This window comes from Strix aluco, chromosome 10 (genome assembly GCF_031877795.1).
Source record: "Strix aluco isolate bStrAlu1 chromosome 10, bStrAlu1.hap1, whole genome shotgun sequence".
NCBI classification, from domain to species: Eukaryota; Metazoa; Chordata; class Aves; order Strigiformes; family Strigidae; genus Strix; species Strix aluco.
In genome coordinates this window covers 28,864,395-29,003,922 of record NC_133940.1, presented here as the reverse complement: position 1 = coordinate 29,003,922, position 139,528 = coordinate 28,864,395, and the positions used below count along the sequence as shown (strand labels likewise).

General features: G+C 49.0%; 5 protein-coding genes and 1 long non-coding RNA gene across 23 annotated transcripts; 3 read left to right on the top strand and 3 right to left on the bottom strand.

Moving 5' to 3' along the window:
* The first annotated feature begins 21,707 nt into the window (after positions 1–21,707).
* On the top strand, positions 21,708–23,164 carry LOC141927773 (uncharacterized). Its single transcript, XR_012624579.1, has 2 exons — positions 21,708–22,637; positions 22,898–23,164. It is a non-coding gene; the product is annotated as an uncharacterized LOC141927773 (long non-coding RNA).
* A 19,047-nt stretch (positions 23,165–42,211) lies between these two features.
* On the bottom strand, positions 42,212–49,679 carry LOC141927772 (V-set and immunoglobulin domain-containing protein 4-like). 4 transcript variants are annotated; one of them, XM_074835036.1, is made up of 7 exons: positions 49,557–49,679; positions 46,628–46,987; positions 45,677–45,958; positions 45,265–45,360; positions 44,601–44,735; positions 44,221–44,242; positions 42,212–43,393 (listed from the first exon to the last, which is right to left on the bottom strand). In XM_074835036.1, the coding sequence occupies exons 1-7, from the start codon at positions 49,609–49,611 to the stop codon at positions 43,183–43,185; spliced, it is 1,161 nt and encodes a 386-aa protein (XP_074691137.1). In that variant the 5' UTR covers positions 49,612–49,679; the 3' UTR covers positions 42,212–43,182. The 4 variants fall into 4 exon arrangements, with proteins under 4 accessions (XP_074691137.1, XP_074691138.1, XP_074691140.1 ...); XM_074835037.1 differs by having other exon boundaries at positions 44,622–44,735; XM_074835039.1 differs by lacking the exon at positions 44,221–44,242 and having other exon boundaries at positions 44,622–44,735.
* A 1,367-nt stretch (positions 49,680–51,046) lies between these two features.
* Positions 51,047–63,484, bottom strand: LOC141927669 (V-set and immunoglobulin domain-containing protein 4-like). Of its 8 annotated transcripts, XR_012624552.1 has the most exons (11): positions 63,262–63,484; positions 61,972–62,331; positions 61,078–61,359; positions 60,147–60,215; positions 58,993–59,061; positions 58,579–58,692; positions 57,482–57,503; positions 56,115–56,330; positions 53,543–53,608; positions 52,311–53,035; positions 51,047–51,787 (listed from the first exon to the last, which is right to left on the bottom strand). XR_012624552.1 is itself a non-coding variant. In XM_074834911.1 (8 exons), the coding sequence occupies exons 1-8, from the start codon at positions 63,314–63,316 to the stop codon at positions 56,135–56,137; spliced, it is 1,167 nt and encodes a 388-aa protein (XP_074691012.1). In that variant the 5' UTR covers positions 63,317–63,484; the 3' UTR covers positions 54,139–56,134. The 8 variants fall into 8 exon arrangements, 6 of the variants coding, with proteins under 6 accessions (XP_074691012.1, XP_074691014.1, XP_074691015.1 ...); XM_074834911.1 differs by lacking the exons at positions 51,047–51,787; positions 52,311–53,035; positions 53,543–53,608 and having other exon boundaries at positions 54,139–56,330; XM_074834913.1 differs by lacking the exons at positions 51,047–51,787; positions 52,311–53,035; positions 53,543–53,608 and having other exon boundaries at positions 54,139–56,330; positions 61,972–62,328.
* Positions 63,485–64,739: 1,255 nt separating this feature from the next.
* Positions 64,740–80,591, bottom strand: LOC141927668 (heat shock factor protein 3-like). Its single transcript, XM_074834910.1, has 13 exons — positions 80,435–80,591; positions 79,174–79,282; positions 77,384–77,511; positions 74,650–74,774; positions 73,699–73,774; positions 72,917–72,978; positions 72,376–72,457; positions 71,967–72,100; positions 70,877–71,122; positions 69,660–69,765; positions 69,040–69,105; positions 67,800–67,866; positions 64,740–67,280 (listed from the first exon to the last, which is right to left on the bottom strand). The coding sequence occupies exons 1-13, from the start codon at positions 80,558–80,560 to the stop codon at positions 66,949–66,951; spliced, it is 1,659 nt and encodes a 552-aa protein (XP_074691011.1). The 5' UTR covers positions 80,561–80,591; the 3' UTR covers positions 64,740–66,948.
* A 223-nt stretch (positions 80,592–80,814) lies between these two features.
* HEPH (hephaestin) lies at positions 80,815–105,676 on the top strand. 8 transcript variants are annotated; one of them, XM_074834905.1, is made up of 22 exons: positions 80,815–80,888; positions 81,548–81,666; positions 84,275–84,471; positions 86,649–86,893; positions 87,618–87,830; positions 88,381–88,560; positions 88,951–89,205; positions 89,833–90,001; positions 91,212–91,351; positions 93,118–93,249; positions 93,840–94,051; positions 95,678–95,828; positions 96,119–96,331; positions 97,107–97,317; positions 97,562–97,701; positions 98,613–98,744; positions 99,690–99,796; positions 100,545–100,770; positions 101,529–101,668; positions 102,053–102,215; positions 103,364–103,396; positions 104,934–105,676. In XM_074834905.1, exons 3-22 carry the CDS (start codon positions 84,308–84,310, stop codon positions 105,176–105,178), a joined length of 3,471 nt encoding a protein of 1,156 aa, XP_074691006.1. In that variant the 5' UTR covers positions 80,815–80,888; positions 81,548–81,666; positions 84,275–84,307; the 3' UTR covers positions 105,179–105,676. The 8 variants fall into 8 exon arrangements, with proteins under 8 accessions (XP_074691006.1, XP_074691007.1, XP_074691005.1 ...); XM_074834906.1 differs by having other exon boundaries at positions 80,849–80,913; XM_074834904.1 differs by lacking the exon at positions 80,815–80,888 and adding an exon at positions 81,174–81,303.
* A 19,982-nt stretch (positions 105,677–125,658) lies between these two features.
* Positions 125,659–133,905, top strand: LOC141927771 (G-protein coupled receptor 83-like). The gene is made up of 4 exons (XM_074835035.1): positions 125,659–126,036; positions 128,734–128,859; positions 131,006–131,139; positions 131,667–133,905. The coding sequence occupies exons 1-4, from the start codon at positions 125,659–125,661 to the stop codon at positions 132,289–132,291; spliced, it is 1,263 nt and encodes a 420-aa protein (XP_074691136.1). The 3' UTR covers positions 132,292–133,905.
* The last annotated feature ends 5,623 nt before the right edge of the window (positions 133,906–139,528 follow it).

Here is a 139,528-nt window from a genome sequence, read left to right as displayed (position 1 = left end):
GGGCAATTACAATCCACCAAGGGAACAAACAGAAACCCTTTGCAAACCAGAGCCATAACAGCTAGGCATGGAGATCGCATGCAGGGGCTAAGACAAAGTGTGTGTTGCTGTCATCTGATTTTTCAGAAGGACTGCAAACTCATGAAATCACTGTAAATACCAGATTACCATGTTCCTCTGGAATTTTGAGTACAGCCTCCTACTAGGTCACTATTTCTATGTTTTCACTCTCTGCAGAATATTTATGAACAAGCTTGACTTTTTTTCTCTATTCTGGCTTCAAATGAGTTAATTTTATTCATCCATGTACTTGGCACATGCCAACTGTTGTTCAGGAACTGGGCTTACAGAGGGCAGTCTCCAAACCAAGCTGATTTTTTTTTTTTGAAACCAGAAGAAACAAAGCCTTGGACTGCAAAGTGTCAAAGTCATACATGGAAGAGTGTGATTGGAAGGCTATTGCAGTGGAGGAGTATGGGAGTGTCAGCTCTGTGCAGCTGTGGGAGATTCAATATGTTAAGAGTCAAATCATGTGTTACTGGTAAATGATTAAGAGGCAAGTTGGCATTGGCCTGTCAGCCCTGTACAGCTGTGGGAGATTCAATACTTAAGAGCCAAATCAACATTGGCTGATCAGCTCAGCCCAGCCAGAGAGTGCAGCTCAGCTGGGGAGCTCAGTTTGGGGAGCTTGGTGAAGGTGGAGAGCTCTGTCTGGAAGAACTCTGCTTGGTGAGCCAGGCAGGAGCTCTGTCCTGCGCTGGCTTGGAGAAGCACCAGCTCTGCTCTATGCTGGCCCAGAGAAGCAGCAAGGCTTGGAGGAGAAACAGGCCTTGGAAGAGAGATACCAGGCTGTGCTAGTGTGGTGAAGAAAATGGCAGCACCGAGACTGCCTGTGTGGTATGGAACTGTTTCTGGAAGAGAGGGTTGATGACTGTCTAGTTGCTGATTTGCTTATTATGGAGATTCAATACTTAAGAGCCAAATCGCCATTGGCTGGTGGAGCTTTTGTGCAGGCTCTGAGAAGCGTTGGTCAGGCCTGGAGAAGTGTCAACTCTGTTTGAGGGAGCTCTGGGGAGCTCGGTGAAGGTGGAGAGCTCTAGCCAGAAGAACTCTGCATGGCGAGCCAGGCAGGAGCTCTGTCCTGTGCAGGCTTGGAGAAGCAGCAAGGCTTGGAGAAGAAGCAGGCCTTAGAAGAAAGATAAGTCAGCTTGGGGAAACTACAGATTGATGACTGTCTAGTTGCTGATTTCTTTATTATGAAGTAAGAGCTTGGATGAGAGCAAAAGTATGTATTATTGTATGAGTATGTATTAATGTAAGAAGAAAAAGAGAGATTAAAGAAAACAAACAACCCCTGCCCTGCAGAAAAAAAGAAAGAAGAACAGTGTGATGTGTGAATTATTTTGGCCGCTACAATTTAGTACAATTTAATGCAACTTACTAAAATTTAATACAGAGGAGGAAGCTTTTGTCTTCCCTGTGGTAACACTGATACCTGTGAATACATTTGGTAAGAAGAAGATGGCTCACTGACTCAAAAATAAGGAGAAACATTTCTGGAGATGTTGTTCCATAATGATCCTCAAGCCACCAGCACTACAGTAACTCTGGTCTCTTTGTTTGCTCAAGGCAGATTTGAAAAGATGCAATGTTTGTTTGAAGGGATGGACAGCTCTTGCTGAACCTTGGCACTCTCCCCAGGCTCTAATACCACAATTTTTCTGCTTCAGAAAAGGACACTGGGAAAGGTGGTCAGAGCATCTGTGATGGAGTGTTCTGTTTGGCAGTGTGGTGCAGGCTCTGCATCCATCCCTGTGCCACCCACAGACATGCTGCCTCACATCTCTTTGCAATCCTCTCACCACACCCCCCCCCCCCCCCCCCCCCCCCCGCTCCCCATCCTTTTCAAGCAGACTCTCTCTTTACAGCCATACACCGCTGCTTTCGTCCTGTTCCCGCTCCCTCGCCACCACCCACGCTCTCTCAGATACTTTATTCTCCTCTGCTTTCATGCAGATACCTCCCCTCCATACCCTGTCTCGCACAACATCCCCTCTTGCCCAACACGCGGACACCCTCCCTCTCCAGAGCATATGTGGAGCAGACGCATTTCCTTTTATTGTTCCTGCAGCCCTGCCCGTCTCCCGTTTATTCACTGCAATAACACATTTGGAGTGGAAGTAGTCCTGCTGAGAGCAGCCACACAGACCGCACAGGAGAGCCAAGTGTTTGCCCAAAATTGCTCCTACGTGTGGACTATGGCTTCCTGCTCGTGCACCCAGAGGAAGATGCTGCACAGGGTCCAAGGACCCGCTGAAATTGATGCTGTTACAGTTATTGAACCCCAGTCCCTCCCCCAGGGAGTTCAGGCTTGGGCATGGTAAGGCCAAGAGATGCCCTGGTAGCACAGTCACGGCGAGCTGACTTACACAGCCACTGACAGGCCTGATCTCAGGGTTAAATATATATGCTTTTTGGCTGGGTTGAGCTGGGGTAAGATCCCCCACTGGGACCACCACACAAACCCTGTCTCAGGACTGATGCTTCTGGTGATGAAGCCAGTTTACACCAGTTTAAAGAGACTATGAATATACAGGCAAAGGGTAGGATGGGAGCCAAAACCCTCTGGTGGTCAGTGCCAAGGCTGGGAGAGTAACAGCCCTCGATGCTAACTCCTCATCCGGGGCCACAGTTGCTCACTCAGGCTGTAGAAGTACAGAAGAAAAATAAATGCAGCAGGGAACCCGCAGAATGCGAAGACACCACATGTCCGTCTCACCAGCCTCTTCCCCTCTTCATCTGGCAAGGATTAACTGCCAGATGAGATAAAGAAAGATGCATCCCCCCCCCTTCATCTTCCCTTCATTGTTTACAGCCCTTCTTGAACCTGGGGACGGCAGCAGCAGGAGCAAAAGGCATGGAATGAAACCAGCCCTCCTCCTTGATACGCTGTGACTGCCGGAGAGTGACGAGGACAATAGACGTGTGACAAACCTGATTGTTGCCTGGAGATGGTTTTAATAGAGAAACTTGGCATCAGGATCACTTCGGGACATTAACATCTCTGTGAGCTGCCTACAGCAATGAAAGATGAGCGGGGGCTGGTGGGTGGCGGGAGGGCAGAAGGCGCAGCAGTGGCCATGAACTTTGAGAGATGCTCGCTGCTGTTTTCTGGAAACGCCTGACAGCCCCAGTCCAGTTAACACTGCTGACTCTTTGCCAGGGACTGTCATTGCCAGAACTTCATTCAAAGTTTAATTAATTAGGAGCTTAATTAATTTTGGGTTACATGTGAAAAGAAACCTTGTTAGCAAGGACTCTTCCCACACAGACAGATGAGAGGCCAACATTTGTCCAAAGCTAATGAATCTGATGAAAATTTGAAGAAAATTTTCAAGCACTCAGATGTAAAACCCCCCAGCGCCTAGACCTCATTTCAGCTTATGGCTTGCCAGACTTGGTCTGCAACACTTTCCTTCCCACTCCATTATTTGAGGGGTGAATAAACGTAGCCCTGAACAAAGAAAGTGTTAAGAAAAGTTGCTCTTGCAGCATTTCCGCCCATAGTAACAGCAGGAAGACTTCAAGAACTCGTGGCAGAGCTTCTGACTCTTACGAGCTTTTTTGACCAGTTCTTCACAGTCACATCTTTGTGAAGGTCTGGAGTCAGCCATGAAGTATCTTCGTTTTCAGATAAAGCTCCCTCTGGCCCCAGGATTCAACTCAGGCCTCAAAAGCCCTCTCTGGGGCTACTGGTTTGTCCCTTATTTAGGAGGACGTCTCAGGCTTGCTGAGAACTGTTCCACTTTGAATAAATAATTAAATGCTTATTAAAGTGGGGACTCGTGTCCATTTTTTTAATATTAACTTTAGTATTAAAAATGCAACTGAAAAAGCTCATAGGAACTCTCTTTTTAGGTGTGAAGACATGCAAGTCCACTGGCCTTGGAGTCTGACTGGGTGTAATTCCATTAGAATTCATTAAAAGCACCATTTCCAGGTGAATTAGAGATTTCTGTTTTGTGTTGTAATGGAATTGTGTGTTTTTCATGCTCAAAGTAAGCAAAGCCATCTCTTTACAGCCCCTCTCATCTCATATAAAGATATATTTAGGCTTTATTGTAAAGTGCTTTGCAATTCTTGGGTGAAAAGTTCGAAGTACGAAGTACCACACTGCTACTATAATCAGTCTGGTCCCCTAACAAGGGTGATGTGATGTGCAGATTTGAGTGGGTAATCTTATCATAAGGATGAACTGGTCTCAATCTTTTCTTTTGGCGTGTTTGACTCCAGACTTCCCTTCAACATCTGACATGTGGGTTTTATTGTTCAACTGACTTTCTTCTTGTACAAACATCCTGACTGAAGCACATGCAAAGGGAGGAGGGAAGACATTCCTCTGCATGTATGTTTGAGTTTCTCTGTCTTCTTGCTATGTGGTCCCAGGAACATATGGAGGTCCCTGCATATTTATAAGCTCTTTGTTTCCCAGCTTCCAAGGCCAGATGGCACACTCTGATGCTTTGGGGCACTTTCACCTCTAGGCCCTGAGCTCGTTCCAAGCTGGGGTGAGAGGTCCACGCCATAGCAGTGCGCAGCTAAGGAACGTCTGGTTAGTTACCGCTTTGGTCATAGGACAAGTTGCGCCAGAAACAAAGGAAGAACAGGTTCTGGCAAGGCACTTCTCTTGCGCTAGTCTGTCACAGAGTGCTGTTCTAGTCATCTCTGCGTTAGATCTGGCAACGTGCATCCTGGTTACAGCTATGGCAAAGCTACTGGGTTTGTTGGTTAAGGTCAAGTTCATTGGACTGCATATAGGTTCACAGCTGCCGTCTGCTGGACACTGGGCTTGGTCCTTTGTGCCACTGTGAGCTAAACAGACTGTCAGATGATCCCATCTGGTTTTGACATCACTTTTGTTATTAATCAGTTTATTACTAATTGGATTGCTGTAATACCACAGTGTTAAATTTTACATAAGCACAAAGCAAGAGGTGGTCCCTCATAAGCTCATGCAAGACGAAGAGGAGGAGTAGAAAAGGCAGAGCTCATTCAGTTCATGGACAATCCTTTTTTCTTAGTCTTTTTGGAAAAATTGCTGCAAACTGCGTATGGTCAAGAACATGAATTTGGCTGGAGTATATAAAGTGGATTAGGTTTCTGCTAATGTGAAGGAAGTAGGAGAAGGTATCCACTTGTCAGCATGTCAGCACAAGGTCTTGTCTGAGATTGCAAAGTATTGTTAGAAATACTTTTTTTTTTTTTTTTTTTAGAGGACAATAAGATCCATGATCCACAGGGCAAGAGAATCCTTGTTTCTCTTTCAGTCATAATCTGCTATGTTTTCTATTATGTCAAATAAGAGATTAACTAGATTATATCCTTTTCTGAAATGAAAACAGCATTAAGATCTCCCTGTTCAACCCATGTCCTCATGTTTTTAAAACCTGTAGAAACTTCATTACCTTAAAATGACAAAACTCCAGAAAAGGCTGGCTGAAACTTTTCCAAAGCTTAAGAAGAAATTAACATATTTGGGTTTATAGTAAAAGCTTTGTTTTACTCCAAAACAAAGCTAAGAATACATTTGGGATCTCTAAGGAACAATGGACTAGATCCCTTTACCACTCAAAAAAGACAGACTCTGTGGGATGTCTGTTAGGTGTCTCTGCATGAAATAGTTCTCTGCTGGTTTCTTTCATCTGGGTCTTATTGAAGTTTCCCTGGGAGTAAGACCCATGGAGAGAAAATATTTGTTTTATAGGTTTTGGCCATGTTTTATGATGTACTACAATTTCAGAGCATTTCATCTCCATGAGAAGCCTATTCTTTTCTGCCTTAGGCTCCAAGAGTAGATACTCTACAGGCTACCCTGCGGTATGTTGCTGGCCTGGGGAAACTGGTGCGTCCTGGCAAGTGCAGTTGTTCCCCAGTCACTGCCGACGTGGCTCTGTCAGTCAGAGCCTGTATTCCTGCCCATCACAGCTGAGCTGCCACAAAAAGCCCAAGCCCAAGAACTGGAAACCACTCCAACCCTGGTGGGAAGTCAGCGTATGCAGGCCTAAGCCACCTTCCTCCTGGCATCCAGTTCTTGCTGCTGCCGTGAGACACAGGCCTACATAAACTGGTGTGGTGTAGGAGTCGGGTGGGAAGGCCAGTGCCGACACTGGTGTCAGGTATCGAGAAAAGGCTTTATAGTCCTTGAACCCGGACCAGTTGTGGACACGCTACTGTAGATAAGCAAACTGCTTTGAAATGTCAGACAGCTAGTGAGCTTATTTAGACAGCAAATGGTGTTTTTCCATATTCACATTCAGGGAAAGATAAAGATCATGAAGTTCTGTTCACCAGGCAGATATAAAGGCAGCACTTCCTAGAGAACCTCACTTGTCCTGTACCCATGGTACAGGTAGCGTGACATTTAACTGAAATGATCTGGATTATCTTTCCAATTTTACAAAGGGAATTTTTACTTGCAATGTATTACTCTGAAGATGCTAAGGCCCTTCCTGGCACTCATGCAGAAATTACAGTGGAAGAATATGTCAGGACCTGTCATGTGTTGAAGACTGAAAATGTGGACTATGGAATAAATCTGACTGAGATTAACGATCATGCCCATATCTACCACAGGGCTAAGGTCTTGGGATATATTTTTTCCTTTTGAGTTCTTCTGTCCCCCATGAAAGTGCACAGTGAGATTCAATGCTATTTGTTTAGAACCTAAAGAAACAAAATTAAAAGAAGACAGAACTGCCAAAAATTGTTAAAAATGTTCAAAGTCTAAATGTTTTAGCAAAAGCCCTTCTTACTACTCATTTGCCATTCAAGGTGTTGAAAAAGTTGTCCTAGAAGTGAACATGTTTAGTATTAGCAGCAATAACTGCTTAGTAGGCATCCTTCATCTCTCCCAATAGCCAGTGGGCTTTTTTCCAACTGGGAAAGCTGACACTGCTGGTGGGTGATGCTCAGAATAGAGCTGCAGCACTCTGGTGTACTCTTGGAGTGACACCACTGATGCTGTCTGCTCTTCATGTGGTCCAGATGTTTTGTGACACCAGAATGCTTCTAGTAATGATGGGGCACTGCAGGAGTTTCTCCAGGAAGCATTTTAAGAGCTAGTACCTAATGACTCGCAACATGTGTGCTGCAATGCCTGTAACACCTCACAGAAACAATCACCAGGATGGTCTCTGAAGCCCAACTCCACTACCAAACACTTTCCAGTGCCAGCAATGTTCTGCCTGTGCACGTGCAGAGTCATCCCGCGGCCCTGCTGACCGAGACATCTCTACCCAGCACACTCGTTACAAACTCATCAAGCCTGAATTTCAGCCAGTAACAACCACCATTGTGGAACATCAAGCAAGTGGTGATGCTAGTTTGCAAGCTTTGTACAAGCCTACAACAAATTTTTTAATCAAGCATAGCCTGCAAGACAGACATACAGGTCCCTCTGGGTCACTAAATGACTCAGGTGATTCCTTATTCAAGCAAGGACACTCCTGTACCTCCCAAGCCTCCCACATACTAAAAGCCCTGATTTTTCCTTGCTCAACAGCCACCATCTCATCCTCTTGGATAATTTCTGAAATGGCACAGAGATGGACAATTTCTGCTCTGCACCTGCAGAACAAAATGTGAACATTTGGGGAGACTGTGGGAAGTGCATGGATGCAAGAGGTATGTGGTGTGGTGGTTGTCTCTGTTGTTTTCTAGCTCAGAACTGGGCTGTGTTTCCTGATCCTCTTGCTCTAAGCAGTCAGCAATTTATTTCCAAGCTTTGTCATTGATTCCAGATGGAAACCTGCTGTCAGGGCAGCCCATGAAAAAGTAATTTCACAGATGTCCAGCAGCCTCTTCCAGGAGAGAGAGGTAAGTGATGGCTGGGATAAAAAAGCATCCTTTAGGTCTCTAAACTCTGTGAATTCAGCCAGCTTACATTCTAGGGGGTTAATGAGTTGAGAAGGCTAAAATGATCTTTTTATGGGCATGTCAAATGGCTGGAATGTGACAATATTCTAGTGGAAAATAGCACTGTTGAAGCAGAAAGCATAAGCACAGCAGGTCAGGAAGAAATCAATCATTTGAGTGACATTGGTGATGCAGGCCTTTGGTCCACGCCGATCCCACGATACCTTTGCAAGTCCTAGGGCAGCAACATCAGTGCCAGCGGTGACAGCTTGTTGGGACAGACTTTGGCCCCGCAGTCCTTGCCTGGGAATTTGACCCAGCACAGAACAGCTCTTCCTCCTGAAGTTGAGCTGGGGCGTGCAGTCACTGCACGCTTAACACATCTGTCCCTCCCAGCTCAGCGCCTTTTACTGGAGGGTAAAAGGGGTCCTGAACAGGTTTTTTTTCCCAGCTGCTGGAAGAATTACTGAGTTGGCACTGCAAAGGCTTGCTAGGATCAAACCAGGAGGCCTGAGTACTCCTGCACTGTACATTTTTGGACAGTTTAAGTCTTGAGATAGATTTGTATTTCTAAGTATTTCCAAGTTTTTTGAGATGACAAGGAAGCAACATGAAAAAAGCATCATGAAAGCTTAAAGGCAGAGAGGGGAAATAATTTGGTCCTGTGCTGTTTCAGTATGATTAATGGATTCTTCTAGAACGGCTTTCCAAGACCGGTTTTGCTACAGGGGTGGTGGGGACAGATTCTTGCACAAATAGATGCTACGTAATTATCAAAATGTTGCTAGTTGTAAGTTTTAGGCACTGCTTGTAACACCTGGGCCCCAGACAGTGCCTTTAACCAAACGCTTGAGAAGGAGGCAAGAGCTGTTACCCGCTTCACAGGGCAGGACACACACACATGCGCGGACACACGCCTGGCACCCCGACACAGGCTCAGCACGGACAGACACACGCCTGGCACCCCGACATGGGCTCAGCACGGACAGACACACGCCTGGCACCCCGACACGGGCTCAGCACGGACAGACACATGCCTGGCACCCCGACACGGGCTCAGCATGGACAGACACATGCCTGGCACCCTGACACGGGCTCAGCACGGACACATGCCTGTGCCCGTGCCCGCTGCTCCCTGCAAGTGACCCAGGTGCCCAGTCCTCCCTGAAAGAGCTTATTGAACGTCCAGGCGGGAGAGTACTGAGGAGGCGTGGAAGGGAACATGGCAAAGCCAGGCTTTCAGCTTTCCACCCTTTAAAGGATGAAAACATGAGGGAAGGTGTCAGAAGTCAGTTTGCTTTGGCAGAGAGAGGGGGAAAAAAACCCCTGTGGCCTGGCCAGGAGCCAGAGGGTTTGTGCCGGCCACAGCTGGGGCGATGCCATGGACCGAGGAACAGAGAAGTGTTTGTGCTGGTCCCGGTGACGGGGTCTTGTGTCTCCGGGGGGGGGCTGATGGCAGTGCTGGCGCGGGGGCACTGTGGGAGGAGGGAGCACCGGCCTGTGGTGTCACCAGAGGTCCTGGCCCACGTCCCACCATCCCTCCTGGCTGCACAGGGAATTCCTTTCCTCTTGCTTCGGGATGTGTATGTGTGGGAGACTCTGGGGAGGGGGTGGGGGGTGGAATGGGGGGTGGAGGAGAAAAAAAGGCACCATTCAGCTAAATAACCTCGTTGGCATTGACCCTTACCTGCCTGGCTTTTTTTGCCCAGCTGGATAAAGGAGCTCTCTGAGGGGTGGGTAAGGGAAAATCCCATTCCTTCATGCGGGGAAACAGGCAGACCTCTTTGGATGAAGTTCTTCATGAGCCTTCGGTCCCACTTTCTTCGTTTGTGCCTGCCCTCTGGTTTCACTCTGTTTATAAATTTCCACATTCTGGACAGTCCTGGAAAAGCCTGAACACCAAACTCGCCATCCTGGAGGAGACAGTCCAGGTTTTCACCTAAACTGGAAGTGAAAGGTGCATCTGTCCAGGCTCCTTAATCAGTAAAATATGATTGTGGTGTTGAGAGTCCAGTCCATGCCAACCCCTCCCCACCCCAAACCTCTAGCAAAAATTCCAGCTCTGCTCACTCACATACCTGTCCTCAGTTGATTTTATTTTGGTGGGGCAATGGAGACCAGAATAGAAAACAGGATAGGTCTTATTTTAGAGGAGATGGAAATCCTGCTTTCATCTAACAAGCTGGAGAAGGCATCTCCTGACCTGTAGTTCTTGTTTTTGGGTCTTACATATGGAAATTGTTACTCTGAGTTATTACAAATAATTACTTAGTGACACTGGAATTCTTCGGCAGGGTATCACGCCCATGTTAACACTCCTTCGACCGTGCTGCGCTGAGCTGGTTGTATCGAGGACATCCCTCGGACATGACCAGTCTCCCGTCGGAAGGTTTTGTCTGCTGTCTGCATCCCGTGATTGCTGTTGTGAGGAAATGGGCTGCATGCAGGAGAGTTAGTCACAGAGCTTTGAATTGGGTGGAGGAGTTTTGTCTAACCCTCAGAAGCATCAGTGGGGACTGGATTGGCCAAAGTGTGATCAAAGCATTTCCCTCAGCTGGCTCCAGCCTTGGACAGTCACTTATTGGGGTGGTAAAAACCCCTCACAGGAAAATGACACATGTTCAGAAACAGTTCTGATCTCCTTCCAACAACCTGCTAATTTGCCTGTGACCTCACTCACTCTGTAAAAGAGCACAGAAGAGTTCCAAGATTTTAATCTTGCTCTCTAACACCATTGTCCTGATGCTTCCAAAGGTGGAGCAGCTTTGAGAGGTCTCCAGGAAGCCAGAAATCCCCAGAAGATTTCTAAATGCCCACATACAAACGACTGCCATTGTCCCTCCTTGAACTGTGTGGCCCATCCACTATTAGGGAATAAAAGTCCTGGGGCACTGTGAGGCACCGTGAGGCACTGAGCATGCTTATCAGGCAGGTAAGAGCACCAGGGCTAACGAGCAAGGCAACCAGTCTGTGATGAGATGGTCAAGTTGACGCCCTTCTCATCTCATCAGCATTTGGGTAGAATGAGCAGTTCTTCTGCTGTCCATATTCCCAAGGATTTTATGGGATCACTGTGGGACACTGTAGAGTTAATAGCCATTAGTCAGGAATAAAACAATAATCTCAGCAATGGATTTTTGTGGCTCCCATGACAAACTAACAAAAAGAATAACGTACTTGTTTCTGTTTTCTTACTTTTTTTGCATGAAGGCCAAATCATTTCAGAAATGAAACAAAACGAAATGAAACCAAACCAAACCAAATTTCTTTTTCTTCTGGTTTGTTTACAGATAAAAACAAACAAAACCCCTCTATTGTATGTTTCTATTTTTTTCAAATTAAGCTTAAATAGCTTGAAATTAAGCTATTAAAAAATGACCATCTTTTGACTTCTCACAGTTTTCAGGTTTTCTGGATAAATAAATAAATTGGATACCGATGGCTTTGGTTGCTGGAAATATTGGGGGGCATTTGGTCTGAGCAAGAGTTCCTAGTTTGCTCAGGATTGCTGATTCCTTCTGCCTGACTTCACTGATGTTTGCTGATAAAGGAGGAAAACAAAGGAGAAGAGAGAAAAAAACTCCAAGGACTTTGGCTTCCATTTGGCCTTTAGGACTTTGGCTGGAGATGCTCAGCACCTTGGCAAATACTGGATATTCTGGAAACAAATGGTGAGGAAGGGGACAGGAGCCTGGGAGCTCAGCACCGAGCTGGGCTGCGCTGGCAGCTCTACGAGCATGTCTGTTCAAGGGACGAGATGACACCAGAATCTCCCTGAAACGCTCCCACCCTCCATCCCCGAGTCGATGGGCGTGAGAGGAGACATCTGACTGCAGCCTGTGCATGGGTGTGCGGGCACTGGGGGGGAACTTCTGAGGAGAAGCAAATGTTTATTCTGTTCTGTTGTTTAAAGCCCATCCATCAGTTCACACTGGAGGGCCAAGCCTTCCTACGAGGCTGAGAAGGGAGATGGTATTGCCCAAGGAGTTGCTGGGGAACAATGGAAGGAAATATGGACTTGGAGAAGGAGACGGACCGGGGTTGTGGGGAGAGGATGTGAGCAGGATGGTGTTGGGGGAGCGGATGTGAGAAACTGCACCCCACTGCTGGACTCGACTTTCTGCCTCCTGGCTTTGCTCTCTCAACAACCTCCAGGAAGCCTGTGAGGGCCATACCCAGGGCCTCTCCCAGCAGAGAGCTCCCGGAGAGGCTTATTCACAGCGGGTCAGTGGGATCCGTCCCTGCTGAGCCATCCCGCATCGATACGCCTCTGAGGACGAGGTACCCACTCCGTGACAGAGAGCAGCTTCTCACACACTCCAAAATACGCGTGAGAAACGTGTTTTGCTGGAGCCAGTTTTGCACAGCCCTCCTGAAGAAACCCTCCATTTCCAGGCTGACAATGCGTTCACGTTACCGGTGGCACACAGCTGAGGGGGGAAGGCTCCAGGCAGTGAAGGCAGGAGGTGCACATCCTGCTGCCTTGTCCTCACTGCTTGTCTGAGAGACACAAGCGTCCTAGGGCTTCTCCAGCTCCTGCCTGGGGTTTGCACCTGACCTTGGGGAATGCACCTGGCTGCCCATTTCCTCACCCGCCACCTGGAGGAAATGGCACTCACCTCCTGCTCAGAGGAGGACTCACATTGATGGGTCTCAAAAAATGAGACAGGAGGTTGTTCACTGCTCCATCTGGAGGGAGGAACCACGGCCACAGTCTGTGGGCAGCCAGCGCAACCATCCTCTACCGTTTACCCTGCAGACTCTGCTACTGGCAGGCATCCAGTGCTGATCTCTTCTGTGAAAGCCCCAGCAAGGTTTCCTGAGCTTGGAGTGTGGTGGGAGCATCTCTAGGAGTGACAGGAAAAGATGCAGTCTGCAGAGGCCTACAGTTTCTTCTCCAGCCGAATCAATCATTTTCCACTAGGATTCCATTCATCAAAAACATTAATAAACAGAAAAGGATAATAAAATCTGCTCCGAAATGAGGGAGTGCAATAGCAGCCATGATTTTGGACTGTCCTCCTGATGGAAAGGCTTATGTTAACAGATCAAGGTAGTAGTTGAGCATATGGGTTTCCAGCTTAGGGTTGATCCAGTTTTAATATCTCTGTGAAAGAGAAAAACTGTTCCAGAGCCCAAAGCAATCTGTCCAGATTAGGAATTGCTACTGCATTTCTAGGAAGTGCAAAGGAGAATGAATAAATCTTTAGCACTTGAAAGTATGTACAAGTGTGGTTCACTGTATAAAAATTGTATGAAAACTGTCAAAATGTTTATAAACTTCTAGTGAAGTGACATGAATGCTACTGGAGAAGCCTCAGATTCTCCTGTACACATAATAAAGATATGTTAGGCTAAACAAATCAGTAAAGAGGGCACAGAAAATGTTAAACAGACTCAATATATGTGTTCTTGGCTTCGGTCAGTCTTGGGCTTGCTTATCTCTTCTCACGTACCTGAACTGCAGTCCCAGGAGTCCTGCTTTAAACTGCCCATGGAAGGGGATGCCAGACATGAAGAATTTGGGAGAGGACAAAGTTCATTCTCAGAAGATATAAAAACTGCCCCCATCAGGCAAATCCATCTGACTTCACTGTACAGTATTTTAGCACCCGTCATCAGACGCAGCAGCAGCAGCCCCGAGTGGAACGGAAAAACCCCTTTCACTGTTCCACTCGTGTTCGGTGAGGAAGCAAAAGGCAACAAACTTCCTTTAGTGGTGTTTTTAATCTTAAAATGATTTTCTCAGCAATAGCATTTTTGCATTTTATTTACATACATGCAAATAGTATTTGATTTTCCAAATTCAATAGCACTTTTCATTTGCAGATCACAGCACTTAACAAAGAACGAGTACATCTCAGTTCACGTTGTTCATGTGAGAGCTGGACCAGTGCCCTGTCTTGAGAAAAACGAAGAATGAGAGTGTCTTTGAGATCTCAGAAAGTCTTCCCCTGAAAGGTAAAAATTTCCAGGTGCTCTCCACCCGAGCCACTCTTAACTCATTCATGCACACAGCTCACACAGCCCTGTTTGTTCACTCGGTGCCAGGCTCCCTCGGCTCTGACCCCCGCAGTGACCCTGGTCCTGCTCAGCAGCTGTGAGCTCAGCTCCCGGTCACCTGCTCGGAGCTGTGGCACTGCACTGCTGCTCCCCTTCGAGATCCAGTCCCAGCTTTTGGCCAGCACACCTGGGTTCCAGAGCTACACCGCTACTGCTATCCACCCTGCCAGATTAAAGAGCGGCTAAACGCCGTGAGTGAGCTTTCCACAAACACCCAGAGGAGACCCACATTATGCATTGAACTTGAACAAAGCGAGCACTGAAGAGGAGCTTGTGCTCTGGTTGCTAAACCTTGGCATAATTTCTAATACTAAAAACTGTGCTTGTGGTGGAAGATAAAACAAATGCCAAAATGACTCACAGCTCAGGAACATATAGAGTGTTACAGCCCATGAAAAACTACAACACACTCATTCTAAGGAAGGCAAAACACTGAATAGTGCATGCTGTGTCCTGTGCTTGTGAGATTTTCATCCATCCACTTCACCATTTTGCTGAAAAAGCAGTGATCTAACCAGCAAAGGTCTAGAATATAAAAATTTGCTGACTGGGGATTTTAAGCGAAAAGCTTATGTGAGGGAATAAAAAAGAATTGAACTGAGAGATCACAATATGTATAATCCTGTCCTCTGTCTAGTTCATGCAGCACACCAGAAAAATTCGAAAGTGTAAGCACTCAGGTAGAAGGGAAATTATTTGTAACACTCTAGTAGGACATAGCTAGGAGGTGTATGTTGCAAAAATAAATTAGGAAGAATCTCAGAAAAATTTCTTGACACTGAAATGTGTTAGGCTGTTAATTGTTTCCTGAAAAGAATGGTGGAAGCTTCCTCACCTAGGAAATTTTAAACTTTTCTCAAGCAAACAATGCAAAGTGTCCCACAGGAACCAACGCTGTGCTGGCTAAGCAAAATGGATTAGACCTATCAGCAGGTCTTGTCTATATTTAATTTCTGTGATGCATTTATGGAATGCTGCCCACGTGCCAAACCACAGGAAAGTCTTTACACATTCCTAATTTAAAGAGTCCTTGCTGCAAAGCCCCAAAGCCTCATACTGTCCAATTTAGATTTCAGCAGCAGCATAGGCTTTGCTCAGTGTTGAAAACTGTTGGCTCCATGATTATTTTCCATTCAGCTGAATCATTGCTTGAGTAAAAAAACCCATGTAGAGGTACAGTTTGGAGAGAAAATGGGTGTTGGCCTTGTTGGATGGACTTCCACAGGGGCAGATGAAACCTGGTTAAAGGCTGAGAAGCAAATTGACAGGTACTTCATGCACACATAGAAAATATGTAGCTCAGTTTCCCTTCTGGGACTGTCTTCCTTTATTACTCAAGAAGTACTGCAGTTGTTCATGAAAATGCCTGTGAATAAGCCAGAACCTGAAAATTACAAAGGGCTAAGGCATTCCAAGAAAATCAAAGTCTCATCATGGGCAATTAACTCATCATTAAAATAGGCTGAAAGAGGGTGATGATTAGAGCGGTCTAATTTTCTCAAATTCCCTGAGCATATTAAAGTTGATAAGCTGCTTCAAGAGAAGGTGGAGTGGAGCCCTGTGGCCATCCTAGACCAATCTAAAGCCTTTTGCACTATTTTTGTCTTTTTATGTGTTTTCCCTTCATGTTAGGCACATCTGTGTGGGTAGGCACAAGTACTTCTCTAAGGCCATTGTTTCCAATCCTGAAAAAAGTTCTCCACTACACTTGCATTTTCAGCCTTCTGCCTCCGTTGGTGTTTTAATCAGTTTTAGTACAAGTACAGTATCCTCTAAGAATATGCTGCAGGGACTTATCTAGCACAGGGTTGAAGGGCCTGAGAGATGGATTTAGAGTTGATTAGGGGCTGCACAGGTAAAACACAAAGGCTTTTGCTATTTCTCTTGGGAGCTTATATCTCCCTATAAGGATGCTAGGTTACTAGTTAGTTTAATGTACCCTTTGCACAGTTTTCATATTTCTCTCAGCTATAGACTTCCAACCAAAACATGTAATTTCTCCCCAGTCTTCAAATCTTCAAGAGTGTGCCTGTGCTGTCTTTGTGCTCCTCTGATTACTCTTTGCCTGGTGTGCAAGGGCTGCATGGTGTGTATCTCAGTGTAGGACTCAGCCACGTCATTTTATTTCCTCGATGATGATCTATAAAAAGTCACATTCCTGGAATCAGAAACCTCCCAGGCCCATCCTGTGCCCAGTGTGACACAGATGCCTTGCTGCAAGGAAACCCCCCCGCCCTCCTTTTGTAAGATCAGTAACAACAGTGCCTGAGTCCAAGAGCCCACGTTAAAAATAAATGACGAGACCTAAATGGAGCGATTTCCCTGTCCCAGAGCAGGGGAATTCACCGCTGGGAATATCTCCCGTTTCCACTGCTCATCTCCTTCCCCCTCGCAGGGTCCTGGCGCACAGCCCCGCAGCAGAGTGGTCTGAAACCTGCTGTGGCTGCCGGGGACCATCCGGCCTCCCAGCCTCTGCCTCCTTCCTCTTCCCTTTACCCTCCTCATCCCGGCAGAGGTGGTGCTCGGGGGCCTCCAAGAGACAAACCCCTCCTCGCTTTGCTCCCTTCCACCCTGCTGCGGTCTCCAGCGCCTCGCTGGCCTGGCCCTGCCTGGGCACCCTAGCAGGAGGAGGAGGTGGCCGCTGTCTCTGTCACCCTCTCCGTTTGTTGGAATCACCATGATTACCTTGGGAGCTCTCATGGCCCCAGGCTTGCCAGCATTACCTTCTGTGACCACTCCACAGTGGCTCTGTTGATCTGCACAGTGCAAACCCTTTCCTGGGTGGCTGACGCATGTACACCACTTGCTGGCATGGTTTTCTTCTTAAAAGGCCTTGTTTTGAAATGCCATTGAAAATTATCTTGATTCTTGCAGAAGTTGGAGGACCCCCACCCTGAGCCACTGGCTGTTTAGGGAGGAAAGAAGAAAAACAACAGCTCAGAGTATTTGTTTTCTCTTGAGAAGCCCTGCAGAGAAGCCCTTTGCAGATCTTCGGGCCTTGGTGTGTGTCAGAGCTATGGAGGAAGTCCTCAGGGCCTAGAAACGTGGCTTGGCAAAATGCAGCTCTTCATTTTCATGCCCTGCTCCATCCAAACATGTTCAACACCTTGTTCTGCCCTGGTCAAGACTCATGTCTCATGCAGAAAGCCAGTCATATACAAAAAAAGTAAACCAGTACATCTCTCTCAGAAAGCAGAGCTGTAATACAGCTCTTCATAAATTATCTTTTATTCTAAACAATGAAATAGTTCCCACTGTTTGCTGAGATGAGCAACTGCATTTACCTAACTTGTTCTGAATTCACTCAGTATCAAAGGGTCAGAGGACCTGCTTATCTTTCAAGCTTTTAGAATCCCTTGATGAAGGTGACCTGAGCCACTCTCTTGCTTTACTGCATCCCAGTAAATAGTAGCAGCGAGTTCTGAAGTATGGCTGTGGCCTGAAATTATTCTTTCATGTTGAAGGCTGAATGGGTCACAGTCTAGCCTCAGTGGGTGTGTTCAGTGCCAGTAAAAAGGGTCTCCACAAACTGTGGAAGGTGATGGTTTCCACTTCACTGCGGTACATGGTTATACCTGTGCAGTGAGGAGGACCTGACAAACACTCATCTATTTTATATAATCAGTCAAGCAGATATTGGCTGATTATGCTGACCTCGACTTGGCTTGAGCAGGTGATGGACTGCATCAAAGCTGTAGCTGCAGCCAAAAGTCTTATGGAGAAAGTAAAATATCACTAATTGGTACGCTGATCCCAGCACAAGATGGCAAGCGATACAGCTGCTCGATAAGCACAGCTTCGGCAGTTATGTCACACCCCTGGCGAGCAGCTCCCTGTATCCCCGCGGCGGTACGGCCGGTCTCCCCTCCCGGAGGGGGCACTCGGCTGGGTGCAGGGAGAGGCGGTGGAGGACAGGGACAAGCCAGCAAGAGGAGGGGTGCTAACATCCACCATGGGGTGCAGACAAGCAGCCACAGAGCTATCAGGGTGGTTTAGTGAGGGGGTGTGTGGAGCTGGTTCCAAAAGACAAAACGTACTGAGCTTTGTGCTCCCTTTTTATGGGCTAGTTTAATCCACTGGGGACTCACTGAAGGGGGCAGAAATCAGATGGAATCTGATCCTCTCAAGGAATTAAGAAAGCAGAATTCCTCCCGAGCTTCACCCAGTACTTCAGTGGCCTCCTGCTCTAACACATCCCTCATTAAGATTGCTCGTCTTGGGTCAAAGGCCTTGGCGCTGGCGACAAACTCTGGACCGACAGTGTCCTACTCCCTGCAGGACGGGGGCTCAACTTTGCAAAGTCTGTGAGATGACATTTCTGCGAACTGCTGGACTGCTGACGCTCCCTGTTCTGTGAAACGGGAGTTGAGAGACATTGTGTAACATCTGCCCTTTGATTTCCATGAAATATTCACTGCAGGCAGGTTCCCACCCGACCCGGAGGTTCAGGCGCACCCCTCCAGGCATAACCGGGCCTACAGTGCTTGATTAAGAATTCATGTCCCAAGGCTTTTTACATGTTTTTATTTTTTGTGGGTTTTTCCCCTCCTCTCTTTGCACTAGCGCTTCCTAGGACAGGAATTAATAGGAGAATAAAATGATGATGGAGACAGATGAGCAGAAACATCTGTCAGCCAAATGGTCTCTCAAGACCGAAGCTCCAATTTTTGGTCTATGAACGGCACTTTTTGTCTCCTGCCAGAGGGTGAGTCTGGATGGGTGCCCAGGAGTCAAACAAGAACTGAGGAGAGAAAGCATCAGCACAGCCAGTAATACAGGAAAAGGAGGAATTTTTGCGGAATCTTCACTCTTCCCTGCTGGTTTCCTGCTTACTACATGTGACCAACAGAGGCAGCTTTTGTATGGGAAACTGTAGCACAGCGGCTATTCTGGGATAGCCAGATTGAGAAAAATAGCCGGTGGGTAAACCACTGCCACTAACCTGACTTCAACCTGCATCATGATGCGCGACTCACCTAACAAGTGCTCTGATTTCCAGGAGCTTGGTCAAGGCTCTCATTCTCTTTCTTTTTCTTTCTCTCATTCCTCCTGTCAGCCTGTCAGCCATCCCGCAGCAGGCAGAGTGCTGGAAGTCAGCGCCGCTACCAGACCGACCCACCTCACACACATGCACACCAGCAGCCTCATGGGTTTTCCCTCTCATTGTCATAAGAGTTTATGCTTATTGATATATGTTCATCTTATGGACTATTAGTTCAGGAAAACCTTTATCTGGAGATCTCACATGCTTTTTTTGGTGTGAGGACTAATAGAAAACTTTCACTTGAGTTTCCTGCTGTTGAAGAACAAAAATTAAGAGGGACATTCACCAAGATGTTTCTTTCATTGTGTTTTAGACTTGGTATGGCAGTGAGGTGGTGTGATTTATGGCAAACTACATCCAGCACCAGGCTGCTGTAAGCTATGTAAGTGTGTGTTTTTATAAAACGATTACATTTATCTCAAAGCCAGAAGCCTGGTGGGGGAACTTTCCCAGGGTTCTGACAGTATTTTGCATAGAAAGAAGGAAAAGAAACCCAACACAAAATCTTACAAAAATATATCATACTGCAGTTTTGGAATGGCTTACACTACAAAAGCCTGACCTACCTGAGAGTAAACCTCAATCAGACTAAATAAGTCTGCTTCTTTTGAAAGAAAAGCTTGCTTTCTTTTGAAAGAAAACAGTCCATGCCCCATCCCAAGAAACTGGCCTACAAGCGAGTGCCAGAGGGATGGGAGGCTTGAGAGATAATGTGCTAACCAACACTCTGTTATCATTATGGCTCAAAGTGATCAATTCCTGTGGAATTTTTTGTAATAATATTAGTCCTGGTGACCTCATTTGTTATACATGTTACTCCCGTGAGGACTCCAATGTGTTACCTAGAAGATATGGAGCTCAGCCATCTGTGCTGTACCTGCTGTGAGGATATCTGGATCCTCATCTGCAACGGCTGCCCAGTTCCTCCCCCGTGGCAGCTGAAGCTGTCAAAGGAAAACCTCTGGCAGCGCCCCAGATGGTTTGAGGTTTGGGACTGGTCCGATGTTCCAGCATGTTTAGACTTTGCTTTGCTGCTCTCCACTCACTGAGAAATCCCTGCTCTGTTTAATTTGTCTTTGTTCAGTTTTGGCATTCACTTTTTTGTCATCTTTCATCACCCTGGTCAAATCTCTCCTCTTTAACCATCTTCTTACTTCTCTCTCCTGACGGATACTGGGGCCTGCTGACCTGGACTGTTCCTTCCATCCGCAGCATGACTCTCATCTGAACTTGATTATTACAAAAAGCAGGAAAGATTAAATCAGTTTAAAGCTCTCTTTTTTTTTTGCCAAATGTATGTGGGACAATCACAGCCACTGTCAGGGGTTGCTGGATCCCAGAACCTCCGGATCTTCTGCCCAGGGTTCAGAATAGCAATACAATTCCACTGGAGTGACCACTGCGATTCCCCCTGTACTGTTTAACTCCCATACAATTAAACAATGTTTGTCAGATACGTAGATCAATGTGCCCTGCTCCTAAAAGTTACCCCCTCGCTGTGTGCATCCAGCAAGCCAGCAGGCCCAGAAGATTCCCACGTGGGTGCCCGGCGCTGGAGGAGACCTTCCGACTGTGTTGAGACTCGGGGCTGCTCGGTGCCTCCCAGGATCTACACGTGCACCCAGAACCTCATGCCTTGAGCCACCTCGATCCCTGCGATCACTTCACAGGTCTGCACTGTAAGGTTACACACGCTGACTTCACAGCCCTTGTAAAACTTCTTTGGTGTCTGCACCATGAGATAAATTATTAACCATCAATTTCTTTGTCCTCCCAAGGACATTTTGTCCTGTTCTCTCGATGTGCTCTGCAAACATAACTTAATGCATTTCCCTTGGCTTCAATTCAGGTCGTTCTTTTTAATTTTAGCTTCTATCTGAAACCAATGAGATGAAACTGTGCAAAAGGACATTTAAGATTGAAACCCAGTTAGAAAAATGTCCTAGCAGCAAGATCTGTAAAACCCTGGCAGCAGTTCCCAAGGTGAGGAGATGGAAGCCCGGCCACTTAAATCATGTTCATCTGGGTTCGGTGTGCAGCTCGGGAATGTGCTGCAGGGAACCAACTTATGCTGGGCCAAAGTGCCCTTCCACTCGTACGAATCTTCCCACCCCAGATGTGAGGCTTGAGACAGATGCCACGGAGGACAGACATCTCTTTGTAGTCTCCCTTTTTGAAAATAAAATAGAATTTGATTTGCTTCTGCCCTCACTTTCCACACACAGTCCCTGGAAGAACTGACTGGTAGAAGTATCTAAGAAAACTTAGAAGTATCTAAGTATGTTCTGGGGAGTTTGGAATCTTTTAAAGAGGAATCAGAAGGACAGTAGTTATGCTGTGTAATGCAGGCATCTCTAACAGAGCCAAAGCTGGAAGCCTTGACTCCCTCTGTGGCCCGTGCAGGAGGGAAGGGCTTTCCAGAGGCCACCTCAGGGTAGGCAGCAGTTATGGGCATCTTCTGGAGGCACTTCTAGGCAAAATGGGATCTACATTTCTACATCAATGATGTACCGAGCAAGGGAATAAGGCTTTTAGCTTGGGAAGTTAAATTAGGTGCCTGGCATCAGACTGTGGCAACAGTAGGGGTAATAAGTTTTAGGTGTGTTAATTAGGAGACGAGCAATTTAAAATCATCACTGTATTTAAGATGCACTTTGCCACAGAGGCCTGGGGCTGTCATCAGCAGTTCAGGGGTTAAACTTGAGGATCATTCCTGTGATCCTGCACCCGGTACTTCAATCACGGTGATTGCTGTCTTCTCAGTTTTGTCTGTGTTCCACAGTCTGTGAGTCCGCTGGGGCAGAGGTTGCCTCCCCTGTCCGATTATCGGCCCTGACCTCTCATGCAAATACAATATAAATATGATTGCATTGCGTTAAGTTCAACAGAGGGACTGTGATGAGTACTGCCCCTGCCTGGAAGAGTTTGAAACACAAGAGGGATGAACTGCTGAGAGGAAGGGGAGGGCATTGCTGCCGAGGTATAAAGTCTGACATGACAATGAATCGCATTGTGGGTCTGTCCAGGGACAGCTCAGTTACAACCGGCTGCCTCCAGTCAGGGAGCAAACAGACGGAGCCTGGGACGAGCGATGTGCAGGAGAGGCTGCTGCAGTCCTCGTTCAGGGCAGGTATTCCAAATATTTGGGGTAAGACAGGCAGCTGTAGGTTTCAGAGAAAGATTATCACTTATGAGCGGCAATAAGAACAGACATGGCTGAAAACAGGGCTGGAGAATGAGCCCGAAAGCCCTGACCTCCCAGTATCTGTGTGCTCCCTGTTGGAGCTCTCCCACTGGCCTCTGCCATCAGGGACAGCAAAGGTGGCAGCACGGAGGGGTTTAAGCAAGAAGCTGATGAGGCAACACCACCTTTGGTTACTTTCCCTGGAAGCAGTGCCTGCATTTACCTCTTCTCCAGAAGAAGCAGAAATGTTTCTGTTTCCTGCCCTCCTGGTTTCTCTGTCTCCAGGCCCTAAAGCAAGCAATCCATTACTCCTGCCCCCGCGAGCCAGAGGCAGTGCCTGCACAGAAAGAACAGACAGTTCTCTCCTGCAAGTTTGCTTTCTTGGTGTCCCTACTTTTCCGCCAAGGGAGGCGGCTGCTCGGTGAGGTGACGGTACGTGGTCCCACGCAGAGGTGCAGCGTGTCCAGGGACAGGGCACAGACCATCACTGGGGCTGCCAGCACCTTGTGCTGACACTCGCGGGGAGGTGGTGGCCTCTGACAGCACAGGGTGCTTTTGGGAGAAGGCTGGGATGAGGAGGGACGAGGCGGGCAGCAGCTGTGACGGTTTTGATCATTGCTTGGTTTGGAGGTTGACAAGAACCAGGTTCTTGTGATTACTGTAATTAGCAGACCCTTGTTTTCTTTTCTCAGTCGGGCCCAGCAGAATGCTGTAGCTGACACTGTGATACCAGAGGTCACGTTTTAGCTGGCAAGAAGGCGATTCCCAGGACAAAGAATTCAGTAGTGCTGCTCTTACTTCAGCCGCAGCTATTCGGCAGGGCTGCTTGAGGCTGCCTGAGAAAATGTCCCAGCTCCTGCTCACCCCTCTGCCTTCTGGGCCTGCAAGCAGGCACAAATCTTTATGTGCATTATTTTTACATGGGCTTTAAAAATAAAACCCAGCCCCCAGACTGAAAAGTCCTCCTTGTCTTTTTCTGACCAGCAGCTCTTTCCCTGGAGAGGCTGCGCGCCAAAGATCGCCAAGAATGTTCCCATGTCGCTGCCCCGGCACCGCCCGCCGCGGCCGGGGGGGTCTGGGGGGGCGCCGGGACCCCTCCGGGGCGGACACTGGCTCCCCGGGCCCGGGCCCGGGCCCGGCCGCTGCGCTCCGGGTAGGGGGTCAGGACCTTCCCCCCAGCCGGGAAACGCCGCCGCAGCCCGGCCCGAGCGCCGGGACCGCCGGGACCCCCGCACCGGCGGCGGGAGCGGGGCGGCGGGGACAGCCGGCGGCGGCGGCGGGAGGGGGGATGGAGCCCGGGGGGGGGCGGCGGGAGGGAGGGGGACGGAGCCCGGGGGGGCCCGGCCCGGCCCCTGAGCCCCGTCCGCCGCCTCCCCCCGCAGGTTCCGGCCCCCCCCTGGTGTGACCCGGCCCCCCCACACGCTCGGGGGGGACTGCGCGTTTCAAACTCTTCCTCCGGCTCTCGGGGTCCGCGCTCGCCTGGACCCGGCCCCCCCGGCGGCGGCGGGGGCTCCGGTCGGGTCTGGCCGCCTCCCCCCGGCTCTAGGCCCGGCTAAAGCGCGGCTCAGCGAGCGCGGGCCCGGCTGGGGCCGGGCTGCGAGGAGCCGGTTCCCGGGAGCGCGGGGAGCACCACGGCAGCGCGGGCCTGGGGGGGCCGAGCCCGGAGCAGCGGGTACCGGGCGCGCAGAGCAGTGCCTGTGCGTGCACTGCACGTTCCCTGCCACGTTTCTCTCCCCTCCCTTGCATCAGTCACCCTAGATTTGGCTTTGCATCTACTAAGCAGCAGCAAATCCTTAGGTAAAACCTTCATAGAACACACACAACTGATACACAGCAGAACAGATCTTACAGCTCGCGGGCCCGTCCCTGGGCCCTGCTGAGCCCCGCGCCAGGGCTTCCCCCGTGCGACACCGCTGGAGCAGCTCTGTCCTTGCTCGAGGGCGTCCCAGAAGCTGCTTTGAAAGATGTTGGTTTATGTATTTGAACTCTTCAGGCTGAAGGTTTTCAGAGAATTGTCATTCACATCCTGGGTTAAGATGAAGCTGTCAGGTTCAGTAAAACCTCTTCCCTTTCTTTTTTCTGCACTCTTGCCTAAAGAAGTCTCTGCTTCATACCTGAGTGAGTAAGGAAGCAACTCAGCTGCTCTGGGAAAGGGGGAGGAATCCCCAGTTACCCCATGCTGACATTTCAGCCTGCGTCCCTGCTCTAGGCAGTGTCACGTGAAGCGTTGCCGTGGGAAGAGGTGTGCTGATGGAATTTCACTGGAGTGGAAAATGCCCTGGAATGCCTCAAGAGCTCCATCACGAGGGAGGACGTGCTGAAGTGTTGGAGATATTCTGGACGGTTTGGTGGGCCTGTCCCGGTTCAGTTGTAGCGCGGAGGCACGCGGATTAATGAACACTCAATCTTGAGAGTCTCTGAATAAGAGAAAGGGCTGCCCAGGTTATGAGGACTGCGATCTTCTTTCAAAGTTACAGTTTTTCACTTGGGAAGGGTGAAAAACATTGCAGGCAGTCAGGGCAATGCTTATGAAGAACAGGGCTCCCACTTTACAAAACCTGTTGGCAGTTGTACCAACCCCCACAGTTTTGGGCTTTTCTTGTCCCACTGTGAGGGGCTGATGAAGCGGGTGATCCTGCTCCGAGAGGTGGGTTTTGGGCTACAAAGAGGGTCTGTGTGCGAACAGGAGGGGTTTGATGCAGTGGTTACAGGAGGCCCAGCAGCGTGATAACTCCTGGTCTAGAGACAGCTGTATGTTGTGCAGCAAAAGCCCCTTTTGTTCTGTTACAATGGTTTCTGCAGCTGAAGAGCTGCTCTGGCCTTGGGGAAGCACTTCATTGCCACAGAGGGTGATGGCTGATGTAAACCCAACTGTCACTGTTGAGCAACACAGCACTGGCTGCGAGCTGGAGCCTCGTGGTCACACACTTCCCTATGACAATGACTCTGCAAGCAGGGGCTGCAGTGTTGAAATGCCCTCTGCGTGCTAGAAGTGGGGCGAGCGATAAGCTCCACATCTGCCTCCTCCCGGAAGCCCAAAGCGAAGGGTCCGAGAAGGGCAAACGCCAACATCTTGGCGATGCTGCGGTGGCTGCCTGCGGGAGCGCGGGGCCGATAAACACACCATGTTGGTATTGTAGGTATTCCTGGTCCCATGTTGTTTCTGCAGTTGTTTCTGAGGCTTAACCGAAGAGCAGAACATCTGCCCAGGGTCCGACAAGGGGCCAGCCAGCCCAGCTCCCTATCGCTTGGGGCTCGCCAGCAGCAGATGCCAAGGGAAGAATGGAAGAGCAGGGCAGCTGGTATCTCTGTAGTGCAGCCCTGGTTTCCAGTTATCTGTGACACGGGAGCCTTTCAGAAGGGGTATCTCTGAGTGTGAAAGACCCGATGTGTTTTTCTTCCCTGACCTTGGCAAGTGCTTTTGTCAGCAGTGGCCCCGTGAGCGGTCCGAGCCCACTACCGCGGAAGGCCGCTTGGCAAAGCTGCTTTTCCTGACGCATTCCCGTGCAGGGGAGAGCCTGGTGTAGTTCAGAGACTGTAGCTGCAGAGCAGGAGCGTGTGAGTTTAACATAGGCCTTTTCTTGCTATGCCAGGTAGTAATCAGCAGGGCTTTGTACCCAGGATGTTCATGTGATAAGATCTCCAGAAACTGGCAGCAGAGAAGCTTGGCTAATACGTGGTTTCTGAGAGTAATTTGCAGAGAAAAGTAATTTAGCATGTTCAGTAAAAGAAAATGATTAGCATCAGAAGCACAGTCACTCTCTGCCTTCATTGTCTATGGAAAAGAATCAGCACAATCCTGTCTTTGACAACTTAAATGTCTGTCAAAAATTTCTGATGTTAAAGAAACAAACAAAAAAAAGAGATGTGAATGCATGGCTGTCTTTCTAGTGGTCCAGGGCTGGATTATGTTCTCAGGTATAATGTGTATGGAGTGACTGTATTGACATCAGCAGTGACTAAAGTGCAGCTCCATAGCTCCTGATTTCTTTAAGTGATAGAGTCTATCAATCTCTCACACCCAGAGTGAGACTTTACTCTTTGCCTAGCCACATAACAAGATTACTGCAAGAGAAAAAGATAGTCCTTTGAGGCAGTAAATATGGAAAAATATGGCTTTATTTTTCAATGATGTGCTGGAATGAAGGAGATAGGTGGCTGCAATATGAGCTTATTCTGAGGTAAAACCTCTGGGCAAGGTTGTGATTCTTACGTGGCACCTGTGAACAGAGAACTGGTCTCAGCTGAACAGGGATGGCAGACTTGGGGAAAACAAAACGAAGTCTGGTTTTTCCTCCACTCATATATAAAAATCTAGATGTACTAATTAAGATAGAATAAGAATGAACCCAAGCTACCTGAACACACTTGACCTCTGGCTGGTGCTATTTTTCTGCTTCTTTAGAATGACTTGTGTTATTCATTGTATACTATTATTATTAATCGTGTGTGCTGTACAGGATGTCTTTTGGGTCATTCAATGGCTGTGACGGTTAGTGGGGTTTTCTTATCTGTCACTGTCCATCTGAAAAACAGCTTTGAACCTTCTGGTTTGTGTCTTTTTCTCTTGCTCTCTTTTTTTCTTCACCAGAGGTCTAAAATAAAAGTGACAAATGCATAATCAACCACGAACAGAAGCATCGTCTGTTTGCTGGAGTCCAGCCTCTGACTCTCACCACTGTGCGCCTGCCTGAGACAGGGGCAGGAAGGCTGGGGGGTGTAGCACTTACAGCAGAACTAGAAGGTCCGTGTGGTGTGTTGATTAGGTTTCTCTTTTCTGAACGAGGCAAAGAAAGTAAATGGACCCAAGGTGTTCAGGTGGCTGGAGGCCGGGTTAGGCAGCGAGGCGGGGTTCAGGCGAGCATGCACCTTGCTGCGGGAGCTGGCGGGCAGGCAGAGTGATGGGGAGGTGCAGAGTGTCCGACCCAGCTTGCTGGCTGAAGAGATTCCTCCCAGAGCCCAGCTGCAGGGTTGCGGGAGGATCTCCCTGGTGAGTTCCTCCATCACGCACAGCTCATTCTTCAAGGAATAGTTGTCATTTTTCCCGCATCGTTGTAGGTTTTTGTAGTGCCTGGAGCTAAGCTGTGGCTTCATCAACCATATTCTGGAGGGAAGGAGCTGTGACAACACCCACCCCATCTTGCTCCCTGGAGAACCCAGCACCACAAGTGCTTCCAGATGTGGGGCTCAGAACTGCTCCTGCTCTCCTCTTTCCTCCTCCCCTCACTCCGCGGTGGTCACTCGTGTGAAAGACCCTCTTTGTACTGGTTTTCTCCTGAGTGCATTCATGCTAGGCTCACACTGGACCCCTCAATTTTGCCCAAACACCACCTATAATGCTGAGAAGTGTTAGAGTTCAGCAACCTCTGGACAAATTGCCAAGGGTGTTTAGAGCTGACTGCTGGAAGACTCACTGCTGGCTTCTTTAGAGCCCAGGGCACTGACACCGTGCTGCAGGGCCAGTCAGCGACTGCTGTTCACAGAGACAGCTCAGGAGAAAGTCTGATAGCAAGTAGCTGTGAGATTTAATCTGGAAGCTCTCCAAGACCCAAGGATGGAGGGAAATAATTTGAAAATTATACTTAAAACAGTTAGCCAATGCAGGAGTAAATAGTATTCTTCACCTGGGAGGTGAAGAATCTGAGGGAGAGTGGTTTGGCATTTTTGAGTTTGATGTATGAATAGTTTGTATTTACATCTCTTCATATGGTGGCTTCAAAATGGTGGCCTCAACTCTGGGTGCTGCTGGGTGGCAGAACTGGGTCGTCTGAGCAAAGTGAAATGAAAGACAGTCACTGATGGCTGGGATCAGGCCTGACGTGGTAACACAGCTTTAGTTCCTTCATCAAGACGGATGTGTTGGCTTTTAAGAGATTTGTGCAATGAACTGTCCCAAGGAAAAATCTCCTGGCATCCGTGAAGGTAAGCTGACCGATGGACCAAACTGCGCTCAGCTGGCCTTGGCTAAGCCCGTATGGATTGATCTGTGCAGAGCAGCACCAGTGCAGAATGAGCCCCAGTTTGTCTGTGACCAGTACAACCTGAGGATCCTTTGTGCCTTACTCTGTGGCAGGTAAAAAGTACAAGAACTTCAAACTGCAATGTGAGAGAACTTGCTGCATGCTAATCAAATGGACTCATTTTAGCCACTTTTTAAAAGTTGTTTCCAAGAAAATTCTGTGGTTTGGGGAACAGTGTGCAGAAACCTCTGGGACAGTATTTGCTGGTGGTCTGTAACCCCCAGCTTCTCTACCTCTTTTCTTCCTCCTCCCAGAGCAAGCCGCAGAGCTGCATGCTGCAAATGTGCTGAAAAAACCGGCTTGATTAGGAAATGCTGAGTGCAATTTCAAGGCTATTGCACAGAGTGGAGTGGTGTGGTGACATCTGCAAACTACAGAGGAAAGCAGCGTGGCTGTGAAACATCCACCTCGCCCATCAGCCCACAGGACTGGGCAGCAGTTCGGTGCGGTGCAAAGCAGATGTGTCCTGGCTGAGGGAGACGCTTCATCTCCCGCTGTCCCAGTTAATGAGGCTCAGGTTTGTGGTGGCACCTTGGCTGGAAAGTCTCTGTTGCCTGAAGCTCCTGCTGGTGTGCATAAATAAGCTTTAAGCTGGCTGGTTTGGGTAGAGCCATGGTATGCAGGCAAGGGATTCCATACAGGTTGACCGTGAAGAACCTCAGCCTCTACGGGGAGGGTGGCAGACGTGCCCTTAGGCCTTTTTGTTGTGTGCAAGGCTCTTGCTTCTTTTCACACTGATTCAGTTTCATTGCTGTTTTGTGGGGGTTAATTAGTCTGTTTCTTGCCCTGAATATGTAAAGTCAATAATAATTTGTGTGACCACCCAATGGGAGCATGAAATATCCAAAGAACCTTCTTCCACGTGGCTCGGAGCCCAGATTCACAAGGCTTGCTACCAGGTGTGGCCAGATGCCACAAAAATGAGCAGGACAAAAGCACCAAACTTGTAAAGACTCTCCTAAACTCCTGAGATCCAAAGGACCTGATCTGCAGGATTCTGCAGCTTGGAGGCCAGGGATCCACATCCTTTGCCAGGGGGCTGTTTTTACCTACCAGCCTGTCTACAGATTTAATAGCCTATGTTTGGGCATCCAAGTTTGATGCTTTTCACAATTAATTTTTGAGACACAGTGGCTGGAAAAGATCATTTTGATTAACTGCTCTGACCTCCTGAGTAACAAATGCAGAGCGTTTTGACAGTTAACTTCAGAGCAGGATGGGGATGTTTGCCATGAAGATGAAGTCAGTCTGGCTCTGAGTGTTGCAGTTTGTTCAGGGCAACTTAATTTGTGGAGGGATATGTCAGCACTGCTCTTGTTCTCCCAATGAAAGCGTTTGAATCGTCTATACATTTTGCATACATATAAGTAGTCCTGAGTTTGTTTCTTTGCCTGGGGGCCTGAATCAATTCTGATCCACACTGTTGTACATTGGCACCAGTCCCAGTCAAGTGCAGGGAGTCCCATAGATGTAAAGGACATGTGAGCAAGATCAGAAATAAGCTGTGGTATTTTATCAATCATGTTCCAAACTTGGTGTAGAAACTAGCAAAAAGGAATAATTAGTTCAAATATTCTGTTTGCGTAGCAGAAAATGAAGGGAGATGCATAGTTAACTGCTGCTGTTTGAGAACATAAGTGGGAAGATCTCAGCTAGAACTGCGTGTGGACTGAGGATTTTGGATCTGAATTTAGGTCTGGGCTTTTAGAAATTACAAAATGTAGTGGTATTTGCTTTGGGTGTTCTTAGTCACTCATGGTTTTTTTTAAATTCAGCACTGACTTATGTTCCAATGACAGTGACCAAACATTTTGTTTTTCAGCACCTTCTTTGTGCTGCATCCCCACAAGGAATGGAATTAAAGCATCTGCCCTTTTTTCTTTCCATAGACCTTGACCTGGAAGTTCACCCATTTCAAAGCCTTTTGGGTGCAAGTAGAAGAGAGTAAAAAAGCAAGCCCAGAAAAAAACTGCACAGACTACATGAACAAACCTACTTCTTTTCCCCAACTAAAACCAAAGTAAAAACAAAACCAAACCACCCAGACCTTTCCATTCCTCTTTTATTATATATTTTAAAACACAGGCAGATGAAAGAGGAACTGGACAGTAACTGTATTCCTCATTATCTAACTATCTCTGGGCAGAAGCACCAGGTTTTACTTTTAGCAGGCAGGTTGGCCTGGCTAGTGTGCAGGCTCAGGAGCACTCCCGGGGAGCTCAGTGCACATAGTTACTTGGAGGCATGAGTAGGTGTTTTCCAGATCAGGGGTTTGGACAGAGCTGCAGGAACATAATAAAATACGTGGCTGCAGCCCAAGCGTGCTGATAAAGTAACTGAAAGCTGCTGGATTCATGCAGGCCCTGGCCTCAAGCACTAGAGTATCTCTGTGTGGTTTGGCTGCAGAGCCGGACAGCAGTGGGGAGGCAAGGAAAGGAAGAACTGAAAGGCAGAAATGGGAAAGGAAGGGTAGCAGCCAAGTGCTGGGGGCGTGAAAACTGATCCTGTGAGAAGGATCCCAAAGTCTCCATCACTCTGGCACGGCTAGCTGATGGCAAATGTGCTTGGGATAACACAGACACAGAGCGACATATTTTTAATGAGTCCTGGCTTTACAAAACAGGCCTAGAGAGACTAGGAATGTCTCTCTAAAAGTCGTGGGTTTGCTTGAATCAATTTGGCTTTTGCATTGCTAGTTGTGGTGCTGCTTGGGCACAGACAGCTCGTTGGCCTCGTTGGTGCTTCCAGAGCTGCGTTGACTGGTTGGGTTAGATGGAAATAGCATGGAGAGATGGCGGGGTGTGGTGTGTACCTTAGAGCACCTCGTATCGCAGGCAGGCCAGGGGAAGATAGGGGGTGAGAAAGAGTGGGACTTGCTTTGGTTATAACTCCAAACGAAACGCTGGTGTTCACTCTCCTGCGCGGGCGCAGTGGACGTCGAGCTGCTCCGGAGCCAGGGAGCTGGGCTGACACCGGCGGGTGTGCGGAGGCCCCGACAGCAGCAGGGGTGGAGGACGGGCGCCAGTTCCTTGGGGAAGCGAAGCCTGTCTGCCCTGCGAGCGCTGGGGAATGAGGGAACAGGGAACAGAGGCATTGCAGCCCACACCCCTGCCTTCAAAAGGGAGATGAGCCCTGACAGGAGCCTTTCGGAGCAAACCTGCCAGCAATGCCTGGAGAGGCAGCGCTCCCCTGCCCCCAGAGCCCTGCCGCCCCGCTCCTCATGCAGCCCGAGGGGTCAGAGATCCCTCTGGGCAGAGCAGGGACATGGCCCTGTCTCCTGACCCATGGCCTTCCTGGCAGCCTCTGCCTCCACGTCCCTCTGCCACGGCCCGACCCGCGGCTCTTCCGGTCCCCCGCAGCTGGGGCGCGGGGCCTGACGGCTGTGGGCTGGGCAGACATGGGGCACCGGTGCGACCTCCCCAGCGACCTGCTGGGGCAACATGGCTGCACGGGGCGAAGGCGCGAGGGGCTCGCCCTCCCCCAGCTGCCGCTGGCCCTGCTCATGAGCCCTGTATGCCGGTGGCAGGATGGGGAGAGCTGCTTTCACAACCTGGACGTGTTGTCACTCACATCCAGACATTTCCTGTTATCTAACCTCAGCCTTATCTTCCCCATTCGCAGCTTCCGCTCGAAGGAGGAGCGGCCCCTTCAAAAACGAGCTGTGTGCCCGGGCTGTGCCCCCACTGGGCTCCTCCTGCATGGCCACCAGCCCCACGCCGCCGGCTCTGCTGCCTGGGGCCAGGCTGGCCCAGCACGGTAGGTGCCAGCTCCCTGCCAGACAGGACGGCTGCGGACGGGGACGATCGGTCCTTCGGGGGTGACCTCCCCTTTCTCCTCCAGGAGGTCCCCGAGGGCCACAGGGGTTGGGACACTGAAACCCGCGGGTGTCCACATTCCTGGCGATGCAGAAAGCTGTCCTCCTACCCCACGTTACACCTCGAGCTTCAGGGGGACTGAAGCCAGCTCAGGTTTGGACTCCCTTGGCGCTGGGAGTCCATCTGCCTGAGCCAGAAGAGTGTTCTGGTATCTCCCTTCTGGGGAGCAGTGGTGGTGTGGGGCTGGGTGTCCTTTGGTAAGGGTAGGCTGGGGGATGTGAGCGCCGCGGGTCCCAGCCAGGGAGCGTTGCCCTCCAGACTGGGACTCGTTTATGAGGATGAATTCCAATTAACAGTGATAGCGATGCATGCGGAGCCCTGCTTGGTACCGGGAGGCACGTGTGTGTGCTCCCCCCAGCTTGCTCTCACACACATGCTGCAGATGAGTTGCTGGCAGGAGAGAGATTTTGATCTCAATTAGTCATAGATGAGACAGCGCACAAAAGAGCCGGGGAAGTTGTGGGATGGAGGAGGGTTTATCAGGAAGAGACGGTGTCCTGGCCGGGTGCAGGCGCGCTCTTCAGCAACTTTTCTCTCTGTCCCGATGGCTTCAGAACAGTGGAGGAAGGTTCACCATGCACCCCTCTTCCCTCCCCTCAGCGCTGGGGGTGCGAGCAGCCGTGGGGGCAGAGTCTGGCACTGGGGTGGGGACCGCTGCGCTGGGGTGAGTGCGGGGCCTGCGGGAGGGCATGCAGCCGGGGGTTTATCGGGCCCTTCCCTTTTGGGTGAGCCATGAGGCACCAGCTGCAGCATTTCTGGTTCCCAGCATCGCTGAAAACCACAACCTCCTCGCTAAGGTGGAGCGAGGCTAAAGTGGAGCTGTCGGAATGGCACCTTGTGCGTGTGATGGGCTCTGTGCCCCCGCCACGGGGCCGCCGCGATCACAGCCAGCACCTTTAGCCCTGCTGCCCCGCACAGCCAGCCTGGGCCTGGAGTCTGGAGCTGCCCTTTGAACGTCCCCGGCCTCAGCACCGCGTCTGCCACCGCGGTGGGGGTACCCGCTCCCGGAGGCACTCCTGGGAGGCTTGGCCATCCCCAGACTCTTCCGTGGGGCAGGCTTTGCCTGCCAGGAGGGTTTGGTTTGCTCCTGGGTGCTCTGGGAAAATCTTCCCGGGATTCGGGGCCAAGCCCCCAGGAGCGGGGTGGCCCCATGTACCTCTGGAGACTGCGGGAAGGGAGGGCACTGGCACGGCGTCGGTGTTTCCCAGTGTTGGGCTGCTGCTGGGAGTGGGGCCACGGTCGGCGGTGCCGGGGGACCACGCCAAGGTGCCGGCGGTGGGAGGGCACAGCAGGGGGTGTCAAGGTGTGAGGTATGAAACCGTGTGGTTTCTTGTTAGAAACGGGGCATATTTCTCTGTGAAGCAGAGTGCTGAATTATGCTTTTTGTTTTTAGAGTCAATTTGAAGAGGTAATTGGGACTCGTAGGACAAGGTGGAGTAGTTTATCATGAAGGAAGGCTAGGCAGAGGGGATGTCGGCTTGGGCTGAGCGAGGAGGGGTTTCTTTTAGTCTTATGACAAAAGCAAGGAGAAGATTCAGCTCACACAGGGCTGCGGGGTTGTTGGAGTGATGGGGTAGCACGGATGGTGGCGGTGGGAACATGTGGCTGGGTTTATGCTTCCCGTGGTTGCTTGGGGACAGTCCTCACTGCAGCCCTTCAGGGTTTTTCTCGCCTAGAACCTCTCCAAAGCTGGGACAACCGCTGTACTTGCCGGATCACAGTTTCCAGGAGCTTTCCTTAGGATGGGGCAGCTGCTCATCGCACCACCTGGTAAACTGCAGCCCAAAGGCAGCTGGAAGCCTGGGGTGAGGTGGCAAGGGACCTCCCAGTTGCTCTAGAGCCGGAGGGAGAGGGCATCACCTCCTGCCTGACACCTCCTGGTTTTAATGAGGACAGGGACAAGGGTGTCACAAAAGCTGCTGCCCTGCACTGCTGCTGCGCAGCTCGTGCTTTGTGTGCTGCTGGGAAGGCTCCCTCTTTGCCCACACCAGCCCTCTTGGGAAGCGGAGCGTGGCCTCGTAGGCAGCACTAGCATCCTTAGCCTGGAGTTGCTCCCCTCAGCGGAGCAGGCAGCCATGGGGCTGCTTTGGCACCTGCCAGCGAAGGAGCAGGAGTTATTAATTAACTGGCTGCAGCGTTTGGCCTCGCGCTCTGTTTCGGTATTGTTAACTGTCTCATCCAAGTCAGCAGATGTGCTGTGCTTGGGTATATGGCCCAGCTTGCCCTGTGGAGCCTGCCTAGTAGTTGAGATCGACCTTACAGAGCCAAATATTCCCCCGTTTGTCAGGCAGAGCCCCCAGCAGTGTCGGCTGCAGGGCTGGGCGCGCAGGAAGGCCCTGCGTGGGGCAGGAGGGCATCCAGTGGAGCAAAGCCTCATCACAGTTCGGCATGGTTGTACCGAGGGCTTCCAGCTCCCTGGAGAGGCAGCCCCAAGGCTACTGACGGCCAGGGGCTCCGCAGACCCTGTTGCCCACAGATCTGTGGAGATTCTTGCTTTCAGTCCAGGCTGTGAATTCCACTAAGTGGAAAACAGAAATGACCTTGATTCCAGTTCCAATCCTGTATAATAAGTGCATGCCTTGAAACGGCTGCGGCCTGCGTCGGGGCGCTGCTGCTCAGCAGGTGAAAACCACGTAGACACACTGTTATTAGGTTATAGGGTCAAGTCTATCCCATTATTTTACTTTTCATTTACTTTCATCGCAAGTTGCAGAGCAGTCTGACAGCCCTGTAAAAATACCTGAGAGATGACATGCAGCTTGGAGGGGGACTTTTTGTGACTTCGATAAGGGACTGACTGAAGAATGCAGGAGGGAGAACTCTTTCTGTTTTCCCCTCAGATTATGCAGTTGATTGCTCAGTCTGTTTTATAACACTGAGCTTTTACTTGGAAATACCCACTTCAGCTTGAAAGCAGAATCTCTGACAATAACAAATCCATTCAGATCAGATACTATCATTATGGGGTGGGGTAGCAAGCTCCATTCCCATCTGCTGATAGAATTATCTCCACTGTGACCCTCCTCTTATCTGTGCCTCACAGCAACATTTTAAGTGGCTGTTTTTCCCCTCAGAAAGCCACAGTGGGGGATTATTTTAAGATGCAATTGCAGAAGCAGTTTCTTCTTCTTGTTTTTTTTTTTTTTTTTTTCCCCTCAAGGCCAGATCTTCCAATGTTAGAAATGAAGTTGCAGGAAGCCTGGTCACAGATACCTACTGAAGACCCCACTCAGTCTTTCTTCGTGTGGCCTCCCCGTCACTCTTTGATATGGCTGAGAGTCCTTTTGGGCATGACACGTTCATTTTTATTTTACTCCTGTGCTGTCATTAGTGTGTGGTGTTGAGCTCTCACTGAAAATCGTTTTCAGGCAGATAGTCTGGATCCCTGCTTTATCAACATCAACATCTGTGCAAACCGTTCAGAGCTGGTTAAAATAACTTTTACTTTTCCTGGTACATCAGAGTTTGATGTGGAAGGAGAGTGATTTGACCAACCACGCTGACAGACAGATTCGAGACAAGGACCCAGGTGTCCTTGTGACTGGTCTGTTGCCAAAACCCACAGATCAGAGCATTTTGGATGAAGAAATGCTAACCCAGAGCCTTGGCTACGTTAAAATATTTGCACAAGGGTGACAGAGTGCTGGGAAGGTGCAGGTCCCTGAGGGCAGCTTGGCACCCCTCTGCGGCCGGGCTGCTGCGTGCTGCAGAGTCACTGCAGTGCTGCAGGGGCTTGAGAGGGGTAACAGAAATCAGTTCTGATTGTGCTTAAACCAGCATGTCTTTTGCTAGGCTGATCTTAAATTGGCTTATTAACACTGTTTTCTAATGCTCAGGAAATGCACATGCTTCTCTTATCCGTTGCAACATACTTCTTTTATCTACCGTGGTTGAAATTCATTCTGAATTAGGAGCCAGAACAAAGGACTGTTGGTTCCCTATCTACATCTCACCAAAGGCCTAGTGTGGAGTGCAGGGGGAATGTCAGAGCTGCAAAGCCTTTGTAGTAACCCTGTCTAGAAACCGATTTTATCTTTAAGGCTGTAGTTGTTCCCTTGCTGTTAAATCTTATTTCACTCTCTGCTGGTTTCAGAGCACGTATAAAGAATACGTATTTGACATTACCATTTTTTATTTTGTGCTTTCACATGAAAAAAACTTGCCCTTTCCAGGTATAGTTCTATGTGTGTAGTATTAGATCATACCCTATGATCATCTGTATAAAATAGGGTCCCAGAAGTTAGAGATAGAAAGGGGTTAATAGATTTCCCACTGTATGATGCTGTTAATGTACTGCAGCTGAATTCTACTTTTGTGTCTTTAATGGTCTACCTTCCAAAATATAATTAACATACCGATTTTAGTTTTTAATTTTGATACTAAAAATGACGCAGCTGCTTTCTCACAAACTGGTGCTGCTGGTCATGTGAAATTAAAATCAGGGGACTGGGAAGGAAGCTAATAGTGCCATGCTTAAAACTCAGCTATGTCTGGGCCTGGCCGCAGAGAATATGGATGACATTAAAATAGTGTGATGCAGAATGGATGGGGTTTAGGAGCCATGATGAATTTTTCCAGAAGAGTTGGATGGTATCAGAATTTCAAATCTGGTTTTAGACTGAAATTCTGAACGGTCAACATCCAAGGAGAACACAGAGCACAGTAATACTTGGCAATATCTTCTTTTGTGTATGTTTTCTTTAAGTGCATTCTGCATTTAATGCACACTCCTGTTAAAAAATAGGGGAACCAACAGCATCTTTTGGTCTTTGTGCAAAAGAATAGCGGGGGGGGGGGTGGGGGTGGGGGGTGGGGGGATATGTTCTCCCTTAAAGGCTGGATTATGTCAGCATACAGGGGTGGAAAGCTCCGTTTCTTGCAGGAGAGGCTTTTTCTGTCTGCTGGAAATGAAGCAGAAAGGGGCAGTTTAACAAGGGAAGAGAAAGTTTCACTTAATTCCTGAAGAAGTTCGTTGTTTCCCTGTATGGAGTTTGGTTTTCATTCAGCATCACGATCCTTACAGTGATTCTGCCCTAACAGTGGAGCTTGCTGCTGGCAGGCAGAGGTGGGCACTGAAGTCTGCGGGGACAAGAGGCTGCTATGGCTTCTTTTTTTTTTTTGCAAAAGTGAACACATATGGCACTGCACTTTGAGCCAGTGCTGGTGGCCGACCTTGCCTCCAACGGAGTCCACGACGAACCCCTACATGTATGCCCAGGGCCAGAGTTGTACCTCTTTTTCAGAGAGACTTGAAGAGGTACCGCTTCAGCTCTTAGGGCTAGGTAAAAAAAATTGATTTTAGCTACTGGTGGTACAGCAAGAGATAAAACCCTGAGCCTCTTCCTGCCGATAGACATTTTGTCTTTGGTGTGCGTGGAGCCAGCACCCTGTGTTAAATCCAGAGGCCCCATCCCCTGTCCTTTGTCAGACTGGTTACAACTGAAATATTCACATATCTAGAATCAAGCATTTAGCTGAAGTACCTTATGATACAAGGACACTTGGGCATACATGGCCACTTAAATGCAAAATTACCACAGGGATCCAGATAGAAGGAATTAAATGTGAGAAGCCTGAACAACTCGTTTAAATTTAGGAGGTTAAAAATGAAAGCTGTGAAAAGTCTGTTAAATTATCATACCTTTATCTCTGTCCAATGCAAAATTGCTCCCCTGCAATATGTTCTCTGGGTCTTTGTCTAGACTTTGTGTGTCCAGAGAGACATTGCTGTTCGTGATGTTCTACCCAAATGGGGTGGCTGAGTGTTTGCATGGACGTTTTGTCAATATTTCAAGCTACCAATGTAGCTGTGTAGCTAAGGTAGAAGGTTAGTCCGGAGCTCTCAGCATCATTTTCAGCTCCACAGAGCTTCGGCCTTTGAATTAATATGGTGGGTATTTTCCTCAGCAGAAGGCAGAGGCTGCTTGCGTGTTCTCTCACCCGAAGAAAAGCATTAGAGGGGGAAATATAGGAAGGATAATGACATTTTTTGCTAACTGGAGAAAGCCTCTGATGTTAACAGCTGCTTCAGCCCTTCTTCTCCCTCTTCGTTCGCGCAGGCTGGCAGCCCAGCGAGGACCCCGCAGCCCCGGGAGCTGCAGTGCGGCACTGCGTGTATTTGACAAGCTGAGTTGGACACTCAGTCTGCAGAGTGTCAGTTTGTCAAATACCCCAAGTGAGGCACCTGCCAAGCGACGCAGCGGCACGCCGAGGGACAGGCTCCTTCCTCCCCGTGTTCTGCTCCTCTCCGAAACCCCACGAGGTATTGAACAACCTGTCCCATGGTCACCGAGGCCTGAGGGATCCTGCGGCCCCCCGGCCCCAGCACTGGGCTGCCCCTGCTCATGGCAGAGCTGGTACCGTCCGTCTGCGCTGGGAAGGCAGAGACTGGACCCTGGCTCTGTACCCTTTGCGGCCAAAGACAGTGCCATTCTCTTCCACAGCATTAACTAGACACCTGTTAATTAATAATTGTGCTCAGTTAACAAGGGTTCTGGCAGCTGTAATCACAACATCATGGGTAAGGACAGCGTTATCCATAATACAGAATCTTTTCTTTGGACATGTAGGAATATTTTTATTTGAAGTTCGAGTACAAACTAATGAGGCTGCTAATTAGCCAGTGAAAAATGCCTGTTTGCTCACTCTGTTTTTAAATTAGGCCATGGAGTCCATGCTTCTCCTTGAAGCCTTGTTGTTTGGAGAAGACTCTTTGTTTTCAGCTGGCTATTCCTTGTCAGCACTTGCAGCAAGGTTGCCTATTCCTTTTCTTGCATTTCTGCTATTTAGTTAAAGTAATTCCCTCTAAATCATCTCACCTGAAGATCCAATGATTGGTAAGCATTTTTAATAACTGACTTGGGGCATATCAGATCTGCAGCTTGAAATATCTTGGGGTGGGGGGGTATGTGGGATGACAGAGAGGGAGTGCCCAGCCCAGTTTGACAAATCAAACTCTCTGAAAGCATTTAATACTGGAAACTCAGAAACTAAGAAAAAAAACCCCACGATGCTACTGACTTGTTTTAGGACAGTACCACCAGCAAATTTTGCAACATTTGAGAGTATTGATAAACTTTAATACTAAGCTTTTGGGCTTTTTGTTGCAACCATTTCTTGCTAAATATTTTGAAGAAGTTGGAGTCTGTACAAAGCTGGGACCAATAAATGTATGTCATTGCCTAAGCAAATGGTTTGTGTTCTGCTTTTTGAAGAGGTAGGGCTTGTGGTGCACTTCTGGACAAACAGGGTCCTGCTCGTTATGACTCACACTCCCGTGGTCTCTCTCCAGCACCTACTCATGACTCACAGACATCACCCTGATCTTTATCACTGAGGTCAGCTTCGAAAGAGAACAAAGTCTATTATTTTAGGGTTTGTTTTGTCCTCAGTGGATCCTTAATGTAGCAGGCAGCTGTGTCGACACCAACCCTTTCTGCCATCACCAACCTCAAGGTTTCAACAGACCTAAATCCTTCCACACCACAGCTAGCCAAGTGTTCATTTATGCTTTTCATCACTGTTTTCCCATCCATTTCCAGTTTTTACTTTTAGTAGATCTTGCCCCTCTGCTTTTTAAGTAACACCCCCCCCCACTCCCCAGTTCCTTCTAGATGGCTGGGAGGAAGAGGAAGAAAGTTAACCCCTTCCTCTCTTATAAGAACAAAATACCAAATTACAGTGGGACAAGTTTCTCTGAGACTTCCTCTCCCTCCTCCCTGTGGAGGAGGGCAGGCTCAGGAGGGGTCTGGAGGCCAGGGCAAACCCAGCAAGTGTCAAAGCCAAGAGGTCCCCCATCTTGAACATGCACTTCGGTTGCTCTGGAGCATGGGGAGCTGCAAGTCTCATGACATTGTGCTGGCCACTAGAAATAGTGCATTTTTTGGAGGCAGTGTAGTTTTGGAGCGGAAGCTGAGGTTTCCCTTCTTTGTTGGAGCAGAGCTGGGGCTCAGCAGATGAGTCACATCACCGGGTGAGTGACCAGCGTGGAGAAAGGAGAAGTTCTCTTGTCTGATGGTGATACAACACAGCAAAGCCCTCCATGGCTGTCAGAAGAGAAATGCTCTGTTTCCAACACGTTTTACTACCAAATGTACCAAAAATATAAATAATAAAATAGTCACACACTTGCTGCATAGGGAGAAACAACAACCTTGGCACTGGAGAGAGGCTTTTTGTGTTTCCACTGTTCTGCTGCTCATGACCAGAGCAGTTTTGCTGCCCGAGCTAGAGGCAGCGCCAACCCCAGGTACACAGCATCTGCTCTAGCTGGGGCAGCTGCTGCTCCCATCTTAACTCCTGCTGCTTCCTTCCTCGGCAGCTGCTCCCAGGCCTCAGGTCTTCTGAGGAAGTTGCCTGGACCTCCTCAGAGCTGGTCAGTGCTGGGAGGAATCAAAGGTTGGAAAAATCATGGTGTTACATAGTCAATGAGGGAACTTGGAGCTGGGAGCTTATAATGGCTGCAAATCTTGCATAAAACACTAGGCTAATTGAAAACTAACGAGGATGGCACTTGTGGGGTAAAGGAAAGTGCCATGTCCTGTGTTTTGGGCCCGGATCTGCTGAGGGGAGGATGGGGAAGCTGAGAAGTTTTCAGTTCCCTTCCCACAGAGCACGGACCTTGCACCACCTGCATCTGCCCTGCGTGAGCGTGGCCGCAGCTCCCCATTCTCCTCATTTCTTTTGTTCTGCACCCCCTCTGAGACCGCGGACACCAGCGTGGTCTCCAAGGGCAGCTTCCACGGGCCTGCTCGGGAACTGCAGCCAACATGCTGCCCTGGGGGTGAGTTACCTCCCCTGGCTGCGAAGCACCAGAGACCCTCACGCAGGGTTCTAACGGTCCCCACACCTGCCTGCCAGGTCTGAGAGCCAAGACCAGCGCTTGAAGCGGGGCCTGGCACTGCCATGGCCCCTGCCAGGACAGGCAGACCCTGCCCGCTGCTGCCTGCCTGCCCCGGGCGCACAGCAGCTTGACACCGCAGCACGACCGGCCCTGCACGGCCTTTGCCGTGTCCGTGAACTCATCATCATGCAGGCGGGGGGCTTCCTCGCTGATCTTGCCTGATAATCACCAACTGTCCTGAAGAAGAAATGTCATTGTAATTCGGAGCACTAAAGGTAAACACGAGGCTCTTCTTCCCAGCGCTCAGGCCATAAAAAGCTGCGTGAACCTGCTGTTAGGCTGCTGACCTGGGAAGGGCAGGTCCATGGCAGCAGAGAAAAGCTGTGCTGGGCTAAGTCAGGGCCAAGGAGGGGGGCTTGTGTGAGCCAGAGCTCATCTGCTTCCCCATGCTCCCCCAGCTGCACTGGCTGATTTAATAAAAGCCAGTAACTCTTCCTACAAATTGCTTTGCTAAAGCCAGGTGCCCCCCCGCCTGCCAAGCCTGTAGGACAGAGGGATGCTGCCGGGAGGTCTCTGACAGACGGGGAGGGCAGAGCGCCCCAGCAGCACCCAAGTAGTGCCCCAGCAGCACCCCAGCACACGTAAGATGCAAATGATTAACAATGAGGAAGCAAAGCAGGCTGCTGAGTAACAGAGCCTATTGCAGGAAACGCACTTCAGCTGGAGGCAGGAACAGCTAAGCACGCAGCCTTGCTGCTTTTATAAAAGGAACAGTTCTTCTGTTTTATTTTTGCCAGAGATCCAGGGATGCCCTGGGGTGGGTTTAAGCAGCAGTTGCAGACCTAAATGTGCCAGCTCAGGGAGATGAGAGCTCTCCCAGGCCTCAGTCTGATGTTGTCGTGTCTGGAGCACCATGGCTCGCTGGGCTCTCGTGTCTGGGGCACCGTGGCTCGCTGGGCTCTCGTGTCTGGGGCACCGTGGCTCGCTGGGCTCTCCCTGCGGTAGCCGGCAGCTGCAGTTTGTGGAGGCAGCACCATGACCCGGACCCCTGGGGCGTGCAGTGAGGTGGGGTCATGCCAGGAGCCTGGTGAGGGTTGACTTGATGCCCCCTCCTGTCCTCTCCTCTTTCAAAGGGAAACCCAAGTCACACTTCCAAGTCCAACCGTGGCCTGGACTGTATCCCTGCCTGTTCCATAGAATTAAATCAGAAGACCGAGAAAAAGCACAAATTTGCAAGCAACAGAAAAATGACGGTGCTGGATGGTGAAATACCAAGGAAGTCAGAATTCTTATGCAACAAAATCCTTTGAGGGAAAGAAAATACGTTGCGCTAATCAAGCGCATTTCAAGGCATTTTACAAACATGAGCACTCCCAGTATCCCTGTAACACAGGTCAGCATTTACATCTCTGCTGTAACCAGACAGATTGATTGTGTCCCACAGTCACATGTCCCTCAGCGTCAGTCTCTTGTATCCAGGGAGGTCCCTTGCTCGACTGTTAGTCCAAATGCCTCAAATTTCCCTCTGTTTTATAATGCCTTTGCCCCCACACTGTAAAAAAAAAAACCGCTAGCATTTCCATCAATACCAATTCTGCTTTTCCAGGAGAAAAACCAGAGGGTGGCAGTTAGGAGGCTCGTCAGCTACAGGGCCATTCCCTCTTCCTCTAAGCAACGAGCTCCAGTCTGGTAGCAAAAATTACATTCCTGGGACATCAACCCCCCCCTGTGGTCCCTTTAGCATGCTCTAACAAAAAAGACTCGAGGAGAAGCAGGATGTACAACCACTATTTGTTGAGCTGTAGAAGCCAGAGGACATCCATTTCCAGCACAACCCTTGGTTTCTGGCAGTCGGGATGTCCTAACGGGGAACACCTTGCTGGTGTTACTGGCTAGCAGCTTTGCACCCAGCTGCACCTTGATTTGCAGGGCAAAGACATTCATGTTTCTGCTCCTTCAGATCCTCTCTTCCTCACCTCGGTCCTGCAGGCTGCTCAGAAATTATTCACTCTATAAAAGAAGGTAGGGAACCACCTGGCTGAGGGTTTCTGTGCCGATGGGCAGGGCCTCATTTGCCAAAGCCCGCGAAGGTTGTGCGGTTCCCCTGGGTTAAAGAAAACAGTGAGACTGGTATATTTATCAGAGCAGAAGGCAGACAGGAAGAAGTTTCCTTTGGTAAAGTTTACTATTCAGTATCTGCAGCCCTGCGTGGCTGCTGGTGTGGAAAAGCTGGTACTCTACTAAATTCTTTCTATTTCATATTCTGATTCCATTGCTGTGACAAGGTTCTCATACTCAGGATTTTTCTTGGTGCATATGCTGTCGTGGCCATTGTCTCTCATGGTGAAAGTGTCATTGGATGCTTTAGTCTTAGAATTTGTCTCCTTGAGTAGGCACTTAACAGGGACTTCCACATCAGTCTCCACTCTCGTGACATCTGCAGTGCTATGGCTGGAAGGAATAGAGACATTATTGAGAAGGACAGCTCGATCACAAGCATTTGATTTACATCTTGGTCAGAGACAAGATCCACCACATAATCTGTGGAACAGCAAAATTTCTATTAATCTAGTGAGGGCCTGGGAGACTCTGAAAGGCACTAGAAAGTAAGATTAAAAGAATTACACACACAAAAAGAAGCAGTAAACAGTTAAGATCTCCTGGCATGCCCATATTATACTCAAGAGTTACCAGCAGATAGTCTAGCCTTTAGAAAGTAACTACCAGTAGTAACTGGGGCAAATGGCAACGTGTCAGGCTGCAGATGGCTGAGGGATGTCTCTGAAGAGTAGTATGAAGGGATTAAAGGCTGAGATTAGGACGGGGTGGAAGATACGTTCATATGATTGTGAGCAAATAGGAATTGCACAAAGTAATACTTGGATAAGCACCAGGACATGTTTCTTAAAGAGAAGGGCATGCACAGGAGGAACTTATCGTGAGGGAAGAGCTGAGAGCTCCTGTCCTTTGCTTTGTGAAATAATGGCAGGAATTCAAAACAGAGAAGGGTTTTCCCATGGCATCTGCAGGGCAGAGCGAGGGACCCAGGGTGTCTGTCTCAGTCTAACATGGTAAAGGACAGACTCTTGCTACCTCCTGCACTGAAACTTTCATGTCCTCATGCTGCTAAACGGACTGTCAAGGTATTCAGAACCTCCCCCTGCAAGTCAAAGAACTCTTTGCTTTTTCGCTGAGCAAAGAGGCTTTTCGGATACAGGCATCGATCAGTATGTGCCCTCAGAGTCTTCTTGACATCCCAGATGAACAATTATACTCACAAAGCAACTTCATAGACAGGTTCTGGAAAAAAAAACAAACAAGAAGAATCGAAGATGTGGATCAACATGTTTTATGTGCCACGGGAAAAAAAAAACCAGCTGCTTCCAGGGATTCCCACCTTCAGGAATAACCCTCCCACCCTGCCTCTCCCTGGAAGGGACCGGCCGGGGCATGGAGCGGGGGCCGGGGCTGATGAGGGGGCTGATGGGGATGGGGGGGGTGGGGATGTCGGGCATGTCGGGGAGGGAGATGTCGGGGATGTCGGGGAGGGGGATGGAGCCGTCCCGCCCTGTCCCCGCGGCCCGGGGCTGCCCTCTGCCGCCCGCGGGCCGGGTTTCTCGCCGCTCCCGTCCCCTCCCGCCCCGTCCCCGCCGCTCACCCGCCCGGTTCCGCCGCTCACCCGCCCGGTTCCGCCGCCGGCACAGCACCGCGGCCAGGAGCGCCCCGAGCGCGGCCCCCCCCAGCGCGGCCGCCAGCGCGGGGAGGAGCGGAGCGGGTGCGTCCCGCGGGGGACCTGCGGGCGGAAGTGGGAGCGCTGTGACAGCGGCGGGGGGCGGTCCGGGGCGGGGGTGTGTGTGTGTGTGTGTGTCTGTGTCTGGGTGCGCCCCCCCCCCGCCGTTAGCCGAGCCGTGGTGCTGCGCCTTCCAACGCGCTTATGAAGCGCTTAAAAACCGCGGGGGCTTGCAGCCATTCCCCCCACCCCCCCGCATCCACGTTTCCGCAGGACTTCCATCTCTTCTGCAGTGACTCCCTGGCTGCTCTGGGGGTTTCACCCACGCCAGGTTCCTTGCCCGGGGTTCCCTCCCGCTGACACCCCCCGGTTTCCCAGGCCGGGTCCCTCAGCACTGGCTCTGCTGCTGTCCCGGGGGCCTCCGACCCAGCTACCCCCCAGCCAAGCCCCAGCACCCGGGGGACAGGGCGAACCGTTTCCATCCTGCCCATGAAGAGGCTCGGCAGCCCAAAAGGACCCTCAGGTGGATTCGTCCCACTGGCCTTCCCCGTCGCCCACAGCACACCAGGGTTCCGCGGCCCCGGTCACTTACCTGTGGGCGCTGGCGGGGCCGCACGGCCGGGGGGGGTGGCCGGGGGGCTGCTGCGCCGGCCGGACCCCGGGCTGGGCCGCTGCGTCACGGGGGACCCTGCGGGAGAGACAGAGCGTCCGTCAGGCCCATTCCCCCGCTCCCCGGCTGCGCTGCGAGCCAGGTAAGAGCAGGATGTGCCGAGGGCGGGGGTCAGGTTCCTGCCCCGCACAGCCCCGGAGGGACACCGGGGACATTCCCTGAACCCTGCCGCCATCAGGCGCGCTTGAAGCAGTGGGGTGCCAGCCCCCGTGGTCCCCTCTCTGGGTGGCAATCAAGACACCATTCATATTCCGCATCAGGTGTCCATGAGAGAGGAAACTCCCTGCCCCAGCCCCGTGCAGCGGCGACGAGTCGCTCCGGGCTGGGCACTCACCTCTGACCGTCAGCTCGACGGCGTCGCTCCGCTGCACGGCCCCGGCCCCGACCCTGTTCTCCGCCTCGCAGTAGTACTCCCCAGTGTCGGAGGGCTGCAGGCTGTCCCAGGCCAGCTCGGCCTGGCTGCTCAGCAGCAGGGCTTTCCCCCCCGGGGCACCCCGGAACCAGCGGTAGCTGATGGGGGGGGACCCGCTGGCCACACAGGTCAGGCTGGTGCTGGCTCCGGCCGGGAAGGTCAGCCCCGGCTCGCTGGCCCTGACCACGGGCTTGGTGGCTGCCACTGGGAGACAAAGCAGACGGGCCCAGGTCATGCTGGCTCTGGCTGTGGTGGGGAAGGTCCCCCCCGCCCCCACGGTCGTGCTTGCTCCAGTTCTCAGGGCTTTCCCAGGAGGAAGAGGGGCCCCGCTCCCATAGCACTGCTCTGCGCAGGGTCAGCTCAGTTCACCCGTGCCTAAAGCTGGGTTTACACCATCTATGCCGCCATCACTACTGCCGTATCACACAGTCTGACTGTTTCGAGTGGGTGCCCCCCTGGCAGAAAGATGGGTCCCTCTAGCACACACCGAGGATGCTCAGGAAGGACGAAAGGCAGATGTGGGTGGTGCAACACCCCCGTGCTGTCGCCCTTGCTACAAGAACCACAAGGGTGCTGCCCACCTGCACAAAACCAAAACCAGACCTGGATGTGACCTCAAGCACTGCGGGTCCAAGTGGGCCACTGGTAGATCCAGACTGGGGTGTACATGGAGTGATCCCCCTTCCCCAGCCCACCCCTGCACCTGCACTGGGGGGGCGAAGGATAACTCAGCAGGGGAGGAGGACGCCTCAAGGCCCAGCCTGGGCGCAGGTGGCAGGTGTGGTGTGACAGACTGTTCCCACCAGCTGCTCCTCCTCCATGCTCTGTGGGTTAGACTGGCTGCACGAGATCAGGGCTTTACTGCTGGTTTACCTTTGACAATTTTAACCGTAGTGGTCACCTCCTTTGTTATCAAGCTGTTATTTTTAGACCTCCAGACGACTTGACAGGTGTAGTGTCCACTGTCGGGGATTTCAAGGTTCTCAATTAGGAGGGAGGCATTCCCTGGGCTGTGCTTCGGGACGCTGACCCGGTCCCGGAACCGAGACAACAAGACGTGGTCACCAGAATCGTCCCTCCGAAAGACGGTTGCGGTGCTGTCATCTCGCTCCACGCTCCACCTGAGCGTTTGCTCTGTGAAACCTTCTGAGGGCACGTAGATGCAGGGTAAAGTGGTGGATCCCATCCACGTGCCCTTGACCTGGTGGACACCAGACAGATCCAGGAGGGATCCTGCAGGGAACAACAGTTGCAGGGAAGAGATGAGAACCAGAGACAAGACAGGAATCACCAGGCGGTGGCAGCCAGCACGCGGCCCCGTCTTAGATGTGCTGTAGACTGCGACCAGCCAAACCAGGGCCTGTCCCCACCTCACTGAGCACAGGGAAGTGAATGGTTGTGTCGGCCTCATGGCTATTTTTATTGTTTCTCTCTGGACACTTGCCAGTTCTCGATTCCTTCTTGGTACAGAGAGGCTCCTGTGGCAGCATCACAGCCACAGTGTTCACAGGACGTTAAGGAGCAAGCCTTATTCCTGCTGTCTAGCCCCAGCCTTTACACCCTGCTTCTGCTGCCCGGCTTTCTGCTCACACTTGCACATGATGAGTCAAACAGCAACAGCCTCCCCCCACCGACACAGGATGCTCTGACAACACCACTTGCAGTGGTGGCTGCTAAGTTCTAGATGGGAGGAAGGATGAACAAAGTTTGCAGCTTCACTGCAGCTGACAATGGATGCAACATATTTACATTTATTAGCATCACTATTTTTTTATGCAACTTCCCTGGTGCTCACAGGACTCAGCGGTACTGCTGCGCGGGGAGAAGCACTTCTGTGTGCAACAGCCTGTCCCAGAGGGAGCAGGAGGTGCCGGCTGGGGAAGTGTCCGTGGGTCTGTCTCCACGAGGACAGCGAGGGGCTGCTGGGGCTGAGCACAGTGGAAGCTTGTTTCTGACACGGAGCTTTGGTTTTCCTTTACGGGATGACTTTGAGAGGGCAAGCACAGCTCCATTCTTCAAATCTCACATCCCAGTCAAATGCAGCTCCTTGATGCATCAGTTTTAAAAGGTTTTCCATTTATCTTCTTTCTCTTTTCACAGACTCCCACCAAGAAAAGCTAAGAAGGGTGGAAGCTATTTAGAAAACTGCTCAGAAATAACCTCAAGGCATTTGGTGCACTCAAGTTCAACTATGTTTGCTATCCAGTGTATTTGTCTGACACAATTCTGTTTAAACATCTCTCCTGTATTGTTCTGCATTGCTGTGTGCCATGAAAGAGCTGCTAGCAGCCACTGCTTCCCTGCGGAGCAGCTGCACCCTCTCTGTGACCAATTTCAACATTAGCAGGGATGATTCCAAAGGAGAGCTGATTGGAAGGAATGGGAGAAACTCAGCAAAATAAAACCCTCTGAGACAGCATTTTTAAAAGAAGTATTTCCTCCTAGTGACACTTCTTAAATGGGGATGTAGTCTTCCAGACAAACTGGAGGGAAATAGAGCTGGACCAGTCAAAAACCTGAAGGGCTGTGTTAGAGATCAGAAGGCTGATCAGAGGGATTTGTATTATCCATAATGCATGGTAACGGAAAAAAAATTGAGCTCTTCTATTCTGGCCCATTTTCTAAAATGGTTGAGCATCTTCCTTCCTAACCTGCCAGCACCAGCTCTCCTGGTGTCCTGCAGGCAGGAGCATTTAGGGATCTGAAGTACTGGACCTGGGACAGGAATGGTGGAGCAAAACCCATCTTTCTGCTTTAGCCTTAGAGAACTTCAGATCTGACCTAGATTTCTTGGATCATACCAGATTCAACCAGAGGAGCACCCTGCCAAGCACTCAAGTGGGCACAGGAGAAGAGGGGGTGGATTTTGTGGCACCCGGCTCATTCTCCCTGTCTCTCCAGCTGGCTGCCCACTGAGACCACAGCTCCTCTGGAAAGCGCCTTTTGTAAGCAGCACATTGTTTGAATTTAACTGGGCTTGGCTCACCTCTACCCCTACCCTCTTATCCCGCTCCCCCTTTCCCCTCCTCCCCAGAAAGGCACTGGTTATGTTCCACTGCATTAACGCACAGTAAGTGCTTGAGAGGCAGATCCCAGATACCTGCAAAGCTGTTTTTTTAAATGAGAAAATGGGGAACATACTTCAACCCATTTTTCTAAATGTCAGGAGAAATTCTGTGCTTCTGTGTACAACTTGTTCAAGCACCTTTCTCCTGTTTCCCAAAACCTTCCTCTGCCAGTGCCAGTGCTGTATGAGCCCTGGGAGTGGCATATCTGCCTCATGGGCACATGAATCGAGGTGAAGATTCCAGTATCACCCTTCCCAATGCACCACGAGAGTCGGCAGATCAGGAGAGACCAAGGGGAATCCTGAGTGCCCGCACCTAGTCTCACAATTACAGGTCCTCTGCTTCCCAGGCCCATGCTAGCAGAACAACCGTGATGCATTATTAAATTCTAGATGAATGCATATTCCAGCTTCACAAAGACTCGTCTGGAACTAACACACCGGAGCAGGGTCCTCTCCAAGGGTGCCAAACAATCCTGTTTTGTTCTTGCTTTGGGATATGGGAGCTGAGCTTTTGCCCAATACCACCCCGCTTGCTCCACTCTTGAAAGCACCTTCTTGTATCTGATACCAAAGCAGACTCTTGTGAATTCTCGGGCTCTATTTTTCATACAAGAAACTAAAGACTTTCCAAACCTGACAACTTTTTAAAAATAAGATACTATAATTCAAAAGATTTTCCCTACTCTCTTAGTACGCCGATTTTTGTTCTTATACATTGAGGCGTTTACTCACCGTTGCAGCTGCTGAGAGCCATCGCAAACACCGCTGTCCGCACAACTGCCCCCATTCTCCCAGGACTGCAGGTCCGTCCTCCTTCCCCTGTACTTGGTGAGAGACCCCCACACTCCTGGGACCAGAATGCGAGTGAAGAACACTTCCCTTTCTTCTGCCCTTTGTCATCTAGGATCCTCTTTCTGAAACATCACGAGTCCATTTCACTGCTGACTTAGGTGGAGGAGAAAGGATGGACAAAGACTGTAAAGATCCTTCCAGTTCCATTTCACATTCCCCTGTCCCCACCCACTTCTCTTACCATTCTCTTGACTTTTCTGACTAGTGGTCTTTTTTAGTATTCTTCATAATTGTGTGTTTCTTTTTTCCTTCTTTTTTCTTTCTTTTATTCCACATTTGCATTCACTTCACAGTGGAAGAAGGAGCTTTATGATGCCTACACAGTCAGGCACTCGGTAGCAAAGGAAAGCAAACCTGAGGATGCCCGTGAAGCAGGAATTCTGTTCCCCTGACTCATGTGTGAGGATATTGCTCAGCAGAGTGCTCAGCATCTCTCTCGTTTGTACCATGAGGGCCCAAAACTGGGCATCCAGAAATGGAGAAGCACAGGCCCGAGTGCACCAACTCCCCTAACGCCAGGCAGGAGCCCGGGGCAGAGACCAACTGGCCGATGCTCAGTTCCGTTTCCTTGGTGTTGCCCCTCGCTGACGGGGCTCCGCACACGTCTGTACCACCCTCTGATGCAACAGGCTGTCCCAGGGCAACCCCCTTCACCTTCGAGTAGGTCAGCCTGTGACCTGAGTGAGGGCGACAGCCAGCCCTCGTTTCTTTGCCAAACAGTCTGAGCCTTTTAGATCAGAAAACCTAGGATGCCACTTCTACTGCTTTTTTCCGTTTTAACGAAAAATGTGCAGAGAAGAAGTATTAAAAAACCCCAACATCCTGCTCTTTACTGTGATAAGAATTTCCCTTCAAAAGCTCCATGTTCTACCAGCAGAAGCTGTGGCCTGTTGCAGTGCAGCTGCAGTTACACCTACCAGGGCCACGGAGACAGCGCATGCGGGAGCGGAAGGTTAAACCAGAGTCATCTGCGTTGAATGTTACACAGGCTTTTACCGTCTGCTGGGGATTGGAGGGTCACTGCCTGGTGCTCTCGTTTTCACAGCATCACAGACTATCTTGGTACAAATTTCTGCTGCAATAGTCCAGTTCATGGGCAAAAGTCATCGTGTTTCGTGCTCTGCAAGCACACATGGTGTTTTCTAAGGAGGTGACTTATCTCTGATGGCAGAGGGGCTTTAATTCTGGGTATGCTCTGCAGGGTACCTTTAGAAGGACATCCAAAAGTTGTCAGTAGGTTATGCACAGGATTAATATGTGCCTGTTAATTATTACCAAAAGCAGAAGGAATTACAAAAGATAAGAAATATATAAAAGCAAATCTACTGACCTAGTGAATTCTGTTACAGGCTTTTAATCATTCACGAAAACAATTTTTGGACATTTATTCAATAGACATGTCTTAACATATAGTTTTAATAACAGCACCAGGAGAATGGTGTCTTTGAGCCGATGTGTCTGAAATACAGGGAGCCATTTTCTGCTGGAGCTGGGAGGGAAGGATAGTTGGTGTAGTTTTGCCACAGGTATGCCCCATCATGAGAGACACCTGTTTGCTTTAATTGAACTGCTGACAGTGCAGCTGAGCTCAGACCCTTCTCTGGAAGTGCTGCCATTCGTCAGGGATGGCTTGTGCCCTTTCTACGCAGGGCAATGAAAACTGGAGACTATCTTCCTTTTCCCGAAGTCAGTAAACTGATGAGAACCGTGCAGGTCTCCTCTCAGCCTTCAGGTGGAGGCATGTCCACACTTGGACGGCTTGCTGAAGGGGATTTCAGCTGAGCTCTGCTGATTGCTGCAGTGAAACCTGCCTGTGGCAAGTGTGGGCAGCCTGGAACAAAAAGCTGAATGTGGCGTGGCCAGACCAATTCATACGAGGTTCGCGGCTAAGAGCTACCCCGGCTGTCATCCTGCCGAGGAAGACAATGGAGGCAGCAGCACCACCCATTCTTGCAGAGCATTTCCTTGCTGCTGTGGTGGAAACTTGATTTTTGCTGCCTTTTCTTCTTGACTTGTTTTCTGGAGCTACCTGTGTGGTACCAGGTCATACTGCCTGTACCCCATCTGCCCCCTCTGCCACCAAGAAGCCATGAGCTATGTTTGAATCCTGCCTGAAAGCAAACAAGCAAACAAACAAACAAACAGAAAAGCACTTGTTAAAATTCAGGCAATGTCATGGAAAGAATGAATATGAGCCAGTTTCCAGAGAGATGATTTAAAACCAACCTTTTGCACACCCTGGCCTGTGACTGGCTATAGAACCTTGTCCCAGTAAACTATCTCCTACACAGAAGACTTTAAAAGAAGCTGGATTTTGGGGAACAAGCCCCAGAGCAAGCTGAAACCCGAGCTAAAACTGCTGATATGACAACTTTCTGAACCGGACATGCAAGACTTCCTGAAGCTGTAATTATACAGGATAAAAAAATGACTATTTAGCTAAACCAAACATGAATAACTGTAGTTCCTCAAATGTGATGTACATGACATCTTTCTTCCCTGGGACAGGGATGTAGCTGCTAGTTTCCCCCTCCCTGAGTCACATTTCTTTCTGACCAGAGGGACTCCTCATAGTTTTGCCTCTGAACACAGGAAGGAAAAGCTTTCAATGTCTCAGACATTATGGCTAGTTACCTGGTTTATCATAACGAAGCATATTTATTTCATGTCTCTTCTCTGGCTTGAACCTGTTGCTTTCTCCCTTGCAGTGCCAGGCGGGTAAGGCACCCTGCAGCCTTTTCTTCCACATACCGGACACAACACGCTTTCAAGCACCATTTCTTCAGATGTCGCAGCTTAGACAAAGTGACCAGGAATGACTCTTCATTCTGCAGTTTCTGCCACTCCATGCCAGGCTAATTAGAGGTGGCACAGTAAAGTCCCCATTTCCCTGAAAATGAGTGCAGATGGGACCTCAGACCCTACTCACAGGGACCAGCTCTGCAGAGCCTGCATCTTACACCCATGTCTTGACATAGTCTGCCAGGGGCTAGAGAAGTTTGCTACAATTTTCCTGGTGATAAAATAAGATTTTTAGCCTGCAAGGGAGTGAAATTCAGCACCAAGCTTTGAGCAAACCACCAAAAAGTAGGTAACTGAAGAAAGGTCTCAAAGTGCTCTTTTTGAATCATCTGCACTCAGAAAAAAAGGCAATTTTTACTGCAGGACTTGAGACATTCTTATTTGGTGCAGCCATAGTCAACTCACAGATCTGACTAAACAGGCTGTGGTTTACTAAGTACTTTTTGGATGCCCCACAGGAGCTAATAGTATGAGCCTCTACAGGTGTGTACACCACAGTTCTCTCCCATGCACTAGACAGTTGTGCAGACAGTCATGAAAACATGATCTTTGTTCACCTAAAGAAACAGAAACTTAGTGTAAACAAGCATCTCCTTCAAGGCCCGTGTGACAGAAACATGATATACGTGTGCTCTTTCTGAAAATTAACTTCCCTTCCCAGGAATTCCCAGGGCAATGACATCAGTTCTGGGTCACCCATTAGCTCAGCCAAATCCTTGTAAATACCTCCTAGCACTAAAAAAGGGGCCCGTATATATACGATGGCCTCTGAGCTTTCATCTCCTACTTGGTGTTGCAGATGGGCTTCGCAGACTCAGCTATTAGAGCAATACAGGATTTACCTTCCCCACAGCTCTCACAGCGCCAGCTCCTCACGGCGACCCCAGCGCTTGCTCCTGGCTCCGGGGTACCCCCCCTTTCCAGCGGCTCCCATGGCAGTAAGTTTATTCTGGGATGGAGCTCAGATGGGGGGGGGGGGCGGGGGGCAGCTTTCCAGTGACGGTGACATTCCCTTCCCACCCCCTCCCCACCAAACACGTACACACGTACACGTACACACACACTTTTTTAAAAACCCCTTTTGAAAGAATGAGAACATTACCGCAGGGCTTCAAAAACTGCAACCTCATCTAGAATAGAAAGATTAAGAAAACATGACAGTTTCCCAGAAAATTTCAACACTGTGGATTTGTCATCACATTAACACACTATCCAGCCATGATTTTTCTGTTGTTCTCTAAAAAACCCTTTTAGTGATAATTGTGTGCCTTGCAATACTATTGCAACAGTTTTTCTCCCCTACTTGCCTTCCTGCTTAGGAAAAAAGACTGTCAGGCTTCACTGGCTTTTCACACTCTTCATAACAGAACTCATTTTCTTTCACACCTTAAACATCTCATTAGCTCTGAACCTCTAATTGGACTGGCAGCAACTCCTGCATCTTCTGTTCCCTAGACTGCGGCTGACTACAGCGCACAAACAGCACATCACCCAACAGCCAGAACTATCCCAAACTCCAGCAGATTCACAACAATTCCTCTGCTTTCGAGTAAAGGCACCTAATATGCTCCTAGGAGTGTAACTCCTGAGCACACACAGACATTCACACACACACACACACACTTTCATAGGAAAAATAAGAAAAGTGTAACAAAACCACTAACTTTGCAGTCCTGAAGTTTAATAATTTTTGTTTGTTTCTCCACATTTGCAATAAGCTGCATGTACATGCTGAGAATTTTTTCCAAGACATCATCACCTACAAAAGCTGCTGTTTGTCCCCTTTCCATTTTGAAATCAAGGTTTCCCAGCCCTTGATTTTTGAGTACATTCTTAACGAACAGAAATAAAACTAGTGGTAGAGGAAATTCAGGGAGAAAGTATGTGGTCACTGATAGGTAACTTATGTGTAAGGTAAAGTAAAGTGTAAAGTGTGCCTGGCAGTTTGTGAATTTTGATGAACTTTTATGTCATTCATTCCTCTAATTTCTCGTTGAACCTCTGTGTATTTTGGATTTTTATAACACTGGATGAGTAGCATTGCGTTCCACACTTATTTCTGTATTGCATAAAAGAAGCACTTCGCTCCCTTTAAAAGTTCTAACAGAAAATTTTAGCTAAGTGTCTGCTTCCTTTTCAGAGAATTTGTAAACAAAGTCTCGTTCATCCGCTCCACACTGGTGCACTTCACTCATTTTGCCTCATTCTCTTTTTTCCAAGCTGAGAAAGTATAATGCATTTGCACAGAAGTGGTTTCATGCCACTAATCATCCTTCATTATTGTTCTCAGTAACTTTTCTAGATTTGTTACACCCTTTCAAGAGGAGAACTACACACATACACAAGGTGGAACATTCCATGGGTGTTTACAGTATCACAATCCTGTTCTCTATTGCACTGTAATGACTTTCCTAATGACACCAAACACCCTTTTTGAACGCTGTGACTTCTGAGCTGATGCTTGCAGAGAACTGCAGGTGCAGATCTTTCCTGAGTGTGAACAGCAAATCTGGGGGCCCACTAATCCTGTATCCGTGCCACCGATACCCCCCTCACCCCTCAGACCCCCCGTTTTGTTTTACACCTCTCTGCGTGGCTCTCGATTGGACGTGGTAGTGCCCTACCACTCATTATAAAAAGGTTCTTCCACACCTCTGCAGTATCCATGTTATAGATTTACTCAGGGTAGTAGAAATTATGAATAACAAAGCTTTTTGACTCCCTGCTTGGCCTTCAGGCCTTCTAAGCCAGGAGGAAATTACTTCTTGAGTATCTGCTGAGGAGCTGTAGCTGTGAGTGCTTGCTAGCATTTTAAAAATGAGTCTGTGGTGCAAAAATATATCAAATTAATTTAGGCATGTGTAAGCAATCCTATCCACAAACTTATGGAAAAGTATCTAATTTTTTTCCAATATTAACCATGCATTAAAAGAGACAACAGAGAAGGTGAACTCAGGAAGAACGTGCCTTGTTGCAGTGTCAGAATCGCCCAAGCTCTCCAGTGCCAGAACTGTAAACCGTGGGCGCTGCAGGAGGGCACATTGAGTGCAGCACAGCAGGTGCACGGGACGTTTCTTCTTTTTGTACTGCTCGTGTGGTAAAGTTCTTGGCTGTATCCTGGCTTTAATCTGTCTTACAGTGTTTCTTTAAGGGCTATCTCACATTTAAGGGACACTCTACCACCTGCGCAGCACTTCAGGCGGGTGGGAGGAGAAACGCCAATTCCCAGCCCAGCCTCTGCTGCGCTGCTTGCCCAGAGATGAGGGGGATGCTGAGCAGCCCTTGGCGCTGGTCCTGCTCCCGCCACACGAAGGCTGTGATCGCAGATCCTTTTGGCCATCTAAAACAGGAAGTTTGGTACAGTGCTCTTGGCCTGGGGTCTGCACACCCAGAAAGGTCTTAGAAAGGGCTTTCTGCTACAGAGGTGGTGAAAGGGAACCAGGAAAAGCAAAACCAGAAGATCTATACAGCAGCCTGTAATTGAAGTTCCTACAGAGGTTTGCATTTTCACTGCAGAGATGAAGGCTCCACAAATTGTGGAGGAGCAAAAACTGCTTGTCCAACCTATTTTTCAGAGGCAAAGGTGAATAGGAAAATAAATATTGCCTGGATGAAGGTAGTCTTCAGGACTGCTACCTGTAGAGCAGTGCTGGTTCTCATACAGTGTCCCCTACTTCATATACAGATTCCTGGGTGTTTCCAACACACTTGTATTCATCCTTTCTCATATTTATTTCTTCAGAACTTTTGTTTTTCACAGGCTCCGTCACGTAGTTGTTTTCAGTGAGGGAGATGGGTTCCTCATAATGACCAGTACTTTCACACCTTGAAGAAGCTGCTCTTGAGTTATGGCTGAAATCAAAATACGAGATGAAAGGAGCGTTGCAGCTGGACTAGACAAAGCATCTCCCAACCATCAAGATTTTGAGCAAGACTGTGGTCTGATTCAAACCCATGTAAACCTGGGGCATTGGATTATGACTGTTCTGAAGGAGAGGATCTTGTCCTCTGCTTCCAGGTGGCAGGAGAACCTCGGGCATTGTAGCAGCATTGCCTCCAACCCAGGGTGAGCTCCAGAGGCAGCAAAACATATGTAAGCAACACAAGGATTATCACCATTTCTTGGACTGGCACACCCACACAACTGCTCTTTGCAAGATAAATATAAATATATATATATATTAAAAGAAGTGGTGGAGGAGTGGTAAATGGTGAACTGAATGCAGTCCACATCCACCATGTGGCTTATGATATCTGATATCTTTAGAATGAAGGTGAATCCTCTGAGGAGAAATGCCATCACACCAGTTGTTTATTTGCTCAGGGTTCAATTGTTACTTAAAATGCTGCTTTATAAACTGCTTGGGAGGCACAGCACCTGGGCAAATGCTGCTAGCGTGTTCTACCATGGCACTCAAGTCATCAGCACTTTAATTTATACCTAGATAAGTGGTTCTCCTTGTATGTTTTGACTAGAATATTAGTCTTTTCAGTATACCTTCCATAGATTAAAGTCGATCAGGATGCTGAAACCAGAATTTAGAAATAGCTATAACTTACTGCCATAGTTATGATTAAAAGAGGCAAGGTCAGCCAAGGATATTTCAGGGATAAATCAGAGTCTAATCTGTGCATCAGGAGCCTTAGCTCTCTAGAAGAGGAATTCCTGTTCTTTGCATTTGAAAAAACACTGGGAATTTATCCTTGGCAATGATCTTCAATAGGCCTCATCATTGGACTTAGGAGTTAATAAACAGCTCTTGCTCATTTTTATAATTCTAGTATTGCAAAGGAAAAGGTCTTTCTTCCTACATTATGTGTTGATGTAGAAAGCCCACAGATCATCAGTGCAATGTACTACTGAGCTAACTTTGAACCTCTTCATCCATACTGCTTAAGAGGCTTTTCATCCTGACAGCTAAGTAGCACTGGGTTTTTTTTTTTCCTGCTCTGATACAGTCCCCAAAGACTCATCAGTATGTTAGGTAAAGGGTTATACTCACAATTTTACTTCATAGACTTGAGCTGGAAAAGAATAATCAGAAAAGTGTGTCAATAATTTGCATTTATATTCTCAAAAAAGAATTTCTACTATGTCTCTTCTTGATATAAGAAAATGACCTCTGAAGACAGAATAAAAATAGGAACCTTAGAGATCATGTTAGGTGGATGATGACTCCTATTCCCAGAGTTCAGTCCAAGAACCCAGCTGTAGTCAACTGGGTCAAAATAACTCACCCAGGGTCAAAGGTAAAGTTGAATTTAGAAACTAGAAGTTCCCAGTTCCCACAGTTTTCCTATTCATTAGAAGTTTGATAAAGAACAATTTAGAAAGAGGTTATTCTGGATTCCTTTAAAAAAAAAGAAGAAAAAAAAAAGGCAAAAAGGAGTGTTTGATAATAATTATTATTAATTGGTAGCACAGAGTTGTAGAAAGGTAATTAAAGAAGCAAAGGGACAAGGAGAAAACTATGGCCACCGGTATTAAAAAGCCCCAAACCAACAGCCCCGGGTATTCTCTGTACACTGCCGAGTGCTGTTAGGGGGAAAAGGCGGCTCTGAGAAAGCCTTTGGTCAGGGGTTTTCTACTATCAGGGTAGGAAAGACAAAAGCATTCAGTAAATATATCCTACATGTGAAGACTAGGAAGGAAATGAATCTGAGTTGAGTAAGGAGAATTGACGGTGACCTCTTTTCCTCCAGGTACTAAGAGCAATATTGAACAGCAGCTGGTGCAAATAGGTTTTTATTTTAAAGTAGCATGACAAGATTAAGTTGCTACCAGATAATTTAAAAGATCTGATCAAGCAGGAAAGTTTGGGAGCCACGGGGTGCCCGTGAGGACTGGTGGGGGGTGGCCATCCCTAAGGAATGTCACGGCTGTGACGGGTCTTCCCTGAGGAAAAGGGGCTTCTCTGCCTCTTTAGATCTTCCACCACCTATTCGGATCCGTGCACATTTGGATCGGCTGCCTGTACGATGCCAGAGCTGCTACCGGTAGCTGTGAGCACAGGACCAGCCCCAGCCCCAAAAACCCTTAAAGCTAAAACCAAGCTGGGCGTGCACAACACATTCGAGTCTTCCAGAACAATCTACTCACCATCTTTGGGCTTTCTAATGCAAATGATAAGAAAGACGGCAAGGAAAACCACAGCACCGCAAGCCACAGCAATCAGGATGACCATGTACAGGGGCAGGTGAGTCCTCTGGAGATCTAGAACGATACAGGAGCCCTCCCCGGTCACAGCAGCAGTTACATGATGCTGACCACTTCCCTGAGGACAAGAGCAGCCAGCCCTGTTGTGGGCACACAGGGTTGTACTGCATGTGCCTGGCCCTGCTTGTTTTTTCCCCATAAAAACATCCAGAGTCTTTTAAAGAGTCACCATGAATCATCTAGGTCCCTTGAGAACAGCCATTAATACAATTAGCAGCCAGAAGGCAGAACACTAATTCTGAGGCTGAAGGTCCTGACTACTGTCCTCTTCTTGGCTTTGTTTTGCTCTCCACTTACTCTGAGTTGTATAGTTCTTTTCTGGATATCCCACACCATTCTCAGAAGTCGCTACTGTTATGGGCAGATCTGCAAAACAAACAGGAGTGAAAGGCTCACGGTCCATTTCTAGTCCTCACTTTAGCACCAGGAAATCCAGGATTAAAGCTGTAGGATCAAAACAGAATGTCCCCATCACCTTTATGAGGCAGTAAAAATAGGCAAACACTAGAAATGAGTACTACATATACACTATAATATAGAGAGAGTATATATAGTACTACATATACACACTAGAGAGATACTATATGTAGTATATATACACTATATATCCTATATCTACACAAACTATATATATATATACACACGATATACATGTATATATGTATGTCTATATACATACACACACATGTAATAGTGGTGGAGCCCCATGAGGTCCAAGAGATTACCGAGGTACCCCTGAACACCAGCTCTGTTTGGGTTTTTTCTGTAAGAATAGTCAACAATTGTCAACAGCTTCCCTTGGCTTCTGGTCACTGACGCTGATTCCCACAACCTGCTGTGTGATTGCTGGGGCACTGTAAATTCAAATGAAACATAACCCCAAAATACAAAGTTTCCACAAGCAGAGCTACTCTAGCACAGGTCTGAATTCCCACATCCCACAGAAACAAACTGGAAATCTCAAGCCCTCCTTCAAAACACCTGTCCTTGGTCAGGTAAAATGCTTCCAGCCAGATCTGGAGCAGCTTTTGTGTCACTTGTATCTGCCATTAGAGATACTCGCTCTGCCTCCCACTTCAGCAGCTTTCATTCAAGATCAGAAAACAAGCAAAAAAAAAGCCCTTTAAAAAAAGAACAGAACCCAGAACATCCTATATGATCTACAAGTCAGGAAATGGTATTTCTAGGAGCCCTGAGACACATGCAGAGCCTCTCATCAGAGACACAACCTCCCTAGGAGCAAGCTAAAAACCCCCTGTGGACTGGGGGCTGAGGAAAGGAGGATGTTCTACTTTCAGAAACACCTGGATCAAAACCTGAGGCATGTGGACTAAGATACAATATTGTCAAGGCTGTATTCCCCAGCAACAAAACCCTCTGCTAAGCCCTGGTGTCAAACCCTCCACCTGACTCCTTGCCGTGCTGTCAGCTGTAACTGCTGCTGCCCTGACCTGTGGTTGGGTGGTGTCTCCCCGAGGTCCCCACATCCCTCCGGGAGGCCACTGTTGTTGTGGGCAGATCTGCAAGAGGAACAGGAGAGGCTCACACAGGAGTTGGACCATGTTCGTGACGCCGCTGCAATACAGAACTTCTCCACGGGCGATAAGACCACGAGGAACCAGCCACCATCCAGAGGACAGGTCGGAGACTGCATGTAGCAGCGTTAACGAGCATGGCCATCATTAATTCCTGTTCCCTTGCTGTACGCTCTTACATGCAACTGCTATGAAAAACGAGGCGCTGTTTCAGCCATAACCCTCGTTCGGCTGGGAGCTCAGCAGGCTTTGCCACTCCCAAAGGTCACCGTGTGGTACCTGTGCTTGGCCCTGCGGTCTCAGCCGTCATGGCTCTGACGGCCGAGCTACCAGCCAAGGAAAGCAGCAAGTCTTCCACAGGGCATCCACCATGCAGAGCCTGGATAATCAGAGCGTGCAAAAAGTGCAGCGTGTTCTCCTGAAACACACAGGCAAGCATAAGGAGCAAGGGCCAGTTGGATTTTTTCCACCTACTGAATTACCACTCAGATGTTCCTCATACTCAAAATGAAATCCCGATCCCTTGTCCAAACTTGCTAAACTGCAATAGGCAGCATTACACAGCCAGCAAGAATTTCAAAAAAGCCAAAGAGGAACAAGTATGTGCTTTAAACATAAAACCTTGCCGGCATCAGAAAATAGTGGTTCCTCCAAAGAGGAGGTAATTGAATACAGGAAATAAAAAAGGATAGAAAGTCAGAGCCAGTGGTGAGAAGTGCTTCAGAGTGCAGAAGACATGAGGCTTTTTGCCTTTTCTTCTTTCGGGGAAGGGATGTAGAACGCTGTTCCACTCCTGTGTGGAAGGACTCGGCGTGTTCTGCACCCAGCAGCAGCTCTGGGCACTCACCTCTGACCGTCAGCTCGACGGCGTCGCTCCGCTGCACGGCCCCGGCCCCGACCCTGTTCTCCGCCTCGCAGTAGTACTCCCCAGTGTCGGAGGGCTGCAGGCTGTCCCAGGCCAGCTCGGCCTGGCTGCTCAGCAGCAGGGCTTTCCCCCCCGGGGCACCCCGGAACCAGCGGTAGCTGATGGGGGGGGACCCGCTGGCCACACAGGTCAGGCTGGTGCTGGCTCCGGCCGGGAAGGTCAGCCCCGGCTCGCTGGCCCTGACCACGGGCTTGGTGGCTGCCACTGGGAGACAAAGCAGACGGGCCCAGGTCATGCTGGCTCTGGCTGTGGTGGGGAAGGTCCCCCCCGCCCCCACGGTCGTGCTTGCTCCAGTTCTCAGGGCTTTCCCAGGAGGAAGAGGGGCCCCGCTCCCATAGCGCCGCTCTGCGCAGGGTCAGCTGGGCTCAGCCATGCCACCCGCTGCTCCTCCTGCCCGAAGACCTGCTCTGCTGGGCTGATGCCATCTCTGTTCCTCTAGAGATCACCACTGCCCAGGCCCAGGGAGATTGGGCACATCCCGATGACATGTGGTCAAAGAAAAGCAGTGCAGTAGCCCAGGGACTTCCCCTCTGGTGCATGTCCCTGGGAAACACTGAGCCAGTAGATAAAGGTGGAGCCAGGGACCAACTGTTGAGAGGCCACAAATCCCCCCAGCCCCTGAGCCGCAAGGTGCAGTGTCGTGGGCAGAATTCCTCTCTCTGAGCTATTTGCTGCTTCTCCCCAGAGTCTGACACCACTCAGCAAAATGCTCCGGCATCGGAAGCGGGTGGTCGCTGCCTGCCCAGTCTAGTCAGTTCCTAAAAGCCTTCCCGAGCCAACCCTCCCACTCCTGCGCAGCTTCCTTCTGGGGTTTACCTTTAACAACCTCCACTTTAGTGGTGACGTCTTTTGTGATCAGGCTGTTGTTGCTGGCTCTCCAGGTGACCTGACAGGTGTAGGTTCCCCTGTCAGAGATCTCCAGGTTCAGGATGTGGAGGGACACGTTCCCTGGGGTGTCCTTCAGGACGCTGACCCTGTCCCTGTACTCGGACAGGAGGACGTGGTCGCCAGAGACATCCCTCCAAAAAACGGTGCCAGAGCTCTGGTCGTGTACCACGGTCCACCTGAGCGTTTGCTGCACGACGTCCTCCACGGGCAGGTAGGCACAGGGCAAGGTGGTGGATCCCTTCCACACGCCTTTGATCTCGCTGGGGCCAGTCAGGTCCAGAAAAGCTGCTAGAAGAATGGAGAAAGAAAATTTTAAAAGAAACATTGACGGTGAGGGCAGCTGAAGGGGCGGTGAGAGCATCAGCGAGTGGGACCCGCCAAATCAAAACCACGGGCAGTCGGCGCAGGCGGCGAGGGACGGTCTGCGCAGGCAGGGGGTGATGCCAAAGGAACGTGGTGTGAGGGAGACGAGAGCCGAGTGCTGGGACACCAACGCGTGCCCCTGTGCCCACCCGGCTCCCACGCTCACTGGTGCCACCTCTGAGCGGGCAAACAGCCGGGGCTCGGAGTCAGCGGATGGCTGAGGCCTGAGGGGAGGATCCCGCCGAAGCCGGGGTCACGCAGCGGCCCGGTCACAGCTGGCGCCCGCCGCTGGCAGGGCTCTCCTCGGAAGCGCCGCATGCCAGCGGCAAACCACAGCGTTTAGGGGTTCCTCCACTGCCTGCCTGTTCTGAAAGGCATTGCTTTTTCAGACTAAGCTGAATTTAAGCAACGGGTCAAATAAGTGTAAAACTCTCTACATTTTCCTGTAAAAATGAGGCCTGTTGCCTTTGTCCCTGTACATTTTTGTCACTCTTAAGGCTGAACCTCTGCTTCCATAGACACTTCTTTATCCTTTTGTCCTGGTTTCCAAACCTCCCCCATCCTGGGAACACAAGAACTAACCAGACGCTCCACGTGTGCCCTGTGAAATAACCATCACAAACTGTGTGGGACCTCTGTACCCTGAGAATGTGGGCAGCGTTTCCACGGCCTTTGCGTACCGCTGCACTCAACAGCCGCTGCATTAGAAACAACTGAACACCAAACCAGCAGCGTGCAAAGGCCTTTTCCCACATTTCTGATCCTGAAACAGAAGCAGCCCTGCACAAACACACACAGACACATCAGTGCCAGGGAAGGAGCTTCCCCGAGCAGAAGACCTTCCTGCAAACTCACCGTTGCAGAAGAGAAGAGGACTCATGAGCACGATGGCTCTCACCAGCACCCCCATCCCTCCAGGGCTGCAGTGTCTCCCTCTCAAGTAGAGCAGACCTGCCGTCTCCAAGGCAGGGGGTAAATCAGGAACATCTCCTTTCTTCACTCACTTCGTCATCAAGAACGCAGGACAGCTGCTGATGGTTTTTCCTTCCTCTTTTTCAGAAAAAAAAGTACCTTAGTGATGACTGTCAGAGGTGTGGGCAGAACAGAAGCCCTAAGGGAGAGTGAAAAGAGGAAAGTTTAAGAATTACTTCTACTCTATTTCATATTTACTGCTGAGTATGCTTTTTTTCCCCCTTCTGTTTTTTAATTCCACTTTTTAAAAAAAGTTTCCTTTGTTTCTTTTTATTCCTAAGCGGCTGTTCTTCCTCTTTCCCTCCGGGCATTGCTTTCTAAATAGTAAGTTTTAACATGCACATTACATACAGAATCACAGAATCATCTCGGCTGGAAAAGCCCTTGAAGCTCCTCCAGTCCAACCATGAACCTCACCCTGACCGTTCCCAACTCCACCAGATCCCTCAGCGCTGGGTCAACCCGACTCTTCAACCCCTCCAGGGATGGGGACTCCCCCCCTGCCCTGGGCAGCCCATTCCAACGCCCAACAACCCCTTCTGCAAAGAAATCCTTCCTAAGAGCCAGTCTGACCCTGCCCTGGCGCAGCTTGAGGCCATTCCCTCTTGGCCTGCCGCTGGGTCCTTGGCTCAAGAGACTCATCCCCCCTCTCTGCACCCTCCTGTCAGGGAGTTGCAGAGGGCCATGAGGTCTCCCCTCAGCCTCCTCTTCTCCAGACTAAACCCCCCCAGTTCCCTCAGCCGCTCCCCATCAGACCTGTGCTCCAGACCCTGCACCAGCTCCGTTGCCCTTCTCTGGACACGCTCGAGTCATTCAATGGCCTTTTTGGAGTGACGGGCCCAAAACTGAAGCCACTCATCGAGGTGCGGCCTCACCAGTGCCGAGTACAGGGGTGAGATCCCTTCCCTGTCCCTGCTGGCCACACTAGTGCTGATACAAGCCAGGATACCATTGGCCTTCTTGGCCACCTGGGCACACTGATGGCTCCTGTTCAGCCAGCTGTCAATCAACACCCCCAGGTCCCTCTCTGAAGCTGGTGCTTTTACTACACACAATTTTCATGTATACATAAAACAAACATATACATAAACACCCAAAGCCAACCCAGCCCTACGCCATCAGTCCCATTCCCAAAAGCTTTGACTCCGTGGTGTGTTTAAACCTCCTTTTTCCACAGGCTGAAAGTTCTGAAAACCGGAGCCAGGCTAACCTTGGCATTTCAGTTATTTCTGAACCAGCAGCAGCTGTGTAATGAGATCCCCCAGCACACATCTCCTTTTTAGAAAATTCAGTAAACAGGTTTGGGAAGTATTGGCACACACAGGAACACACACAAAAAGAATGTACATGAAACAGAGTAATGGTTTTGCAATTCTTGGGTTTAATTACTTCAGTATGTGGGTTTGTCTTACTATTCAGCCTTCCCCTTTCCAGTGCAATCTTTCTTAGGAAACCTGCATAAACACTTTTCCTAGACCAGTACATAAACCAGACACACATGTACATGTTTTTATTTGCAGTTTTCTTAAGCCTTGGTTTCTTAATTTCTTAAGAGAGAAAGCATTTTAAAAAACTATTATGCAATCAGATCAAATATCTGATGGTGAGATGCACTGAGATCAGAGGGCTCCACGATGGAAGAACATGACTAATCCATAACAGGAACTACCCTTCAGTCTAACCTGTTCAGGAAGTGAGTTACAGAAGATCAGCCTCAGAGAACGCTGCTGTCCACACCGTGCTGTCAAAACAGCAGAAGAAAAGTCTGTTTTTTTTACTGATTTACTCTTGGCAAAACTGAGGCCTTTGGGAAGAAATTTAAAAAAAAACAGAACCCAAGACAGATACACAATTCATTCATTTCCCCCTCTCCCTTTAGCTCATGAAAACTTGAGACTATTCAGCCCTTTGTCTCAAGAAGTAAGCAAAAGAAAGACTAGAAAAGGGTAGAGTAAGACGTACTGGACAAAAGGCAATTCAAAAGATACAAACACAAAGGGTCATGAGGTGAAGAGCAGTTACAGAAGCACGGGAATAAAATGACACTGTGAAGGCATTACACGTATACACACACTCAGTAGCAAGATCCTCCTCTGCAACTCAAAGATTTGACAATGAAGCACAAATCCAATTAAGTAACACCAGCACAGACAACATGCATTACCTAGTAGGCTTCAGAATATCAAATTACCTTGGGTTCTTGAATATAAAAGAAGTAAAATCTTACTACTTCAGAAACTTTGGAGAGAACAAAGCCTGTAGGTAGACTGAATTCCTAAAACTGAAAAAATTTTCAAGAAATTGTGCTGGTAGGAAATATCCCATGACATTATATAACGGGTTTTCTACCCGCCTCCAGGCCTCCTCTTCAGTTCTGTACTGCTACAGCAAATTTCAAGTTTGTGTGGGTTAGTGGCAGACGGCTACAAACTTGGTATCAGCGAAGGAGAACTTGCTATTGCGCTCGCACCAGGGGCTGCTCAAAGACGTCAGGAAAACAGCACAGAAAGGAATTCTGGGGAGAGATTTTTTGAGTAAGCAGACACTAGTTTTTGTAATCTGCTGTCAAAGGACTCAAACGCATCTAGCTAATTTAGCTTTAAGATTCCAAAAGCAGCAAATGCAGCACGAAGTCCAGTGCTCGTACAGGGTTTGGTGAACAAGCAGCTACTGCAAGCAGAAGAGAAACGTTAACATCATGTCCTACGTCAGTGCAGGTTACCCCATGGCTCCTGTTTTTCTCTCCCCTCTCATTTTAAGGGCAGCTGCTGGACTTTGCTAGACATGAATCAGTTCTTCTCAAAATTTCTGAGGACACGTGAGCTGTGAGCGAGGTGCAAGTTACCCGAGAAGAGCTGCCATGCAATGTGCATGAGAAAGCAGCATTACACAGGGTGGCGAGCACTTCCTACCACAATATCAACAGCCCGTGGCAATGGATGCGTGTTAGCATGTTAAAAACTAACATTCCACAGTTAAAATGTAATTTTCCATAGGAAAAATGTTGCCTGTACCTAGGAGCAAATCTAGGAGTAGAGCGCAGACGCAAACAATTGTAGCCACAAACTATCAAAAAAGAAATCTCAAATTAAAAACAAAATTTTAAAAAAATCTTAAATTCCAAACAGCAGACAAGCCACCTATTGAACAGGCTCTCAAAGAGTAAAACCCACGTTTAAAATATTACACACATTACTATCCGGTCAACCAAAAAAAAACCAACCCCAACCAAAACCAAACCAACAAATACACCCAGCTAAACTTTACAAACAGGATACAAACAGATTTTCTCTTGCAATAAGGATATCAGATAAAAAGTCATGGAATACACTGCAGTATGTTTACAGGGATGTTGCTCTTCCCCTCCACCCAGTGCCTTCACTCCCACCAGCTCTTTTGAGCTTGTTTTCAGTTTTTCCAGACGTGCTCTTTGCTTGCAGAAAGAGAACTTTTGCCTACACGGAACACGACACCCAGGAAGCAGGTGAGGAGAGAGGTCAAACTTCTCGCTGATCCATTCCTTCGTTATCTGTCTCACATCACTAAGCCAGTCGCAGGTGTCATGTGAGCTCAAGAAGTTTCTATCTCAGAGGCCTCTTCTATGAAGTTAGCAACAGGACTGAGGAGGAGGAGTGGAAACAGTTTATACTCTCCATTGCCATCTTCCGAGAGCAGAGGGGGATCCCCCACGCCCAGAGCATCCAGAGGCTCGGCCTGGCTTGCTGGAGCTGCCCCTGGCAGGACAGATCCACTGCCTGACGGAGGATGAAGAGCAGGTTTCTCCTCCAGGGAGGGCAGTAGAAGGTCTTTCGGATCCTCCATCTTCCCTGCAGCTTCGCTTGAAGGCAATTCTTCAAATAATGAAAGCAGAGGGTTGGCCCTGTACTGTATCAGCTGCATATCTGAGGGAAAACAAACAGTTTAAACACCAGGCACCCGTGTCACGTAAGTCTTAAAGACAGGGAAAACTGGAGAGGCTGCTTCAAAACCTGGTTCACTACGGCAAACCACACAGCTGGGCTCTGACAGACTACAGGCACAGCTGGGGAGGGGAGCTCAGGCTCAGTGCAAGCCCCAGGACAGGCAGCAGCACGAGGGGGTGACACGGGCAGCGCTGCACCAGCAGGGCCACAGCCCATGGGGAGATACCCCCCGAGGACACCTGCAGCTCTGCTCCCCGCTGCCACACTGCCACGTGTCAGAGAAAGGGAAGGTAACACCAACACGGGGCACAGGATGGGGCCTCTTCGGATTGAGGCACAGCTTCATCCAGATCAGTGAAACATTCCAACCTTCACAAAAATGTTAAGCCCAGACCAAAGGAGGAGATAAACTGTATTACAGGCTACTAAAATTCCATTTCAACACAGTTTTGGAAGAGTCTGGAACTGCCACAGCTCTCAGTTCTCCTTCCTGCTCACCTTTGCTTCCTGCTGTTTCTCTCTCACTTGCTCCCAGATCTTCAGTGCTCTCTGCCAAGTTTGCAATCTGAAGCAAAATGGACAGAGAGAAGACAGAAAGCTTAACATCATCAAAAGCAGCAAAACCCAAGCCTTCATCAACTGGTTAGCAAAATTAAAGGGGAAAGGAGGAGGGAAGAGAAATGAAACAGTTGACCAATGAGGCCATTGTTGCACATGAGGGCCAGCAAACAGGAGCTCAGAAGAAGACATGGTGAAACACAGACTAAACTTACTAAAGCCAAACAAGCTTCTGACTAGCAAATATTTATTTTACCTTCTAAACCAGAAGCTTTATTATATTCTTATTGGAATATTATATTTTTATTGGAATGACACTGCTAAACATGATTTCGTCAATATAATTATACTTTGCAAGCACTGCTTGAACACAGCTTCATTTTACCTCAGTTGTGGTCTAAGCTCTTATGACTGGGAAGTCCTTGTTTAAATATAATTTCAGGACTACAAAATAAATGACAGTTGCAAGGGTTTGTTTTTTCTTTTTTTTTTTTAAACAGGAGTCAGTTTTAGGAACTGGACCAAGAGAAGTAAATTTGCACTGAACTTTTGTATATCCTCTGAGGAAATTCCATACAGCATGTTCAGAACAAATACAGTGTATTGCATTATAATCTTCATTTAGTACTTCAGCCTTCAGACAGACTGAAGACACACAGTCTCATCCGAACTATAACCCCAGACCTAGTTACTACTTGGCTAAAAGACATCCTGGGAATCCCTGAGGCTATTTGAAACCAAGAAACTGTTCTCACACACTTAGACCAGAAAAAGACAAGATTTTCTACCCTCCTCATTCTAAACAGAAGGTACAGAAGAGATAGGAAAAAAAAAATTCCTCAGTACAGACAGCTGATTCAACTGACACCAGTTTGATTCCCTCTTCCTTCTGTTCTCAGGTGTATTCAGGAAGCAAACATTCACAGCAAACTGACAGTTCAAATCAGCCCATGAGTGTATTACTGCAGCTAGGAATGCAAGACTTGAAATTATCTCGAGAACCCTCTTAAATTCATATATGCTAACAGTGATAGCTGAGACACTGTCAGCAGTAGCAGATAAAACGGCAGTTCCATCCTGTGCTGTCAGTCCAGCCCCCACCCTCCAACTGCATCAGTCAGAGTTCAGCTCTCAACATCGCGTTAACCCTCCCCATCATAGGAGCAACTCTTACTCTTACATTTTCCATACCAGGGCAAGTTTCCATCAAGCTCATATCCAGGGCTGGCAGCTCAGGATTAAGTGTCTGAAAACAAAACCAGACGATATGTCATATAACATGGTTCTTAAAACTCCAGAGAGCTCCTGAAAGGACAGCAGGATCCAGCACACGGCTCCATCCACTGAAGCCAATGGAAGGCGGCTCCTCGCAGGCCCCCGGCAGGGTACCCACCTGCAGCCTCGGGCAGGACAGCAGGAGAAAAGGACACCCTATTTCCCAGTCATTCCAGGTCTATGGCTGAGTTTCATTCCATATCATAAAGCATAATCAAACACATAATCAGGATGTGATGGTATGTGACAAAGACTTGAGAAGAAGAAAGTTGAATTTTTTCCCTTTTTTTTCTCCCCCTTGAGTTATGTGTAACAGAAATACTATATGAACTGAAAAAGGCTCTCAATGTTACCTTGTACATTGTTAGGCTCCTACAATGACTATGTATTATTCTATCCATAACAATTTGCTTTCCAGGATTTTCTCCCCTCTTGACCATTACAACATGGAATAAATCAGTAAAATTTTGTAATGCAACCTAAGCAGTAGTTTTCAGAAATCAGAAAAAGTGGAAAGACACTCACATCACTGAAAGCTTCAGAACCAAAGTTATACTGCTTCCCAGATAGCATTGCTTGAAGCTCTTCAAGGCTGGCATCAATGCAATTAAGAAAATCCTGAATTTCTTCTCTAAAAAGACAAAATGATACAGTACTGTAAGAAACAGTTGGCAGTTAGGGCCTTCTTTTACACGACAAGGCAGAAAAAAACCTCTTAGAAATGATCTGCTGACCTCTCAGTTCTCACAGCTGTGGGGCAAGACGAGAGCCAGACTAGGTCACATGTACTGACAGGACAAGGGGTAGCGGCTTCAAACTGAGAGACTAGATCTAAGGCAGAAATTCTTCCCTGTGAGGGTGGTGAGGCCCTGGCACAGGTTGCACAGAGAAGCTGTGGCTGCCCCCCCCGCCCCCCCCGGAAGGGTTCAAGGCCAGGCTGGATGGGGCTTTGGGCAACCTGGGCTAGTGGAAGGTGTCCCTGCCCAGGGCAGGGGGTGGGACTGGATGGGCTTTAAGGTCCCTTCCCACCCAAACCCTCCTCTGATTCTGTGATATTACAGGGCCTTCAGACCACACTGAGTGCTGTGACGCATCCTCTCAGTACTTCATACCAGGTTAACCACAGCAGAAGAGCTGTCGGGACAAAGAACTAGAGTTTGTTCCCTGCTGCAGCTCACGCTGTGGCAGCGGCAGAGCTGAGGGGCAGCGCAGAGCTGGGAGCTGCCCGAGCAGCAGTGCTGCTGAGCGAGACCACAGCCTGCGTGGTTCTGATCCCAGCGTGAGTCTGGTCTGACCACGCGAAGGGAAGCGAACCCTTGCAGAAACGAGGGGCAAAGGAAGCAACAGCATCAGACTGCCACTGACAGAAACCCTCATCCAGTGCTCAGAAGCAGAGCAGCCGTGGTGCCCTCCTGAGATCACCGCCCCCCTCCCTCTGCTGTTTGGCGGCACTGGCAGCGCCCACAGCTCCGGGACGTGACAGTGACCCTGCCAAGCCCTGGCCTGAGGCGTCGGGCAGCAGACAGCCCAGTGCCACAGCTCTGACAGACAAGCTTGCTCCGCTCTTCCGGTATGATGCTAACGACCTTTTCCAGACCTACTAACAAAGGGGCAGAAACTGCAGTTCATCAACGACATTTGAAAAGCTAATTCACTACGTTCTGCTGAACACAGCCTCTAAAACTTTGATAGGATCCCACAAGATGATGACAGCGTAACAGTTTCCAGAAGCAAGTTAATACCTGTCCAGTAAAGGATCATTTTGGTTTCCAGAGTTGTTCTCATTCAAGATGGAGTCAATCACAGACACGGGGTCTTCTGGAGCATTAGGCTGCGCAGTATGGAGTTCCACAGCAACGTTGCCTGTGTCACTGCACTTGCTGACATCGTTTCTATGAACTGGTGGGTTAGGTTCTGCACAGTTTAACTCATTTGGTTGCGCTACTTGACAAAGAGGTAAGCCAGGATCCAGAGCTGCCTGTGTCTCCCTAAAACATGACCCAAAGAGAAACAGCACACAGGAGAATTCACCACTTGTATTACTACTCATTCCAAGTTTATCTCAAATCTTAATATCCAATAAGGTCAAGGCAGTCAAGGGTTCAGCCAACCAACTGGTCTTTAGAAAAGGAAGAAAAGTGCCTTCCTAAAGGCAGATGAAGAATCTCTTATTACAGCTTATACAGATAGCACGTATCAGAGCAAAACACCCCATTTTGCCAGGCTAAAAGCAGCAAAATAGCATATGGAAATTAGGCAGGATGGAAAATCCAAACATTGCGTCTCTAGAAATAAAAGATTCCAAATTGGTCCATAATTCACTCTGGAATGTTAACAACTAAATGGGTTTTCACAGGAATCTGATGCCACACAAAAGAATGCCTTCCCTTCAGTTGTGCTTAGCACAACATTGGCGAGAGTAGGACTGAAACTGGAGATAAAACTATACATCTTGCTTTGTTTCTTAGTAACCTATCTACATTTTGGATCGTTTATTAGTAACCTATATATGCATTCAGGTCCCTGTTCAGTTGAAAAGTTAAGTACGTGCTTATTTGTTGAACAGACAGAGAAGCCTCAGCAAATTAAACTCCAAGTGCCAATCAGCCTGACAGGGCTGTGGGCACTCCTGACGCGACAGGAGCTCTCGAAAGGCTTTGCTGGCCATGCCCAGGGCTACAGGCTGTAGAAAAGACAGCCTACAAACTGGCCTGTCATGCACTAACAGAGCTAAAATTCAGAGAGGCTGCTGCCCAGAATTCATGTGGATCACTTACACTGACATAACTACCTAGTTAACAACCTAAGCATAACTGCATCCTTCCAGTGTACCTGGCTCTGCCACTCGTGTGTGCCACGGCAAGGAGGCCGTCGGTGGCACTTTCCAGGGTGTCAGTGATATCTCGAATGATGAGACCTGTGCCATTTCCACCCTCGCCATCTGCGTCGTGTTCAGAAAAAGACATCTGCAGGGTACAGCAAACAGAATGAGTGTACCAAAAGGTCCGACTTTTTGACGTTGAAGCTCCATTCTTCTTGCAGCTTCTATCTCCTGTTCAGATTTCATCTGTGACCAGTTGTGCCGATTTGCATGATTTTACAGAGCAATACTTTAAAGATGCCCGCTTCAACATGGAGTGCACGTGACTGTCAGATTAGGGTATTAGCAGTTATAAGGAAGACTGAGATCCCTGCCTGTCACCCTGCCCAGCCCACGGTCTCCCTCCCTGGGAACACTTACCGCCTGGCCGCTCTCCACGGGGATGCGAACATACTGTCGGCTGTACTTGGAGGGTGAAGCACCTGCAGCATCCGTTAGAGACCTGAGACAAAATATGGCTTTAGCCAATAGCTCTGCAGTGAAAGGCTGCAGCAATGCCAAATACATGCAGCGAGAGCAAGAACAACCATTCCTCCACTTCTAAGAAAACTGGCTTTTTAGAAATGTTTTTAGTAAGTGTACTGTAGACAGGCAGCATTCTAAACCTGCTTTTTGTTTTGAGTCAGTCACATTTGCACATTTTGAAAGAGTTACCATTTCTGATGACTGTGCCCTTCGAAATTTAAAAGGTATAATATATTCTCTTCCCACCCATTTTTTTATTAATAAGAGGAAACCTTTATTCCATGCTTTTTTCAACTTCCATCAGCTTTCTCAAGTTTGAATATACAAGTGATAAACACATTCTTCATACACTTTAAGAAAAGTATCTTGTTTCTAGCAGCTGATTTATCCCTATAATTCACATCTGACACTGATTTGTGACCTATCCAGTAATTACCTTTTTCTTTTGACCCCAAGAATGTAATTTCCTCGCATCAAACTTAGGATAAATTGAAGAATCTAAAAAGGAAAAACAAAAAAACAAAACAAGTGGTCAACATAGCAATCCTAGCAAATTATTAATTCAGATTTTACTACAAAATGATGTAGTTATGCAATAGAAATTAATAGGTACATTAAAAATTCATTTGCGTTCACATCTTAAAAAGCAAAATTATAGTTACAAATGGCATTGAAAAATTATCCCACTTGGACAGGTTTGTTTTTTTTAAAATGTAACACCACAGGTCACTAGAGGATTCCAGACCAGAAACAGCTGAGGGATAAACCAAAGAAAATTTGTTCCAGTGCAGAAGCTCCTACAGTTTCTGGGCTCCAAGATGACTTCTTGAGTGGTCTAAGTCTGTCTTGGTCCAAGATCCTTCACAGACTCCATCCATGTGCCTGCAATCTCTCATTTAGGCTCCTGTTACCATGCACTACCATGCACCACGTTTACCCCAGGTCCGCTTGATTTACTGATTTCTCTCCAAATAAGATTCACTGATATTTCAAACACAATGAAATCCTTTTTACTACGACTTTTCCTTAGTCTTTTGCTCGTGGTTCTTTGCTGTGCTACTTCTGGGACACTCAGGAACTGTGAACGTTTTCTTTATGCTGTATTAATATAGCCTGTTCAGCTCTGTGTCATTTGTCATTCTACATAAGCAAAGAATGCCATCAGGTGTCACCGAGGCAGGAGCAAGGGTGGTGGCACTGAAGAGGCTGCAAGGGTACCTTAGACAGCAGCTTCTGTTGTTGACTGTGCTTCTGCCTTAGAACTGCCACTTCTTTCCACAGGGCCTTATTTTCTCTGCAATGCAGAATAAATCAGAAGACAGAGGATGAACAGAGTTTACTTTATATGCTTTAGTTTTACAGCTTTCAAGCTTTCACAGTACCTTGCAGGACCAATGGCAACATTCTTCTGTGGATAACTAACAACCAGTTAAGCCAATCCACTAGTATAAACTCTGGGTTAAGTTAACTCCATTTTCCATCAGGCAGGCCCAAACACTCACTAATAAGGATATTCTCATCCTCTGCTGCTCCAGCAATAATCTCGATCTGAAGTATTCCTTCAAAGCCTCAAAGCCTTAGAATAAAGACTTGGTTTTTGGAAACAGGCGTAACACAGACCATCTCGGAACAGTTTCAGAGTTTGTGTTTGAGGGTTTTTTGTTTTGTTTGTTTGTTTTTTTTAAAAGGAACAGAGGGAGTGGAGTGAAGGTACCTCCTGAACTCTGGTTGATACCTGCTTGCATACCAGTGATCTCAATGAATCACCAGTGCCCACATGAAAAGGATCTGAGGGAACAGAGATGAGGACGTGCGAAGTACACTTCCAATTAGAAAGAAAACCGAAGACTAACTCTCCCTCACTGCATCTAACCGTGTTTTGTGTTTAGGAAAGGAAATGCTTTCATTGCCCTAAAAAACTACTACAGGTGATGGCACCCAAAATGAAATCTCAAGATAGTCAACAAACTCCCAGTCTTAATCTCTGGTCTGCAACTGAATTATAAAAACAAACAAGATTCAGAATGTTGTGTGGGGTGGAATGGGCATTCTTAGAAAAAATTATAGCTTCACTTGTTTCCAGTTCAAACAAAACCCACATTTAGAGTCAAGTTCCATTAGATATAGCAACACTCAGCGTAAAGTGCCTCTGAAAGGGACAGAGTCTACCTCTTCATGTTAGCCAGCCTGACATCCATGTTGTTCTGCTGCTCTCTCATCTCCTGGACTTCAGAGAGCACTTTGTGCAAATCCTCTGTACAGACCTTGAGATCCTCAGTCCTTACTGCAGACACCTGAAAGAGGAGCAGGTTACACATGCTTTACTAACAGTGCCTTGCATACTCCCCGCCACAGGAACAGCGTAGTTAGTCTGTAGAAGAACTGGTATAAACTCCATTAAAAGCTTAGGTAATACTATAATTCTTACGTATCACAAAACACCACAACTGCCAGACAACAGTCCTTAGGACAGCCTACACTGTGTGAAAAAAAACAGCTGACAGTGCAAACCTGAGAATGGCACTTTGTAGGTGTAGACAGTAGATTCACCGTTGTAATTCATGATAAAAACCCCACCGCTGACTGAAAAGGGCCTTCCCCAGGGGTCCCCTCGGACAGGACTGGTGACAGCTTGCCCTCTAGTGTCAAAGGGCAAGACATGGGCCAGAACCGAAACACAGAACTGGTAGTGGAGTGAGAACAAGACAATCGTGTTCCTCTTAGGTGTGCGTGAATCTGCCAGTGCAGGAGTAACACATTTCTGTAAGTTACTTGGGGGGGGGGGCAGAAGGAAGGTTGATGAATCCTATGCAATTTGAAATTTTGTCCCACACCAGCTGCATTGCAGGTTCCCATATTGGTTCTCCCACTACTACCTCTGCTCAGCGACATTCCAAAGTTATGGAGACCTTCCTCCAGAAGTCAGAGTCCAGACTGCTCTTCTGCCCACAGCAGAATCCGTGAATGCCACCTCTTCAAACGATGGTGGAAGAATCATCAGAAAGCAAAAAGCTCACTCACTCTCCTCCCCACGCTTCCACATTCAAAATTTTCCAATCCCTTCACCAACTCCCTCTGTGGCGGTGGCACTGACAGCTAACATACAAGGCAGGGTTTTGAAAGAGACAGGTCTGGTGCATCACACCTCTGAACGACACATCCAGGTTTTATGGGCATAATTTTAAGAATCCTTCAGCCAAATACTGACCATAACTGAACCAAAGGGACTTGCACTAGATCACCACCAGATGTCCCTCCCCACCTGCAGCACGCTGTGATTTTTCTTCCTCTACTGAATTCCAAGGGGGAGGTGAAAGCATCTGGGGCTGGCCCGCTGAAGCGCTAGGAAACTTCTATGCAGGCTGGCTCACAGATCCTTTTCTTTTCAAAGGGATGGTCAGAAATGGACTTACAGTGTTATAAAATAACATCCCATCACTTCCTGATGGAACAGAACGTACTGTTATGTGATCACTCCACAGAAATAACTTTCTTCAGCATGCCACCTCTCCACAGGGAAGATACCCAAAAAATGCAGATGGCAGGTGGAAACTTCAAATGCAGTCAGACTGCCTCGGAAAAAAGGGCCAAACTAAAATACTCTGCCCAAGTGCAAGGAATTGCTCTCTTCAGAGTCTCTAAGCAGATAAGGGTGTCAAGACTGAAGCACACCAGCAGAGCTGACACTACCAGGGAGAGAATAAAGGAAGTCCCACATTCAAACCTGCATTCCTGTTAGAGGCTTGAAATCCAGTTTATAGCAAGTACTGAAATAGGACTCTGTTCCAGACAGCAAAAGAACAAGAAAAATAGGGGACATTTGGAAAAAATCACTAACATTTCCTGTGCAACAAAGAATATTCAACAGTTCCATGTGAACATCCCTGGCACTCACTAGAGCTTCTGTCTTTCTGTGGGGAACACTCTGCCCATCGCAGCGCTCCTGGAAAACTCGGTGCCACACACAACGCCAGTGGCCCGCGGCCAACACCCCGGCAAGCAGGTGTGCAAGCCAGGTGTGCAAGCTGTTACGGTGCCTGGGAGGGGCATAGGCCTGGCTCGGGAAGCAGCTGCATGACTACACTTATCAGCTGTGATTGGGAGCAGAGACGGCTCGGTGAAGAATCAATCAAAACACAATTGTGACTCTCAAGCCTGCCCTGCGCTTTTATGAACTCGGGCAATAGAGCTACCACATTATGGCATGCTAAAGAAAAGATTCTGCAGTTCAGGTGTCAACATGATGGATCACAATAGTCTCTTTCTCTGGCAGCCAGGATATTATGGGCTGTAATGTGCCAACAGAGGATAAATATCTGTGCAGAAACAGGTCAGACAAGACCCGAATGTACAACAGAAAACTGGAAAGCACTAATAAAGATGTAGCTTAGTGGCAACACCGTTTTGGAGGAGCAATGTAATTTATGCAAACATATGCAATGTAATTTATGCAATGTAATTTATGCATGTATGCCCAAGTCAACCGATTACTGATGCCTTCGCTAATTTTCAGTGAGCACCAACTGGGAATGTATTTTCTTTTACTTCTTTCACCTTGTGACTCTTTCCAACTCTGCTATGCTGGCAGAATTGAAGACCGTGCCAAGCTGTAGGTGGGTATATGAACTCTCTGTGGAAAAGGGGCTCCAGTCTGACAGCTACGAAGAGCGTGGTCTGACTGCCGGGCACTGTTAAACAGCAGCAAGGCGTGTTTGTCTAAGAGCTGGCATGGGGAGGCCAAGCCGAGCATCAGCGTGACATTCAGGAGGGAGTTAGTGGTGTGCATCATGATGCACAACCTTGGTTCCCATGGAATTTGTTGGCTGCAAAGGGTCTGAAACCCCCAGACACGCTCTTGACAAACTCCTTTTCGTAACCAAGCAAACACATTCCTAGACCGTACCTTGCGCTTGATGTTCTCCAGTAAGTGTGCCTTCCCTTGCTTGAAGAAAGGGTGCTGGAACTCAATGACTGAGCTTTTCTCTGCTGTGATCATACCATTCTCCAGAGCAATCACCTTCCTGAAGCCATCTGTGGAGAGGCAGTAACAAGGTCAATTCTTTCAGTGCAAAGCTGACTGTTACAACACACAGCTAAAGAAAACCCCACGGCTACTGCAATACCTACAGCTCTACAGTGGCTGGGAGCAGAAGCCATGAGAAACAGCCAAAGCAGCTTCTCTTTGGTGCTCAATGATCTGACTGCTCTGATCTTCACAGCTGGAGAACACATCCAGAACACTATCTAATGACCTTGCAGGCTGTGCGAACAGCTTGCACGGCAGAGGCCAGCTAGTGTCCGCAAGCGAGACAGCGATGTCCAAATAATCACAGAAGTCAGTTAGAAATGAGATTTATTAGGACATCTTGAATATAGCCTTGTCTCTGTGGAAGCCGCAGATCGGCGCACCATCCCTTTCATGCCTATAATCCCAGACAACTACATATCAAAACACGTGCTGTCGTGTACCACCAGGGTCTCCAGAATAAAGTAAGGAAGAGAAGTTAAGTCTCAGCCTATGCTAACACACACAGAGTACTTTCTCCATACCAGGCTGCCTGTATGAAATAAGACATTGCCAGCTGTTCCATCACCACTTCAAGTACTGCAGGGTACAGATGCAAAATACAGTGAACAGACCAATCTATACCTCTCCTGGTTCCAGTTTTTAACATAGTTACCATATTCCAGTTTCACTGCACCCCAACAGCGCTATCACTAGAAAACTTTACTTGGAGCTAGGAGAGACGCGTCTGGTGGGAAAAGGCGGCTGCCACCGCACTGCCTGTCTCTACAGGAATATCTGCATTGTAGCATTCACCCTCGCTACAAGGCAACTGGCAGTGGTTTGTTTGTGTTATCCTTTGACACTCAGGTGAATGGAGTCTCAACACTCCACACAAACAGCAGCATCCACCCCATTTCAAGAGGCTAAACATGCCTTCTTGCTCATGTCTGACAGAATCTGAACAGGCATCAGCTCAAGAGCCCGGGCAAACCTACCGGGCCAGGCCAGAGAGTTCCTCCCCCGCGCCCTAATGGATAGTCTCACCAAGGTGGTTTGCACCTTCGCTCAGCCCATAAGCTCTCTGCTGCAAAACAACCGTTTCTGCTGTGTGCTGCAGCCCCGCCAATGGTACAACACCTCTGAATTACCCACTCACTCCAGCTGCTTTGCCTGTACAAGCTGTACACGTGCTCCGCAATGGACGCTACGTGCTGCTCACAAGTCGAGTGCAGAAAACACAATGAGAAACTTAGTCCAGCTTCACCCCTCAGCGTGACTAATCTTGTTTCAACACAGCAGTGCAGGCAGCAGCATGATCTCGGCATTTTTTCCCATGTACTAGATGCAGGGGTGTAGATGCAGCCTTTGTTCTGGGTAGGACAGATTTGCTGTTACCATTACCACTACCACTGGGGCCCAGAGGACTCCACCCACGCTTCAGGTACCACAACATGGAACAATATTTTTATGGTCGTTACTCAAAAGGACTCAGAGCTGAAACACAAAACAAGGACTAAGCCAAACTCTACTGTTATTCTTCTCTTTTGCAAAGTGAACTCAAGACCAGAATTCAGGTTTTCATGGATGAAAGACCTGCCAAGTCAATCAGTTTGTTTAAAGAAATTCAGATGGATGCCAAGTAGCGATGAACTTGGCAGAAAGAACACATAACAGCTGATGCTTACACATGTTAAGCTGTCGTATGAAGCTGGAGATGTTGTTGTGTTTGAAGTACTTGGGGAGCAGCTCCTTGGCAAACCTCTGCTCATCCAGAATGCAGAAGTTCTCACCATTCTAGGAAACAAGCAGAAACAACAGTCAGAGAACAAGCACAATTTTTCTAAGGGGTTGCTCCTAAGTCGAGCCCATAAAGCAACAGAGACAGTTCCAACAGTGGGGAAGGGCAGAGCACTTAGAGAAGGGAATTGTCTGTATGAGCAATTCTGAGCACTTGGGACTGCACTAAAAAGTTTGAATCCAAAAAGATGGTCATGTGGAACACTTCTATTGAACGGGGGATTTTTTTAAAGCCGTGAAGTTTTGATCTCAATCCAAAGAAAAATAGTTCTAAAAACACACGTATCCGCTGCTCTCTTTGTGCGCAGGAAACAAATATTGCTCGAGCACCCTGAATCCGTGCCACCGGAGGGCTTTTATCGCCCAGACGGGAGCTGCCCCGCTCTGACGAGATTCTTCCATTGTACGTATTGTGTCACCACTAAAAATAACCGAGTAACATCGCGGAGTTACTGGCAGTCCGGACAACACAGCCCAGCGGCGAGGCGGGGTAACGATGACACGCGTAGTTCCAGATTTATCACACTCTCAAGTTCAAATTTCCCGAAACCGCGCAGATCTCGGTGTCATTTTTAGGCTGTTCGCAACGCGAACGAAGATGCTGCGTTCCTCTGCGCGTTTGCCTTGGTGAAGGCCAAACCTCTGAAAAAAGGGGCGAAAGTCCCACGGATTTCAAAGTGACGGGGACAAAAACAAACGCCGCGTTGTGGCGGATGCGGTGTGCTCCGGGTGGGTTGGCCGTGCCCTGCGCCTGCGGGCGCGCGGGACCAAGGCCTGGCCTCCGCCTCGGGGAGCGAAAATTAACATTTCATGACTCCTTAAAGCGCCTTTTTCTGCTGAGCGCTTCCACTCCCACCTAACGACGCGCAATGTGAGGCTTGAACACCGGGACGCGCTCCGCCGTGCCACGCCAGGCCCCTGCCAGCCCTCGCGCGCGGTCCCAGGCGACCCCCGCAACCGGGGGGCGACTCCCGTAACCGGGGGCTCCCCCCCGCCGCCCCGGGGCTCCGCACGCGAACCCCCGCCCGGGGGCTGCCGCCACCGGGGGCCGGGCGGGGCGGGGGGTGTCTCGGGGCGCCCCGGGGGAGACAAGGGCCCCCCACCGCCGCCTGTCACGGCCGGCCCCGACCCCCCGCGGGCCCCCCTCACCCTGCTCCAGCAGATGACGTCGTCGCTCTGCGGGTCCTCTACCAGCGCCCAGAGCTTGGCCAGGAACCCCGGCACGGCGGCGCCGGAGGCGCCGGGGGCTGCGGGCAGCGCCAGCCCCTCCCGCATCCTGGGGCCGCGCCGGGCCGGGCCGGGCCGCGCTCCCGAGCGACGGGCTGGGGGGGCGGGCGGGGCCTGCGCGGCCGCCGTGACGCTGCGCGGGGCGGGGCCTCCGGCGCGAGGAAGCCCGCTCATTGGTGCGTGCTGTCTGGCCACGCCCCCGCGCCCGGCCCGCGCGGTGGCCGCGAGCGTGACTCGTGTTGTGCTCCCGAGGGAGCGCGGCGCGCGGCCCCGTGACATCACTGGGCGCCCTTAAAGGGGCCGCGCCCGGCGCCTCCCCGGGGTGGGGCCGCCGGTGGGGCCGGGCCGGGCCGCCGGGACCGGGCGGGGCGGGCAGGTGCGTCCTGGCGGGCGGCCCGCAGGTGCGCGGCGCGGCGGGGCGGGGCGGGGGGGCCTGCGGGGTCCGGGGGGCCGGGCCGGGCCGGGGCTCGGGCAGGCAGCGCCCCGGTTTAGGGCCCAGACTTTGTCCCCGCGGGCGCGGCCTGGGCGTGGGGGTGTCTCCCGGCTGCGCGCTCCCCTTCCACAGCGCCCGCGCCCAGCCCCGCTCCGCTGAAGGGCTGAAGCGGTTCCCGCGCTCCAGTGACACTGTTTCCCCTCTGCAGGGGGCCGGGCAGGAGGCCCGCGGCCGGCCGCTCCGCCTGGCCCCGGCCGGAGGGGCAGGTCGGGGCTGCTGTGCCTTGCGGTTCCGTCCGTCCGGTGAAAGGGAAGGCCGGGGAGAAGGGATTCAAGGGATTCTGCTGCAAAGTATCAAGGTGCAGGGACGAATGTAATACAAAGTTTGGGTTGGGCTTTTTTTTTTTTTTTTCCAATCAAGGCATATATTTCAAAGAAAAATTGACTTTTTTGAAAAGAATTTACGGTTGTTGGTTTTCTTCACCTTGCACTGAAGTAACTACACGGTGCTTAGTCGCCATCAAGAGACTGTGAGCACAGAATCAGTCTGGCCTGCCGAATCTTCCCCGGGTGACGCTGTTTTGCTGTTTTTTGATGTTCTAGCCCGCCGAATCTTCTCCGGGTGACGCTGTTTTGCTGTTTCCTAAAACCTCCCCAGAGGTGTGCACGATGCTGTGATCCAGCTCCAGCCTGAGGTCCAGACGGACTGTTGCAAAGCCTGGGTAAGGGTCCCAAAGTCCCAAAGACTTTGTCCTTGATTTCTGGGATGCCGGAGCACGTCCGCAAGACATTCAGATTGCCACGACTCCTGGTCGGAGCTGATTTATCTGATAAGCTTTCTGGTGCTGCAGTGCGGAGCTTTGGTGTGGTGAGCAGGGACTCTGCCACACAGAAGCAGTGGCTGACGCAGCGGGGATTTGTCTCGGTAGGCGGTTTTCACAACCAATTTTAAGAGTCACTGTTTGCTCTTGGTATAAAGTCTAAGCTTTGCCCTTTCCTAGGATTTGATATTGCTTGCAAAAACCATTAATGTAAGAGGACATAAAGATTAGCCCGCGCTGACTCCCCAGGCTCAGCGGCTCCCGGTCCTTGTGGACAGCTGCCCCACGCCCTGGGCACTCTTTCCCTGGAATACTTTGACCTGCAGTGACAAGGCCACTTCCTCAGCTGAGCCGAAGGCATCCCCTTGCCCTTCCCAGCGGGGTGTGTGCCGACAGGATGGGAGGTTTCGAGCTGAGGGCTGGCGCCGCCGGCTTTGTCTTTCCTCATTGCTGTCACTGCTGCCATTTGCTGCCATGGCGTGTGTGAAGTGGCATGGGTCCAGCTTTCCCAACCCCTTGCTTTGAACCTCTTTCTTGGCACGGAGTGAGTGGGTCAGCGCAGGTGTTCCACCTCCCCGTGAAGGGCAGCGGTGACCAGAGCAGCAGTAGCAGGGAAGAAGGTCAGTGAGGTTGGTGGGCAGCGCGGGGCAGCGGTTCTGAGCTCTGCCATAGTCCTGCTCTGCCAGGGCCGTGGGGAAGGGGCTGTTCTGTGTCCCAGTTTCTTCAGGTATATGACTGGGACCTTGGGAAGGGCTTGCTGCTGGAGCAGAGCTGTCCTGTGTGGATGGACCAAAACCATCTTGGATTTAGAGAGATCCCTACAGCTCCCTTTTGAGAAAGGAGGGAAAGAAGGTTTTTCCAAGTTGAGAGTTGCTTTCTCTCAACTTCTCAACTTAATGACTGTTTGGAATCGGTAATACTTGATCATTATTAGCTTCTGAGGATAGCACAGCATGTCTGGAAATCAGAAATACAGGACTGGAGGTGATACATGAGTAGGGATCTAGTCCATTGCCATGCGCTGGGCTTCAGTCCCGTATGTTGGGTATCGGATGCAGGAAGAGGTTTAACAGCTCCTCTGGGAAAGCTGCTCTAGTGTGATGCCGTGCTAGCTGAGAGCTTACAGAATGTTCAGCTTTGCTACAAATAAACCTGATGTATTCATGTTGCTGTTACCAAAGGCAGGAGAGAATAAATAGGGAGAATAAATAATGACAACAACTTTATAAAAAAACCTTTCTGTGTTTGACATGGTGTCACCATCCCCTTCTTTTTGAAGTTAAAGAAAACTGATTCCTTTAAGCTTTCTTGCTAGGTCACATTCTTCTAATTCTGCTTTCTGTTTCTCTCTGCTGAATGTTTTCTAAATTGCTGTTATGTGTCTCCAGAGCTGGATGTCTGTTTTAGATGGCAGTTTGATTATCAGTTACATCCAGCTTTGTTAATTATGTCACTGGCTGACATCTCTCTTAAGCATTTTCATGTGGGTTTTTATTTAGTTTGTCATCCATTTTAACCATAAGCTATTTTCTTATCCTTTGGTATAATTCTGCTGCCCCATATTACATCATTTTCTCCTTCATACAGGTAGTTCTTTGAAATTGTATTCACAGAATTGTATTTTGATGATTTCAGACAATTTCTGTAACTTGCCCTGGATCTCTCTTCAGAGTATTTCTGGTGCTTATTCACACCAAGCTCAGTGTCGATTGGAATTTTATGAATAAGCTCCTTACTTCGTGATCTAAATCATGGGGACAATATTTAATGGAACTAGACTAAGCAGAAAGCCTTGTGCAGCTCATTTGAGATGCACTCCCTGATTACAGAGAACCACTCTTCAGGAGCAATCTTTAAAGAAGATAAAATTTAAAATTACTTCCTAGTGACTAAATCATACTTCCTCAGGTGGCTTAGTGGAATAGAGATCTTGGCAACAGTTTAAAATATAAAGACACTTGCTTGGGATTATTTCCCCGAGCTTTGTATGTGGTGCTGTAAGATGATCTGGGACATCAGAGGTGGTAAAAAACCAGTCACTTGAAATCCCAGAGCGCGTGGCACTTCCTGCTCAGGACCCGCTGCCCTAAGTAGGCAGTTACCTGGCACGGGGGGTTTGCAGGTGCCTCTTCTGCTGCCGCAGTGCTCGCTGTGTGCCTGCTCACCTCCTCTCCTCTCTGAAAGCTTACAGCACGAGCAGTGCTTTCGCAACGCTGTGGAACAAAGTGTGTGGAAGAGAACTACAGACCAGAAAAAATCCCGGTTAATCAAACTGTTATGAGAGAAGCACGTTTGATATTGGGGGCTGGTTAGCAAGGCATAATCTCCATCCACCTTGCGCATTAATTCTGTTATGGGAGTGTTTTCCTTCTTGGATATTTGAATAACGATCCCAACAGGATTTCTACCTGATTTCTTCATACCCTCTCAAAACGCCCAGTACCTTCAAACCATGGGGTCATATTCTGCTTCTGTTTCATTACCTTTGTTTTTCTTTTCTCCCAAATAGGTGCAACCCCCAAAAGTGCCCTCACTTCAGGCTATGATGGGATTGTTTTGGCTGCTGCTGCTTTACATCCCCGTGCTGTCACCCGCGTTTGCTGGAGGTGTCACCCGCGTCTATTACCTGGGGATCCGCGAGGTGGACTGGGACTATGCTCCGACAGGAAGGAATGTGCTCGCTGGCCAGAGCATTGCACGTAACCTGTATGTTGGGTTCTGTAAGAATTTAGTCTGGTACTGGCTTAAAATAGTAATTTTATGAGTACTTTCATGGAGCTATTCTGGGGCATCTAAGCAAGCAAGAGACATGATCTGATAGATGTCTGATCTTTATGGGCTTAATGTTTAACGTGCTTTATCAGAGGAACTTAGAAACCGTATCAGTGGGAGAAGGAAGGGTCAGTTTAATGGAGCATGCGATGACCAGAGCCCGACGGAAGTGCAGGCTCTACGACAGAACAGATTGTGCAATGCTCTGCCCCAGGGTTTCATTTTCCTTCGTTCCAGCTGGTGATGGACTTGTGTATCCCCAGGCACAGTGACTTTTCACCTTCATGTGAATGACTTCACAGAGCCGGCTGGGCTTTGTTTAAATGGAATTTCAAGCCTTTGACTTAATGGAACTTCCTGTGTGAAATTTTAGGGGTTGTTTGAAAAATGTTTTTGTTGCAAAACTCAATCTGGAAACTGCAATAATTACTTTGAGTCACTACAAAAACAGGTTTTGGTTTTAGTTTTCAAAACACCAAACTTTTTTCTTTTATTTTTGTTTGTTTTGGAGGTTTTTTTGGCATAGCTTTCCACAGCTTTTTAAAGGCATTTGTGCTTTTTTTTCCTACCCCCTCATTTGCTATGGCAAATAACCTGTATTTCTCAATTGCAGTCATTTACCCCTCCATAATAACTAACACTTGGGTTTATACATATCTTTCAGAAACAGCACAGCAGGAATAGGAGGGGGTCACAGAAAAACATCAAGGTCTGTCAGTTTAGCATGGAAGAGTCTCTGTTCTCCCTGGAGATGCTGAATAGACTTAAATTAGTTCACAGAAAAGGAAGCCACTCAAATTCAGGATTAATAAAGATGTTATCACTGACTCCTGCAGTGATAATGAATGTAGTGGTTTTTGTTTGCTTTCTCTCATAATACACGAAGAGAAGGAAATTAAATTCAGGGCCATTAAACTTAAAAGCAATTTGAAAACTGTTCTGTCACTGCAAACAATTAGCTAATGGGACTTACTTGTACAATGATTGCAGAAACGAAATTTCTAGCAATTAAAGGATATGATATTGATATGAATAGTGGAGGTAGTAAAATGCTTGAAGAATTTTTTTTGTTGGGAAGAAATGGACTCTGGAGGGGGGGGAAAAAAGAGGCAGATCTGTAAAATGAAGTATGAATTATCTGTAAACTCTTGGCTAATAGTGCCTGCAGGGATGACTTGGCAAAGGGGTGAGTCTGAACACAAGGGCAGTGCTTGCTGTTTTGGTCTCAACTGTCCATCTTCTGGCCATACACAGCAGTTTGCCTGTATTTTGGGGCTACTTATATTACTGCAGGATGATTGATAGGGGCTATGCTGGGAGTAACCTCAGCTCTCATGTAGGCCTCTCCCACTAATACCGGGACCATAATTCATCTCTTATCTACTAAGAATTGACCATAAAGAGCAAATATACTCATGAGTTGAACTTTAGTACTTGTATGAGGTTTTAACTCTGGAAGCTGGTTACGTGCTGGGTACGTACCTGCCTGACTTGTCAGCCATCCTACAAGCAGTTCAGAATCTGTTAAGTAGAAAATCATCTTTTAGACTGTGAATTTTGGCCAGAGAGCTCAGGATGTTGTGGGGTTTTTTTTAATTCGCCTCTTGTGATTTAGCTGCAAATGCCACGAAGGCATGGGAGATGAAGGCTGAAGCAGGCATGAAAAGGGCTTCGGTCTTCCCTGTGTCACCCACACGTGACTGTTAGGGAAGCACCATCCTTCCTGTTCCTCGCTGGCTCTGCATAGTTCGGGGGCACTTTGTGCCCGTTGGTGAAGGACTGGGGCCGGGGCCGTGGCCATGCACGGCGCAGGGGGCTCCGGGCTCGCTGAGCTGTTGACGTGCTGACGTCCCCACGGGGTTTCAGGTGCTGGGGAAGCAGAGGGACCTGACGCCACGCCGCTGGTTCTTGAGCGGGCTGCGCTTCCCGTGTCATGGCAGCCAGGGGTGGGCAAGGAGGACTTTCACAGAGGGCTCGGAGTGTGCTGGTGTCCCCTGTAAAGCTTTTGGGCTTGGGGAAGCTGTGTGTCGTCATCACTCTGCTGTGTTACCGACCAGCTGGTTTGTGTAATGCATGACTCATGGTGCCTTTCCTTTTTCTGAATTTAACAGCAGGGCCTCAACATACCTCCAGCCCAGCAAAGACAGGGTGGGAAGCATGTACAAGAAATCTGTCTATAAGCAATACACGGACTCCACGTACGCCACTGAGATCCCCAAACCAGGCTGGCTGGGTTTCCTTGGGCCTGTCATCCGCGCAGAAGTGGGGGATACCATTAAAGTACACCTAAAAAATTTTGCTGGTCGACCGTATACAATCCATCCTCACGGTGTTTTCTACGAGAAGGACTCTGAAGGTAAATGAGCCGCTGCCATGACCAATTTTTCTCACTGGGAGCTTAGGTGTACACGTGGAGGAGAGGTGTCTGTAACATGTCTTGGTTAGCCCAAAGCTGTATTGCTGGGCAGCAACTGTACTTGGTGCTTAGTGACGTTGCCTGATGTTGGGTTGGCGGGTTCACCAGTCTAGGAGTAGTTTCCTGACCTGCATTGCAGTACACAGCCCAGATTTCTTGGTTTTAGAAGAACTTCTGAGGCTTGCTAGTGGGAGAGTGGTGCAGAAGGAGAAGAGCTGTATTCGTTCTTTGAAGTGCTGTAGTGTGAGTCATGAGTGCGATGAGGCCAAGGAGCTCACAGGAATGGTGAGGTGCCAGGCCAAAGGGCTGCTCTGTGCTGTGGCCCTGGAGGTCGCCAGAGGCTGCCTGCGGCACCCAGCAGAGCTGGAGGCAAAGGAGCAATAGCCAGAATGGGAATCATCTTTTTGACTGTGCTGACCCCTTTACTGGGCAAGTTGCCTTACAGTGGCTCTGTGCCTCAGTTTCTCCCCGAGGGAATGATGATTAAACACTATTTCAGCCTCGGGGTGGTGAGTCTTTCTTTGAAATCTGCTCCCGAGGATATAGGTGTATCTCTGCTGAGGGAGCACGGCGCAGTGTAAGCTTACGTGTGTGGATTTAAGGTTACGTGTGTGCACATCTCTGCTCTTCTTGAATGGATGCTGTGATTGCTCAATTGTTCTAGGATCCCTGTATCCTGATATGTCCCTTCAGGATCAGAAGAAGGATGATGCTGTTTTCCCGGGAGGGAATTACACCTACACTTGGACTGTCCCTGAAGATCACAGCCCAACTGCTGATGACCCAAACTGCTTGACCTGGATCTACCACTCTCATATTGATGCACCAAAGGACATTGCATCTGGATTAATCGGGCCATTACTTACATGCAAAAAAGGTAAAAACTCCAAGAGGAAGCAGCTGAGGGCTGCCGTTTCATACTGTGAAGATTTGGTGGTGACTTGAACAAGAATAGGATGGTGGGGATACTCCCAGCTTCAGGGGAAAGTGCAGCGTGACTGGGGAAGATGGTACCCGTGTGGTAGCTGGGCTCTAGCCGTTACCTTGTCTTTATCCCATGGTGTCCAGGCAGGTGAGCTTGTAGGCCTCTTGATCCCAGAGAGCTGGGAATCTTGTCCAAGACCTAGTTTGTCTATTACAAAAAATGGGGACTGTTTGATTTCAGCAGGAGTAAGAATGCTGAAGGTGTTGCAGTTCAGCCATGCAGTGGCAGAGCTGCTTGGGAGTGAGAAATGTTTTAGCAGGGATATATTAGAAAAGAGTGAGCTTGCTAGGACTCTGCAATGAGCTGTGCTAGGATGGGGGGGGGAAGCATCTGTCTCTAATTTGTGTGGTAGGAGTTACTCTTCTATTGGTGTTTTAATCCCTTGACTGAAGTCTGCTTTTCTGCATGGGTGGGTATTCATTCGCCTTTCCTTTCACCGCAGGAATACTGACTGGCAGGTCTCAGAAACGTCAGGACGTGGACATTGATTACTTTCTGATGTTCAGTGTGGTGGATGAGAACCTAAGCTGGTATCTGGATGAGAACATAGTGTCCTTCTGCACGGATCCAGGCTCCGTAGACAAAGAAGATGAAGAATTCCAAGAGAGCAACAAAATGCACGGTCAGTGTCACCTCTGTGAAGCCACTGACTCTGCCCAGACACTCTGGGGGTGTCCGTGCTGCTGCTGTGTGCCAGGGTGTGGGCAGGGGGTGAAGAGAGACAGCGAGCTCTGAGATCATGTGTGAACAACATCACAGGGACAGTGCAACACCCCCAGAAGAAAGAAGGGTTTGATTTAATCTTTGGCTTGAGTGAGTCTTTGAGTTGTTTGGAGGTTTTGGAGACGCTTCACTTTAGGAGTGAGTTGTGGAGCTGGGCTCTCCAGAACGAGAGGAGGGGGATGAGTTCTGGTTAGGTCCATCTCCCAAACGTGCCTGTACTGGGACCTGCGAGCAGACGCTCTGAAGGCCCCTTTTCTACTCTCTGATTCTGGCTTGCTTGGTTTTGCAGCTATTAATGGTTATGTGTTTGGGAACCTCCCTGATGTGACCATGTGTGCTGGGGATTACGTTTCATGGCACCTCTTCGGGATGGGCAATGAAATCGATGTTCATACAGCCTACTTCCATGGAGAAATGCTCAATATTCGAGGCCATAGGACGGATGTGGCCAGCCTCTTCCCAGCCACTTTTGTTACGGCAGACATGGTCCCCAGTAACCCCGGGAGGTGGCTGCTGAGCTGTCAGATCAATGACCACATACAAGGTAAGGCAGAGGCTGGAATTTGACCTGCACTCTGCAGCCTCCCATTTTCCTCCCAGTGTGGGCCTGTGACCTGCAGTGTGGCAGGGGACGGTGCCTTGGGCAGCATTCCCGCTAAAAATGGCCCTAGATGAATGAGGTGATTCCTTGTCTTGTATAAATTGGGATGGATTGATGATTAAAATGCAGGCCAGGCTTACTGGGGGCACCTTGTACCACTGTGTGGTGTTCCACGTTGATCAGTGCTGAAGACAATAAGTTTGGTATGGCTGAGAGCTGAGGTGGGGCAGTGCCTTCAGAGCTGCAGTCCCTGCAAGGGGCAGGTGCCGGCTGCATCCGAGGACAGCAGAAGACTCCATTCGCTCTCTGTCTGTACTTCCATAGCGTCCAATATCTAAGGTTAGAAGCTCTGCTCACTGACAGAAAAACTCCTTGCTCTGGGAACCACCTTATCGCCTTCTCCCAGCTGTGTGCCTTTCGGGAGAACAGAGGAAAATGGCCAGTTTGTGGCATGAGGTTGGGATAGAGGAAAATGGCCAGTTTGTGGCAGGAGGTTGGGATGTTTTCCTTGCCTGCTCAGACTGGCCGAGAGGGCTTAAGCGTGTGTCTCCTCCACCATGTCTTGGACAGCGGGGATGGGGGCACTCTATGAGGTCCGGCCCTGTTCTCGGCAAGCTCCGGCGTCCGTCCTGGGAGGGAGAGTCCGGAAATACTACATAGCTGCGAAGGAGGTGCAGTGGGACTACGGACCTTCGGGGCTCGACCAGCTCAGCGGGCACCGGCTGAGCGAGGCAGGCAGGTAAGCAGGAGGCTGGTGGGCTAGGCCGGGGTTTGGGGGCTCTGGTCTGTGTCGGGGAGGTTGTGAAGGAAAATATGGGATTTCTTTCTCATCAAAACGCATGCCTGCAGTTCACGTGGAGTACACTTTCTGGGGAGGCAGGTGACCCCAGCTGGAAAGGTAGGCTGCTGTAGCAAGCCTGTGCTGAGGGCAGTGCTCGGGACCGTAGGGACGTACGTGGAGGCGTGCTGGGTTCCACAGCCTTGCCCACAGACGTCAGCAGTCCCAGCTTATGTAGGACGTGAGCTGCCACATTTGTCTGTGGGCTTTGTTTCTGCTTGCCGTGCCTGAGCTAGGAACAGACCCATATATTCAATGAACTATTAAGAAAGCGCATCCTGCAGCAGACACGGGGTGGCAGAGCTAGCCTGCTTCTGTGCAGCCTTGCTCTGCAGCAAGTGATTTCCAGGAAATCAAATGCAGTGGCCTCTGACAGCCTTCATCCCAATGTGTCAGATGGTTGTGAGAGCAGCTGGTGAGTGGTTTCCCGTTCAGACTTCAGCTAACTGAAACAAAGACATTCCTCCCCCTCCATTCCCTTCCCTGAGAAGCTGTTGGAGAGGATCTCTCAGATGGAGAAGCAGAAATGCAGAGCGGTTAATGATTTACCCAGAGCCATCAGCAACTCTCTTGCAGACCTTAGAACTGAAAGCTCCTTAGACCTGTGAACTGGCCTTGTGACTAAGCTGCCTCCTGCAAGGCATGTTAAGTCTGTGTTTGGCGAGGGTGGTGGTGGAGGAAATAGCGCTCTCTTTCCAGCTGTTGTGTGGGGTTTTTTCAGTTAGGATTGCAGCTGTCCCCTGGCCTCTGAAGAACTGGGTGTTTTAGCACTGCCTTTGCCTTACAGCACTGCAGTTCTGTTCGCTGCCCCGTCTTGCACACTTTGTGTAGAGATGCTGTTCAGACCTGTGCCATCACACCCGGCCATTCGGCTGGGCGAGGGCTGCCTGCCAGAGGTGCTCCCTGAACACAGTGGGTAGACGAGTCTGTAGGACGAAAAAGCTTCACAGAGACAAGCTGTGCTTGTTCCAGACCAGAGATGCTGTCCTTGCCTGAAAAGTGCCTTGGTTTGGAGATGCTGCTGGCATTGCAGAGAGATGTGGGGAGGGAGCGGGACAAGAACGGGACTGATTTTCATAGAATTGACCTGACATTTGCTTTTTGCCTTTAGCACTGCTGAGCAGTTTTTCAAGCGTAGCCCCTACCGAATTGGGGGAGTCTATTGGAAGGCAAAGTATGTGGAATACACCGATGAGAGCTTCCGTGAGGAAAAGCAGCAATCAGAAGAAGAGAAACACCTTGGGATACTCGGTAGGAATCACCCAGCAATACAAATCTCTTTCAGTGTCAGTGGGGACGGTGCTGATGTCAGGAGTACCAGCTGGCCGTGACTGTCCTCGTTTCGTGGTGCAGGGAGCGGCACGGGGGGTGTTCCACAGTGGTTACATCTGAGGGCGAGGGGACAGGCTGAGGGTGTGGAATGTAGAATAGACAGAATCGCTTCTCTGCCAGGGCAGTCTTCAGAGGTTAGTAGTAAGGACTGAGGGACACAGGATGGTATTTGTAACTAGAGCTAAACTGGTCACAGTAATAGCCCCCAGTTATGTGGTTTTGAGTGAGAATCTTCAAGGCATGCTACAAACCCCACTTTCTCACAGAAATCTTCCTCTCCCGTGTGGGTGCTCTCTCTGTTATAGCCAGGTAACAGGGAGGGTGGTGAAGAAAGATGAGAGTAGAAAATAGGGGGTCTGCAGTGGCAAAGGGATTGCATGTGAAGGCTGTGATGTCCATGGTAGAAGCATATAGGTGTGGTCCAATTTCCTGTGTCAGCAGTGACTAATGATCTAATGACACCAGAAATTAGCAACAGCAATCCCAGCAGAGGCCACAGAAGGAGGCAGCACATGTAGTGAAATACAGACTGGGACAGGGGGAGAGAATAGTGGAGAGAGGCAAAAAGAAGCATAAGCAGCTGAATAAAAGTTAAATATTGGAGTTGTGCATAGGAGAGATGCAGTGTAACTGTCAGGAGCCGACAGCATCTTGCTGGACCTTGGAACCAGGGGGAAAAAAAAGGGTTAGCATTACCTATATTCCTATAGAAAGAGAAGTGACTGAGGGAAAACTCAGATATGACTTTATAGAAAGAAATTACTGGTATTTTCTACGGGTAAACTAAAACCACTGAAAGATTAATTGATGAAAATCCCAAGTCAAATAAACAAGTGACTCATTTGAACTGGCTCGTTAAAGCAGACTTGATGAAGTGGTTGGGATGTGTGGAAGAGATACGGAGCTCCGCAACAGGGAGCTGCTGAGTGCGGTGTGGTGCAGCGGGGCCAACCCACGCTGCATGGGCACGTCCTCGCCTTAAAATACAGCAAGCTGTGCTGTGGGGATGGCTGGGTGGTGGGCTGCTGGCACTGTGCTTTCTCTCCGTGGGGCTGTTAGGCCCCAGCCGTGGACACCTGGCAGCTCATCACCCCACAGCTTGCTCCTGCCCCCTCATGCTTCCCCTGGCAGCACCTGGCTGTCCTGCCTCGCGGTGGCCTGTCCAGGTCACTAACTGTGCAGCAGGTTGCTTGCTTTTTGTTCCGAGTCCGGAGTCTGTTGGTTTTATGGCCTCCTTCAGTTGCCTGAGATGTTTGATGAACAATGGGGATGGAGTCTGGGCTATCTAGGAAGGGAGGGGGTGGCTCGCAGGGACAGCGGTGGGCTTAGAGCATCTTGCACCCCTCTTTCCACACCTGCTTGAGGCACACAGGAGGCCTTAGGTAGGTGGGGAGAGACACAGGCCTTTCCCGAGGGCATTCAGCACTTCAGGCTGTTTTGTTACTCCTTCTGTGAAGGCCTGAAGCCTTTCAGGGTTCTCCTGCAGACCCGAAACGCTTTCAGATAATTCTTGTCACCCCTCTGCTCCCGCTGTCAGGGCTGAAGAGCCTTAGGTGCTGCCAAGGGGCATCCACCTTCCTTCTGCATCTTCTGCTCCCCTCAGCCTGGGTGAAAGGTGGCCCTGGCTTGTCTGGTCATCCAGGAGTTGCTCTGTTGCTGACTTGCTCTCTTTGCTATTTGTGTAGGTCCAGTGATCAAAGCTGAAGTTGGAGACACCATCGTGGTGACGTTTGTTAACAAAGCCTCCTGGCCTTTCAGCATCCAGCCTCACGGAGTGTCCTATGGGAAGGCCTGGGAAGGAATGCGGTACCATGATGGTTTGTGGCTCCTTTTTCCCGAGTAACTCAGTGCTAGTGCTGGGGGTGAATCGCCACAGCCCATACCCCTCCTGTGCCGGGGAGCTTCTGCAGCCAGGAGGGGCTGGGTGTCCTGCTGGTCAGAGTCACCACACTCCTCTGAGCCTGATGAGGCCTCACCGATATTCCTTCCACTGAGCTGGTGCCCAGGGAGGCTGCCAGGGGGAGTATGATTCCAGAGGTGCTATGTTTCAGATGACAACTTTAAACCAGAGCTCAGACTGTTTGAGAGCCTGTGAGCAGAGAAACCCAGCATGCTCCAGCTTAGATAACCACGAGCTTCCAGTGTTCATCTCCCCAGATGCAACTGGATCCCCTTTACCTCCCATCGCCATGCCTGTCTCTGCCATGGCACCGGAGGGGGGATTCACGTGGTGCTGAGAGCAGCTCCCTTCTTGAGTGTGCCCTATAAATGTGCTCACGTCACACCTCAGAGACACCAGATGCTCTAGGGACATGAACGAAGCCCAGCCCAGTACGAATGTAGCTGGTGAGACGATGTAACCGAGTTTGTGCATTTGGGAATAACCGTGCCAAACTCTGTTTTAAAGGTCTGTCCCAGAGCGGGGTTTCTGTGGCTCCGCTGCACAACTTCACGTACCAGTGGACCGTGCCGAAGCAGGTCGGGCCCACGGCCAGCGACCCTCCCTGCCTGACCTGGCTGTACAGCTCGGCAGTGAACCCCAGCAGAGATGCCAGCTCGGGCTTAGTGGGGCCTCTGGTCATCTGCAAGCCGGGCACTCTGGATGACAACAACAAACAGGTGAAAGGGCTTTTCCTGCCATGCTCTTACCAGCTTCTTTGCTTTCTGGTAGAGAAAGGAAGTATCAGCAAAACATTAGGGAACATAATGAAAACAAACGGTCAGTAGTGTGAGCCCAGGAGAGCCTGATCAAAGCCACAAGGTGGGGTAACATCAGGACAGCTGGTGGCCAGGTCTCACGTGGGAACGGCTGGGCTGGCACTCTGGGCTCTGCCCTTGGGATGGCTTCTGGGCTCTGCTTTAAAACTCGTAGACAGACTTGGCTCAACAACTGTACCTTGGTGTGACTTTATAGGTGACTTTTGTCCTGAGGCTTGTGTATCAGGCTGCTTTCAGAGGCATGGGGAGCATTCATTGCAGTCTCAGAAACATTGAAAAGACATTTTCACTTACAGGTAGTTTGCTTGAGTGATACAATGCTTTGAGGTTTGGGTGAGCCTCTTTTCTTTTGCAAGATCAGTTCATTTTCAACCAGAGCTGACTACAAAAAAGCACGTGAAAATCCATGTCAGTCTTTGTGCTTTTGATGAAAGAGAGGTGAAATCTGAAGAGCGACCAGTACTACTTCTTGACATTTCACTCAGGAATAGTCTGGTCATGGCAGCAAGTCTAGGGAAGACAGTAAATGAATATACTGGGGAGATGCAAGACAGATTAGCAGAGCCCTGTTGTAAATAACAGTAGGTGGCAGAGACCCAAGCTGCTGCCATCCTGCCTACCTTGTGGGGTAGCTCAGGGAGTGGCTGGCGAGTCCGAAAACAGCTGCCGTGAGACAGTGATGGCACAACGTGGCTGAACTAGAAGAGATCAGCCCCTTACACAGGGTGGAAATGTGAATCTGCTGAGCAGAGAGCATCGTGAACATACACAGCCCGCTGTGTGAGGGAGCTGTGATCATTGAGGGGATATTTGCAGGGATTGAAAGGCTGTAAACACAATAGACTTGTTTGTAAACGTAGGGCAGGGAAAATCAGCTGGGGCAGCAATTCTGGCTCCACAATCTTAGGCAACCCTTTAATGAACATGTAATTGGGGAGCACAGCCACTCCTTGTGCGCCCGCCTGCCGCAGGCTGGGAATTGCTCGGCCCTCTCGGGGGAGGAGCAGCTGGGGAAGCTGGTGTCAGGGTGAGAATCTGGACAACGCAGGGGGTGTTTGTAGTGGGGAAACGCACCATGCTTTGGAATGTATTTCTCAGAAGAATTAACATTTTCAAGGATTTGGGGTAATAAAATAATCCCCAATCTAGGCCTGTGGTAGGAGAGAGGAGGGGTGGAACATAGTCATCAGCCTGTCTTGTGGGCTGGGCTCTGATCTCGGCTCTGATTTGGACAGACAGTGAAACCTACGCCTAAACATGGGGATGGTGGGGGAAGGAAGCAATGATTTCATATCCTTGGCTGAATTTTGTCATTTTACTCATGTGAAATATCATGGAAAATCCACAAGTGGTGTCTCTCTTGGAACAAAAGAGGAACATTCAACGTGAGTAAAGGGACAGAGCTCTGGCCCATAATGAGCCAGGTTTTAAGATAAAGGGGAACATGAGAGCCAGGCAAACAGCTTTAACTGTAACGATAATTAATTGATGCATTTTAAAAATTAACAGCCATCATTGTAATTGTAGAAAGGGATCGACAAAGAATTTTACCTTCTCTTCAGCGTGTTTGACGAGAACCTCAGCTGGTATTTAAACGCAAACATAAAGTACTATTTGAGGATGGAAGAGACTTCTGTGAAAAAGGATGATGGCTTCGAGGAATCAAACAGGATGCATGGTAGGGCCTGATGCTGTTCTGGGTGCAGGAGGAACAAACCTGCAAAACGTGGGGCGGTGCTGCCCCCGAGACTGAGCTGGGAGCTGGGGTGGCTGTGGGTTGTGTTGGTCTGGAATCAAGTGAGGCAGCGGGTGGGACGTGGGACAAGAAGCTTTCAGGAGCGTGCTCAGGGCTGAATTACAAGCGAGTTATGCTTCCTCTGGCAGGCCTGCCCTGGCAGGGTCTGTGCGCAAAATGAATCTCTTGGCTGGGATCTACTTGCAGAGAATTAATTGTTTTCTCCTTTGCAGCCATCAACGGGTTTATGTTTGGTAACTTGCCTGGGCTGACTGTGTGTGAAGGAGACAATGTGTCCTGGCACCTTCTGGGCTTGGGTAGTGAAGCAGATGTACACGGAGCTGTGTTTCAGGGAAACACCCTGCAGATGAACGGGATGCGGAGAGATTCAACCAATCTCTTCCCCCATACGTTTGCCACTGCCTTCATGCAGCCTGATAACAGTGGTAAGCGCCTGCACGTCTGACTTGGCAGCAGGAAACGTCTCCCATTGCAGTCTTTGATCCTGTGGCTGATTCTTTAGCACAGTGTAAGCTCTTACAGGGTGAGCTGTGCTCTAGATCATTTTTGGTCCCATTTATGAGGCCACAGTTCTGTCATTGCATCTGATTCTGGAGAGAGAGAGGAGCTCATCCCATACTGTCCTAGACTGATTCTGTAGGCTCTCACTTCCCATTAAATATTTGCAGTAACAGCCCCGATGGACGTTGCTGCCTGTGACCCATGGGATCATGCACACACGTCTTTCAGAATAAAGTAGCAGGCAGTTGCCAGAGCTTAACTCCCCTGCCCATGGCTTGCTGAGATTCACGTTTATGACAGCCCCCACTCCTCCAGTTTGCGGGTGGGCACACAGTACCGTGTTTCACCCACACAGTGCGATGGCCTCCTCCCCTTCAGCATTTGCAGGCTAGATCTCCTACTCACCCAGTGTCTCAGCAGTGCTAGCTGTTATGCCACTGCATTGGTTTCTTCACATCTAATAAGCTGGTTATGCATAAAAAAGCCTCCTGAATTGATTTTTGTGTAGGACTTTGTTGTGCCATTCCTCCTTGGTTTCTCTAACAACCCCTTTTGATCTCTGCCTGTGGCAACCAAACACACACACAGACACACACAACTCACATACCGATGGCAGCCGCGCCACAAGCCCTGCATGGGAAGCATCTGCTTCCTGGGACCTTTAAAAGCTGATTTCCTTGTTGGTGCTGCCTCCCTCAGGGATTTTTGAGATCTACTGCCAGACGAGCAATCACTATCAGGCTGGGATGAGGGAACGCTACTTCGTTTCCAAGTGTGGAAAAAGGGCTCCTGCTGCTGCCCGGCGGTACAGAGGGGTGCGGACGTACTACCTCATGGCGGAGGAGGTGCTGTGGGACTACATGCCTGACCGAAGCTGGGAGAGGGAACGGCACAACCACTCTGTGGAGAGGTAGAGCCCTTCTTCTGGGGAAGCCTCTGGCAGAGTTTCTCAGTAGACCTTGGCGAAGGCCATTGGGTGTCTTGGCCATCGCGCGACACGGTGTGGCTGTGGGGGGAGCTGCGGCCCCCGCCTCACTGCGCCCACCTTGGCAGCCAAATGGGAGACCCGTTCGGCTAGTGAACCCCCTGCCACCAGCTAGCTGCTCATCCCTGTGAGCTTTTGGGTATCTCAGCACTCCTTCTGCATTTCTCAGCTACGCCGATGTATTTTTGAGCAACGAGGATGGACGGCTCGGCTCCAGGTACAAGAAGGTGGTGTACAGGGAGTACAGCGATGGGACTTTCCAGACCCCCAGGGCCAGGACCAACGGTGACGAGCACCTGGGGATACTGGGTAAGGCCATGTGCAGAGGGTACGTCTTCCACTCACACAGCAATGGGGCTTGACCCTAGAGCTGCTGTGGCGAAGGGCTGTGGTCTGAAGGCCTCCTAGATATTTAGGCGTCTGCTGTGTATGCAAGTGAGGAGAAATCCAGACTGTCTCTTACCCAGGTCTGCCAGCTTTGGAGAAAGAGGGACCTGAACACAGCTCCTGGTAGAGGACATTGGGTTCTCCTGCCTGCCTTTGCGCCAGCTTTCTTTCATGTCTCAGGCAAAGCATTTTTCACACCTGCATTTCTCTGACTGTAGAACAGAAATAAATGCTGACTTCTAGAGAGCAGTCTGAGAGATGTAGGTGAAAATCTGTAGCTGTGAGAGAAATGCTTTTGGGGCAGGAGCAGGCAGGCCTTGGGGTGTGGAGGAGCATGTTGGTGACTGACGAAGTCTGAAGAGACACAGCTCTGTGCTATGAACCCAGGACTGCAAGTGGTGCCGGAACCACAAGGCTGGGGCAGTATGTGCTGTTCAGAATAGGCTGCAGCTCTGATCTGTGACACTGGCAAAATTGAATGTTACCATATTTTCTGAAACCAACAGCAAGACATGATCAAGACACGGTGAAATTTAGCATAGCACTATTCAGAAATCAAGCCTTGGTTGTACTGGGCACAGTTAAAATGCGTAACAAGCTTCATTTCCCCCGTTGTGAAACTCAGTCTGGTTTTCTAAGACTGACTTGAATTGGGACTGACCTCCAATTCTCTTTTTGGGAGGTAGAGCTAAGTAGAGAAGAGGGAGGGGACCATCATAAATATTATAAGGGAATATGTCTGGGGAGAAGATGATGAGACAGAGGTGGGAATATTCTTAGGAGATATGTTGACAGTTTTTGCCGCTCTCAGAGTACATTCTTCCCATCTCAAGGTCCTTTTCTGTGGGCGGAAGTGGGAGATATCCTCAACATTGTGTTTAAGAACAACGCCAGCCGGCCCTACTCCGTTCACGCGCATGGGGTGCTGGAGAGGGAGACGGGGCAGCCGCAAGTGGCAAACCCTGGTAAGTCGCTGTGGTCTCCAGGCTGTGGGCTTACAGAGCTGATCTTAGCCTACAGCTAGACTGGCTTCCTTAAGTAGGCTTCAATGTACTTGTTTTCTTGTGCTAGAGAACCGGAGCTGAACAGTAATTGGTCTTTGGGGTTTACCGCAGTCTCAGTGGTATCGCTTTCGTGGGGATGCCAGCCCTGGGAGTTCGTGTTCTGTCTGACTTCTGCGTCCAGCAGAGCACAAACTTCCCTGTGTGCAGCCTCTTCTCCCCTGCTGAGCATGGCCTGTCTGTAGGAAGGAGAGGAGCGATGGCAGTTCACAGCTCAGTCCTTGGAAGCCCTGGGCTGACGGCCCGTGGTGGGGGAAGCCTGCCCCTCTTTGGGACCTACACTTTTTGTGATAGGCACCGTGGTATGAAATAGGAGAAATGCACAATTGCTTGCCAGGACACTGACTGAAATCACCCATTTGTTTCACAGTCCAGATGCCAATTTGTATAATTTTTGGTCCCCTTCAACTTGCACAGGCTGTCTAAGCAACAGGTTTTCAGTTGGGCCCTGTCTTTCTGAAATGTATTGCTAACACACGAAATAATAATTTTAAAAATTAATTTGAATGAGCATCATAAATACACTTCAAAGAGATGAAAGATCATCTCAAGCTCCATCTGTACTGAGGAGAGGTGGAATTTCCTCGGCCAGGTCCAGTCTGAAAGGCAGCAGATAAAGCAGAGCTGTGCTGGTAGCAGACAGTGTGCGCATGCTGTGGCCCCTCTGCCTTGCTTGTGAGAGGGAGCTTCCATCCTGCTTTTCAGTGTTTGGGGAAGGAACATGCAGTGTCCAACAAAATCAGAAAATTTGCACTTTGGAGACAGGATCTCTGTTTTCTGTTCCATTTTGCGTGCCGCTCGCATGCGGGTGCCTCGCACTGCTGTTAACGGCGCTTCTCTGCCGCCCAGGAGACATTGTGACCTACCGGTGGGAAGTTCCTGAGAGATCTGGTCCAGGGCCAAATGACTCAGCCTGTGTTCCTTGGATCTACTACTCCACAGTGGACCCCGTAAAGGTAAAATAGAAGTTAGAACCAGAAAAGCCCAGTTAGACCAGTTTTTCACCCCCTCTAGAAAACAACGTGAGCTGGATACAATTTAGAGATTGGCCCAGCCGAGAGGTGGAACCACCACCTGGTGACATGTCCAGCAGCCTCCTGGGAGAGGAAATCCTCCAGATTTGTCCTGATGTTTGTCCTTTGTTTTTTCCTAACGCAAACCTTCATAAAACAATTCTACTGTTTCCTTGTCACTAACCTTCCTTCAGTTATTTGCAGGATATGAGAACATCTCCCAGTAAGTCACAGTTTCTATTAGTGACAGCCATAGGGCTAATCAAGAAAGACAGAAATTGTCCAAAATTAAGCCCCATGGACAAAGCAGGAAGATTTTGAGCATTGCTAGGATCAATTGTCATAGCACTGATTTCACAGAGAAACAACCCAGAGGATCCTGCAATAAACCATCACATTCAACCCAGAGATCATTACCTGTTTATCTCAAGTTGCAGATGTTTTTGGAGCCACAGAGTGGAGAATATTTTGATATCATTCATATTTATGACTTTTGGATTTGCATTCATAAGAACATGTATAGTCTCTGTTCGTGTGCTTTGGTAGCTGATTTTCACCAGTGAGAGTACTTAAATGGTAGAACTGTTTTAAGTGGGATGATGCAGGGAACAGAAAATATAGTTGCTGAAAGGCAGAGAATTGCCTACAAAAGATCCTTGTCTCAGAGGTTTTTCTCCTTCGTTCTGATCAGGATATGTACAGCGGTCTGGTCGGGCCCCTGAAGATCTGCCGGAGAGGGGCACTGCAATCTGATGGGGTCAGGAAGGATGTGAAGAGGGAGTTTGCTCTACTGTTCCTGGTTTTTGATGAAAATCAGTCCTGGTACTTGGAGGAAAACATGGAACGTTACAGCAAGGGAAATCACAAGGCGATCAACCTGCTGGATGACAAATTTGTGGAAAGCAACAAAATGCATGGTAATGTCTGCTAGGCACCGCAGTGCCCGTTACTGCCTGCGCACAGTTGGTGCTGATTCTGTGGCCCCTGTAAGTAGTCAGACACCCAAAAACCAAGAGCCTGGCTCCTAGTGAACACCCTCATCCTTTTCCGTTGTCGGTGGCACAAACAGAATTAAACTGTCTGTTGTTCTCAATATTGCAGCACACACACACACAGATCTCTGGCCTACAATGAAGGCTAATCGTTATGGCTGTCCCTGTTGGGAGGAATAGCAAGATGTGGGCCAGAGAGGTTAATCTCTGTGTCTGAGAGACTCAGGACAGGAAATAAAATCAAATGTGAGATGAACATGTCAGACTAATTTCATCCTGTTCATCTCGGGACTGTGAGGATGTGTGAGATTTCAGATTGATCGACTGAGCTCGGTGGCTGCAGTACATGGCTCAGGTGGTTTAGCTGATCACCAGAAAGCGATTTCTGCCATGGTAGGGTGAACATGTTCTTCTAAATTAACGTGTTATTTATGATAGTTTTTCTCCATGTTATATCTGGATCTATCTAAAGTATTCTCAGCAAAACCAGTCCCTTGGCATTTGTGGAGATAATAGGGGAGAGTTGCGTTCTGTGTACTGTCATTACTGCTGGCTTTGTACAGGTGATTTAACTTTGTACAGGTCTAACTTGCCCTGTGTGTTCTTCCTCCAAGATGGTTCAGCATCTTTACCATTTCAATAACAGCCTTTTCTGCTCTCTCTGGTTGTTGTTTATGGCACAGCAATCAACGGGAGGCTCTATGCAAACTTGCCTGGGCTGACCATGTTCCAGGGAGAGTGGGTGAACTGGTACCTGCTGGGTCTGGGTCAGGAGATCGACATCCACACAGTCCATTTTCATGCTGAGACCTTCATCTACAAGGTAAGAATATCCTGCTGATGATAAAGCAGAGACTGACCACTGATAGCATCACTTTTGCTTGACTCTGATGGACTTGAACTTCTTCAATGACTTCACAGCAACATCACCCAACCAGGAAAGGGATGTGGTTTTACACATCCAAATCTGACTCCCTGGGCCTCTGTATTGTGCTGATGTGTCCATCTTAACCCTTTTTAGGATTAGATATTACCAGATTGTGTTTTCTTTCCCACCTACAGCCCTGGAGCTGCTCTTTGAAATCTTTTTTTTTTGAGCTTTTAAAAACTGTAGCAGCACTGAGTGGTCTCCAGTGACACCAACAGAATTTTCTTTCTGAGAAGATGCAGAGAGCTGCTCACTAACGGCCTCCCTTCCCTTTGGCAGAATGGCAAAAGCTACAGAGCAGATGTTGTGGATCTGTTCCCTGGGACCTTTGAAATGGTGGAGATGTTGGTTGGGAACCCTGGGACGTGGCTGCTTCACTGTCACGTGTCTGATCACATTCACGCTGGCATGGAGATACTCTTCACAGTCTTGCCCAGACCAGGTAGGGAGCTACTGCTAATTGTTACTGTAAAACATCCAACAGCACTCTGATACTGCTGCTAAATTCTGAGTGTTTGCATCACACTTGCAACTCTTTTATATACCACAAAAAGCCAGTTAATTGAGCAGGTTATTACTTAAGTGCTATTAATTTAAGATGTTCCCTTTGAATATGGTGATACCTGCAGCTGGAATTAATAATAAATTGGTTTCTGGGGTTTATGTTGCCGACGTTATTATCATGAATTTTATTTTAGCTGGTGTCTGAAAAGCAATGTTCAGCCATCAGCTAGTAATTGTCCTTAGTAAGAATATACCCGTAATCTAAATGCACATCCCAAGGCTTCTCATTTCACCAGGGAACACTGGCAGGTGCTCAGAGGTGAGTGGCACTGCCCTGGGCTGGGCTGCGATGGAGTTCATTCTCTGCACAGGAGCCTCCGGGGTGCTGGGTTTTGGATCTGCTGCCAAAGCAGAGCTGGTACACCCCGAGTGTCAGCTGTGGGTGAGCAGTGCTGGCGCAGCATCGGGGGCTCTGCTGCTCACGCAGGGGGTTCGGGTGGGGACACAGTGGGGACTGTGACCCAAGCTGACCAGGGCTGGTCCATGCCACCTAATGTCACACCCAGCAACAGAAATGGGGAGAGTGGGGGGAGTTTTTCCAGCGTAGCGGGTGCTCAGGGACTGGCTGGGCATCCGTCTGCTGCTGGTGAGTGATTGCTTTTGCATCACTTGTGGTTTTTTTGGTTTAGGAGTTTTTTTCCCCCCTTCACTTATTAAATTTTCTTTATCTTGACCCACAAGTTTGGTTTTTTTTTTTTCTGCTTTTGCCCTCCCTCATCCCACTGGGGAGCGAGTGAGTGACTCTGCCAGCCAGGGTCAGCCCCCCCCACACTCACAGACTTTGAGTCGCTTTTCTTTCAAGGGCCACAGAGGGTTGTGTGGCAGGAGCGGGTCTGCTTTGGGAGCAGGTGACACAGAAACACTCTTGGTGTGATGTGGAGTGAGAAAACACTGACAGGAGAAAAGAAAACCTGCAACCCTGTAAATCCATGCTGCCTCTGGATCTGATCCTCGCCAGCCGTGCCGTGTTCTGGACTCTCCCTGTTCGGCCCAGCACACTCTCACCCTCCTTTTGTTTCCTTTCAGAGCCAGCTCTTGAAGTCGTAAACTACAGTGCAGGTACGGTGTATGTCGCTCTGCTAAATACTGCCTCTGGGTGAGGCAGAGGAGGGGGATCTCTGATCAGGGGAGGTTTAGGTCCATATGAGGAGAAGGGAGAAGCACGGGCGCCCCTTGCAGCCGCTCCTCTGTCAGGCTGGCCAGCCTGTTAGTCTGAGGCCTGGCTGCCCATGGGTAACAGGGAGGGTTTGTGTTTATCTGTCTGCCAAATGTCTGTGCTCTGATGATAAAAATAAGGAAGTTGGGCTCGTTAGGCTTGTTTGACCATGTTAGGTGAAAAAGTTTAGTGGCCTTACATCCTGTTGCTGTGTGCGGATTCATCTTCAGAGGAGAGTGCAGGCTGAGAAACTGGCAGAGATTCAAAGGGTTTTAGAGGAGGTGTTGCCAAGGACTGAAAGGGATAAGAGAAATCAAGCAGCGCCTTAGATTAGTTGTCCTCCCTTCTTGGACTGTCAATGACCTTGTGGTTTAGGGAACTTGCATCCTCACCACTACTAGCTGAAGGGACCGAGTCAGCTTGCAGACCAGTACATCTGCCTTCTGGTCTGCTCTTCCCCCAAGAGCCCGAGCACGTGCCCTGGGTCCTTCAGGCATCTTAAAGAACAGATGTGAGAAGGCGTTTGGCTGAGCAGCAGCAGGGAGAAGGGGAGTAGTAGATAAGATCACTTTGACATTTTCTGGGGTAAAAGTCTGAATAGTTTACGGGGCTGATATATTTCTCTGATTTTTCATCTTTCTCCACGACTCCATTTTTCAGCTGCTGTGAATAAATCCAGCTGAGCTGATCTCAGAGCCAGCTTAGACCAGCTGAGAACACAGCCATCTACCTACCACTCTTCAGTCTTTCTCTACTGATATCTCAGTCATTTCCTTCCCAACAATGTCTTCCTCACTCAAAATGGGTTTAAAGGAGTAGGAAACATGTCAGAGCAGTAGTGACAATATTAAGTAACTCAGTTTATACCATACTCAGGCATCAGCCTCACCAGGCAAAAGTGTTGATCAGCAGTTGTTACCTGTGCAAAGAGCCACATTTCTCAAAAGGTCACTGCTGCGCCTGTGTGGAAGCAAGAGAGCTGAGGATCTGAAGTGACTGGCCCCAGCATGACCGAGCCAGCGCAGGCTGGGCAGTGGTGGTTGGGCAGAGCCGAGTGCCTGGGGAGCAGGGGGGAACGCGCAGCGGCCCTGCTCCGGCCCCGCGTTCTCATCCCCGTTCTCTGTCCCCGCCCAGCCGCTGGGTCCCCACACAGCCCCCGGTTGCCTTCCTCGTGAGGGGCACAGCAGTGGTTAGAGGAGGGGGCTGAAGAGCTGTGGGACATGGCGGGGTCCTGTTGTGGAGTGGGGTAGGGCAAGAACCATTCCTCCTCGAATTTCTGTGTGACCTCAGGGATGTGAGGGTCTGTTAGAGCGATGGCAACTGGGTCTCCTTTAACTTGCTTTGATTGCGTTGGGTCTTTTACTCCTTTTTTTGTACTTCCTGGAACCTTTCAGTTGTGGTATTTCTGGCTCTCATTGGAACTATCTCTTTGTGTCCCAGAGTTGCCACCTGAGGATAAGGATGAGTCCCAGAAGATCACACTTTTTGGAGCAAAGTTGGCTCAAGGGCAGATAGAGGCCACAGTCATCGCTCTGGCTATTGTGGGAACGGTGCTTTTCCTGGTCGCCTGCTCCCTCCTGGGAGTGGTCATCTATCTCGAGAGACAGAAGCGGCTGAGACGCAATCGGAGGTCCATCCTGGATGACGGATTCAAACTCATGTCGCAAAAGAATCCGGGGCTATAAAAGCCATATACAAGCTCTGAGCTGTGTGCTTGGAGCAGAGGCTGGATCCTTGTCCACAGCAAAGATTTTGGGCATCATTTCAATTGTACACTGTACTTTTAGAAGCTGAGGAGGGAAAGCTGGAGCACTGACCTCTTCATCTATCCTCCTCAGCACTCTGTAAAGGAAAAGTCTGTCCAGGAAGGATCTGAGGACCCTTTGAACTGACTGAAGACAAGTAACAAGAGTAAAAAGGTCCTTCTAAAATACTTCTCTTCCCCAAGGAAGAGGGGAGACATTTCCCCTGTTTTCTTCTCTCCAGAACAACTCCACTTGGTCTTTCTCAGCAGGCTAGCTTAGGCCAGGTTCCAGTCTTGCTCCCTTGCCAGAGCTGAGCTGGGAATTGTGTCCCAAGAAACTGTGAGCCTTTAAAGTAATTAATCTGCAGGGGGAAGACAATATTTTCATTTTGTGAATCAATTAAGAATACAGAAGATAAAATGTTAATTTTGATTTGGATTTTTGTTTCTTGATGAGTCATTCGACAGATGCAAGCTCAGGGCAGTCCATGTCACGGTGTGAGAGCTCTGTCAAGGGCCATGGCAACCTCCGTGGGTCACCACCAGCCGTGCTGTGACACGTCCTGCTGCTCCTGGCACCCGAGGCAATGTGCTTTGATACGGGGCATCCCGTACCTTGTGCTGGGAGGAGAAGCTTCTCCAGGTGCTGCGTTGGGGTCTCCTGAACCCTCTGTGGCTCACAGGGAGAGGTGCTGGGTCTGAGGGGAGCCTGCTTGGAGCCAGGAGGGACAGGGACACGGTGCCTTTGGGCACCTGCTGTCCCCGCTACAGCTGACTGCAGGAGCCAAGCTGGGGGGTCGGTGGGACTAACCCCAGAGCTCTGTAGCCACCCCACAGGCTGTGGTAGCCACCCTCCAGTGGCAGCTGTGCCCACACGTGTCGCAGCTGCGTGGCCCCGCGTGTCAAGTACCAAGCAGTTCCCTATAAAACATGCATCTTCCTGGCTCACCCGCTGAATCCCCGCCGTCTATATGGGTGCAGGTTAGTGCTTAAATATTTCTGTCCCTGGTTTTAAATTGGAAAGGCTGTAAAATAAAACCTTTCTGGGTGGCTTTCAGAGGCAATTAGTGCAGAGGCAGCTAAATGGCTGTAATGACAAGGAACTGCCGTAGGCTTGTAGGTACAGCAGCGCCATTTTATTCAGAACAATAGTTATAACGTACTTAATCATGCTCAGTTCATCTTGGGTCCCTGCATGTTTCCAGCTGCCCTTTCCTTTGGCGATGGGCACAAAGATCATTACTTTCCTCTCATTACCCTTTGTTAAGCCCGGTGAGGAGCTGGAGGGCTGCTGAGTGCTCTGAACATGGGTACTCTGCTCGTTGTCAACCCTGGTTCAGCTGCTGCTGCAAACCAGAGGTTTACAAGCCCACCAGTCCTGGGTGAATTTTAGAACCTATGTCGTCAGAAGTAAGAACCAAGCAGGAAACCTTTATTTTTATTTTTCCCCCGGCTCATGAAAAAACAGATCAAAAAGTATTCTCAGCCCACACTGCGGCGAAGGAGTTATTGTGAAGGTATTTACTTTCTTCAAGAAAGCAGAAAGTGGGCAGTCGCCCGCCCTTCAGTCCTGCAGCCGGTGGCCAGGGCATGTGGCTGGGGAGCAGCAGCCCTGGGTTTCAGTGCAGGGCTGGAGCTGGGCCTCCAGATCTGCGCACATTCCGTGAACAGCAGGCTGCCAAAATTCCTCCAGCGTCATGTTTTTTGGGCCAAGTGGAGCATCAGTGGTGGAGGTCTCTTCTCCAGCCTTGGTAGCTGGGACACTCGAGCCTGCGGCTTGGAGGAGGCCACGGCCGAGTGGCTGTTTTGGAGAGGTCTGTGTCTTCTGATAAGCGATTCCACCCCGGCTGAGAAAACTCAAGGGGAAGCTTTGGACAAAACAGATAATTTTGCTAAAACTTTCTGTTGCAACAAACTGTGACGAAGAACAGTTTATCGGCAGCTTCACAAGTGCCTCTAATCAGAAGCTGGCTCTTGCAGCTGGTGGGCGTACGAGGAGGAGGAGGAGAGATGTTTCACAGTTCTGGGGACTCTGAGCTGGAGCCTGCCAACAGCTGTGTGTTTGCTTTGGCAGCAAAGCTCCTGTCTGAGCATCCCACAGCGTCCTGTTTGTGCTTATCCCTGGGGCCTGCAGGGTGGGCAGGATCAAGGTCCTGGCAGCAGCTTCCATGCACAGCTGAGGCAGTGGGTCACGCGAGTGCCCCCATGGCTTTCCCTGGTGCAAAGTAAACTAGCTGAGGTAGGACTCCTGTGGTGGTTCAGGATAAATGGTTCACAATAATAATGCACTGAAAAGGATTAGAAGCGCTCAGGCAATCGATGGGCAGGGCTCAGCTCATGGGGACAGGACAGAAACACGTGTGTACATGCTTTCAGATAGTTAGCTATAGGAAACCTAAAAAAACCTCCACAAAAAAACCCACCTCACTTTAATACACACTGCCAGGATGAGTCCAGAACAGGTTTATCCTCATGGAGGGTCTCTTGGGTTCTGTATGGGGTAAACATAAGAAGCAGCTAATATTTCCTATTGTATTCATTTTAGGTAGTGCTGTTTGTCCGCAGTTCTATATTATCCTTCCTAGGCCCCAATCAGATGTGATAAAACTTTTTGGAAGTTTACCTAGATGATTGCTCACCTAGTTAAAGTTACCCACACTCTTCCAGGCTGTCTTAAGTGACTGCAGAGCTGAGTTATTTACTTGGCAGCAGCTGGATGTTTGCAGCAGGGCTGAGATGAGAATCCCTTTATCAGTGGTGTCATCTGGCTCAGTCACAGCCCCCATCACCGCGTTGCCTCCATGGGCGGCAGTTGTGTCCCGAGGCCGGGTCAGTGCCAGGCCAGTGTTCTGCTGACGCTCCGTTGTGCTCCCACGCACGCCACGGGCGGGAGAGGTGTGCGAGTCAGAAGCAGGGTGCCTTTTGGTTGTGCGCATGAAAGTATAAAATGCTTGATTTTTTTACTTGAAGCACAAAAGTTAATGTCAAATTAACCTGGGGCACACCATAAAAAAAGACTAACACTGGTAATTGTCGGTGACAGGATTTGAATGTTTTTCAGGTGTAATGCAGCCTTTTGGTTCTGAATTAAATGTGGGGCTTAACACGCAGCTCACTTTGCAGTGTGTATTGCCACCTGGACTGTTGACAGTGGCTGTAATTTTGCCGGCACAGCAAATTGTAGGAGTAAGTCTGGAGCTATGTGCATCCATCCACATATGCTGTGTGTACACAGACGTGTTCAACATCATGTCTATAAACCTGGGTACAGATGCTTATGGGCACACGCACATTTTTGCACTGGCCCAAGGCACAACTTCTTATTAAAATGGTTTTGTAGCCCCACAGGAGGGTCCTCATCGTCCTCTGCCGGCCCCGTGGCCAGTGGGAGGCTCCTGTCCTGCATGAAGGTCAGACTGTGCTCTTACATGTGCAGCTCCGTGTCAAGCTGAGTGGGTGGGACCATTCTCCATTTCTTGAGGCATGTCATGCTTTTAAGTTGTAATTTCTTTTTGTTTCACAAAAAAAGCCAATGCACATTTCCTGACTGAAAGGTTTTGCTTCAATAGAACTGAAACAGGCATTCCAGCTCTGATTTCTAAAATCCCGAGGGAGATTTATGTCAAGACTATGAACTCTCTTTCAAAAGGTGTTCATAATGGAAAATGGAAATTAGTCCTTTGGTTTACAAAGATGTTTTGATGCTACTGGAATGTTTCATTTGATTTTTACAAGATATGACAAATTACTCAAAAAACCAGATATGAATAAGTCTTGACACAAGTTCCTCCCACCATCTCTTACCTTTATGCATTTCAGGAGATTTGCCCAATCCCCCCTGTTGTTTGGAACTTAGGGAGTAAGCATATCCATTATTAAACATGCTACCCATCTAAATAAACCATCAGGTGGGAGACAGAGTTGTCTGTTTTCATACCTGAAAATTACTTAAAGAACAAATACGTGACTTGCTCAAGGTCAAAGAGGTGGTAAACTGGTTAGGCTGCAGCTAGAGCCTACAGTGACTTGATTTTGAGTCTGGCCCTTTCTGCAGCCATTGGCACAACACCAAGGCAGCCTCCTGGGAGGTGCCAAGGAACACTTGAAGCAAAGCTGCCTTCTGAGCACAACGGCTGCCCCCTCCCCGTGAGCCCACGCTCCTCCCACCACCTCCCTCTCTGTCCACACTCTGCCTAGAGATTTGGCTGCCAGTCTCGTGTCAGAATAGCTCGTGGCTCTTGGTTTCCCTCTGCAGCCTTTAGAGATCCTCAGCTTGGAGGTGTTTGATGAATGAGGCTGGAGGAACCAGCCAGGACCCCTCGGTGTTGCTAATTATCAGCTGGAGAAGCCCAGCGTGTGGTTGTAGTCATGACTCTTGCACCATTGTTAATGTTGCAGATGCACGGCTCAGAAATGCTTCCTCATGGCTGCTGTTCTCTTCCTAGAACAAACGGGACCCGCAGGCCGGGGCATTCGCTGCGAAATTGCAAATTGTAGATGTAATAAATACCAGGTTTTACTGTTGCTTTATAAGGAACCTTCTGGGAAATCTGCTGCTGGTGTCATGGCTGAGTTATGTGATTTCCCTTGGGTGAAGCTGTACAAAGGTTTGATAAAACTGATTGCAGTGTTTCATTAGCCAGCACATTCCCAAAAGGCCGATCATCCATCACAGCATCTAGTCACTGTCAGCAACGATTCAGGATGTGAGACAAGGCCACGTCTTTTACCTCTTTGAGAAACTCAGATAAATCACTGTCACGGTAAGTCATTGTGTTCGGTCACGTTAAAGGCCTGCAGACGGGTGACAAGGCTCACAGCAGAGGTGGAGGGTCGAGGGGAAAGGAGTCGAATGGTTCAGCTCAGCCGTGGTGGTGCAACGGGTGGGAATGCCCAGGGACACCAGTTTAGCTAAAATACTGGTTAATGCCTACATGCTATAACCGAAGGGACTGTGAGGAAGCAGCTAGCATCTTCAGAGCTTGCACAGGGCTTCAGGAATAAATTGCTGCCAGCTTCTTTATTTTCTAAGAATTTAAACAGAAATAGGTGGTGCTGGGATTTTGTGCTGTGTTACAGGCAGCAATTTCATTCTTACCCAGGGGAACACCAGTACTGCTGATACAAAAACCATACCATAACTTGGTGGGTTTCAAATAGTCGGGTGAAATGGAACCAAGATTTAAAATTCTTCTCATTCCGTTTTGCCCAAATAAAACCTGACCAAACCAAACCTCCTCAGATTTTGCCTGTATTCAGTCAGTCTTGCAAACAGTAATTCAGGAATTATCACATACCTGTGTCCTGAGCCACTGCAGTTGGTCTGTGACCCCTGTCAGCTCTTTAGTTGTGCAAGCACGGTCCATTGTGACTTTCCTGTTAATCCTTTTCTCCTGCTTTATGTATCCGTCTGTCTGTGCCCTCCCTGCCTCAGTGCTGCTTCGTGCAGCGGCTGCTTTGTGGGTTCTGTCCCTGCATCCCCACCAGGCTCTGTCGCACGACCACCTCACCCAGGGTCTCCCGAGGCTCTGAATGCTCCCGTCGAACTGGTGCTTTGGGTCATTTCTAATGTCAGGCTTTACTGCCTCTTCTCCCTAAATTGTGAATCTTAGAAAAATAGCATGTTTCTTTTAAAAGTGTGTTGCCATGACAATGCCACATCTGGATCTTGTCAATGTTTCGGAAGCGTCTATTGTTGATCAGGGGAAAAGGAGACTGGCCTCAGTGGGGTGCCTGTTCGTAACTGGGTGCCTCCCTCTAACTGGGAGAGTCTGGGCTCAGGAGGGGGGAGGATGATTTTGGTGGAACGTGCACGTGTGTGCTCGTGGTGTCCAGTAAGTTACTAAAGCACAAGTTCAGAGAAACCAGGGTTGGTGATTTATGCCGTGAACATCGCCCAGCTCTTGAGGAATCAAGTAAATTCTGTCAAAAAGAACCACTTTCTGCCTACAGACTAACTCCTCTAACAGCTCTGAAACAACTGCTGATATGGGTTCTCTCCCGTATCTGAAAAGGAAACAATTTGTTGCCTCGATGGCGAAGCTCTCAGACCTTATCTAGCTGTCACTTAAATTGAAAGTTCTAAATCTAGATTGGACTGATGAAGCCGCAGGTTCATTCACTTGCCCATTTTTTATCTCTATCCCACAGTACAGTGTGGATAATCAGGCATTTTTCTCACATGTTCCTCACTGCTTTGCAAACACAGTGAGAGTTCGTTTGGCTCACCTGGAAGCCATATTTATTCTGGCACTTGCTTTTAGATTACTTTCACTTCATGCAGAAACCAGTGTAATTCATAAACGTTCAGAGAAGCCTGGGAACCTGCAATTTGTTCTCAGCTGTTTCAGCCCATGGGTGCCTGCAAATGAGCATGTCAAAAATAATTGTTTTTGCAAAGAGCTATGCAACAAGCTATGAACTTTCTTTGCTGGTAAGAAGTGTTTTAAAAGTTCCACAAGCCATGGCTTCTGAGGGTCTCTCCTGCCCTCTCAGCCCGTGACATCTCCAGGTGCTGCCGGGGTGCTGCTGCGTAACGGGGCCGTGACTGCAGTGCGCACGTTCTAACAAGCCCCACGCAGACCCCCAGGCTCTGGCAGTGCCTCAGATTTCATGCTGCTCGACAGTAAGGCTGTAAGTGTACAAAATACTTGCTACAAAAAAGGTAACCATGGAGTTGGAATTTTCTGTTCCATTACATGAAAAACAATTCTACCCAGATACATCTTACCTGCACAGAGCAGCCTGTATGCACCTCCCAGGAAACCAGCTACGGACCCGAACGCTCCACCCCAAATAATGGCTGAAGGCTCACTCGGGAGGTTATGCCTTGAGACACGGCTGGGTGAGCAGCTCAGGGGAGATGGAAATAAGGGAATTTAAAGTCTGATGACCCCCCCCTGAGGGTTTACATACGTGCACCTTTCTGGGGTCTCGCCTTAGACTGCCAGATGAAGGTGATTGCCCAGCTTTCTGTAGGCTGAAGATACATAAATTACTACATTGAATGGAGGAGAGTCAGCAGATTCCTGTGCGCTTTGTCTTAATGGAAAATAAATTTCACCCCATGGAATGAGAAGGCAGCAAACGTTAACCAGGTTCATTGCACTGGGGCTTCCAGCACAACAAACTCCCTCCCGCCAGGCTCAGTCCCACGAGTACCAGAGCTCAGCTGAGCTCCTGGGAGATTCTTGTTTGCTTTATGTGATAACAAAGAATCTTTTCAGTAGGTCATCTACCTGTTGCATGTGGCATTTTGATGCTAAAACACTATGAAGACACAGAAATAATTTATTTCATTACTGCTGAGTAAGCTCCTCCCTGGTGTTCCCTAGGTATGTGTTGCAGCAGTAGTCAGTTGGCTGTGGCAAAACCTGATTAGGTAAGTGTGCAGAGCACCGTTCAGAGGGGCAGAGTGTGGAGAATTAACTGAGGGAAAGTCTGCAGGGGCTTTGGAAGGAAAGGAGGCTCCTGGAGGAGCCTTAGTCAGAAATATGAATTACAGTTTGTCTGCGTGGCTTCCAAGTAGACTTCTCTTAAGGAGTGATTTTAATTTATCTCGTGCCTCCATGAGAGACCTGTGTGATGACCTGCTCCATTGTCTACTGGCAAGATGTCCTGAGCTACCAGATGCAGGTACCCAAAACTTCTAACAAGCCACGTGCAGAGAGCGCCAAGGATTCCCCTCCTAAACATAAAGACAAGACTCCTAGAAAGTGATCAGACACCAGTGAGTGGCTTGGGAAAGCCGGGTTCCTCACCTACCATCACGGCTCGGTGTTTGACCTACTCCTGAGGAGCCTTCTAGGCCTGGCAGGTGGGAAACAACTGATTCCTTATACTTGTTAAGAGTAGACTGCTGCTACTTAAGGAAGATCATGTTTTAAGAGAGAAAGCCAGAGTTTTGCAGCTAGCCAAAACATGCCATCAGTTTACAAATAGAGGTTTTGTTTCTAGTCAAGGAACAGAATCAAATTTAGCATCATATTAACTAAAATAATGAGGAATGTGCTCTAGAAGAACTCTTTTATCCCTTTTCTGGGCTCCAGGCAGCTGTGTCAGAGCAGAGATAAGGGAGATGATGGATGAACTCCCGGACTTGTGTTTCTTGTGGCATTGAGTGACATGCAGGCACTGACTCCCCATGTGCTGACGGGTGGCTGTATCTCAACAAAGATGAGCCAAGAAGCAAAAGCGCAGCTTAGATACGGTATAAACCTTCTGACATATCCATAGTCTTACAGGCTGCTTTTTTATCTCCTTCCTACATGTACTTCTCTAACATTTAAATAAAAATCAAGGCAGGCAGAGATAAGATGTTTCACATGGGCAAGTGCAAGATACTCTCTGGCATGTGTGTGTTATTAGGCACCATCATATCTCAGTGAGGAGGGAGCCCAGCTGCTGGAAGGGAGGCTTGGAAGGGAAAGATCCCCATCCCAGATGAACCTGGACAGTGTTAATTTGTTGTTTACAATGAAGTTCTTCTCATTTCTAGTGTGCTTGGTCCAGGTCAGCTCTTGGTTTCGGCAGCATTCCCTCCACTCGTGTTCCCAGCATCGATGTGGCTCCCCAGTGACCCCAAGGCTCCTCACTCCTGACTTTCTGCACCCAGAGCCAATATCTGCCGGCCTGGAAGCATTAACTTCCTCCCGGATTGTCTGAAATTTGTACAGATCAGCTCAGCCTGGTGCTACAGGTTCCAGTCCTGGGTAACCCCTCTCCAGACCTTGCCAATCCACTATCAAAACATCTTGGTCTGCGCAGATATTCCTCACTAACACTCCAAGACATGTTTTTCATCGCTGTCAGAGCACTCAGCACAGATGTCAGCACATCTCCTGAGCCCTGTGCTTCAGCTCTGAGAAGCTGGCTGCACAGAAAACAGAGAAAAAAATGATTATTGTCTGAGATGCTAATTAGTAACAGACTGGCCAAGGTGGAGACTAGAAATTCAGGGCTGGTTTTGTCTTCACTTGGCCTGCTTTCTCTATAGCAGAAATGCACTAAAACAAATAAAAATCCCAAACCAAATGTTTATGCAGAAGTACTTTCTTTGATTTTTGTTTCACATGCAGAGGGATCTTTTCAATGTTCTTGAGAATTTGGCCAACTGCTTATGATGATTACAGCTTTACCTTCCAGCAACTCTAGCTGCTCAGCCTTCGCTCCAGGAGCACACTGCCCAGCACATGTCAAGGCACAACCACGGCTCATGGGGTAAAAAGGCATCCTTTGTTTGCAGGGCTTGTTGTTTTGCTTCGGGTTGACTCACAGCAAATGTTCCAATATGACTCAGAAAGAGCCGATATTTAGTTATGGAGACATTCTGTACCAGCATATGAGGTTCAGCAACTTAAGGTGCTGTTGTTGATAATAATAACTTTGCACTAACAGCCACTTCCATTCAAGACTCTCAAGGTTGTTTGAGCCTTATCCTGTTAAATTGGCTGAAGGGGTTTAAAAACCTGCCAGGTGCAGAGCCCTCTGCCTAGCTTGGGGAAAGTTTGAATGTAACCCAGGACTACTTTGCCTCAGATTGTCTATACTTCAAAATTCATAATACCTCTGGAGGGGAGATTTATGTGCAAATCAGGTACACCCTGGCGACCAGCCTCATAAAACCTTTTTTTGGGCAGCGTTAGAGATGCTGTTGTTTTGAGCATATGAGACATCCTGTTCCCAAACAGATTATTATTTTTGATCTTTCATGAGGCTAACTTCTGGGAAATTTTAGGAAAACACAGACAATAAGAATACCGTTCATTTCAAAGGGACGAAGATTAGAGCTAAAGACAGGGATAACAGCTTTCACCTGTAAGCCACTTTAGTGAAATTAGGTGCGTCTATCTCTATTTTGGATTGGTCTTTGGTCTTTTGAGCTGCTTAGGTATCATTTAAACTAGACTTGTGCTTCCAAACAGTCTTTGACTCAGCCAAGCTATAGAAAGCAATACAGGACAGCAAGTAGGTAAATCACCTTCCTCCAGGTGATCCTCCTCCTCCTCCCAGTCACCGTCCCCTTGGTGCCGGCGGCCGTGGACCCCGAAGCCCCAGTGCTGCAGTGGCACCCTGACAGCACCCACCGAGGCAGACCCGGGCCACTGGGATGAGTGGCTCCAAGGCTGGGGGCAGAGCATTGTGCTTTTCAAACCCATCTATTTGTTGTTAGGACTGCCACTGCTGCTATTGTTAACGTGGTCACAGCTGTTCTTGGCTAAGACATTAAAGGGAGTCCCAGGTGCTCGTTTTATGGAGATGACTAATCAACTGGCAATTTTATAAAAGAAGCCTTGCTTGATGGCAAGCAGTTCCACAAGTGCCCAGGCTGCAGGAGAGCTCCTTTGGAGTAAAATCACATGGTTCCTGTTTGTTTGAAAGCAAATTCTTCTCTCTTCCATGAGCTTGAAGTGACCTGGAGCCTGGGAGCTTCTCAGGAAGGTGAGTGGCTTGTGACCGCGGCAGCTCTGCTCTTGTTCCTCACTTTTCCCCTCATGTACAGACTCCAAAGTCGCCACAGACCTGCAAAGTAAAGTTGTAACGAGTCAAACCAAGTAACTAAAAAGTGAATGGGAAGAAATATTTCTAACTTAGATTATTTGACTACCCAAAATTGTGCTTTCAATTTCAGGACAGATGCAATTGCTGTATAATCTGTTGATGAACAAAGGAAATATAAACCTTCAAAGAAACTGTCTGCATTTGTTTAATGCTTGAGTCTGTCCAAACTGAAGGGAAATTTTTTAATCTAAGTAACCAGCAGCAGGAAAGAAAAAATGTAGGAGGTTGTAGCCTGTGTTGGAAACCTCCCACAGAGGAACTCTCCCATATATTTTTGTATTTCTTTTCAAATTCTGACCGTCAGAAAAGAGGTAATACAATCTCAGACTTCATTTCTTTCTCTTCTGCAGTTCCCTCCTTTCAAGCATTTCTTCCAAGCTGAGATCCTCCTAAATTCCTAGACGCAATTGTAGTCTTTGTAGGAAATTAGTTACGATGATGACTGCAGCCCCAGCGGCATCATTCCTGTTTGAGATTGACCAGTCTTAAAGAAATGAATCACACTATCTTAAAAAACATTTTCTGGAGGCATATGACTGCATCACAAAGCAAAATGTTTAGGATAGTTTGACTCAGTCACTTTTTTCTGTCCCTAACATGTGCTTCCCTGCACCAATGGGCGCATCTTTTCAGTGACTCAATCCTTCATCTTTTAAAACAGCCCAATAAAGAAAAAGAATGGCTTTATCTTTCAGAACATTTTTGCCGTTATCATTATATTAGTTACTTCCAGGATAGCAAATAGTTCAGAGCTTGCTAATGGGTCATGCTGAGCTGTCTTCCTTCTGATTCATAAGGAACACAACAGGAAAATGTTCTTCTTGTCCCTTACTTATTTTAGCTGGATAAGGTACAAGGGAGCCTCTTTGAATTTATTTTTTTCACTCTTGTAGATCATGTTGCAGAGAAAGAGCTAAGCGCAGGTACTCACCTGTTACTCTTCCACTCAATTCCAAGTAACTCTTCTCAAATACTTGTGTGCTGGCGAGAAAAAGATGACTAAATAATTTCTACTCTGCTGATCACTGGTAATTTACAGTATCGCCAAGAACTTTAAAATGTAAGCCACTTGGAATTTGAAAAGTTTCAAGAAAGGTTTTAAAGGGAAAAGTGATTTACTGGGGAAGAGTCTGAGATAGATGGAGGTGACGGTGGAGGGGCCTGTGCCGGCACGGCGAGGCATCACCTGTGCTGAAGGGGCTGCCTGCAGCAGCCCTGCCTGCGTCCCCCTGCCTGCATCCCCCCCTCCCACGGGGTCCAGCAAATCACAACTGCGAGTCTGACTGCCTGGGGGCTCGTGCCGTTAAACCCAGCGCTGCTGTGTCAGGGAAGATGAACTCATCTGTCAGCAGAGAGACGAGCACAAGGGGGAGAATTTGTTTTCACAAAGGTGTTATCTAGTTCAAAGTTGTTGGCAACACATCAGCCCATTATCTAGAAGAAAACCTCCTTGTAGCTCTCTGGAAAGGGGACAATTTCCCAAGTGTGCCATGGTCTGGCAGAAATACCCTACAGGGTGAAACTGAGGGAAGGCTTCCACCAGCGTGGAACCAGCATGACAGAGCTGGGTCAGGCCTGTCTCACACTCTTCTCTTAAAAATACTTTAAAGCAGTGATTTCTACAAACACACCGTGCGTTCACCCTGTAGTCGTGCCTGCACCAAGTCACCACATCAAATTCCTGGTTGTACGTTGAAAATAGAGCTGTTCCTCCCTTTTGGCTGGCAGGGATGTGCCCGTCTGTGGTGTCTGGGCTCCAGCTTTGCTTCTCCTGCTGCCGAGCGGCTCGGTTTGGCTGCAGGGTCCCACATCTGTAGGAAAATCGTGCTGGCAGGAGCAGAGCCGACGGCACAGGCCGAGGCACGGCTGCTCCTTCGGGGTGAAGGCGGCACTTCTAGGTCCATGGCTTGTTCCACCCACTCCGTGTCCTGCCCGGGATTTGTGCTCTTGCCTAGAGCAAGGAAGAAGTGGATTCAAGGCTGGCTATGAATGTTGGTCTGGCTGTGAAGTTCCTCCTGCAGCCTGAGTCGCTGCTTCCCCAGCCCTTCTGCTTGAGCTGCCCTGTTTGGGGCAGCACTGAAGCATCTCCTGCCTTTGGTGGGCAGGACGGGACCGCTGTGTTCAGAATTTGTAAGTAATCAGTGATAAACAGAGAGGCTAATCTATGCAAATGTACTTTATAAGTTATCACTTAGCATTTAATCAAGATTATTGAAAACAGTGATGAAATCATCCAGCCCAGTTAATCAGAATTGACACTGCTAACGAGCTGAGGCACGTCCCTCCTGTGGCTCTGCGGGTGACAGCTGCTGTTGGGGTGTGGGGGTCTCAGACTGGGGCCCCTCTCAGCACGGGGTTTGGTTTGTCCTGCCTGCGTGAGTGGGCTCAGGGGATGAGGAGTGAGCAGGGCTGCTGGAATAACCTGCCTGTTAAAGAGCAGGGACTGCAGCTGAGAAAATGTCTGAAGAGAAGCTCCTGGGGCTCACTTACACAAAACCAATTCGGTCAGTGGAACCAAAGCTCAGGACTCGCTGGTGAAAAAGACTTCACAGCTTTGTGCATGCTGTGAACATACTCCTATTTTTTAAGAGCAGTCTTAGCTCAGTCACTACCCTTGAAAATCCTGTCTTATCAGTTTTGGGCTAACTCCAGCTTTGGCCTTCCCTATGGCCAGCAGGCAGGGCTGGGGGGGCTGTCACCGGGCTGTGCCAGGCCAGGGGACAGTGCCACAGCCCCGGGTCTTGGTGCCACGCGCTGCCGGCTTCTGCCCCCTGATATGGGTGGGAAATACCTCCTACCCGCCCTCACCCAGGGAGAACTGCTCTGGAAACACCTCCTGCGATGCCACTGAAAGCCAAAACCATGTGAACATGTTTTAGACTCCGTGTTTTAGCTTTTCCTGACCCTCTCAGTTTCTCTGAGATGACTGCTAATGCGACCCCCCTGGCTTTCCTCCCAGAATGAGGAAAAAGAGGCAGCAGGCTCCCGGAGGCAAAGGGGAAAGCTAGGATGTTCTAGGGAGAAGGTAGCAGCTGTATAATTTTACATATCAAAGCAATTTTGGGAGGTTTCAGCTCATTCTTGTACCATAGTAACATCTCTTTGTGCTGCTGATGCAGCTACGGCTGGGCTGAAATGGATGGGTGTGAGAAACGGGTTGTTAAAAACAATAAACCTTTGATCAGGTGCAGAAGTGAAGCCATGGATCTTGTTTTGATTCCTGCAGTTGGTTTACATCTCCACAGAGAGCTGCCTCGGCACAGGGCAGGGAGATGGTCAACAACCCCTAAACCCAGGTCCCCGCCGCAGGGGCGGGCAGAAGGGCGCTTACAGAGGGACATCCTGCCTGTTTTTTCTCCAGCTAACAGGCCTGGTTTTTGTACTCAGTTTTTGAGCACTGGGGTAAAAAGCGCTGAGGAAAAGCCTGCGGCTCGCCAAGGAGCCGTTTGGAGACGTCTCCCAGGAAGGGCTCTGCCTGCCCACGTGCCCTCGTCTCCAGACGTCAGTTTGCAGGAGAGTGAGGTTTGCCTTTGGGAGCACATGGTGTCTCTGTCCCCGAACTTCTGGGTGTTGAAAAGACATGGGGGGGTTCATAGATCATTCAGGAATGTAAACGCAGCATCTAGCATTTAAAGGAAATAGTAGATGTAAATTTTTTTTTTCTTGAAAGCCAGGAATTTTAGTGAGTGCCACTGAGGATGTGGCAATCGTGTTAAGGAGAGAAAATAAAGCATTGGCTAATTCTGCTTTTCTTGGAGCAGAGCTGAATGAAGTGCAGTTGAAAAGAGAGAAGGGACTGAATGCAAATGTTCTTTGTAATGTGAATGCAAACTAATCCAAGCTGGAATAGTCTATTGACTATTTCAAAAACCTAGCCCCTGAGATATTTGAAGAAATGAAAAAAAACCAAAACCACCCAAAAAACCAACCCATCCCAGAATGAGTAAGAGGGCCTGGGCTAGCAGAGAGGTAAGGGGAAGCTGTGGAGTAGATGAGTGCTGGTGGGGTGAAGGTGAGGAATGTTATCTCGGGGGGGCTTCTCCCACAGCCAACGTCCACACACCTGAGACAAGGCCATTTTCAACTTCTCGCTGTTATTCTGCTGCAACTTTCCTCCCTGGAAGACGCGCTCCCTGTGTGGGCCGTGTTCTCTGAAGGCGTTTGCCTCCTCCAGCTCTGTAGCAAGAGCCTTGTGAGTTGGCAGCAGCCAAACTCAGTAGCCGTAGGCTGGCCTGAGGGACTGAAGTTGAAAATTTCATTTTTGTAGAGAAATAGTTGCTTCCTAAGGAAAACAATATTTTTTAAAAATTATTTTTCTAATTGAATGGGGTAAAATTTATTGTCCATAGCTAAAATTTCAGTGGCATTGATTACATTTATGTCCTGGCCTTCATTCAGATTTTTCAGTGAAAACCCAGCCTTTTCAGCACACAAATATCACCTGCAGAACACCACCTATTCTCTGGTCACTTTCTGAAAAAGAAAAAAGAAAGCTGCTTTTCACAGATGGGTTTTGCAACTGTGTGTTCTAGGGCTCGTGTCATCCCTGTCTTCAGGGTCTCTTCAAAAGCTTTTCAAGGCTTCTTATTTCACTTTTCAAATAATAATTTATCTTCTGCATCACTTACTGAAGGAACAGGGCTCTCAGTTCCCATTTGAACATTTGTAGCTGCTAGTAAAATCAGGCTAGGGGGTGTTTTTTTGTTCAGAAATTTCAGAGCAGTTTTTAGTCTAGTGCATCTTCCCATCCTCCCAGAGGAGTTTTCTTCAAACTAAGGAAAAAACAGGCATAACAGAAGCTTCCACAGCAACTCGCCTACCTCTGCCAATGGGGCTTGGCTCCAGAACAGGCTGGCTGGCTTTTCCTCCCTGTATCAAATCTTCTGCAAAGAGAAAAAAGCCCAACGTTACCTGAACCTGGCAGGGCTCGTTTCCACCTCCTGGTGGATACGGTCCGCAGCTGCCCCATCGCTGACTACTGCCTCCCCTGTATGTCTTGTCTCCGCTACACCCATCAAACCTTCCTTGTCCAGAGCAAATCATCCAGGTTAGCATATATCAAATTTCACATCCTGAACTGGTAGCATGTCCCTTGGTTACTTTGCCTTGTTTTTACTTTACAGCTATTTGACAGTCTCAGGAAACAGGAAATAACATGAAATTTTAGAATATAATTTTTTACTTTCTCACTGCTTAGAATTATGTGCCTATAATCCACTTGAGCATTTTGCTGTGGGTGACCTGCATGTGCTGCAGCTGATCTCTGCTGTGTCTGGCACACTGAATTAGAAATAATTGCAGATACATTAGAGAAGTCACAGAAAACCTGCCAGGTACATTTGTACTGAGCTTTGTAAAGGCGATTGGGCAGAGCTGACTCCCACTCTTGATTTGGGAAGCTCTCCCTCTCCAGGCAAGGGACACACATCTAACCGAGACCGCTCTCTAGGAAAGGAGCAAAAGGGGGGCCCTTGGAGCTGAGTTCCCTCTCAGAAATGGTGCTGGATATCTAGTGCAAAAGTGCTTAATTGGCAATAAAATGTGATAACTTATACACATCCCCTTCTCCAGAGACCCTGGAATGAGTCAGCTGGTACAAATGTAAACTCCTCTGAGAAGAAATTAGACTTCTGCTTTCACAAATAGCCCCGTGAGATGAGGGAGGCTGCAAGCGACCGAGACGGTGACCAACGGGTTCAGCCTCCCTCGGCCCCTCTGAGGATGGGGAGCGGCCGTGGTCCAGCTCCGCCCGCAGAGAGGCTCCGGGTGGCAAAGGGCCACGCTCCTCTTAAATGACAAAGGGTTGTGCTGAATTGAATTGCTGTTGCAAAAAGAAAGCAGCAAGCATACTCCAATGTCCCTTAGCACAAAATATTAGAAAGATTTGCACTGGTTTCAGGCTGCAGAATGCGGTATTTTGGGTGTTTCAGGATAAACATATGGGGTGCTGTGCGTGGGTCCTTTTAGTTATGTTTGCAGAATGTGGCCCATGATAATCCAGCATTTGGATCACAAGGTGGTGTGGTTCCTCACCACACATCAGTTCACTCCGGGTGTTTTTAAAGGTTGCTTATATGTCAGTGTTCACTACAGAAAGGCTCATCCAGCCTATCCAAAGAAATCATTTCCACCTCTGAACTGAACCACCAGTGTCCTGGGTAATCCCACACAGGTCCTCTGATGATCTCTCCCTTTCTCCTCTCTGCAAAATGGGAATTGTATTTCACTGCCTCCCAGGAAAGCTGTGAGAATAAAAGCTCAAATACTATTTCAGGGGGATTTAATTAAGTACCTTGGCAGATGGACAGTCTGTGCCCAGCACCGTTCTTTCCCATTTTTCCCCACAAAGAGGAATTTCTTATTCTGTGGAAAAAAAGACTTTGAAACAGCACAGTGTCCGTTTACCTCGGGGCAATCCATCCCTCTGAAAAGGAAGCGCAGGGCTTCAAGGAGGACCTGAAAGTAATTAGCCAGTTGACTTTGGCATGACTAAATAAACTGTGCTCCACCCAATCCCTTTTCAGCTGAGCATCTTCTCATCACACCATTCTTTCACCTCTCTGTTTACTGATGCTGCCCCTCCACAGAAGCAAACAGGTATAAACTGCTGTTAGGAAGCCTGGCTGCGCTCTGGCAGAAGGGCTGCAGGAGTGGCTGAGCGGGGGCTGCTGCCTGCCCCCAGAAAACTGCCCCAAACGCCCAGGAAACCACCCCAAATTCCACCAAACTGCCCCAAATTCCAGCAAACCACCCCGCCCCTGCTGAGGGCCCCAGCTGCAGGCAGAGCTGGCAGCCTGCACTCGGACTGAAGGGAAAATGATGGTGTCTCCTCTTTGTAGGCTGAAATTGGCCCTCGGGCACAATTAGGAGCATTCAGAGCTTTAGGTGTTGTAATTCTCAGCGAGGTGGAGGCAAAACCTGGTGGCAGAGCAGGTGCAAATGAATGCGAAAGGAGAGCTTCATAGCTTCTGGGAGCTCAGCCAGGTGTGAGCGAGGACGTAATGCCCGGCTCTGCTCAGCCTCTTGTTCACCGAAGCAGAATCCCATTTCAATTCAAGATAATTGCCTGGAATAGGTTTGCCTTTCCTTCAGAGCTTGTTCCATATAACGTGTTCTCTTAATAGCGGACTCTTCCCCATCTAAAACCATCGACAAGCCTGTCTGTAGAAGGAACTGGCAATTTCACAGGCATTTAAAGGTACTGCAAAGAAATTCATCTGTCTCCACCTCAGCCCCGTTAGCTGGGGAGAACGTTCTGCAGCAGATTTGCAGTGACTGGGCTCGAGCTCTTGCTGAGGGTGTTCTGCTGTGAGTCCCCGCCTTGGAGCGTCTTTGCCCCAGGTGGTTTGCTGGGTCTCCCAGAGGGAGCAAGCAGGCATAAGGATTTCAGGAAAGGAGTTTGTGCACTCACATGCTGATCTAGGATTGGCTTCTCCTGTTCAAGAGTCCCGCAATAGGAAGAGCAGGTTAGGGGGAGCGATGCAGGGCTTTACCTCCCACTAGCTCCCTCAGAAGTGGAGGCCCAAACAGCTCAAGTGTCTTTAATTTTCCTCGATTTTGCAGACATTCAAACTTTGAGTCGTAGCCAATATCAATGGACTGTCCCTACAGGTGAACTTCTTGTGTCCTGCCCGGGTCACGTCGAAGGCAGCAGAGTGACCCCGAGCCCATGAGCGTGAAAAGGGAAGTGGGAGGACAGAACTGTAGCCATTTATTTCAGCATATTTAGGGGACAATTGGTAAAAACAATGACTAAAACACACCTTTCACTCTGAGAGGGGCGCTGAAAGAACCTGAAACAAAGAACAAATACTGTAAGGACCTGCCTACCAAAAGCCACTATTTACTGCAGACTGCTGAGATGGGAGAACAAAGTCGTGGACGCTGCAACACTTCTTTGATTCTTAGTGGGTCCTTGATGGTGCTGGAGGTAACTGGCAGTGGGTGATGGTATGTTAGCACAGGCAACAGCAGCCCTGAAGCTCAACATTCTCTATCCCTGCCACAGGTAGTACCTTTCCCTCTCCAGAGCACCTCTCCACCGGATTCCCTGACGCTGCTGCCCAGGCTGCCCTTCTCTGGAGCAGCACTGCTCTGCCTGGAGAGGACATGGCTATGGGGGTCAGGGCCCATCTTCTCCACCTCCCCCAGCTCCAGCCTGCCTGTCTGTAGCCCTGAAAGCCAGAGACATTGCCAGCAGCTCCCCTGGCTGCTGCTAAATGATCGGAGAGCTTTAGTGCAGTGTCCACATCATTAAATGCGGCATTAATTGGAGGCTGAGACAGATGGGCAGATGTCAGGTAGGACGTGTAATCATTTGCAGGTCACAGCTGCAGGGATCCTGCCTGGGCCTGATCGAATCACGCTGACAAAGAGGGATGGAGTGCTGCGCGGGGCAGGAGGGGCTCCCATCTTGGGGCTGCTCTGAATCACTGGAACGTTCACAATGCGAAGATCAAACTGTGGACTTGCTAGACTCCTGCTGACACCTCTGAAGGCACATGGGACAAAACCACGTATGGCAAAAGACATCCTGTGTTGCCAAACGCGTGCTGGGATGCCGAGTCTGGCACAAATGAGAAGTTGTTGACTTTTGCCTCCAATCCTGTATGCAAACTCACCTGCTCCCCGCTCAGCCCCTTCTGCCCACCCCACAGCCGCTGGACACCCTGACCCCCGGGGCCCGCTGCGGGAGGGCGGCACAGAAAGACTCTTCCCATCCAAGTTTCTGAGCTGCATGAGGCTCTGTCTGCAAAGGAAGGGGAGAAGGGATTTCCATTTCGCTGCTCGTTGCTGCTGCTCTCCCCCGCCCTGGCTCAGAGGGCCGAGCTGTGGCAGGAGTCTCCCTGGACACCCAGCAGCACCCTGACACTTCTGTTCTCATTTTCAGGTTGCATTTCACTTTTTACACTGTCCTCCGCGCCACGGGAGAGTGAGGGGGGACAATGCCAGGCATGAAGCTAGGAGTTCTCTGGAGGCAGGAATCCTTGGATGTTCTCTGACTGCTGCAACTCTGGAGAGGAAGAAAGATGCTGTGAATTAGTAAAGATGCTTCACCCCATGTGGCTGCTGTGCTGGGTACCCAGGAGGGAGGAGGAGGAGGAGGGAGGAGACGGGGAACATCAGGGCACATCTACTCTCTCTGTGTTTTGCTGCTGCGCTGGATCTGCACATGTCAGACTCCCATCGACTACGTGGGGGGTTGCAGCACACCTCGGGATGGAGGAGGAAGAGATACGCTATTGGCTATTTCATGTGCAGTGTGTCATCGGGCAGGCTCTATATATCAGAGGAAAAGCAGGGACCACTCAGCCTCTGAGCAAACTGCTTCCCCGTACAGCCTGGAGACACTTTGAGGATGGAAAGAAAAGGGAAAGGCAGCCCTTGCTTTTCTGATTCTGACAAGCTCTGAGAACTCTTGGGAAACAGAGACCTGACAGATGAAGGACTCTGGAAAATCATTAAAGCAGATTTTCAAAGAGAAGTTGGGGGCGAGAAGCAGAACAGTGCCCAAAAGGAAATATTCACTAGGATTTCTTCCTAGGTGCAGAAAGAAAGTGTTTGGGGATCTCTGATATTTCAGCATCCGAATCAGCTTCTGTATGCAGGACATTGGGGGCTGGAAAAGGACAGCAGTGGGAGAGTCCCTGGAGCAAAGCTCACATGTATCAGCACAGGAAGAGGGACCCATTTATCAACTCTTTTATCTAGTTTGCAACCACGGGGCAGATTTTTAAAATGCAAGTGTGTGTGTTCCCTCCTGCAACCACTGAGTTCAGCCCCTGAGCTGCAGGCAGGAGGGCAGAGGAAGGGGTGGCTGCCCGGGGCCGCGGGCAGCGCTGGGGCTTTGCTCTCTGAGCCATGAGCAGGCGCACGTGGTTCCCTTTGCAGTACATCTCCAAGCCCTTCTGGAGAGCGGAGAATCACAATGCCACCAACTTCTTCTCTGCGCTGTACAGCTTCCCTAACCAGTCCTTCTTCCACAGCGATCTGGACTTGGAGGACCTGGGGGACTTTGACAGCAGGACCAGGTACGAGGGCGAGTCCCAGAGCCGGACGGTGCAGGCGCTGCTGATAGTGGCCTACTCCGTGATCATCTGCATCTCGCTCTTTGGCAACGTCCTGGTGTGCCACGTGGTGATCAAGAACAAGAGGATGCACTCCGCCACCAGCCTCTTCATTGTCAACCTGGCCGTGGCCGACGTGATGATCACCATTCTGAACACCCCCTTCACGCTGGTGAGCATCCGACTGTCCGTGTTTTGCCGGTGTCTGTGTGTGCCTGTCACCTGTGTGCTCGGGTATTCAGTGGGACAGTAACAGGCTCATACACTGAGGGTTTTTTTGCTTCCCCCCCCCGCTCCTTTTGCCTCCCGGACAAGCTGCAGTTGCGGTCCCTCTCCTGACCCCCCCCCCCCCCACACACACGCAGGCAGGGCTCAGCAGGCAGAGCTGGGGTGCTCCTGCCCCCCCTCGCAATCCGGCCTGGAGCCATCGCTCCTCTGCAGCTTCTTTCCCTCCTCCAGGACGGTGGCAAGGCACCGATGTCGAAGCCCTATTTGCCTTTTGGTGGGGAAGGAAGCGGGGACAAGTTTGACACTAGAAAGTCCAATTAAGTGCCAGTTTCCTACAGAAACAATGCAAACGAGGTCAGTCCCTGTGACCATGATAACGGGGGAAACTGTGAGGTCTGTGCTGAGCCACGTCAGCCTGGCATGCCTCTTCCTCAGGTGCTACAAACGGTGCTTCTCGAGGCTGACTGACCTTTGTTTGTTTTCAGTTACTAAATAATATAAGACATTAAAAAAAATTCAAAAAATGAGGCGGGAAGAATGAAATGGATTAATTTTTTGCCTTACTGTCCCAATCTATAAGCAATGTGTCAGCAGGACTCTGTGTAGCTGAATTTGACACAGCACTCTGGGTCGAAAGCATCTCAAATACTCCTGCTTCAGTCCTTGCCCAGAGCTGTCCATACTGTTTTTCTGCCTTCCAAAAGCAGTTCCTGAATTATCAGTTTAAATTCACCTTTTCTTAAATTGATCCTGTGTCTTTGGTGGGATTTCTCTGCCTTGATCTGATGGTGGAGAATGGATTGAGAGCTGCCCCATGGAGGACTCAGGGGTGTTGGTTGACGAGAAGCACAACATGACCTGGAAATGTGCGCTCACAGCCCAGAAAGCCACCCGTGTGCTGGGCTGCACCCAGAGCAGTGTGGGCAGCAGGGTGAGGGGGGGATTGTCCCCCTCTGCTCCACTCTGGTGAGACCCCCCTGCAGTGCTGGGTCCAGCTCTGGGGGCACCGACATCAGAAGGACACGGACCTGCTCGAGTGGGGCCAGAGGAGGCCACAAAGATGCTTGGGAGGCTGGAGCACCCCCCTGTGAGGACAGGCTGAGAGAGTTGGGGGGGGTTCAGCTGGAGAAGAGAAGGCTCCGGGGAGACCTTAGAGTGGCCTCTCAGGACTGAAAGGGGCTACAGGTAAGGAGGGAGGTCCTATCCTAGGGACAGGATGAGGGGCCACAGTTTTAAACTGACAGAGGGGACATTTAGATGAGGTCTAAAGAAGAAATTCTTCCCTGTGAGGGGGGTGAGGCCCTGGCACAGGTTGCCCAGAGAAGCTGTGGCTGCCCCCTCCCTGGAAGGGTTCAAGGCCAGGTTGGACGGGGCTTTGGGCAACCTGGGCTAGTGGAAGGTGTCCCTGCCCGGGGCAGGGGGTGGGACTGGATGGGCTTTAAGGTTCCGTCCAACCCAAACCAGTCTGGGAAAGGATAGTGCCCTCGTGTGTGTTTGCACAACAGTCACACATTAGGCACAAGTAATTAAAGAACTGTAATCTCTCTTAGGAAAGAGCTTTACATGAACTTCAAAGAAACTGCACATTGCTACACATTCAGTGACAGGGTAATTGCTACTAGAGTTGCCTCTACAGGGAAATCAATCAGATTATTTGAAAACATATTAACTAGTCTTTACTAATTTTCTGTGTGGACAGATGTTTTGCGGTAAATGTGCTTTATTTCAAATTAGCTTAATCTGCTTCCACAATGAGCTACATTAATTTGGAATAAATATTGCAGAGTCAGGAATAACAAGGGAGGAAAGCCACAATAAGTAACAAGCTTTAAGCGTCCCCTGCCTCCCTCCCCGAGCAGCTAGATTTCAGCCCAGGTGGAGATGTCTCCGGTACCTGCAGAGGTCAGATCGATGAGGAGGGTGACCCAGGTTGTGGAGCGTGAGTTGCTTTTTCCACTGGAGGGTGGGATTTTCCTCTCTGTTTGTGTAACTTAACTGTCACCTCTGAAATTGCTGTCGGTGCCTCACAGACGACGTGGTAAGAGGAGAGTCAGGCTTAGAGATCCGGGTGCGAGCAGGACCCTGCCACCTACGCCCCGTTTCTGAGGGTGGCTGGTAGCTGCAGCCCCAGGAGGACCAGGCACAGGGCAGGCAGGCGGGGATGCTCCACCAACAGGCAAGCCCTAACGCAGAGCTCTTCCCTTCTGTTTCAATGCCCTCAACAATTTTTTCTTCCGTGGATTTATCTCACTGAATTTTGAGCCCAACTTTCAGCATCCACAAATTCAAATGTGCAACTGTTTTTAAGTAGGCAAGCTACTGTTCTTTCCCTGCAGAGGTTCATTAATGAGTTGAGCCAAGAGTTCTTTACCTTTTCCAGAAGGGCCGTGTCACAGGTACACTGTACACGTGCACACGCACACACACAGAGCACGACTCAAGAGGATTTGTTTGCGCAGTGCAATAAATCTCACCTGTTTCAGAGCCTCTTGCACAGCCACTCCTTCCCCAGAAAAACTGAGTATAATGCATCTACAAAGGAAACTATATGAGAGCATTTCTTCCTCACCATAATCCTGGGAAGCCTATTTGCTACTCTGCAGATAATGCACTTTTTAATCCCCTTTTGTCCGTTCTTCAGGTGCGGTTTGTGAGCAGTACCTGGGTTTTTGGAAAGCTGATGTGTCACATAAGCCGGTTTGTTCAGTACTGCTCCGTCCACGTCTCTGTGCTGACCCTTGCTGCCATTGCTCTGGATCGGCATCAGGTAGGTGACATACACCACCCCTGTGTTTGCTAGAAAATAAGGCGCTAAGTACATAGTTTTTTCCCCTTCAAATCCCTGGAAACCTGCATTGTCTCGGAAATCAAGGAACAGCAGGGAGAACTCTAGCTTTCATGACTATGGAAAAAAACCCATGTTTTTTCACAGTGAGGCTGATCAAACACTGGCAGAGGCTGCCCAGAGAGGCTGTGGAGTCTCTGTCCTTGGAGATATTCAAAACTCAACCCGAAACAGTCCCAGGCAGCTCCAGCTGACCCTGCTTTGCTCAGGGCTTGGGACTGGATGCTCTCAGGGGTCCCTGTCCCCCTCAGCCACTCTGTGGAGCAGAGCCCTGAAAGCATGGCGGGAATATGTTCTGAGGTTCCAACACCAGCAAGCCAATGCGTTATCTCAGCAGGTATTTATGATGAATCTTGCTGGTTTTAGGCTTGCCCCATTATTTTGGGATACCTAAGACTGGAAGCAGTGAGAACTATGTTAGCACATTCAGTTCAAGGTGAGAAACTCTCCTCTCCTCCCCCCTGCCCCGATACTTTCTGGCACATACCAACCAGGAAAACCTGAGAGGTCAAGCAGTGAGTGCAAACCGAGGGGTTTCCTTCAGGTATATAGTACAGTTCGTAATTTTTGCTTAAGCTGATAAATGCTGCGCACTAGGAGAGCAGATCCTGCAGGTGTGCTCTCAGGCAGACTGTATTTTTCTTGCAGTGCTGGAGTCACTGAAACTGCTGTTGCGGAAAAGCAATTTCACATGATACATGACATTGGCTCCATGAAGTTCACAACAATAACGGATTCCCCTCTGCTCATCTGGGACGTGCTCCATCTAGTGTCAGAAAATTACAGTGACTGCCAGAGTATATCCATTTCTGTCTTTTTTTACCACGAAAAGTTTGGTAGTCTGCCCATTCTATGTGCACCATTGCAGCTCCTGAAAGTGAAGCATTCTGATAATGTTTCATTTTAATCAGTAGATTCTGGGTTGATTGCAAGGCATGGCTAGGTATCGTTTGTTAATTAAGGACAAAAGCAATACCTGCCTTTAAAAGCAGTGGAGTAAGTTCCTCAGAACTGGAATCAGCTAGTATGGCCCAAGGAGATAAAAATAGAAGTAAGGAGATGTCACTGAGCAAAGAGAAATCAACACTTGCCTCTAAAAATATTGCTAGTCCTGAGAGGTACCAGAGCAGACAGATGCTCCAGGGGAGTTGTAGGAGCTTGATTAAGTAGATATTTATAATGAGACTAGAAAAGACATGCATAAAATACCAAAGACTTCATCAGCCAAGAGATCATTTGGATGACATGATAGGTCTATTTTTAATTACTGTTTCATCGCCTAATGTAATCATCCATAGTGCATGTAGCTCAACAGATATCTAACCATCGCGATCTCTGAAGCTGGGCTGATGGGTGACACGGAGCGTGTTTCTCTGCTCAGGGCACTGGGCCAGCAGTAACACTTCATCCTTGCACAGCTCTGTGCATTTTCCAGCCCTTAGACTCTCTGAAGTCCTGTAAAACGAGTCTCTTCTTTCCACCTTTTAACACTGGAGGGATGCAGAGCAGCTGCACCTCTTCGAGATGCAGTGTGAGGCTCAAAGAGTGACCACGACGTTGTCAGGTGAAGTTGCCCTCCTGAGCAGCAAACACCCGTGGAGCACACACCGTGCTGTGGCCAGTGCTGCACGGGATTAACTGGGAATATAAGCGAGACCAGCCTTCACATTCCTTAGTGCCGTGTTGGCCAAGGATTACACTCAGCTGTGGTTCTCAACACCTTGTCGCTCTCACTCTGTCTTGTGAGTCCACCAAATGCCAAACGCTGTGAGCGCTGTGGCTGCCACCTGTATTGGAGACCTTGTCTGTAGTATTTAGGAGGCTTTTTACACTCGCTGTAGGACAAACCTCTTGGCTTTCAACTTGTGCCACTCTTCATGCCCGTGCTGAGCAGTCCTTGCTGTCCTGGCAAGCGCACACGCTGGCTGCTGCCTGCCCAGTGATCAGCGTGAAACGCTCGCTCCTGGACATGGATAAAGCAAAGATGCATTCTCTTTTCCTAAAGCTGGCAGCTTGTTTTTATCAATTGAAGATGCTGTAAATCCTCAGGACTGGTTGTTCTCTGCAGGTTATCATGCACCCTCTCAAGCCGCGCATGTCCATGGTGAAAGGAGGGATTTGCATCATTATCATCTGGGTTATGGCCAGCTGCTTCTCACTGCCTCATGCCATTTATCAGACTTTGACAAGATTTTATATTGGGTAAGACGTTTGCATGGTACTTTTTTTAAATTATGACATACGTGGCTTAATCGAAGCCTCGCAGATTCTAAGGCACACATCTCTCCATCTGTGTTATTAAAAAAGAAAGTTTGGTGAAACAGAGGAGTCTTCCTTCTCTCTGACTAGGTGGTGTGTTTCTCATGGAAGGACCATGAAAATCCATGGAATTGCTTTCAGGCTTGTTTGTGGTTGATTTTGCCTCAGAGATTCACCTCTAATTTAAAGGCAGGCACAGAAGAGAGGGGCTTTGTCTTTAGAGGGCACAGATGTCAATATGGATTATTTTTTTCTTTTCCTGGGGATGTGTTTAAAATATCTTCATTGGGGCTAAAGGTCAAACTTAAAGCAAAATCTTCCACTGAAAGTGGCACTCGCCCATGTTACTGAATGAGCTCTGCTACCTGTACCTTTACTGAAACTTGTCAGAACGCCTGAGATGTTTGTCCTCCAGGTGTTGTGTGCATCTGGCAGTGGAATTGATGGTTCTTTCTCTCTTTGATCTTCAGAAACAGAACAATACGAATGGTCTGCCTCCCCAGCTTCCCTCCTCCTGCTGATCTTTTCTGGAAGTATTTAGACTTGACTACTTTTGTTCTCTTGTATGTCCTGCCCTTGCTTGTGATCTCCATCACCTATACCATGGTGGCCAAGAAGCTCTGGCTGAGAAATGCCATTGGGGACCTCACCATGGAGCAATACTACGCCCATCAGCGGAAAAAGAAGATGACGCTGAAGATGCTGATGGTGGTGGTGGTTGTGTTTGCTGTATGCTGGTTCCCCCTGAACTGCTACGTGGTGCTGATCTCCTGCAGGGCCATCCACAGCAGCAACGCTCTGTACTTCGCTTTTCACTGGTTTGCCATGAGCAGCACTTGCTACAACCCCTTCATTTACTGTTGGCTGAATGAGAGCTTCAGGTCCGAACTGAAGTCCCTGCTGTGCGTGTGCCGGCGAAGGAGCGCAGCCCAGAGTCACGCTCTGCAGTCCATCTCCCCTCCCTTCAGGCACGCCTGGGTGGAGAACTGCCGTTACAAAAGAGGCAGCGCCTGCCAGAAGGCAAGGGCATCCTCCCAGAGGAACTCTGCAAAGACAGACATATCCAGTGTTCAGCCAATTGTGGCGGAAAGCTAAACCCTTCCTCTGATGGCCAGGCAGCATCGTGCTGTAATTACGGAATCATGGGAAAAACTGAGCTGGAAAGGAGTGCTGGAGACCATCTAGTCCAACCTGCCACCCCAAGCAAGCGTTCCGCTGGGTTGTCCAGGACCTTGTCCAGTCAGGTTTTCAAAAATCTCCAGGGATGGGCTGCCCACATGGGCTCCAGAATAAGGGGTGTCAAGTGAATTCTTCATTGGAACAGTCAGTAAAAATTAGCGGAATTCTTTAACAGCACATGAAATCTTTCATAGCCTGAGCAAATAAGGGCAACCTGCACCGATTACACACACGCCAGCTGATGCGCAGTTTTAAAGTAGATAGCTGTTTATGTGTATAGAAACACTGTATTGATTCCTTCTTTTTATTTATTTGTAAATTGTTCAAGATGAATAACATCTGTAGCTATTCTCAAATTTATACCTGCAACATCTCAGCCGCCCACTCTGCTGTTACAGAACATGGCAGCTCTGCCCGCTGCGGCCTGGGCGCGTTCCTCGCAGCGCCGCAGATGGCCCCGTGCTGCCGGGGTGGGGGGAAACGTCTCAAAAATCTCAATGGGAACACAGAGTAGAAGCAGGACAGCAAAAACTCACTCCACTTTTACAGGTGTTCTTTCAGTGGCTTGTTTTGTTCTGTAGAGATTACTGGTAGTCACCGTAAAACACCGCTTACGCTGCAGTCTGTGGTCAAGAAAGAAATTATGCGAGTTTATTCTCAAGCACTAGCTAGCTGAGGAACCAACCCTTTCTTAAAACATATTCCACCTGCCATTTTGCTAAGGACTAAACTAATGCCGACTCACCAAACGCCACCAGCCACCCAATAAATAGGAATGGTTCCAGAGGAATTTTTCATTTTTACACTTTCTGCCACGTTTCTTTTCTGATGTGGTCCTATTATCTATGTAGGAGATACTAAATCGGAAGTCAGATGCTGACAGTCAAATCGTTTTATGTAGGTTGTACCAGTGGAGACACCAGTTTGAGTCTAAAAATGTGACAGTCGTGTGCACCGATCCCAGCAAGTTAAGCTGGTTGACTTCAGGGCAGGTCCCGAGGGTGGGTGACGACGGCCCGTTGGGTACATTCAGAGGAGGCCCTCAGGGACTGGTGGACTTCAGAGACCAACCTCCCTCCCTCCCCTTCCAAACCGGGGTGGTCAGTTGGCAGGACGGGGCTGGGGCCTGGGCTGTGGCCAGTTTCCCCAGCACTGGGAGCGCAGGCTCAGTGTCAGCAAGGAAACTGGGGTCTCACTCCGTGTGCGAGGGAGGGTGGGCGGCAGGCTCGCGTAAGGCCTGGAAGGTCCACACAAGTATGCTGCACAAATATGGCTCCTTGGCTATTCCAGGAGAAACTTCGTGCTTAAGATGTGGAAGCACTCCGGGGCGGTGGAGCCTGCATTGCCCTGCCAGGATGTGTGTGGAGATGAGAGGACTGTTGGCCCTGATATGTGGAGGGCTTTGTGGTAGTCTCTAGGCTTTCCTGCAAGAATGTCTCACATCACTGTGTTTCCTAAGAAAACTGTATATTGTCATGTTTTAACATTGTTAATCAACACTTCTTTAGAGTAAAGTCTAAATTATTTTCAGTTTCAGTAAGAATTTATTTTTCACCGGTGTCCCTCGGGGCTTGGCTGTCAGCCTGGCAGCGCTTCCGCGGCGTGTCGGCCCGTCCGTCTGTCCCGGGGGCACCCGCCGGGCGGCAGTGGGGGGTGCTGGGCTGCTGCTGGGCACCCGCTTTGCCTGAGGTGGAGCCTCCACTGTAACTCTAAGTGTTGGGAACAGGCCTGCAGTTTTTAAAACCAAAAGTCAGGAGACGGGAAAACTTGGCGCTACATTACAGAGATCATTTGCAAACCTTTATACACTCCCCCGCTCGATAAAACTGAGCATCTGGAAACGTGCCACAGCAATTGCCTCGGCTACTGATAGCTGCATTCCTGCTGCTCTCGGTGGCGGCCGGGGGCTGTCAGCAGCGTTTATCTGGTTTGGAGCGGCGGCTCCCCGTGCGTGAGGGGATAGCTGGGATTCCTCGGCACGTGGGCAAGCGGGCCGGCGGGCCCGGACAGCCGGCGCAGGCAGCTGCTGGCCCGACGGGTCGCGGTGGGAGCCGGCCCCGGCATTGCAGAGCCGGATTTGGATCAGCAGCAAGAAATGCCAAGAGGGAGCATGTGGCCAGCTTCAAACCAACGGCTGTGAAAATTCACCAGAGTTGCATTTTTCTCTGCCTCAGGAAGAGTAACCAGTTTCTTTATTTGTGTCCATTCAGCGCAAGCTCAGCCTTTGTGATTGCAAAGGATTTAGCCTCAAAAGACAGGGAAAGGAAAATGAGTTTCATCCTTCCTATGCAAAATAACACTGACTACGCTTCTACAGCTTGGCCTTTCCACTGAAGACTGGCAGTTTGCTACAGCTGCAAACCTGAGGGGAAGACTATTTAAGTTTGGAAATCAAGATGCTTTGATAGGTACAAAAATGTTGATGTGTGACCTGAGAATGTATTTGCACCTAAAAAAGAAACTGCAAAGCTGAGGAAAGAGTAACACCAATCTTTCTTCTCTCTAAGATAACAGTGGAATGGGAGAGGCCAGAAGCACACCAGGCAAGGAACAGAGAACTCACGTGGCTTGAGGTGCTGCAGAACACTCCAGCATTTCCCATGCTGGTGCTTCCAGTACATGCTCCCCTTTACAAAGAGAGATCACTCATCCCTCCGCCCCTCTGCAGGGATTGCTCCGCAGAAGGATGCGCTTAGGGGAGGAAATTGCATTAGAAAAATCTCTCTGCAGAGCGAGCACCCAAGGCTCAGATGTCTTCTCTGATTCACCTGCAAGAAATGTGTTTAACAGACTTTCTCCTGTGGGCCTTCATTTTGTTTGTACCAATGAAGAAGCACAAGCGGAGATCTGCCTGGAGCTGGCACAGCGGAGGCAGGCGTCTGAGCCTTTAATTTTATGTTACAAGTAAATAACAGTGTAAACCTGATATCACTGCTAAGTTGGGGTTTTTTACTGTCTGGAAAGCTCGGAATTCATACCACTGCAAATGGCATTTCCATAATATAACTGTCTGGAGGATTTCTGAAAACATGATGTCTTGTCAAAAAACCAAACAAACCACAAACCCAAATACAACATTGTAAAGGTGAGTAATTTAATGAAACATCTTCTCATTCAAGTGTTCTTCTTTTTACACTGGAAAGCAATGAAATTAAATAACACCGTTTGCACGTATAACCCAATGCACTCCCAGAGAACTGCTACAACTCATTACTCTGGAACAAATAAACCCAACAGAGTCTGTTCTTGCTACTTATCTGTTTAGCAGGACAGCAAGCTGGGCGCGGGTCCCTTCGGCCTTTGCACGGAGGGACGCTCGGTGTACACCAAGGTCAAACCCCCACCGCCCCTGTGACCGCAGTGGGCGGGCAGAGACGTCCCTCCCCGGCCAGGTTCCTCTAAGGGACAGTTTGCTCCCAGATGGAAAACTAACTGCACACCCTATGCTCATCCTTACACAGGCAGCGCTTTCTTCGGTAGGAATCTGCAGTCTGGCAATGTTGAGCTGCCTTAAAAAAATATTATTTTCTTGAGGTGATTGTCAAAAGCTTGTGTTTTTGTAAAAGTGGCAAACTTCGCCATCATTACATGCCACTTTCTGCTGGATGCTCTTGCTTTAATACGAGCTCTGTTAAAATTTCGGCATGGTTGTAATGCAACAAGATTTGATTCACCAATGTTTTCTGGGGGCTGATAACAGCTGAATAAAATATCTGGTTTAGGACCCTCTCTCTCCTGTGGGTTTTGTGTAACTTTTAAGTTTTCAAAGGGAGATATTCCCTCTTACAAGAGGATTAACAAGAAAGCATAGACTGCTGCTCCTGACAGTCTCAAAACCACGTCCAAAACTTATGTCTGCATGTATTTTGACATCTTTCAGCATGAAAAGCACTTTGTAAAAAGCAGAGCTATGACTACCCAGATGAGGAGTCAGCCGTGGACGTGTGCCGACTGTCAATGCCGTTTCATTCCCGGGCATTTCAGTGCACTCCACACAGGAACTAGTTGGTCTCTGCAGCATTCCTCCTTGTCTGGGAGCCCCTGTCCAGACAGGAGCGTGAGCACATCTAACTTTAACTTAATTCTTACTCTCCAGTCAGCACATCCTGAGCAGAAGCACAGAGTGTTTCTCCCAAGTGCTCCTGCCAGGGTCCTCAGCCAGCTCCTGGGTCCCCTTCCCTCACTGGGGACCTTGCTCTCCCCCTCACCAAGCGATCAGGGTAGGAAACGTCCGCTGCTGAGGCTGCTTTGTCTCTGTCATGCTTCTTTGAAACCGGTTAATGAGGTCATGTTTGTTTGAAAGGAGCTGCTCGGGAACAATGTGAGCAGCGTGATCGTGCAGGACCTGGTCTCTCTGGGATGTCAGCGCAGTCTCGGACAGGTAGCCTGGTTACTGAAGTTGCTACATCAATTTCCAGCTCCACATCTACTGAAAAAAAGCAATATGACAAACAGAGAGCCTACATCTACATTAAAATAATGCTTTAGTGTTTAAAGTGTTAAAATTAGGCGACTATACCAAAAGAAAAGAATATCTTATTGCCATCTCTGAAGAGACATTTTTTCTACCCTTTTCAAGAAACTTTACAAGCAGAATAATGAACTTGCAGCTGCGAATCATTTACCCAGCTCAGGCAGCTCCAGAAGGGTCACAGGAGTCCCTCCCTGAGAGGGGTCTGACGTGTGTAAATACTTGATGTCACCGAATACAGTGGCATGACACTCGTCACTGAACGCTGAGGCTGGGTACCACAGGAGCCGAGCACAAGCGCGGCCGCATCACCCAGTCCCCGTGTCCTGCAGCCGGGGCTGGGCAGAGAACAGGGAACCGGCTTCCCAGCGCCGCCCCGCTGCTCCGCTTGGGCCGAGCCGGTGCGGCCAGAGAGAAGCAAATGTTCCGTGCTGAAAGTAACGGCTGCCATCCGCGGTACCAACCTGCCTGCCTGCCTTCTGGCTCAATATTTCATAGCACCTGACAGAGGTTTAATCGCATACGATGGTGTGAAATGTGCTATGAAACCAGAGAAAGACCTCTGTAAAAGCAGCTCCATGAAAATGATTTTTTTTCCTCACCTGGAAATAAAAGATACACTCTGAGGAGCACAGCTCAGAGAAGAATGAATGATCTTGTCATGTGGCATGACAGAAACACCCGTCATTCTGTGTAACATAGGTAAAGCAAGTTTGACACTAAATAACTTCTTTTAATATGGAACTGTTTTTTATGTGCAAATGGTCTGTGCTGTACTACATAATGCTGCAGGAACAACCTTATTCCTTTCCTATTTAATACTTGAAAAAAAATTAGAGGTCTAAAAATGACATTGCTTCGCAGGGAGGCTTCTTCCTCCTCTAGCAAAAGCCAAAAGCATCAAATGCTGTTTCTTTTCCTTCCTCCGTAACCTGACTCAAAGCTCCTTAAATCCAATTTAATTTAAATTCAAGTCTGCAGGAGCACTGTGGCGCTCTCCCAGTCGAGACCAAACATCTTTCTTTTGAAAAATAGGGAGATGTGGAGAGAGGTACATGTCAGCGAGAGGTGTGGGGAGTTGATCCGTCCGTAGAGGGTCGTTCTTGGTTTGTCTTGAACGGTGGTAAGAAGAAATCTGAAGAGTCCCTGGTAAGGCTCTCTACACCCCGCCCCCCCCAATACCATAAACGTGTCGGACAGGTAACCTAAATTTAGACTCAGTTTAGGATTATTGCTATTACTGAATAATCCAGTGCTACTTGTGCAGGAGATAAGCTTGCCAGTGGAGTGATTATTAGCTAATTGCGTAATTATTAAGCTGGTAAAACTAATAGCAACTTTACTTCTACTGTGGACTTTGTCCATTTCTTGAATTTTTGATCACTGACTCATACTCAAGAATTGCTCCTTGTTGATGATTTTTTTCTTTACAGGAAAGGCATTAACCCTCATGATGCCATTATTTGCACAGAGGTTGGTGTCCGGTAAGGGGAGGAAGAGTGGACCCGATATTTTATATGACAAAATGAGAGGTCATTCTTTTTTTCCTAGGAGAACAAAATTCTCAGCTTTATTAATTGAAAAATCTCATCTGTGGCATCAGCACGGACCCTTAAACTGTCCCTAATTCATTTTAATTTTTAATATTCTCCTGACAAGAAGTGGACAAGAGTAAATGGGATTTGAATTGACATTCATCTCATAGAAATCTGGTGTAAAGTTGCCACTGATTGTTTAAAATCCCGCGGGCTGTTTCCTGGCCCGGTGCCACTCCTGGGTGTGTCACCACCAAGGAAGATGTGAAAGTGCGTCCTCAAACACGGAGAGACGGTGAGGACAGGCACGATGGGGAGCTGGGAGGGGACCAAGCCGCTGGCAGCTCCTTGAGGCTCTGGAGGGTGGCACACGACACATGCTACGTTATGACTCCTCTCTGCCTGCTGTAAATCCAAAGGCCGGGAAGATTGGAGTCTATTTTTCAGCTGGAATGTGTCCCACTGAAGTCCTGACATTACTGAAGGTCATGTAATTCTTTATAAGATTAGCATTACCAACACTGCTCATTTATTTTACTTCTATAACTGCACTTCGGTGTTTCAGCTGACACCTCTGTTTGTTGCTCAAATGCAGTGGTTTATTTCTCTTGTGGTTTTCTTTGCTTTATTCCAGAACATGTCAATGAGGTTTGGAACAGACTTTTTCACTGAGAAAAACTGGTTCCCAGATCACTGCCAATTCAAACATTACTGATGAACCTGCAATAACTTGGAGGTTTTGGAGGTTTTGCCTTGTTGATTCAAAGCTCACTTAGCACCTTATTTCCCAAAGGAAGTTTTACATTAAATAAAATAAAACCAGGTTTCATCTACATAAGAGCTTCAGTGAAACCCAGAGCTGAGATACTAATAATGAATGACTGGTTCTGAATCAGAGCCACCGAGAAGCACAACAGCCAGCATCTTTAAACAGAATAACGAGTTTCAGGATATTCCCAGTAATACTCCTGTACATTTGCTGGAGTGCTCCTACTAAACAACCACATTAATGAAGTTTTCTTGTAGCATGTTGGGAGAGAAAGAAGCTGCTTTCTTCTTCTTCCATTATCCCTACTTCAGACAAATGTTTGTGTTGCATTTTTACTTTTCAACTTGATCCAAATGTTTTGTTTGTTTTTAGGGTGGA

Excerpts from the sequence above, each read along its gene's own strand:
- LOC141927772 (XM_074835036.1), bottom strand. The coding sequence starts at position 49,611 with ATGGGGGCAGTTGTGCGGACAGCGGTGTTTGCGATGGCTCTCAGCAGC. Across the intron at positions 45,361-45,676 it reads CGTCGAGCTGACGGTCAGAG|GGTCCCCCGTGACGCAGCGG; the intron begins GTGAGTGCCCAG and ends TCTCTCCCGCAG. Across the intron at positions 44,736-45,264 it reads GGCCCCGCCAGCGCCCACAG|GTCCCCCGCGGGACGCACCC; the intron begins GTAAGTGACCGG and ends TTCCGCCCGCAG.
- LOC141927669 (XM_074834911.1), bottom strand. The coding sequence starts at position 63,316 with ATGGGGGTGCTGGTGAGAGCCATCGTGCTCATGAGTCCTCTTCTCTTC. Across the intron at positions 57,504-58,578 it reads CATTAGAAAGCCCAAAGATG|CTCAAGTCTATGAAGTAAAA; the intron begins GTGAGTAGATTG and ends ATTCTTTTCCAG. Across the intron at positions 56,331-57,481 it reads CAAGTCTATGAAGTAAAATT|CCATAACTCAAGAGCAGCTT; the intron begins GTGAGTATAACC and ends TTTTGATTTCAG.
- LOC141927668 (XM_074834910.1), bottom strand. The coding sequence starts at position 80,560 with ATGCGGGAGGGGCTGGCGCTGCCCGCAGCCCCCGGCGCCTCCGGCGCC. Across the intron at positions 71,123-71,966 it reads CACACGAGTGGCAGAGCCAG|GGAGACACAGGCAGCTCTGG; the intron begins GTACACTGGAAG and ends GTCATGTTTTAG. Across the intron at positions 69,766-70,876 it reads AATGATCCTTTACTGGACAG|AGAAGAAATTCAGGATTTTC; the intron begins GTATTAACTTGC and ends TTGTCTTTTTAG.
- HEPH (XM_074834901.1), top strand. The coding sequence starts at position 81,711 with ATGCCGGAGCACGTCCGCAAGACATTCAGATTGCCACGACTCCTGGTC. Across the intron at positions 89,206-89,832 it reads GATCAATGACCACATACAAG|CGGGGATGGGGGCACTCTAT; the intron begins GTAAGGCAGAGG and ends TGTCTTGGACAG. Across the intron at positions 103,397-104,933 it reads AGTCGTAAACTACAGTGCAG|AGTTGCCACCTGAGGATAAG; the intron begins GTACGGTGTATG and ends TTTGTGTCCCAG.
- LOC141927771 (XM_074835035.1), top strand. The coding sequence starts at position 125,659 with ATGAGCAGGCGCACGTGGTTCCCTTTGCAGTACATCTCCAAGCCCTTC. Across the intron at positions 126,037-128,733 it reads TGAACACCCCCTTCACGCTG|GTGCGGTTTGTGAGCAGTAC; the intron begins GTGAGCATCCGA and ends TCCGTTCTTCAG. Across the intron at positions 131,140-131,666 it reads TTGACAAGATTTTATATTGG|AAACAGAACAATACGAATGG; the intron begins GTAAGACGTTTG and ends TTTGATCTTCAG.